The sequence below is a fragment of the Aotus nancymaae genome, unplaced genomic scaffold, assembly GCF_030222135.1.
Source record: "Aotus nancymaae isolate 86718 unplaced genomic scaffold, 86718_ANA_hifiasm-v0.15.2.pri h1tg000029l, whole genome shotgun sequence".
NCBI classification, from domain to species: Eukaryota; Metazoa; Chordata; class Mammalia; order Primates; family Aotidae; genus Aotus; species Aotus nancymaae.
This window is the reverse complement of record NW_026988442.1, coordinates 8,958,908-9,072,708: the sequence shown is the minus strand read 5'-3', so window position 1 is coordinate 9,072,708 and position 113,801 is coordinate 8,958,908. Positions and strand designations below refer to the sequence as shown.

At 48.6% G+C, this 113,801-nt stretch overlaps 3 protein-coding genes and 5 non-coding genes across 11 annotated transcripts; 7 read left to right on the top strand and 1 right to left on the bottom strand.

Moving 5' to 3' along the window:
• The first annotated feature begins 9,149 nt into the window (after positions 1–9,149).
• Positions 9,150–15,270, top strand: NOP56 (NOP56 ribonucleoprotein). 2 transcript variants are annotated; one of them, XR_010344515.1, is made up of 13 exons: positions 9,150–9,183; positions 9,344–9,433; positions 9,787–9,901; positions 11,156–11,317; positions 11,488–11,686; positions 12,062–12,249; positions 12,332–12,483; positions 12,673–12,773; positions 13,140–13,288; positions 13,515–13,636; positions 13,825–13,962; positions 14,117–14,236; positions 14,713–15,270. XR_010344515.1 is itself a non-coding variant. In XM_012455315.3 (12 exons), the coding sequence occupies exons 1-12, from the start codon at positions 9,181–9,183 to the stop codon at positions 15,082–15,084; spliced, it is 1,791 nt and encodes a 596-aa protein (XP_012310738.3). In that variant the 5' UTR covers positions 9,150–9,180; the 3' UTR covers positions 15,085–15,270. The 2 variants fall into 2 exon arrangements, 1 of the variants encoding a protein (XP_012310738.3); XM_012455315.3 differs by lacking the exon at positions 14,117–14,236.
• LOC135277128 (small nucleolar RNA SNORD110) lies at positions 10,973–11,047 on the top strand. Its single transcript, XR_010344727.1, has one exon. It is a non-coding gene; the product is annotated as a small nucleolar RNA SNORD110 (small nucleolar RNA).
• LOC135277116 (small nucleolar RNA SNORA51) lies at positions 11,804–11,935 on the top strand. Its single transcript, XR_010344717.1, has one exon. It is a non-coding gene; the product is annotated as a small nucleolar RNA SNORA51 (small nucleolar RNA).
• Positions 12,836–12,921, top strand: LOC135277126 (small nucleolar RNA SNORD86). The gene has a single exon (XR_010344725.1). It is a non-coding gene; the product is annotated as a small nucleolar RNA SNORD86 (small nucleolar RNA).
• Positions 13,365–13,435, top strand: LOC135277111 (small nucleolar RNA SNORD56). The gene has a single exon (XR_010344712.1). It is a non-coding gene; the product is annotated as a small nucleolar RNA SNORD56 (small nucleolar RNA).
• On the top strand, positions 13,680–13,754 carry LOC135277110 (small nucleolar RNA SNORD57). Its single transcript, XR_010344711.1, has one exon. It is a non-coding gene; the product is annotated as a small nucleolar RNA SNORD57 (small nucleolar RNA).
• On the bottom strand, positions 15,185–20,783 carry IDH3B (isocitrate dehydrogenase (NAD(+)) 3 non-catalytic subunit beta). 3 transcript variants are annotated; one of them, XM_064382282.1, is made up of 12 exons: positions 20,692–20,783; positions 20,466–20,546; positions 20,202–20,300; positions 20,008–20,128; positions 17,715–17,775; positions 17,507–17,639; positions 17,267–17,400; positions 17,073–17,175; positions 16,841–16,987; positions 16,497–16,591; positions 16,323–16,383; positions 15,185–15,615 (listed from the first exon to the last, which is right to left on the bottom strand). In XM_064382282.1, the coding sequence occupies exons 1-12, from the start codon at positions 20,725–20,727 to the stop codon at positions 15,529–15,531; spliced, it is 1,158 nt and encodes a 385-aa protein (XP_064238352.1). In that variant the 5' UTR covers positions 20,728–20,783; the 3' UTR covers positions 15,185–15,528. The 3 variants fall into 3 exon arrangements, with proteins under 3 accessions (XP_064238352.1, XP_064238353.1, XP_064238354.1); XM_064382283.1 differs by having other exon boundaries at positions 15,185–15,312; XM_064382284.1 differs by lacking the exon at positions 15,185–15,615 and adding an exon at positions 15,631–16,115.
• Positions 20,784–42,611: 21,828 nt separating this feature from the next.
• EBF4 (EBF family member 4) lies at positions 42,612–111,303 on the top strand. The gene is made up of 18 exons (XM_064382281.1): positions 42,612–42,923; positions 43,433–43,554; positions 54,717–54,873; positions 55,097–55,160; positions 55,331–55,386; positions 56,984–57,057; positions 58,550–58,618; positions 99,426–99,507; positions 100,263–100,380; positions 100,481–100,614; positions 100,708–100,834; positions 102,618–102,706; positions 102,834–102,899; positions 102,998–103,175; positions 103,269–103,457; positions 106,623–106,820; positions 110,179–110,254; positions 110,505–111,303. Exons 1-17 carry the CDS (start codon positions 42,612–42,614, stop codon positions 110,247–110,249), a joined length of 2,106 nt encoding a protein of 701 aa, XP_064238351.1. The 3' UTR covers positions 110,250–110,254; positions 110,505–111,303.
• Positions 111,304–113,801: the final 2,498 nt, after the last annotated feature.

Here is a 113,801-nt window from a genome sequence, read left to right as displayed (position 1 = left end):
CAAGCGTTCTGAGAAGGAGAGCAAGGAGGAAGCCGCAATGCCTTTTATGGCCTAGTCTCAGAAGTCACACTATCAATTCCACCACTTTTACTCATTAGAACTGAGTCACTAAGTCTAGCTCACACTGGAAGAGAAGGGAATTAGGCTTCACTTCTTGAAGAGAAGGTTATCAAAAAATTTGTGGACAGATTTTAACAGAAAATTTTCTTTCTTTTTCTTTTTTTTCTTGAGACAGAGTCTCTGTTACTCAGGCTGAAGGGGAGTGGCACAATCTCAGCTCACTGCAACCTCCACCTCCCAGGTTCAAACAATTCTCCTGCCTCAGCATCCTGAGTAGCTGGGATTACAGGTGCCTGCCACCACAACTGGCTAGTTTTTGTACTTTTAGCAGAGACGGGTTACTCCATGTTGGCCAGGCTAGTCTCAAACTCCTGAAATAAGGTGATCCACCCACCTTGGCCTCCCAAAGTGCTAGGATTACAGGCATGAGCCACTGCACCCAGCCACGGAAAATTTTCTAATTCAAATAATTACAAGACCCTCTATCAAGAAAACTCTGGCCAGGCATGGTGGCTCACGCCTATAATCCCAGCACTTCTGGAGGCTGAGGTGGGTGGATCACTTGAGGTAAGGAGTTTGAGACCAGCCTGGCCAACATGGTAAAACCCGTCTCTACTAAAAATACAAAAATTAGCCAGTTGTGGTGGTGCATGTCTGTAATCCCAGCTACTCGGGAGGCTGAGGCAGGAGAATCACTGGAACCCAGGAGGCAGAGATTACAGTGAGCCAAGATTGCACCACTGCACTCCAACTTGGGCAACAGAGCGAGACTCCGTCTGACACAAAAAGAAATAAAAAGAAAAAGTTAACCTATTCAGAGAAATATAACTGGTGTCCTGCTGATATTTCCCTGGTTTGGCTGCACATTCCGTACTGGACAGAAATGGAGCAAACACTGGATTTTATCTGTTGGAGGCTATTTTTGCAGGCTGATCCTTTCACTTCTAATAACCTCAACTTCCATTTCTATTTCCTAAGACCTCCATAATACACAGAATCACATAAGTAGTAAGACATTTTAGGTGAAGAAGAGCAAAGGGGATGTCTGGACTCTGGCTGATTCGTACACTCACAGAAATCAGTCAGGGAGGGGCTGATGCACCAGCCAGTAAGGTGATCTGGGCAGGTTACCAATGGCACTCACTATGCTGGTAGCCCTCAGCTACCAGTAGAGTCAGTAAAGTCACTTCAGTAAAGTCAAGTCACTTCAGATGTGCTCCGAAGTAGGTAGGTAGAGACCCACCCAAAGCTGGAGCACCAAGTTCCTCATGCTCAATAATGGACAATAAGAAACCTGCCATGCAGAGAGAGACATGTATCTACTTGACATTGGCAGAAAGTAGAGGAGAAAAAAATCTCCATTGAGAAATTCTATTTACAAGGCAGCTGTCACACAGAGGCTTGAAATTCATATGCTACAGTTGACCCTCGACCAACACTAGGGCTAGGAGTGCTGACCCCCGTGCAGTAAAAAAAACCATGTATAGCTTTTGACTTCCCCAGAAGTTAACTACTAACAGCCTGTTGTTGAATCAGTTAACACATATTTTATATGCTACATGTATTAATACTGTATTCTTGCAATAGAATAAGCTAGCTAGAAAAAAATGTTATTAAGATCACAAAGAAGAGAAAATATATTTCATATTCATTAAGTGAAAGTGGATCATCATAAAAGTCTTCATCCTTGTCATCTTCACACTGAGCAGGCTGAGAAGGAGAAGGAAGAAAAGGGGTTGGTCTTCCTGTCTTAGGGGTGGCAGAGATGGAAGAAAATCACATACAAGCAGATCTGTGAAATTCAAACCCATGTTGTTCAAGGGTCAACTGTAACTGTATGTTCCAAAAAACTCAAATGAAAATCTTAATTTTTTTCAAGACATTCAGAATTACACCTATTTTTTTCTTCTTTTTTACTTTTTTTTTTAATCCTTCAGTGGAAATTTTAATTAAAAGTGGCATTGGTTGATAGTGCCTCCAAAACAGGAAGAAAAAGGCAAATAAACAAAAATAACACAACAAATATAAAGCACATAAGACTAAAGAAATAAATCAAATTATATCAGGAATCAAAATAAATGCAAACGGCCTAAACTTTCTAGATAGAAGGCAAAGATTATCTGATGGAGATTTTAAAATCTCATATGCTGTTTCCAAGAGATGCCTTTAAAACTAAGGATAAGGGCCAGGCATGGTGGTTCATGCCTCTAATCCCAGCATTTTGGAGGCTGAGGCAGGTGGATCACCTGAGCCCAGGAGTTAGAGACCAGCCTGGGCAACATGGTGATACCCCATTTCTACAAAAAATACAAATCTTAGCCGGTGCATGCCTGTAGTCCCAGGTATTTGGAAGGCTGAGATGGGTAGGATCGCTTGAGCCTGGGAGGCAGAGGTTGCAGTGAGCCAAGACCATGCTACTGCACTACAGCCTGGGTGACAGAGTGAGGGACCTTGTCTTAAAAACAAACAAACAAAATTAAGAGACTTTATCTATTTTGATTCCCAGGGAATTAAAAACTAAAGTATAATCTTCAATGGCAAAATCACCAGGTGTGTTAGCACAATCAAATCTGCTAAGTGGGCTTGTTTTTAGAGTGTGAGGATTGCTATTAAAGACAGCTGTCTGCAGTGTTGTGCCAGATACTTTATCCTTCGATGCAGTATTAGTTTAAAAACATGAAGAAAGGCCCAAGGTTATAGTTGGGGTAGCTGAGGTATGTAAAGCATACAGATAACTCTATCACTGAACCGTGTCCGGAAAATGGGACATATAAACCCAACCTCCAAATGTGTTTGTGAAGATTCAACAAGTTCATGCAGGTAAGACCGTAACGTGCCACCCAGGCACAGTGGCTCACGACTGTAATCCCAGCACTTTGGGAGGCCAAAGAGGGCGGATCACCTGAGTTCAAGACCAGCCCGACCAACATGGAAAAACCCCATATCTACTAAAAAAACAAAATTAGCTGGGCGTGGTGGTGCATGCCTGTAATCCCAGCTACTCGGAAGGCTGAGGCAGGAGAATCACTTGAACCTGGGAGGCAGAGGTTGCGGTGAGCCGAGATCGTGCCATTGCACTCCAGCCTGGGCAACAAGAGCGAAACTCTGTCACGCACATACACAGACGATAACATGCCAAGCATTAGGCTAAGTACTCAATAAATAACAGGTATCATCACAGGCATGGGTAAGATCTAACATCCTTGGGTTTGGAAGATAAACAAACAGCATCGACTGAACAGAATTTGTGTCCTATAATCCTAATAAATGGCTGGACTTCAGAAGCTGCCAGGTCATTATTGCCAAAAAAAGACAGGAACGCTGGGCTAAACTACCTTTCTAGGGTGCCTTTCATTCTTCTGTGTCTTTGTAAAGAAATGTGGCATATACATGTAACTCACTGCCAACGAATGTTGTAGGATTTCTTTCCACTTTTGAGAAAAAGAGCCCAGGAATTGCTAGAAAGCCTTTTAAATTTTATATGAGAATTTTCTCACTCACAAAATGGGTATAAAGTGCCACCATCTTATGGTGGTTTCATGTAATTTCTTTTCCCGAAGCTCTGCCAAGGCACTGAATTTATTTTTATTTTTATGTTTGTTTGTTTGTTTATTTGTTGAAATGGAATCTCGCTGTCACACAGGCTGAAGCGCAGTGGCACGATCTCGGCTCACTGCAGACTCTGACTCTTGGGTTTAAGTGATTCTCCTGCCTCAGCCTCCCGAGTAGCTGGGATTACAGGTGCCTGCCACCATGTCCAGCTAATTTTTGTATTTTTAGTAGAGACAGGGTTTTACCATGTTGGCCAGGCTGGTCTCGAACTCCCGACCTCAAGTGATCCACCCGCCTTAGCCTCCCAAAGTGCTGGAATTACATGGATGAGCCACCGTGCCTGGCCTGGCATTGGAATTTAAATAGCACATTCCACTTCTATAGTCCCCACTAGTGTTGCCAGAGTAAAAACCCTGGGTTAATGTACACCAAAATGACACGGTTAGCCACAGGCTGGGCTGAATGAAAAAGGTCAGATGATATAGTATGTGGTTCTTCCCAATGGGCAAACAGTCTCAATGATAGAGAAAAAGAAAAGGCTCCAGGTGCCACCTGGTTTTAAGGTGGAACCTGGAGCACACCTGGAAAACTCACAGGTCCCACTCAGACCTGCTGCCCCTGCAGGACATTGCTCAGTGGGAGCCCTGTGAGCAATGTGTCCTGCACATCACCTCCAAATTAATCTCCAAACACTGATTGATGGAGAAGCAAGAGTCTTATCAGACCCAAACAACTCATCCTTTCAGTCAAGATTTCTTAAATGCTAGATCCTTCAGTCTTTTGTCCAACTACTGACCAGGTTGAATTTTACACCTCTAGCAGGTTCTTCTCGTTTCTGGCTTTTGTTTCCATTATTTTTCCATCCTCCACCTCTAAATAACCTACACACTCTTCTATGAATACCCCTTCTTGCCATGAAGTCTACCTCAGGAGCACTGTGCCAAATTGTCTTCTGGCCAGCCTGCATACCACTGCATCTTAGCACCTGATGGTATTCTGTCTCCCAGGATTGCAAAGTCTCTGAAGTCAGAGGTCACAGGTGAGTATCCCTTATCCTAAATGCTTGGAACCAGAAATGTTTTGGATTCTGAATTCTTTTTCAGATTTTAGAATATTTGTGTAATACTTACCAGGTTGAGCATCCCTAATTCGAAAATCCAAAATCTAGAACATATAAGGAGCTCAAACGACTCTATAAGGAAAAAACATTTAATAATCCAATTTAAAAATAGGCAAAATATCTGAATAGACATTTCTCAAAAGAAGATATATGATATACAGGCCAGGTGTGGTGGCTCACGCCTGTAATCTCATCACTTTAGGAGACTGAGGTGGGTGGATCACTTGAGGTCAGGAGTTTGAGACCAAGCTGGCCAACAAGGTGAAACCCTGTCTCTACTAAATACACAAAATGAGCCAGGCCTGGTGGCACACTCCTATAGTCCCAGCTACTCGGGAAGCTGAGGCAGGAGAATCCCTGGGAGGCAAAGTTGCTGTGAGCCGAGATGGCACCACTGCACTCCAGCCTGGGCAACAGAGCGTCACTCCATGTCAAAAAAAAAAAAAAAGACATACAAATGGTAAACAGGCATATGAAAAGGTGCTCAACATCACTGATCAACAGAGAAATGCAAATCAAAAGACAATGAGATATCAGCCTACCCCAGCTAAAATGGCTTTTATCCAAAAGAAAGGCAATAACAAATACTGGAGAGAATGTGGAGAAAGGGAACCCTCACATACTGCTGATAAGAATGTAAATTCGTACACACTGTGGAGAACAGTTTGGAGGTTCCTCAGAAACCAAAAACAGAACGACCATATGATACAGCAATCCTACTACTAAGTATATACCCAAAAGACAAAAATCAGCATATCAAAGAGATACCTGCACTCCCATGTTTATTGCAGCTCTGTTCACAATAGCCAAGATTTGGAAGCAACCTAAGTGTCCATCAACAGATCAATTGATAAAGAAAATGTGGTACGTATAGACAATGGAGTACGATTCAGCCATAAAAAATAAGATTCTGTCGGCTGGGTGTGGTGGCTCACACCTGTAATCCCAGCACTTTGGGAGACTGAGGCGGGCAGATCACCTGAGGTCAGGAGTTCAAGACCAGCCTGGCCAACATGATGAAACCCCACCTCTACTAAAACTACAAAAATTCGCTGGGCATGGTGGCAGGTGCCTGTAATCCCAGCTACTCGGAAGGCTGAGGCAGGAGAATCACTTGAACCCAGGAGGCAGAGGTTGCAGTGAGCTGAGATCCTGCCATTGCACTCCAGCCTGAGAGACAGAGCAAGACTCCGTCTGAAAAAAAAAAAAAAAAAAATAGCCAGGTGTGGTGGTGAGTACCTGTAATCCCAGCTACTCAGGAGGCTGAGGCAGGAGAATCACTTGAACCCAGAAGGCAGTGGTTTCAGTGAGCTGAGATTGTGCCACTGCACTCCAGCCTGGACGACAGAGTGACACTCCATATCAAAAATGAAAATAAATAAGATCCTGTTGTTGGCAAAGACAAGGATGGAACTGGAGGTCATTAAGTGAAATAAGCCAGGCACAGAAAGACAAACTTCACATGTTCTCACTTATTTGTGGGAGCTAAAATTAAAACAATTGAACTGACGGAGATAGGGAGTAGAATGACAGTTATCAGAGGCTGGGAAGGGCAGAGCAGTAGGGGAAGTGGGGGATAGTTAATGGTTCAAAAAATAGATAAGCTCTAGATAGCACAACAGGTTGACTACAGTCAACAATAATTTAATTGTACAATTTAAAATAACTAACAGTATAATTGGATTGTCTATGACACAAAGGGTAGATGCTTGAGGTAATAAATACCTCATTTACCCTGAGGTGATTATTACAAATTGCATGCTGGTATCAAAACCTCATGTACTCCATAAATATATACATATACTATGTGCTCACAAAAATTAAAAATACAAAAATTTTAAAACATAAAGAAGCCAGGAGTGGTGTGGCTCATGTCTATAATCACAGCACTTTGGGAGGCCAAGGCAGGCAAATCACTTGAGCTCAAGCATTCAAGATCAGCCTGGACAACGTGGCAAAACCCTGTCTCTACAAAAAAAATTAGGGGGGGTGGGGAAGGAAAAAAAATTAGCCAGGCATGGTGGTGCACCCCTGTAGTTCCAGCTACTTGGGAGGCTGAAGTTGGAGGATCGCTTGAGCGCAGGAGGTCGAGGCTGCAGTGAGCTGTGATTGCACCCTGCACTCCAGCCTGGGTGACAGAGACCCTGTTTCAAAAAAATAAATAGTGGCTCATGCCTGTAATCCTAACACTTCGGGAGGTTGAGGTAGGCAGATTGCCTGAGCTCAGGGGTTTGAGACCAGCCTGGCAACACGGTGAAACCCCATCTCTACTAAAATACAAAAAAATTAGCCAAGCGTGGCAGCATGCACCTACAGCCCCAGATATTTGGGAGGTTGAGGCAGAACTGCTTGAACCCAGGAGACAGAGGTTGCAGTGAGCCAAGATTGCACCACTGCAATCCAGCCTGGGCGACAGAGCAAGACTCCGTCTCCAAAAGTAAATAAATAAATAATGAAGAAAATCCAAAATCTGTGAAGTTCCAATAAATATTTCCTTTGAACATCACGTCAGCCCCTCAAAAAGTTTCAGATTTTAGGGCTGGGCGCAGTGGCTCACACCTGTAATCCCAGCACTTTGGGAGGCCAAGGTGAGTGGATCATCTGAGGTCAGGAGTTCAAGACCAGCCTGACCAATCCTATTTTTTTAATGCTAGCCATTAATGACTAGATTAATCCTACCATCCATTAATGCATTCTGACTTCTTGCTTGAAAACCCCTGGTTTACTGGATAAGCATCTGTAACCCAAGAAGATTCAGGATTAAGGACAGAAATAACTGAAGTCTTAGTATTAATATTTTCCATTACATTTTGGAATCGTTTAATTTGATGTATTCATAACGGTTAAAAATTTAACATGCTAAAGTATGTAATGGATTAATTTTGCAATTCCATTTTAAAATGTGAAATGGAGTAATGATTTAGACTAAATATCGACACGTGTAACAGAATTTAACCACATCTGTGGTTAATATTGAGATTATCAGAGTTTAAGATTTACCAACCATATTTTTCAGTTTTAACATATTAGTGAGTGAACTGTGTATTTGGATTTTGTCAAGTAACTCAATCGCTTAACAAAATAACAATTAAATGTATAAATGCAGTTTATAGCTATACAGCCTTTATTTTTTTAAAATCCCCTTAAAGGCCAGGTGCAGTGGCTCATGCCTATAATCCCTGCACTTTGGGAGGCCGAGGTGGTCGATCGCTTGAGGTCTGGAGTTCGAGACCAGCCTGGCCAACATGGTAAAACAACCCCGTCTCTACTACAAATGCAAAAATTAGCCGGGCGTGGTGACGGGCACCTGTAATCTCATCTACTCGGAAGGTTGAGGCAGGAGAATCGCTTGAACTCGGGAGGACGAGATTGTAGTGAGCCGAGATGGCGCCATTGCACTCCAGCCTGGGCGACATGAGCAAAACTCTGTCTCAAAAAAAAAAAAAATTTTTTTTCCTTAGAATGACTTTAAAATGTACCAGCGGATATACTACTTAAGTTTAACTAGGTTTTGGATTTATTACGTTAATATTGATTATTAAAGCAAAACCCATTTCTAAACAGTCGCCTAAGTGCCCCAAAGATGTCCTCGAGGACAGGGAAGCAGCTCCGATTCACTCGGCGCTCACCGGCGCCCAGAATTCAAGGCTGCTCAAGCGGAAGAGCAACACGTGGCCGGGAAAAATGAGCTGGGTCCCGTGCAGAAAAGGAACAAGAAACTGGCCTAGGAAGACGTTGGAGCGTCTTTCGCATGTTACTGCCTGCCACCATCATTTTAAAAAATAATAAATAAAATTAATAGTACGAAGAAAACTGCGCGAGCCACTTTCCCAGCAGGATCTGCGCCAGAGCGCGCCAGGTACTACTCCCGTTCCGTGGGAGAAGAAAGGACGCGCAGCCCACCCGGCGCCGTGGAGTCTCGTCCCCGAGTAAGGGACGGGAACCGATAGGTCCCAGGGACGAGGGGCGCAGGGTCTAAGGCCCGAGGCCACGGGCGCAGCAGAAAGCCGGCTAGGCAGCGGTCTCGGTCTGGGATGGACGCCACGCCCCACGCGGAGCCTCCCGCCGTAACTTCACCCAGCTCTGCCGCCCGCAACTTATATGACAGGAAGCTTATATGAGGAGAACATCAGGAACCGGACTATCATCCCGAAAGCGCCTTTCCGAGTCGTTACGCGGCCTGCAAGGCCCGACCCAGGGCCGCGCGTCCCCGGCAACCGCGCCTGCCCGCGCAGCTGCAGAGGCCGGGAAACGCCTGCTCGCCCGCGCTCGGTGCCACCTCGCCCGCGATCCGGGCGATACCACCCCGGGCGGCCCCTCGGAAGGCCGGAGATGGTACCGTCCCTGGTCTCCGATTGGCCGGCCGGACGAGGGCGTGGCCTCTAGAGTCTGGTTCCGCGCTCCGGAGCGCGCTAGCCGCATTGCGAGCTGAGCCGGGAGCGGGCGCCATGGTGAGGAGTGGTTGCGGGGCACGGACGAGTAGTAGGTGGGGGTTTGGGCCTGGGTTCGGGCCAGAGCCAGAGCCTGGGTCTGGGTCTGCGCCTTTCTTGGGAACGGGTTCTGGCAAACACGGAGGTTGCGCTGACGCTCGCGCCGCGGCCACGGTTGCAGGTGCTGTTGCACGTGCTGTTTGAGCACGCAGTCGGCTACGCGCTGCTGGCGCTGAAGGAAGTGGAGGAGATCAGTCTGCTGCAGCCGCAGGTGGGTGAGATACGTGGGGTCATCCGGCCTCCCCGCAGACCCTCACCGCACAGGTCCCAGCATGCACCGCGGGCTCCCACGTGGTCGCCGCGCGGTTCGGTGGGGGAAGAGGGGGCGGGCCTGGAAAGCTCTAGAGCCAGGGGTCTTTACCCTGATTGATGGGTAGGATCGCTCTAGCGGTTTGAAATAAGCCTCCTGGACTCCGCCCCGGAATGATTAAAGCAGAAGCTAGGATGTGGGGCCCGCATATCAGCCTATTTTAAGAGCTTCCAAGGCTGAGAGCCGCCGCTTTACTTACTGCGCCGCAGAGGCAGGAGGGAGAATGAAACCACTCAGCCTCTTTATCCCCCCAGGTGGAGGAGTCCGTGCTCAACCTGGGCAAATTCCACAATGTCGTTCGTCTGGTGGCCTTTTGTCCCTTTTCCTCGTCCCAGGTTGCCTTGGAAAATGCCAATGCCGTGTCTGAAGGTGAGTCGACCACCGCCAAGTATCTCAGGGAGATGTGGTTCCTTCCGGTATCCCTTCGGGCGGCATGTGATAGTATTTGCCGTCCTTGGCTAGTTCCAAGTCTGATAGGTATGAGGCAGTGTTTGAAACATACAATATGTAATTGAAAATAATTGTCTTTACAGGGCTCAAGGTCTGGAAACTGTGATAGACTAAACCATTTAAGCAGGCGATGTAGGATATGTGTTACGTTTCCTTGTGGGCCCTGTGATTTTTTTTTTTGTTTTTTTTTTTTTTTGAGACAGAGTCTGTTGCCCACGCTGGAGTACAGAGGCGCGATCTGGACCCAATGCAACCTCTGCCTCCCGGATAACTGGGATTACAGGCCTGTGCCACCACGCCTGAACAAATTTTTGTGTTTTTAGCAGAGGCAGGGTTTTGCCATGTTGGCCAGGCTGGTCTCCAACTCCTGACCTCACGTGAGCCACCCACCTCTGCCTCCCAAAGTGCTAGGCGTGAACCACCGCGCCCTGCGCCCGGCCCTCTCCCTCTCCCCGCCCTGTCCCCTCCGGAGGTAGTCTGTTGCTCAGGCTGGAGTGCAGTGGTGCGATCTCGGCTGAGGGCACCCTCCACCTCTGAGTTCAAGCGATTCTCCTGCTTCGGCCTCCTGAATGGCTGGAATTACAGGCGCACACCACCATGCCCAGCCAATTTTTGTATTAGTAGAGAGGGAATTTCACAATTTTGGCCAGCTGGTTTTGAACTCCTGACCTCAGGTGATCCGCCCACCTCCCAAAGTGCTAGGATTAAGGGCGTGAACCACCGGGCCCAGCTGACAAATGATTCTTAAATGAGGTTGGTTTAACACTTTACCTGGGACCCGAGTTTACCTAGACACAATGAAGTGTCTGGTTCTCTGCTTTCTATTTGATTGGAAAGGGCAGTTGGATAAACACAGGCTGAGAAAAAAAGGTTTGGTTCCACAAGGTAAATTCTAATAGTAAATACTTGAGGTTGTGTTACAAGCTATTATTTATTGTACACTTGTGCTATCAGACCTGAGTACAGTTGTTCCCATGGCTGGGCCAGGCTTTGCAGTGATGACTTGGTAATCAAATCTGTCAATCCCCTGAGTGCAATCACTGATGTCTCCATGTCTCTGAGCAGTGCCTGATGGGGAGGGGTCTAGGTGGCAGGACCAGGGTATTGGCTGAGGGGATGTTAGAATTGATCATCCTTTAGCTTGTTGGTGGGAACTGTGTTCTTTGCTTTGAGGGGTTGTTCATGAGGACCTCCGCCTGCTCTTGGAGACCTACCTGCCGTCCAAAAAGAAGAAAGTACTCTTGGGAGTTGGGGATCCCAAGATTGGTGCTGCAATACAGGAGGAGTTAGGGTACAACTGCCAGACTGGGGGCGTGATAGCTGAGATCCTGCGAGGTGAGGCCATCATCTTTTATATTCCTGGTAACCTTGGCGTTTGCGGGGAGGGGGGTTCTAGAAACTTGGATATTTGTTACTTCTGGGAAGGCCTTGCGCTTGGCTGGTTCCCATGGGTGCAGAAGCTAGCTCAGAGCCCTTTGTTGCTTATAGTCCTGCCCTCCTCTTAGGAGTTCGTCTGCACTTCCACAATCTGGTGAAGGGTCTGACCGATCTGTCAGCTTGTAAAGCACAGCTGGGCCTGGGACACAGCTATTCTCGTGCCAAAGTTAAGTTTAATGTGAACCGAGTGGACAATATGATCATCCAATCCATTAGCCTCCTGGACCAGCTGGATAAGGACATCAATACTTTCTCTATGCGCGTCAGGTAAAGTGCAGAGGCCACCCATAATATTGGAGCCTTTGGTCTGTAGTTTAGCTGATTTTGAGTCTTGATGAGGACTGACCATCCTGTGGGTAGAATCATGTGGGCTGGGGCTAGGTAAGCCTCCTGATGCTTACCACAGGCTGTGTTCTTACACTGACTGTATAGAAAGAGGAGGTAGAGTAAACCTACTCCATATACACCTCAGCTCAGGCCCTGTGTCTGGTCTGTATTGTGAATGGGGGAACATAGAATTGAGGAAGATTTGAATCTTTTTCCCATTTCCTCCAGGCATAGAGTAGGCGTGAGAGGGTGAGGCTGTAGCTCTGTGGTTTTGATGAAGCAGCTGGACCGGGGAGTGACTGTGGTTCTTTTCAGGGAGTGGTATGGGTATCACTTTCCGGAGCTGGTGAAGATCATCAACGACAATGCCACATACTGCCGTCTTGCCCAGGTTATTGGAAACCGAAGGGAACTGAATGAGGAGAAGCTAGAGAAGCTGGAGGAGCTAACGATGGATGGGGCCAAGGCTAAGGCTATTCTGGATGCCTCACGGTCCTCCATGGGTCAGTGCAGAGCCTGGCAACCTGCATAAGGTATGGGGCTCTGAATATCTGGCCCTCTGCATTCACACTTGGTTTTTCCTAGGCATGGACATATCTGCCATTGACTTGATAAACATCGAGAGCTTCTCCAGTCGTGTGGTGTCTTTATCTGAGTACCGCCAGAGCCTACACACTTACCTGCGCTCCAAGATGAGCCAAGTAGCCCCCAGCCTGTCAGCCCTAATTGGGGAAGCGGTGCGTCACAGGGGACACAAAAAAATGGGAGAATGAGGACCGTTGCCATGTGCACCTGCACTGCTGTATTTCCTGACCCACCATATCTTCCCTAGTTGTGCTTGATGGGGAGGGGCTGAGTTAGGGCTCTCTTGCAATTGGCAGGTCAGCAGTTCGTTTCTCTGACTGCTTCCTTGACTCTCTCTCCAGGTAGGTGCACGTCTCATCGCACATGCTGGCAGCCTCACCAACCTGGCCAAGTATCCGGCATCCACAGTGCAGATCCTTGGGGCTGAAAAGGCCCTGTTCAGGTACCAGTGAGGGCACCTGCCCACATTCAGGTGCCACTTCTGGTGCCCGCCTCTTGTTGGGGGATCACGGTGATGGCTGACCAGGGCTCCCTGACCTATACAGGCCTCTGCTATGGGGGTGATGGCCAGTCCTGGTGTCTGAGTGATTCCCAGGGCCCAGCAAAGGGACCAAGTCTCCAGGTCAGCGACACTGGATGCCTTCCCTCTGCCTCTGGGAATTATGGGTTGGCATGCATTGGGGTAGAGATCCAATCTGGCCTGAGGCTCACTCAGGACTTGGGGGTGAGAGGAGGGGAGGAGCTGAGCTGCCTTGGCTAAGGGGGTTGAAATTTCTGATCTTAAACTCTCCACTGAATATTCTCTCAGAGCCCTGAAGACAAGGGGTAACACACCAAAATATGGACTCATTTTCCACTCCACCTTCATTGGCCGAGCAGCTGCCAAGAACAAGGGCCGCATCTCCCGATACCTGGCAAACAAATGCAGTATTGCCTCACGAATCGATTGCTTCTCTGGTATGGGTGGGGGTGTTTGGCAGTTGTGAGAAAGGGTTGGCTGGGTGGGTGGGGAGGCTTGCAACCATAGCAGCTTCCACAATGATGGCAATATTTTTCGTCAACAGCAGTTCACCTAGTGAGTGTTGAGAGTCTGGGTCTGAGTGAAGCTGAGGGTAGAGGGAACACGGGGTAGGGGTAGTTTTTCTCTGGGCTGACAGGCTTTGTTACCCACACGCACGTCCAGAGGTGCCCACGAGTGTATTTGGGGAGAAACTTCGAGAACAAGTTGAAGAGCGACTGTCCTTTTATGAGACTGGAGAGATTCCACGAAAAAATCTGGATGTCATGAAGGAAGCAATGGTTGAGGTCAGTTGGGCTTTGCTGGGCGTGGGGAGGCATAGCTGGCTGTTGGAGTTGATGAACTCTCTGAGCCTGACCTTGTAGAGTGGAGGCAAAAAAAAAACTGATTTAATGAGCCTGATCCAATAAAGCCAGAAAGGAGTCCTCAAAGCACCAGAGGTCTTCAGGCCCTTTTAGCACTTCTCTTTGACCAGGCAGAGGAGGCGGCTGCTGAGATTACTAGGAAGCTGGAGAAACAGGAGAAGAAACGCTTAAAGAAGGAAAAGAAACGGCTGGCTGCACTTGCCCTCGCATCTTCAGAAAACAGCAGTAGTACTCCAGAGGAGTGTGAGGTCAGTAGGCAGCTTGGCCCTTGCAAAGATCCTAGGTTGTAGGGTTTTCAACAGCAGAACAAAGGATGTGCTGCATCAAGCCATGGTCTTGAGTCCAGGCTTTTGGACTGAAACAAGGACCTGAAACATCTAAAACTACCTCTTGATTCTATAGGAAGGAGATAGGTGCTGAGAGAACTTGCTCAAGAGCCCAGAGAGCTGGTTGTAGCTCACACCCGTTCCCTGGGCATGTGTGTTCTGTCCTCGGCTGCCTCCCAGGAGTCCTCAACCTGGGGTAGTGTAAATCCTGCTCTGCTTATTCTCAGACGTGTGTCCGGAGGTGGTAGTGTTCACAGTGGGGATGGGGGCAGGGTGGTCCCCAGTGTGCTAGGCTACAATCATTCTCCCTGGGATTTTCATTTAGCACCCAGTTTCTTAAACAGTGTTTCAGGGCCCTGTCTGGAACTTGGCATGATGGTTCTGTTGTGACCAGCATGGTGGGTTTTTCTTTAGGGTTGTTTTTTTTTTAATGGGCTGAGGTAATTTACTACATGTTGTCCTTAACTTCTCATTTGGGACAGCCTTTGGGATGGACTTCTAAAGTTATACCCACACAATTAAAACTATCCCAGAAACACTGGGCAACGTTAACAACTACACAGGTTTCCCTGCCTTGGCTACTTAATTGTCGAAAATGTAATGGGGGGTATGTGTGCACATTTCAGTAGATGTCACTGTTCTCACAGCCTGTTCCCCTGTCCTTCCCTTTAGGAGGCAAGTGAAAAACCCAAAAAGAAGAAAAAAAAGCAAAAGCCCCAGGAGGTTCCTCAGGAGAATGGAATGGAAGACCCGTCTACTTCTTTCTCCAAACCCAAGAAAAAGAAATCTTTTTCCAAGGAGGAGTTGATGAGTAGTGATCCTGAAGAAACCACTGGCAGCCCCAGTCTTCCCAAGAGGAAGAAATCATCACCCAAGGAGGAAACAGTTAATGACCCCGAAGAGGCAGGCAATAGAAGTGTCTCCAAGAAAAAGAGGAAATTCTCCAAAGAGGAGCCGGTCAGCAGCGGACCTGAAGAGGCTACCAGCAGCAAGAGCAGCTCCAAGAAGAAGAAAAAGTTCCGTAAAGAAGCCCAGGAAGATTAGAATGCAAATGGACATTCTCTGGGAGGCAGGGCATACCATAGCCCAAGGTGACATTCCCCACCCTGTGTCCTGTTCCCCAATAAAAACAAACTCACAAAAGTTGGTTCATGCTTTTTATTGAACACCTTACATGGGTATGGACAGGGCCTATGAGTAAGGCAAGGCAGCAATGACAGCCTCAGTGAAGTCATGGCAAGTAGCATAGCCACCCATGTCAGAGGTTCGAACCTGTGGGGGAGAATCATCATCATCCATGTGGCCTGGGCTCCATCCCAACAAAATCCCCATTACCACCCAGCAGTCTGTTCCCTAAGGAAGCCAGCCCAAGGACAACCTAGGCCCTGCCCAGTAAGGTGACCATGGTACACTGCCTAGAGGCGCAAAGTCTCTTCTGGTCCACTGCACTGACAGGTGTGGGGAATGTGGTCCTTGAAATAAAGGGCTCTAGCTCCCATGGGGGTGCAGGTGACCGATGACGGACTTGATGAAGTCGGTTGTGGTGCTGTAGCCGCCCATGTCTCGAGTCCGCACCTACAGCCACCACCGGCAACAGCCGTGGGGAGGAAGAAAAGAGAGCCCATGAAGGGAGGTAGGGCAACCGTGACTGAGGAAATGGAATCCAAGAATGAGGAGATAGAATCCAAGAAGGCATGAGAGAGAGCCAGAAAAAAGAGGCAGTGCAGCAGGATGGAAGGAGCCAGGCTGGGAAGCACATGGACCTGCCCACTCCTCTTAAGCCACTATTAACTGTGCTGCAGCCAGGGCAGGAAGGAGGCTGAGCAGGCAAAGATGATGGGAAATGCAGATCAGAGGTGGGATGTAGCTACCTTCCTTGGAAGAAATAAGACGGGACCAGGTGGGAGGACAAGACCAGGCAGGGAAAGGAGATGGGATGTGAAGGTGAAGCTGGTGCCTCAGCCTGCCTGTATCCCTTGCTGTTCCACCCCCAGGAAAAGCTACAAGTTCTGCATTCAGATGGCCCATGAAAAGGGCAGTGAATGAAGCAGGAAAGAGGGAACAGCAGATGGGATCTAAGAGGCAAAAGAGATAAAGAGGATGAAACAGCCAAGAGAAGGGAGGTGAAGAGCAGCCCTGAGAGGGATGCGGGAATGTCAGGGAGCAGATGTCCTGGGGACCTGGGGAAAGGAGACCCCCATTCAGCTTCCCCAGGGAGTAGTGCCAAGGTGCTGACCCCAGAACTACTCTAAACCCTGAAGCCAGCACTATTCTAAACTCACCTTGCCAACTTTGATCACCTTCTTCACCGCATCTGCAATCATGCTGGAGTGATACTCGAGACTGTGGATATGGAAAGGAAGAAACTGAGACTCCCCCAAAACACTTCCCCCAATTTCCCCACCTGGCTCCTCCTCACAACACTCATCCTCTGCCCGAAGCCTTCCGTGACCTACTTGAGATGCCGCAGCATGTTGGAAGCCGACAACAACATGGCGGTGGGATTGGCTATATTCCTGCCCACTGCCTGGGCAAATGGGTGCCGGGCACCCTGTGGAGAGAGGGGCAGGCTAGACACTGGGAGGAGGCAGGAGGGGTATGCAGAGGCTCAGGCTGGAAAAAGACATTATGGGAGGGGGAGGTCAGGCCAGGATCACTGAAAAGAAGCATGGTGGGCAGCGTGGGGGAAGAACAGGCCAAGATCACTTAGGAAGGGGAGACGTTGAGATGAGGGAGGACTGGCAGGCTTGGGGTCAGAGGAGACGTAGCAAGGGCCAAGGGAGAAAGCAGTCTCACTCACCGTCTCAAAGACTGCGTACTCTGCACTATAGCTCTCACCAGGGACCACACCAGCTCCCCCAACAAGGCCAGCAGCCAGATTGTCAATAATGTTCCCATAGAGATTGGGCATCACAAGCACATCAAACTGGTAAGGATTCTGTACCAGCTAGAGAGTGAGAAGTAGGCATGAAGTGAATTCCACTCCACCCTCCTCCTCGGCCCTCCGAGTGGAGATGTGGGGAGGGCCTCACCTGCATGCAGCAGTTGTCTATGATCATTGTCTCAAATTTGATTTTGGGGTACAGTTCAGCAACTTCCTCACAGCACTGCAGGAACAACCCATCCCCAAGTTTCCTGTCCATGGGCCAAAGGGGACAGAATCAGCCAAGAAAGTGCAGGGGCTACCTTCCCAGGAACCCACCCTACACAAAGCCATGTCCCTCACATGATGTTGGCCTTGTGGACAGCAGTGACCTTGCCCCGCCCCTTCTTGGTGGCATAGTCAAAGGCGAACTTTGCAATCCGCTGAGACTTGGCTCGTGTGACAATCTTCAAGCACTCAATCACACCCCTTGCACTCTGGGTAAGAAGAGAGCAGCAACTAGGTGACACTGGGGAGGGAAACAAGGAGCTCCACCTCTCTCCCACCTTCATCCCTGCCCTCCCCCAGTTTCTGGGGCCTCACCTCGTGTTCCAGAGAGCTGTACTCCCCTTCCGTCTGCTCCCTAATGATCACCAGGTCTAGATTGTTGTGCCGAGTCATATACCCAGGAAGTGACTTCACATGGACTACGTTGGCAAATAAGTCCAACTTACGCCTGTGGGTAGGCAGAGCCATCAGCTCTGCTCCTGCCTGGCGCCTCTGAAGCATTTGCCCTACCCCCACCACCTACCTCAGCCGCATATCATAGGAGGCTAGCTCCCCCTTATACTCCATCGGGGTATGGATCTTTCCTGTGTAAACAAAGTGGGGAAAGGAATGTCAAGCACAGGCCAAGCCAAAGGGAGGCCAGACCAGTGTCTAACCCCCTTAGGAACATAATATAACCCAGATTCCCATCTCCCACTCCCAAATCAGTAACTTTTAAATTGCCTCTGGGGGCAAGGGGCAAAGGAGAATAATGTATATATAGTTAAAGCCATAAACATTTCATCTATTGCTTTTTTTGGAAACAGGGTCTCACTCGGACACCCACGCTGGAGTGCAGTGGCGCAATCTGGGCTCACTGCAACCTCCACCTCCCAAGTTTAAGTAATTCTCCTGCCTCAGCCTTCCCAGTAGGCTGGGATTACAGGCATGTGCCACCACACTGGCTATTTTTTTTTTATTTTTAGTAGAGATGGGGTTTCACCATGTTGGCCAGGCTGGTCTCAAACTCCTGACCTCAAGTAATCTGCCTGCCTCAGACGTATTGCTTTATTTCTAGTCACCGTATTTAATTTACGTTGAAATTTCAAAACGGAGAACAGATTTTTTTTCTATTTATCAAAAAAGAACCTGGGTTTAATAACAAGTTGAGAGACAATGCTAGCAGATCTGTTACCTTTTTAGATGTTTCTGAGCCTTCTCCTTATTTGACATTTTTTAACCCAACACCTACTGAATATCAATTATATGTCAGCCAGTAAGGAGCATAGCTAAAACCACACAACTCCTGCCCTCAAGAAACAAACGGTACACTGGGAAAGGCAGATAATATGAAAAACATGATAAATACCATGGGAAAGTTGCATAGCAATACAGAGGAAATCCTCTCCAGTAATATCAAGATATAGCACAGAAGAGCTGCACTTTAGCCCACGCCTTAGTTTAAGTGAGTACAATGGGCTGAACAGTGATCCCTGAAGTGACTGTCCATGTCCTGAGCCCCGGAACCAATATATGTGACTTATTTGGGAATAGAGGCTTTGCAGATGTAATTCAGTTAAGGATCTTGAGACAAAATCATCCTGGATTAGGGTGAGCCCTAAATCCAGTGATAAATCTTTAAGGAGAAAAATAATACAGAGACAGAAAGGGGAAAGAAACAGAGATTGGACTGATGCATCTGCAAGTCAAAAAACAGCAGGAGCCACCAGAAGAGGCAAGAAAGGACTCTCTCCGAAACCTTCAGAGGAAGCAGGGCCTTGCCAACACCTTAATTTCAGACTTATGGCCTCCAGCACTGTGAGAGAATACATTTCTGTTATGTTAAGCCACCAGGTTCATGGTAGTTTGTTATGACAGCCATGGGAAACTAAAACAGTGAATGAGTGAGAAAGACTCTGACAGGTAGCATCAAAGAAAGTAAGTTCTGGGTAGAAGGAACAGTGTAAGTCATCAGGTAGCACATATTTGGAATCGAACACACACAAGCTAGTGTGATCAAAGCAGAGAACAAGAGTTCTGGAACAAAGGCAAAAAAAAGTTAAGGGCCAACTAGAAAGAACCGACTTTCCTACGGTAAGGCTGGGCCTGGAAAAGTCAAAAGTCAAAAGAGAAGACAAAAAATTAAATGAGGAGATTAAAGCAGGCAAGACAAAAGAAAAGGCGCAGCTAGGCGTAGTGGCTCACCTATAATCCCAGCACTTTGGGACGCCGAGGTGAGTGGATCACTGGAGGTCAGGGGTTTGAGACACGCCTGTCAAACACGGTAAAACCCTGTCTTTACTAAAAATACAAAAACTAGCTGGGCATGGTGGTGCACACCTGTAGTCCCAGCTACTGGGGAGGCTGAGGCAGGAGAATTGCTTGAACCCAGGAAGCAGAAGTTGCAGTGAGCCGAGATCATGCCACTGCATTCCAGCCTGGGCAACAGAGTGAGACTCTGTCTAAAAAAAGAAAAAAGAAAAAAAAAAAAGAAAGGGAGGGGAAAGTGGAGGGGATGGAAGAGGGGAGGGGAGGGGAGGGGAAGAAAAGAAAAAGGGCAGCTAGAAGTGGTATTCCAGAAATGCAATGAACAAGTCTGATGACAGTTGATGTAGCCTCGGGACAGACTCAGAACCCCTAGAACTTTCCTGCACAGACAGCTGACATAATCTCTCAACTCCTCGGTTCCCAACAGGAAGGAACAAATTTCCAAATACCAGCGGTGGTTGCCCTGGAGAATTAATACAATTGCATACCATGTGGGCAGAAGGGCTTAATAAACATTGGTTATTTGATTTTAAATGGCACATGGACAAGTGGCAAGAGGGCACACATACCAATAATGGCCACTTTGTTCTCCTTCATGGAACTCAGCACCTGCTCCAGCTTCTCCTCGGATGCCATATTCTGCACCTCACTCAGGTGGTGCTCCTGGAACTCCACCGGGACAGCTGCAGCCTTCAGAAACATCACAGTCAAGGCCAAGTCCTTTCCAACCCTCTATTGTCCTCTGATCCCCGAGGCCACTCACCTTGAACACTTCCTTGACGGCGTGCATCAGCTCAGGCCCTACACCGTCTCCCGGCAGCATGGTCACGGGAAAGGAGCCCTCCACCCTCACGTCCTCGGCCTGAATGGGGGAAGCGGGGAGAAGCAAAGATAGCGCTGGGACGGGAGCAGTGATCCTGGGAGTAGGGAAGTGGGGAAACCCGGGAGGGGTGGGGAAAAGCCAGGGGAGAGAGCAGCGAGGAAGGGACAGGGTCGTGAGAGAGACCTCTGCCAGATTCGTGCATACCTGACTCCGCGATGAAGCGTGCGCCGCGGCCGAGGTACTCAGACCTCTCCATGCTCCAGGGTTCCCGGCGGAGACCAGCGCCTGCAATAGGGACACACAAGCCTGTAAGAGAAGATTTGAGACCTCCAGACCCCGAACACTATAGTGACTTTGCTCTGTTTAGGAGCCCTACGACAAACTCTCCTCTCCCTCGCCCGCCCCTGCCTGGCGTGTCCCCGCGCCTCACTCGGGTCAACCAGCGGACACCGCTCAGTGCCGCCATGTTCTCCGCAGGAAGTCGCGTGGGAAGTAACGGCGGAAACTGGCGCGGCCCCGTACCCCGACTTCCGCCTTGTGCCGGTCGCTTGGTGCTAGTCTCTCTGCACCAACCAGCACCTGCCGGCTTACGCCTATTTCTCCTCTTTCTTGCCGGTGGGGAGGATGCGCAAGCACTTTGTCTCTTGCTTTATTTTCAGTCGCCATATTTAATCTACGAAAAATGTAGCGTCATATTTATCAAATGAGGACCTGAGCTTAACAAAAGATTGAGAGAAAATCCTAAGGAAGCTGTTAAAATTTTTGTGTCCGTGCGTTTGTTATTCTTTTAACCAGTATTCACTGAACGCCTGTATATCAGGCTCTTGAGGAACACAGCACGGTCCGTGGGAGGTGTCTGTCGGGTTTCTTCGCCAGTCTCCGAGTGCCCAGTACCTCTGTATTGCCCGTTGCCTCGTTGTTGTTGAGACTAGAGTCTAGCTCTGTTGCCCAGGCTGGAGTGCAGCGGCACGATCTCGGCTCACTGCAATCTCCGCCCCGCCGGGTTCAAGTGATTCCCCTGCCTCAGCCTCCCAAGTAGCTGGGATTACAGGCGTGCGCCACCACTCCGGGCTCATTTTTGTATTTTTTTAGTAGAGAGGAGGTTTCACCATATTGGATAGGCTGGTCTCGAACTCCTGAGCTCATGATCCGCCTGCCTCGGCCTCCCAAAGTGCTGGGATTAGAGGTGTGAGCTACGGTGCCCAGCCTCACCTTGTTTTTTTCTTACAGGATCTTGTTCTTTGCTCTGGCAGTTGTTTCCCTCATTGTGTGTCCTGGATGTGAACTCCCCAGGACAGGCCCATAAATGGTGCCAGAAATGAGTTCAATCATGTACGTGTGACTAAAGGGAACTTCAGGCTGATCTTTAAAATAGCAATCATAAAAAATAAAAAGAACCTGGGCAACAGGGAGACACCGACTCTACAAAAAAATTAAAAATTAGCCAGGCATGGTGACGCACACCTGTAGTCCCAGCTACTTAGGAGGCTGAGGTGGGAGGATTATTTGAGCCCAGGAGATGGAAGCTGTAATGGACCGTTATGGCACCACTGCACTCCATCCTGGGAGACAGAGTGACACCCCATCTTAAAAAAATTCCAGTCACGATTTTAGGTGTGTACAATTGAGTCACCTAAAGACAAACTGATACAGGAAGATTTGCCTGACCCACTCTTCTGGAAGTGTGGTTTTTGGATCACCTGTCCAGATGAACCAACAGCAACTTGTTAAAAATGTAGGCTTGTGAGTCATACCTCATTTGCTGAATCCAAATCTCAGTCATGGGGGCCCAGAAAATATTTCTCTAACAGGCTCCTCTTGTTAATACACACTGAAATTTAAGAACCACTAGCTAGGTTCTCTGTGATAAGTTCCTCCTTTCTATATACCTCATCCAGCCAAAAAGGTGGCAAGGCAAAGGCATTCTCCCAGCCCAAGGCAGAGGATACAGTGGTTCTAATCTTGGGGACCAAAAGCATAGACTCTGTGCCTCCTCTGCAATCCTTTAGGTGAGACATTTTCCTCTACAGTAGTAGGATGAGAAGATTAAATTAGATAATGTGTAAGAGTTTTGAGCAAATGAAAAGTACTGTGTAAATATAGGGCTGTTATTATAGTTAATATAACATTAATATAACACATTCCTCTATTTCCATTCATATATCCCATGAAACCAATCAAAACCAGAGAGCACCACCAGCTTGCTCCCATAGACTCCCTGGTCCCAGCTTCCAAATCACTAGTACCATTCACCACCATTTTTCTTATCCAAATAGTTCTCCTTCTGATTGAGAAAAAAAATGGAAGATTTACAACCTCCACCTCATGGGTTCCAGCGATTCTCCTGCCTCAGCCTCCTTGTTAGCTAGGATTACAGGCACGTGCCACCACACCCAGCTAATTTTTGCATTTTTAGTTGAAACAGGGTTTCACCATGTTGGCCAGGCTGGTCTCAAACTCCTGACCTCAGGTGATCCACCTGCCAAAGTGCTGGGATTACAGGTGTGAGCCACCATGCCTGGCCAGATTTACTCTTTTTTAAAAACTACACTTTCTGTTACTTCAGGAAATTTAGGATAAGAAAGAAGAGAGATGTACCATCTTAATCCAATCTCTGATGATAATATTTTGTAGACATGTGGTCTTGCTAGGTCGCCCAGGCTTGTCTTAATCACAGTTTTCTTGAGGGCAACTACATCGTTTCCATCCCTAAATTCTGCACAAACTTGGTCCCTGCCTAACACTCAAAAAATATCTGCTAACTGATAAAACACTAAGCAATCATCACCAGGGTGATAGGAACTGATGGAGATTACCAGTGGACACAGGCCAAGGAGATGAGACAATTATTGTCTGAAGGCCACTGTGTTCTCCCCATGAATTCAGCAAGCTCTCCTGGCCTTCAAGTCCCCACAAGGATATCTTTGACCAATAATGGAGAAATCCAGTCAAGATCTTTGAAAAGTTTCTTAACCAATCTCTTAGGGCAGAGGAGGCAGGTTATACCATCTTGTTCTCTTCTAACTGTTGTGGAGTCTCCTCTGCTTAGCACAAGAGGCCATAATGATGGATAAGCTGCCTATACTTGAGTGTTCAGTGTGAAGATGAGTGACTTGAATGTCTGCTTCCCAGGCTTGCAAATCCTCCAGTACAGGAGTCCTAACTTGGGGTCTACAGAACCCCATACATGTCCATGAATAGGAATCAGTACTATGAACCTGGGTGGGGAAAACCCAAAAATCTTAACTTTCTTCTCACTAACCTCTAACTGAAATGTAGCATTTCCTTTCATTATGAATGCAGGTCACAGATCACAGTGCTACCTGTAGTACTCTTGACTTTGTCAATCATAAAAAGTATAGACATTTTCATACCACATTTTAGTTGTAGTAGATATCTTAAAATATCACTTACTTTAATCCCTATTTTTACATTATTTGACCCAATGCTAGATTGTGTGATTTAGTGAATTAATAAAGCAGCAAACATAGTAATATGTTGCAAGGTAGCTTTTGTTTCTTTTTCTTTTTCTCTTTTTAGAGAGAGAGTTTCAGTCTGTTGCCCAGGCTGGGGTACAATGGTGTGATCACGGCTCACTGTAACCTCAAACTCCTGAGCTCAGACAATCCTCGCACCTCATCCTCCCAAGTAGCTGGGACTACAGGCATGCGCTGCCATGCCTAGCTAATTTTTAAATATTTTGTAGACATGAGGTCTTGCCATGTTGCCCAGGCTTGTCTTAATCATATTTGTTTTGTAATTCTATTTATTTTATGTATTTAGAAGCCTCTTCTAAGAAAGATTCCACAGGCTTCACCAGCCTCCCAAAGAGGTCCATTGCACACAAAAGTTTCAGAATTTCTGGTGTGTTAGACCTACTGGATTCTTTTTCTGAAACCATGAACAATCAAAAGAGTGATTAACAAATGACAATTCCTTGAAGACTGAAGTCTGAAAAAGCTTCTTGGAAGAGAGAATTTGATCTGTGGTTGAAAGGATAAACAGAATTACAGAGGAGAAGTGATTACACTCTAGGGAAAATGGAAAGACAGCAAAGGTGCTGTCTCAGTTCAACTGCTCTAGAAGCAGAGCCCAAGACAGAGATTTTATGCAATTGTCCTGTCGAAGGAGTGCCCTTGGGAGAAACACATCAGAAGGTGAATAAGCAGAAGATGGCAGGGGAAGGAGCTTAGTGGCCTCAGCTGGAGTCCACCTCAGCCCCGTCTCCTGGGGAGCTCTGGAGCATGAATGACAACTCAAGGTTGTCATGATTTGAGACAAGGCTTAATAACCCTGCTTCAGCCCTGCATGCACCAGCTGGCCGAGAGGATCTGACCAAAGCAGCTACTACCTTGTGGAGGTGACAGTGAACATGGTGTGCTGACGAACAGGGAGGCAGGCAGGCATGTTTGAGGAGATGAGTTACAGTGACAAGTGGTGAGTAAGTAGGACAGGTGCAAGTCCGAGGTCTGAGAGAAACGGAGAGTTTTGTGAGCAATACTAAGGACCCTGTTGAGGTTGGTGACCGTAAAATTTATTGTGGTGCAACTGTGTGTGATTTCACAGTGAGAGCAAACACTTCAGTTCATCCAAAAGTGATATTTTTCCAGAGAGAGGTACAAGGGAGTTGAGAGTGTTGGCTAAATGGGATCAGGAGGTAAGCAAAGACCGAAGAGATCTAATCGATAGGCAGGTGAGGAAAGAATCAAAGACTCCCAAAATATTCAAAGAGTAGTATTTGTGGGAGTCACTGAGCAAGTGAGATGGGAAGAGAGGATGCTGCTTCCACCAGTGGTTTTGGAGGTGGAGCAGATGCTGGTGTGATGAAGTCCCAGATGGGAAATGGGAGTGGATGCTAAGGAGAACTCAAGGACCCTGCAGATGAGGACTCAGACCCACAATATTGATGAGGCATCCATGTCACCATGGGAGTCAATGAGGATAGCGGCCTCAGCTGAGGCAGGGGAAAAGCTGGGATACAAGTGCCATACATAGTCTTCTCTCGATAAGCAAGAGAAACCAGGAGGTGAGAGATGGCAGAGAATGAGAGAGGTGACATCCGTTACCAGAAAGAGCCCCTAAAAGGCAACACTTCATTTTTTTAGTTAGTTTTAATATAACATTTTGCTTTAATATTTTTAATTAGACAATCTTCTTTTTTAAGTATATGTATATATATATATAATATATATGTCCAAAGGTTCTTACCACACCAACCACAGCCCCAATCTTTTTGCCCTAATCTCAGAATTAGTTTGTTGTCCCCTTTAAAACCCTTTTCTTACACACACACACACACGGAATATGTAGTATTGTTTTTGGTATATGAGTGTGTGCTTTAGAATAAATGGTTTCATACTCTTTATACTCACTGTTATATAATTGACTTTTTTCACTCAACACTACCTCAGATGTCTTAGAGAATGTGCAGCCTCATTATTTTATTCTGTAATATGAATTTACTAAATTTATTGAGTCTTTCTTAAATTGACAATAGTGTGGTTTCTAGTTTGGGCTATTTTCAGCAACATTGCTGTGTACATCTCTGTATATCAGGGTGTCCAATCTTTTGGGTTCCCTGGGCCACACTGGAAGAAGAACTATCTTGGGCCACACATAAAATACACTAAGACTGACAGTAGCTAATGAGCTAAAAAAAAAAAAATGTCAAAAAAAAAAAACCTTACGTACTTTACAAAAGTTTACGAATTCGTGTTGGGCCGCATTCAAAGTTGTCCTGGGCCGTGGGTTGGACGAGCTTGCCGTACACCTTTCTTTGTACACACGATGAATGTCACAAAGAGTCCACAAAGCACCTGTACCCACGTGTATGTTTCAGTTAGGAATATGTCCGGCTGCAATAAACAGAAAACTCATTAAACAAATAAGGGTTGTCTTTTTTTCCCCTCTCACCTCTGAAGGTAAGGGGTTACTGAGATTGGTTTAGCTGCTGGTTGATGCCCCAGGGATCCAGGCTGTCTTCCTTTCTGCTTTGCCAGCCTTAGTGTGTTGTCTCATGTCCTCATCCTTGGTGCTTCATAGTCACAATATGACTGCTGCTGCTCTGGACATCACTTCTGCATTCAGAGATGGAAAAGGAAAAATAACAGTCCCAGCCACAACCATTTCTTCTTATCAGAAATGTAAAAACATTTCCAGAAGAGTTCTTAGGTCTCACAGGCCAGAACCAAATCCATGACCACTCCTACTGCAAGGGAGTCTGGGAAAGAGAGGAATAGATTTGCCCTGATTGGCTTAAACGAATGCTTCACATCATCCTAGCTGCACATTACAATCACCTGGGAGCTTTAAAAAATACCTGTTTGGGCTTCACCTTCAGAGATTTTGATATAATTGGTCTGGGATGGGGCCTAGACACTGCTGTTTTGAAAAGCTCCAGGGGCGCAGTGGCTCATGCCTGTAATCCCAGCACTGTGGGAAGCCGAGGCAGGCGGATCATGAGGTCAAGAGATCGAGACCATCCCTGCCAACATGCTGAAACACATTTCTACTAAAACTACAAAAAAAAAAAAATAGCTGGGCATGGTGTAGCTGGGCCTATGGTGGGCCTCCTGCAAACTTAGGAGGCTGAGGTTGCAGTGAGCCAAGATTGCGCCACTGCACTCCAGCTTGGGCGACTAAGCAAGACTCCATCTAAAAAAAAAAGAAGAAAAGAAAGCCTCATGGACAACTTTAAAAACTGACCAGAGTTGAGAACCACTGGGTTCCACCAATCATGATCCTTCATCTAGGGCTGGGCAGGTGTATCAGTGAGGATTATATTCAGTTGCAAGTGACAACATACAACATACCAATCCCAAACAAGAGAGGGGTTTATTTATTGCTCACATAAAAGTTCAGCAGGCTGAGTGCAATGGCTCACACTTGTAATCTCAGCACTTTGGGAGGCTGAGGCAAGAGGAAGCCAGGAGTTCGAGACCAGCCTGAGCAACATAATGAACCCTCTATGTCTATAAAACTTAAAAAAAAAAAAAAAAAAAGTTCAGTGATCAATGGTTCAGGTCTGGAAGGCCCTGCATGACGTCAAGGCACAAATGCATGATCTCGCTGGCCCACCTCCCATGGCCTTCATTCCCAAGGTCACTCAAGATCCAAGGTGGTTATTCCAGCTCCAGCATCCCAACAGCAGGAAGAAGGACCAAGAAATGGAAGAGCAGAGGCCCACAGCCCTTTACTGGCACTTCCCAGAAGTTGTGCACTCCATCTCTGCTTACCTCCTATGTGAAACGGAAGTGTGCTGGTCTTTTCCTTCTAAGCTCTAAATTTTTTTTCACAAGACCTCATCTACCTCAAGATGACAAGCATATTCTCCAGTATTTTTTCTAATGCTTGTCTAGTGTATGTGTTTATGTGATTTCAGTCATTAGTTAATCTTAAGTTTAGTTTAACAAAAGATAAAAGATAAAGACCTAATTTTATAATTTTTTCAAAGCTTAGCTAATTCCCAGTATCATTCATGACTTTTTCCTCCAGATAAGTAATTCTACCTTTGTCAAATACCAAATTCCCACATACATATTAGGTCAAGCCAAGTGAAACTGCTGATACCTATCACCTTGACCCAGCTTTATTTTCTCAATTATACCAGTTACTACTAGACATTGTATTATGTGTTTATCCTTTTTTTTTTTTTTTTTTTGCCAGAGTCTCACCGTGTCGTCCAGGCTGCAGTGCAGTGGCCCAGCCTCGGCTCACTGTGGCCTCTGCCTCCACACACAGCTAATTTTTGTATTTTTAGTAGAGATGATGTCTCACCATGTTGCCCAGGCTGGTCTTGTATGCCTGACCTCAAGTGATCCACCTGCCTCAGCCTCCCAAACTGCTGGGATTATAGGTGTGAGCCACCCCATCCAGTCTGTATTGATTTATTTATTTATTTAGAGACACAGTCTCACTCTGTCACCCAGGCTGGGGTGCAGTGGCGCAATCTCGGCTTACTGCAACCTCTCCCTCCTGGGCTCAAGCAATTTTCTGCCTCAGCCTCCCAAGTAGCTGCGATTACATGTGCCCGCCACTACCCCCAGCTAATTTTTGTATTTTTGGTAGAAATGGATTTTCAACATCTTGGTTGGGCTGGTCTTGAACTCCTGACCTTGTGATCTACCTGCTTCAGCCTCCCAAAGTGCTGGGATTACAGGCGTGAGCCACCGCGCACAGCCTGTATTTATTCTTAAAGTATATTATTGCTTGTGTTTGCAGTGAGCAACCTTGAGAAATGAGGAACTATCTCCCTAAAGAGCAGGCTTGCTTATTTCCTGCTGTGAAAGGGGTGGGTTCCCCAAGCTCAGTGTTCCCCTAGCTGCCACACAAACCCACAGCATCCACCAGGGCCCTCCACATTGCCCCCATGGAGGACAAGGGACAGGGGGACAAGGAAGCCAATATAAACATGCTGCCTAGACTGCTTGCTGTGCTGTGAATAATAAAGTCCTTTGTCTCTGACCCGGGAGTCTCATCTTTGCCAGCATGCATGAAACAGTGAGAGGCGAATTATTCATCATTGGCCCAGGAAATTCAAATGCCAGACCCTGACAGTTCTGGCAATGAGGATAGGAGGCTGATAAACACATGGCTTTCTGGAATAGGAAGGACAAGGACCTCATGGACCAGATTAGGGGATATGAAAAGACTCCTTGGCATATGTTAGTGAATCCTCTCACCCAAATGGTGGGTGGGTGGCAGGAGGAGGGTGGATAGGATAAGGAGCTCACACTCTCCTACCTGTTAATGAGGTTAAGCAGCGAGAGGTGGGGTTGAAAGAAGCCACTCAAATGGTGCTTCGGTTATTGCTTATTTCCACGCAGGAGGAGGAAGGGATGTTATGACAAGGGGCAGCAAGCCCCGAAGCCCCCACAAAAAGCAACATGGATATGGCTGCTGAGTCAAAGAATCCCCAAAGCTGAAATACATGGTATCAGCCACCATGTTTGATACAGAGCTTCAGGGTCACCCCAAAACATTACAAGGTATTTGGCTGAGCCCCACAGGTGGCCACGGGAATCTAAAGTAGATGCAAAACCTTGCTCACCAGCACAGGCTTGCTGTCTCTCGAGTTCCCCGATCCCTCTATTCCCTCTCTATCTTGCCTTCGGTTGCTTTTAATTAATTAATTAATTAATTTGTTGAGACAGGGTCTTGCTCTATCACCCAGGCTGGAGTGCAGTGGCATGATCACGGCTCATTGCAGCCTCGACCTCTTGAGCTCAGGTGATCCTCCCACTTCAGCCTTCCAAACGGCTGGAACCACAGGTGCACACCACCACACCTGACTAATTTTTTTATATTTTGTAGAGGCGGGGTTCTGCCATATTGCTCAGGCTGGTCTCGAACTACTGGGTGCAAGCAATCCACCTGCCTTGGTCTCCCAAAGTGCTGGAATTACAGGCGTGAGCCTCCACACCCAGCTCAGCTATTTTAATGAAAAAGCTGAGTATGCTGGGGAACTTCACGGAAGCAAGAGCCTCAAAACTTGTATATCTCTGTTGGGTCCAAGTGCCCAATTCACCATCTTACTTAGTCCCCTGGATGGGTGCAGAGATGGCTGAAGGCACCACACCAGGACTGCAGTGTGGAGTGGGGACAAAATGAAAGGGGCTTCGGGGCTTTGGAACTCTCTGGATGGACTCTGGAGCTGCATAGAGGAGGAAGCAGCAGCAATGCAACCCTGAAGCCAGGGCCAAGAAGAAATTAAAGCCTCCTAGATGCACCCTGTGAGCTAGCCTGAGCTCCTGGCAGCTGTGGCTTTAGCTCCTAATGTGCACACACTAAACTTCTTGGTTTGTTTTCCCATAAGGAAAAGAATCACCCAAGTTCAACTGATAGGCTTTAAGCAAAGTTTGCAGAGGAGAAGGCAAATTATGTAACCCTCCATGTGGGGCCCATGGGCCAATTCAGTGGCTTTCACTGCAAATGTATCACCGGTACTGATGCTCATACAAGTTTGTACTGCCAATGCCTGTAGGTGTCAGATGAGATTCACCTTTTCACAGACTGCTGCATGTGGGAAGATGATTCCTGAGCCCTCTTAGATGGTCCAGGAGAAACTGTTCAGACTTTCAAGAGGGAGGCCAGGCACGGTGGCTCACACCTGTAATCCCAGCACTTTGGGAGGTCGAGGCGGGTATATCACTTGAGGTCAGGTGTATGAGACCTGCCTGGCCAACATAGTGAAACTCTGTCTCTACTAAAAATACAAAATTAGCCTGGCGTGATGGCACACACCTATAATCCCAACTACTAAGGAGGCTAAGGCAGGAGAATCACTTGAATCCAGGAGGCCGAGGTTGCAGTGAGCCGAGATCGTGCCACTGCACTCCAGCCTGGGCAACAGATCAAGACTCTGTCTCAAAAAAAAAAAAGACTTTCAAGAGGGAAAAGAAAAATCCGAGAATTAGTCTCAAAGGCTGCCAGATTACTCAGAGGTGTTTTCAAGCACAATAGCGCCACCTGCCAGACACAGTCACCAAGCACATCCCTTAAAAAAAAATTGTTTAGAGAGAGGTCGCTGTTCTGTCACCAAGACTAGAGTGCAGTGATGCCATCAGACCTCACTGCAGTCTTGAATTCCCGGGCTCAAGCCATCCTCTCACCTGACTGTCCTGAGTAGCTGGGACAACAACTGGGAGCTACCACACCCGATAATTTTACAAAATTTTTTAGAGACGTCGTCTCTCAGGCTAGTCTTATAACTCCTTGGCCTCAGGTGATACTACTACCCCACCGCGCCTGGCCCCATCCCTCCCTCCTCCCTTTTTTGTTTGAGACAGTCTCTGTCGCCCAGGCTGGAATGCAATGGCACAATCACAGCTCACTGTAGCCTGGAACTCCTGGGCTCAAGCGATCCTCCCCGCTCAGCCTCCTGAGTAGCTTGGTGCCTGCCACACATACCATGCCAGCTAATTTAAAAAATATATTTTTGTAGAGACAAGATCTCATTTTGTTGCCCAGGGTGGTTTCAGGCTGCCAGGCTGGAGTGCAGTGGTGCGATCTCAGCTCACTCCAACCTCCACCTCCCAGGTTCAAGCTATTCTCCTGCCTCAGCCTCCCAAGTAACTGGGACTACAGCCCATGCCGCCACACCTGACTAATTTTTGTAAATTTTGTGTATGTATGTGTGTGTATATATATATAAATAAAAAATATATATATATATAAATATATATATATATATTTTTTTTTTTTTTAGTAGAGACGAGGTTTCACCATGTTGGCCAGGCTGGCCTTGAACTCCTGACTTCAAGTGACCTGCCCGCCTCAGCCTCGCAAAGTCCTGGGATTACAGGCATGAGCCACCATGCCCAGCCCCTATCCCCTTTATTTTATTTTATTTTATTTTATTTTATTTTATTTTATTAAAGATGGGGTTTCACCATGATGGCCAGGCTGGTCTTGAACTCCTGACCTCCGGTGATCCACCCACCTCAGCCTCCCAAAGTGCTAGGATTACAGGCATGAGCCACCGCGCCTGGCCCCCTATCCCCTTTTGTAAAAGGAACCTACTAACTTGTTACTGACCCAAAGTGGTTCTGTGACTCTCCAAACTGACACCCCCATTTTGGGATGGGTCAACTTGGATCTGGTGGCTATTAAAGGAGGGACACAAAAGGCCTTATTAGTCCAATGGAAATGCTGTATTCAGGAACACAGCTGGTCTGGCCCTGATATTATCTGGGTTTTACACGAAAAAGTGGCAGCAAAAATCCCTTCAGGGGAAACCTTTTTCCTCACTTCACCACTTGAAGCAAAGCTGTGGCTTAATTGGGCCCTCAAGTCACAGGGGCTTCCCTAAGTACCTGGTTTGGTATGCTGATGGTTTGGCTAGGCTGACACCTTATGGTGTCCACATTCAACCTAAGCACCAGCTATGCAGAACCAAAAGCAGGCATGGGCCGGATGCAGTGGCTCACGCCTGTAATCCCAGCACTTTGGGAGGCCAAGGCAGGTGGATCATGAGATCAGGAGTTCGAGATCAGTCTGGCCAATGTGATGAAATCCTGTTTCTACTAAAATTAAAAAAACTAGCCAGGCGTGGGCCGATAATCCCAGCTACGTGGGAGGCTGAGGCAAGAGAATTGCTTGAACTCAGGAGTTGGAGGTTGCAGTGAGCTGAGACGGTGCCACCGCATTCCAGTCTAGGCAACAGAGCAAGACTCCATCTCAAAAAAACAAAAAGCAAGCATGATTGCTCCACTCAATGGATAGAGCTCAAGGGAATGCTGATAGTTCTGGCCAATACTCCCCGTGATGAGCCCTGCTACATTTTTACTGCCTTTTGTGTGGTTGCCAATGACCTAGCTATCTTGCCCACAAGACTGGAAGATTAAAGACATTCCCTGTTGCAACTGCATATTGTGGAAATAATTCCAGCTGCCAATCAGAAGCTCAAGTTGCTCACAGAGATGCCCATGGTAAGGGCATCCCTTCTCTAATGAGACAAACTGTAGTCAAGCTGCTGATCCAGCCTTCACTGCCCATACCACCCCCATCACAACCTAGATCCATCATCAAACAAGATGTGGCAACACATTCCCCATCGCGGACTGAGCACAAAGTCAAAAACTATATGTTTCAGGCCAGGTGCAGTGGCTCACGCCTGAAATCCCAGCATTTTGGGAGGTCAAGTTGGGTGGATCCCTTGAGGTCAGGAGTTTGAGATCAACCTGGCCAACATGGTGAAACCCTGTCTCTACTGAAAATACAAACAGTAGCCAGGTGTGGTGGCAGGTGCCTGTAATCCCATCTACTCAGGAGGCTGAGGCAGGAGAATTGCTTGAACCTGGGGGGCAGAAGTTGCAGTGAACCAAGATCGCATCACTGCACAGTGAGACTCTGTCTCAAAAAACAAAAAAACACACAAAAAAATGATGTTTCTGATGCAGAAGGCACCACGACATACCAGAGTTGCGATGCAATGCCATTTGTTTTCCAGGGAAGGAGAAGCATTGCACACAGAGTATTGCCACCACTTGCTCCTGGATGATTGACTATGTATCAGACAGCTGACCCCTCTCCAGGCTGTGTCATTGGTGCCTCACCTCTGTCAGAACGTTTTCAGGTTACAGTGTCGCTCTTCTTTTCTGTTCTAGTGTGAACAGAGTCTGTGGCCCAGCCACGCCATTTTGGCCCTTGAAACTAAGCCATGTCAAGTTTTTGGATTCTCAGACCACCTACAGTCTAACAATGATGCATCCTTTATTGCAAAAGCCACCCAACAATAATTTCAATGGCCAATCAGATGCCCAAGTTGCTCACAGAGATGCCCAGAGTAAGGGCCCTTCTCTAATGAGACAAACTGTAGTCAAGCTGCTGATCCAGCCTTCACTGCCTATACTACCCCCATCACAACCTAGATCCATCATCAAACAAGACGTGGCAACACATTCCCCATCGTGGACTGAGCACAAAGTAAAAAACTACATGTTTTCAGGCCAGTCAAGGTAGTCAAAGTATTCATAGGACACGCCAGGCTCCCTGGTATTGTTGAGCACTGGAATGGCCTCCTCCAAAGCTTTCAACGACCTCTGTCCACTCCTTCTGGGCCACATACTTCAGCGAGGCCGCGTGATCACTGAATGCAGCCTGTCCCCAGGCAAAGATCTCTCAGCCACTTCCTGGGTAGTGATCAGGACAAAAATGGGTGGAGGGTTATATAGATCTATTCTGAAAAGTTGGGAGCATGGTGCTTTTTTTTTCCTTTCCTCCCCTGCCCCCACCCCAACAGCAACCCCACACGTCTGCTTGCTATACCCTCTGGTGTCAGCCCAGCAAAATGGGACTTAGGGAATTCAAATTTATTTCTAATTCTGATTTAGCCACTTGAATTCCCTTGACAGATTAACCTGATCCCAGATCAATGTACTCATTGAATACCATTGCTTGCCAGTTGAGTACATTGGCTGAGTACATTCCTTGCCAAGCCCCCGGGGAACTGGCTCACATAGGCCAAGGTGGGAGATACAGTGGAAGTCTGTAAATTTTGCAAAAATGTCCTTGTCTCACCCAAACCTCGCCCCCGCAGACAAAAGGTCTGGGTATGAGTAGGAAAAGATTGGAGAAATGACGAACTTATGGCTACGGCCATGAAATATGCTGTCTTCATGGCCAGGAGGCCTGCGAGAAGACACCTTAGATGCCAGCAGGTACAAACCGTGGGAAGTGATCAATGTACTCTTTGTCCCCTAGATCCAGCACTGAAACCTAGAAAAAACATCATCTGGTTCATCTGAGTTAAGCAGCAGCTGCAGCTGATGGCCTCACCCTTTCTGGGTTTATCACGCTGCCCACATGCTATGAAAACAGGGAATTCATAAGGAGGTGGCCAGTCCTGAACTATTCAGTTGTGGCCTTTGCCAGCCATCAGTGGTAGCTCCCAAATATGGAATGTCCCCTTCCCCCATACATGCACAAACACACCATCCAGCACAATCTTGTTTCAGCCTGACTGGTACAAACACAGGTGCTTTTCCTGTCACCCAGGTGGCCTTGGTTCGTGGACGGTGTCTAAGGATGTAACCATTAGGTGACACCATCCATGTGGCTTAACCAAACCAGTGTAATGATAATCCAAATCCAAATCAACAACAAACTCTGCATTCAAGTAACACATGACCGTATGGGTGTATGTTTGTGTGTGGGCCATATGATGTCTCTCCATTAGTGATGAGGGTTGCCTTTGGCCCATCTATAGCTTCATATAATTATAGGCCATGACATTGAGGACCAGTAGATTAGTCTACAACTCACTTATGCAGGTTGTAATGGATAATTGCCTGGCCTTAGACTATATCCTGGCCTACTAAGGCCTATTGATCCCCTTGAGACTTACTCACAGGTGACTGAGTCTGAGACCCCAGGTGGCATTGTTGAAGCCAATACTGTAGGTTGGCCTTATCTTGCTTGAGGTTCTATTGGTAGTAATTTAATTCTGTATGAGACAAATTGAGTGAATTTGGTCTCAGCCTATGCTGATCAGATCAACTGGAGTGGCAGATGGACTGGTACACTCGGGAATTTTCCACTTTGGTCAAGAATGTATAGGGTCAATTTTTGGGAAAGGAAAGCTGTCAGAGGCCCTGAACATTTTTAGTGGGTATGACAAGACTACAAGGCCCTGACCCCTCTTTCCCCGGGCTGTTTCTCAGGGTCGTGGAAGAAGTAAGCCACATTGAGGTAATCTCTCTCTCCAGGACAAAGAGCAGGCTTGCTTACTGCTGTCTATGAAAGAGGTGGGTTCGAGCTGTGCACGGTGGCTCATACCTGTAATCCCAGCACTTTGGGAGGCTGAGGTGGGCAGAGTTTAAGACCAGCCTGACCAACATGGAGAAACCCCGTCTCTGCTAAAAATATAAAATTAGCCAGGTATGGTGGTGCATGCCTGTAATCCCAGCTACTTGGGAGGCTGAGGCAGGATAATCATTTGAACCCAGGAGGCGGAGGCTGCAGTGAGCCCAGATCACACCATTGCACTCCAGCCTGGACAAGAGCGAAACTTGTCTCAAAAAAAAAGAAAGAGGTAGCTTCCCCATGCTCAATGTTCCTCACATGGGACAAAAACCCAGTGCATGCACAGAATCCATAGGGCTCCTTCCCATTTTCCTTGTGGAACTTAGGGAACAAGGACAGCTGATGCAAACAGTTTTTGCTACTTGCTGTGCCGTGTTAATACGCTTTGCTTTGTCTCTAATCCAGGAATCTCCTGTGTTCTGACAGCATTCATGAAACAGTAACAAGTTAACTGATCTTGAAAGGAGGGCAAAACAAAATCTCAGATATTTTTATGTAGCAAAGTGAAAGAGAATAAACAGTAACTGTAGAGAATGCCTTAGGCAAAAGGGCATTCTTAGAAGTTGTCTTCGTTGGCTCAGGTTACCGGAACAAAATGCCATAGACTGGGTGACTTCAACAACAGAAATTTATTTTCTCAGAGTTCTGGAGGCTGTGCAGTCCAAGATCAAGGTGCCAGCTGATTTGGGTCCTGGTGAGGGCTGTGTTTCTGGCTTACAGATGACCGCTTTCTCATTGTATCCTCATATAGTGGAGATAAAGAGCTTTAATATCCCTTCCTCTTCACATAAGGGAACTGGCCCTATCCGATAGGGATCTACCCTTATGACCTTTATCATTTTAGCCTTTATCACCTCCTTATAGCCTTTATCTCCAAATATAGTTACTTAGGGGGTTAGGGTTTCAACATATGAATTTAAGGGAGACAAATATTCATTCCATAATAGGTGCCATTCAGCTGGTTTCAGTTAAGGCTGATAGAGAAAGCTTTAAAAGAAATGTTGAAAATATGAGGAAGTTGGTTAATTTTACAGATGAGATTCTTTTTCTTTTCTTTTCTTTTCTTTTCCTTTTTTTTTTTTTTTTTTTTGAGACCTCAACCTCCCAATAGCTGGGACGACAGGCATGCACCACCACGCCTGGCTAATTTGTTGAAGCAACAGAGTTTCACCACATTGGCCAGGCTGGTCTAAAACTCCTGAGCTCAATCAATTTGCCCCCCTCTGCCTCCCAAAGTGCTTGCATCTGTAAACCACTGCCTTACAGATGGGATTCTGAAGGGCATTACAGATGAGATTCTGAAGGGCATGGCAGATGTGGGAGGTGAAGAAGTGGTGGAGGATAGGTCAGGGCCAAGGAAAAACAGAGCATTATGGGACTGAGTATGTGGCCAGTGGGTTCCACAGTTTCAGAGGTGAGAGACAAAAACAGGCATGAGAAGCATAAAAATGTTTTCATGAGTTAAAATTATTAAAAGTCTGTGCTAGGAATACTACCTAGGATTCAAAACAAATGAATTATACTCTTAAACACAACAACATGGATAAATCTCACAGGTAGTGATGAGTGAAAGCCAGATATTTAAAAACTACATAACGCATGATGTCATTTACATGAACTTCAAGAATGAGAAAAACTAGTTTTTGGTGCAAGGATCCAGGAGGGGGTTACCTCTTGAGGGGCAAGTGTTCACTAAGGGGAGGTACCAGAGAGGATTTGGCCACCTTCTGGGATGGCCCTTGTCATTCTGGATCTTTTCATGGAACTATGAGAATTGCCATAATTAATGTGCGCTTTAGTTTCTGTATTTCTCCTTTAATTACCATCGGGGACTTGACAGGAAGTGGATCCAAGTGCCGGCCTCACACTCTGGGGCCTCCAGGGGGCGCTACGGCCCAACACACAGCGTGGCCAAGCGCGCCTCCGCCTAATACAACACTTCGGATATGTTTTCTATGGTTTGCACCCGCTTAGGGTTGACTGGAGGCGGTTAGGCGGAGGAGAGTCCTGCTGATTTTTTTAAAAGCATTGTTTTATGACTAGGCCTACAGAAAAAAGTTCCAAACTAACATGCATGGCATGTTAGGCACCAGCATGACCCTCCCGGTGCCAGGTGTTAAAACCTTCCACCTTGAAGCAGGTGCAGCAAACCCACTCATGCCACTCTGCTAGTCCTTCCACAAGCTGCTCCCAGACCCTTCCTCACCTTCAGGCTCAGTCTCTTCTTCTGTGCTTGTCCCAGGACTTGCTCGCTTCTGTAACAGCCCAGGTCACTCCAGAGAGACAGTGAGCATTCATGTGTCTCCTGCCACCTGACTGTGAGCTCATAAGGGCGCCACCTGGGTTTTATTATCTGCTCATTCTCTAGCACCAGCCACTCACAAAAGCCCTTCTCATGGACATGAGCACAAAAGGCCCTGAAAGGGCAGAATGAGACCAGAGGCTCTGTCCTGAGGGTTTGTGGTGAGCCCTTGCCAGGAGAGAGTGGCATTCTCTGTAGGCATGCACCAAGCTTCCTCTGTCACCACCACCCCTCCAGCTTTCTGTGGCACACCCCATCCCACCAAATTCCTTTCTCATGGAGAAGATGCAGCAGATGGAACAGAAAAATATACAAAGGAACTAAGATAAATAATGCGTGGCCAGCACAGTGGTTCACACCTATAAGCCCAGCACTGTGGGAGGCCAAGGCACGAGAATCACTTGAGGTCAGGAGTTTGAGACCAGCCTAGGCAACATAACAATACTTCTGTCTCAAAAAAAAAATGATATTAGCCAGGCATGGCGGTGCACACCTGCAATCCCAGCTACTTGAGAAGCTAAGGAGGGAGGACTTGATCCCAGGAGTTTGAGGCTGCAGTGAGCTATGATCACATGACTACACTCCAGCCTGGGTGACACAGTGAGACCCTGACTCTAAACACATAAATAAAAGATAGTAAAAATAAGATAACTAATGCAAAATAAAAGCACACTGAGAGTTCCAAGAAACAGACTTTCACCTGGTTCTAAAGCAGAGACACTCACCTCTGACCTCAAGTGCTGATCCAGAATTGCTCATTGACCTTCCTCCCTTCATCACCCCTTGGTTGAGCATCTCTAACACAGAAGCCCTTCTCTGGGGCTGCAGGCTCTGAGAAGCCTCAAACACCATCCTGGCTGGTTTTCTGTTCCATGTGGTTAGGATGGAACAGAAACCCACACAAGCTGGGAGTCTGCCCCAGCTTATGACTCAGCCTTAACTCTGCCACTTCCCTGGGCTGGCTGATTTTCCCTTCTGCCACAGGTTAATTCAGAGCACCTATCCCCCAAATCTACCTTGGGGACAACCTTCCAGAATGAAAAACACTCTAACCAAAGCACTTCAACCATCATAAAAAGGAATGCTGTAAAGCAAGGGCATTCCCATGGGAAGGGCCAGCCAGCATGAAGGCTGGAGCTGGCAGAGAGGGAGCTGGGTTTGGGAAACATGCGATCTGCCACACCGGATAAGCAAGGAACTCACATGGCAAGCGAGTTGGAGGGAAGGCTGGCCGGCAAGAGAAATTGGATCAGGCATCAAAGGGTCTAAAATGTTCCTAAGCTAAGTGCCTAATGTCTATTTGGGGGGCCACAAAAGACATTAAGTTTCTAAGCAGGCGATGGCCGAATCCAAGCAACCTTTTTTTTTTTTTTTTGAGATGGAGTCTTGCTCTGTCACCCAGGCTGGAGTGCAGTGGCACCATCTCGGCTCACTGCCACCTCCGCCTCCCAGGTTCAAGCGATTCTCCTGCCTCAGCCTCCCGAGTAGCTGGGATTACAGGCACACACCACCACACCTGGCTAATTTCTGTATTTTTAGTAGAATCGGGGTTTCACCATGTTGGCCAGGCTGGTCTCGATCTCTTCACCTCATGATCCACCCACCTCGGCCTCCCAAAGTGCTGGGATTACAGGCATGAGCCACAGCACCCAGCCCAAGCAACACTTTTTAAAACTGGCAGGAGGATGGGGGTGTTTGGGGATGAGCAGCCAGGGACGGGAGCTAAGGGAGGAGGCTGTGGGCAAAACTGGGAATTCCATGTCTGCGCCAAGCCAGGGTGGAGTCCAGTGGAGGAAAAGTGCGTTCTGTTGTTAAAGATATTCTCTGTGGGCACTGGGGCAGGGAGGACAGGGAAGGGAGACTCCTTAAGATATGACAAACAGGTAGCTGCAGGACAGGAAGGGAAAAGTATTGGAGATGACTCCCAAACTCCAAGCCTGGCGGGCAGCAGAAGGAGGTGCCTAGCACAAACACAGCGGAGTCAGGAAGAAGAGCTGGCTGGTGGAGAGTGAGCCTGTGGAGACCAGAAGTCCCTCCCTGGCCTAGGGGCAGAGACTTTTGGAATAGGGACCGTCCCTGGAGGCAGATGCCCCTCTCCTCTCTGAGGGCCAACCCCAGCCTTGTCCTCACCCACTGATGCTCAGGACTGACAGAATTGAGAATCCCATAGGGGAAGACCATTTCCTCAAAGATGTTCTCAGAGACTGTGGAGGAACATGAGTTCTATGAATGACAGGAGAACAGGAGGAGAGCGTGAGGCACAGCAGCCTAGGGTGCTCAGAGGACAGAGGAGAAAGACAGTGTGCTCTGGTCATCAGGACGGTTTCCTAGGTGTGTGTGAGGGTGTGTGTGAGGGGTGAGGGGCTGGGGGTGGGGGTGGTGGACTAGCCCACTGCTGCCAGGAGGCCCCAGGGCCTGAGGCCCAAGAGAGGCCACGGAGTCTGAGAGCAGAAGCAGGAGGGTAGGGCTGGTAGGGAGCCAGCCCACAAGGGCTCCAGGAGTGGCTTTCAGGGGGCCAGTCAGGTGTCCTTGGCAGAATGTTCCAGTGAACAGTGTCAGACACAGAAGGGGCAGGAATTGAAGAAGGACGTGGGGAGGAGGGGACAGTTCTTTTAAGAATGGGGAGATCTGAGCAGAGAAAAGAGAACATATCAAGACACAAATAGCAGATGGGTGGGGTACCCTCAGGAAAGGCAGAAGACAGGACTGAGCAAAAAGGTTCCACATCCATCTCCACAGGGGAAGGCAGGGAGAAGAGAATGGGTGAAAAGACAGAAATGAGGAGGACCATGTACTGCTGACGGCGCCAGCAGGGTTCTGCCAAGATTCCCTGAGTCCTCTCCACTGGGTAAGAGGAAGGGTGTCTGCTGGAAATGAGAGAGCCAGAGGTGGGTCTGAACGCTGGGGAGGAGTGGAGCAAGTATGGAACAGCTTTGGGGGACTTCTCACATGTAATGTGTGTACAGGTCTTGGTAAATTGCAGGTTCTGATTCAGCATGTCTGGGCAGGGCCTAAGAATCTGCATTTCTCACCAGCTCCCAGGAGATGTCAATGCTGCCGGTCCGGGGACCACACTATGAGAAGCAAGATTTAGAGAGGGAGATCAGGCCGGGCGCGGTGGCTCAAGCCTGTAATCCCAGCACTTTGGGAGGCCGAGGCGGGTGGATCACGAGGTCAAGAGATCGAGACCATCCTGGTCAACATTGTGAAACCCCGTCTCTACTAATACAAAAAAATTAGCTGGGCATGGTGGCGCGTGCCTGTAATCCCAGCTACTCAGGAAGCTGAGGCAGGAGAATTGCCTGAACCCAGGAGGCGGAGGTTGCGGTGAGCCGAGATCGCGCCATTGCACTCCAGCCTGGGTAACGAGAGCGAAACTCCGTCTCAAAAAAAAAAAAAAAAAAAAAAAAAAAAGAGAGGGAGATCAGGAGATGGAGAAAGACACTGGCATAAGAATTTGCCTCAAGGACAGACCCATCTCTGATAATCCCACCTGGGGTAAAAGCTGAGACCTGAAGTCCTGGTGGGAACGGCAGCCCCCTGCAGGTGATGGGGAGAAGTATAAAGAGAAGGGGTAAGAGGCTAGGAAGGAGGTGAGAGGGCCTGTGTGATGGTAGGAGAACCAGCAGTGCCCCCGGGACGCCTCATCTGGGCCAGTGTGGGACAGAACACTATCTCACACTTGGAGGCCCCCCAAAAGAGGATGTGAGTCAGTTGGGTCAAGAAGGTGTTACTGGAGGGGTGCCTGAGCATGCACGTGGCAGGCAGGGCAGGTGGCCCCCTGTTCTGCAGGAAAGTGCAGGACTCATTCTGGGCTTGCTCGAAGCCTGGCCAGGACAAGTTGGGAGAGGGGCAGAAATGCCTCTGCCCCACGGTCAAGAGCCAGGTGACTTCTGCGTCAGGAACTAATAAAGGAATGGAATCTGAGAGGGGACGCGGCTGGGGAGAAACAGGAGGTAAGCTGAGCTCTGAGCCTACCTGTCCAACCTGCAATCAGAAATCAGGAGGTTCCTGAAAGGCACAGATGGAAACTGAAAAAGCTTTAGGCTTAGGTAACCCAGCATCGGAAACAGGGATGATGGATGCAGGGAACTCGCCCAGCTTGTCTGGGGCCCCAGCCTGAGAGAGAGAGCGAGCCGTTTCAGTCCTTGGCTGGGGTTAAAGCGAGGTCAGAGTCGCCGGGGAAATGCGGGAATACAGTCACGCGGGGGAAAAACGTCAAGAGCGAAAGCTCGGAGGCGTCAAAATGAGCAGCAAGTCCAGGCACAAGGCGTCGGGCGCGGAGAGTACGGCGGGTGCAGGGAGAGGGAGATGAGGTGGCGAAGACGCCGGGGCTTCGTCCGAAGGCGACGGGGAGGCCGCGGAGGTTCCCGAGCGCGGCGGGGCGCGCACCTCCTGCTCGGACTGGGCTCCTTCGCTGCGCGGCCCCAGATCCTCCCTATGCGGGTCTCCGTGGCCCCGGCCGGACTCTTCTGTTCCCTCCCGCGGCCTCGGCCAGGCCGCAGCCCCCCGCCCCGGCGACCGACTCGCCAGGGTCCGCCCCGCCGCCGCGGCCCGGGCCCGGCCGCTCCTCCCCCGATGATGTCACGTCCCCGGCCGCCCCTCGGCCGGCCGCGCCGCCCCGCCCCCGCCTCCCCCGGGCCCCAGTCCCCTGGGCCCGCCCGCTCCCGACATCCCTCCTCCCGCCCGCGCTCCCTCCCTTCGGCTACCGCTCCCCCGGGAGCGGCGGCGGCGGCGGCGGCGGGATGGCCCGGGCCCGCGGCCAGGCCCCGGGGAGCGGCGGGCGGCGGCGGCCGCGGCGGGGCGGCGCGGGAACCGGGCCCCGGGGGGAGTCGGCCGGGCTGCTGCTACTGCTGCTCCAGGTGCTGCCGCCCGGGGCTACGGCAGGGCCGGGGCGCCGGGGCACGCGGGGCGCCGGCGCCGGCGGCGTCTGCTGGCCTGGCGCGGCCCCTGCCTTTCCCCGGGACGCGAGGCTGCTGCTGTTCCTGCCGCCGCTGCCGCCACTGTCGCCGCCGCCGCCGCCGAGCTCCGCGCCCGCAGCCTCCGCCTCCCGGATGGTAATCAGCGCCCCGCGCTGGCACCGCGGGCGGGCGGGAGGTGGGGGCGGCGAGGGGGAAAGGGCGGGCAGCCCCGCGCCCCCGCCTTGCCCTAGGCAGCTCCCGGGGCGCTCGGGGCCCTCCCCCCCTCCGACGACCGCGGCCCCGGGCAGCCGCCAGAGCGCGCCTCTGGGGCGCCTCCGCGCGGACCGGGTGCGGGCTCCGCTCCCCGCCCTCCCCGCCGCGCTCGCAGTCCGCCCGCCAGCGCCCTGGCCGCGGGGGAATCCCTCCATCTCCCCGCCTCGCGCCCCAGGAGGGGAGGGGACAGCGCCAGCGCCCGCGGACCCGCTTTCTCCGAGGGAGCGCCCAAGAGGCGAGCGCGCACTGAGCTGCCGCGACTCGACGCTGCGCTACTGGAGGCGCCTGGTGCCGTCGGGTCGGGCAGAGCTGGACGCCCGCAGCCTCGGCGTGACCGGACGCCGGGCGGTGGGGGCGCCCACTCACTGCGCTCCCTCATGTTCCCTGCGCAGGACGCTCTGCCCCGCGGCGGGCTGAACCTGAAGGAGGAGCCGCTGCTGCCCGCCGGCCTGGGCTCCGTGCGCTCCTGGATGCAGGGCGCCGGCATCCTGGACGCCAGCACCGCGGCGCAGAGGTAAGCACTCGGACCCGACCTGGTGCGCTCGGGTGGGACGGCTACGCACCGTCTCAGCTCAGCTTGCTGAGCTGCTGAAGCCAGGGACAGAAAGAGCCCTAACTCTGGACGGTCCCGGCGAGCTCTCTCGCCCACCCCGTCCGGAGCGCCGGTGCGGCCTCCTGAGGATGTGGGGCGGACCGGGGCGGGGCTTCTGCCTCTACTCCGGGCTGTCCCGGCAGATTTCTGACGGCCGCTCGCGGGCTCGGCAGTGAACACCACCCTAGTCGGGCCGTCTATGACTCTGAGGGAAGAGGCAGAACCCCGAGCCTTGACCCACAGCCACCGGCCGTCTAGGAACGTCCAGCCCCTCCTTCCTGGGCAGTCCCCATGCCTCTCCTTATCTAATTCCTCAGCTCTCTGTCAGGAAAGGCGCGAGACCCAACCCCCTTTTTCCTTTCCCACGCCCCTCAGAGTTGGAGGATGTGGGTGTGCAGAGCCAGAGAAGCGGCTGGGGGCTGGACAGTGGCGAAGAGATGAGGTGGGCAGTCGGCCTGGCTTGACTGATTGACCTGGGAACTGGGCAGGGCCCCTGCCTCTCCCTCAGGTGTTTTTCTGGTAGGTCCTGTGTAAGACAGGGAGTCCACGGGAACCCAGCACCCACACCGGTCTCCTCTGACTTCTTTGCAGGGGTCTGGGAACCTCAGTAGGGGGTTGCCTCCAGGATTTGAAGGCGAACTTTTAAAGTTTATTGCCCAACCCCAGCACTTGCACCTCCCCCCCCCCACCCCGCCCCGGGCTTTCTTGCACCTCCAGCTGTGTCAATGGAGGGAGGCTTTTAGGAATCTGATGGGGAATCACCGTGGTTAGGATTAGGGAGGTGCCAGCTCTGCTGACAACTGGGACAGGGTGGGCACTGGGCTTCCAGAAGTCTGAGTTGTTGCAGCAGCCAGAAGGGATTCTGACTGGGGGCTTAGGGCCGACCGAGCCTGACACAGTAGCCCACATTCACACCCCAGAGGACGCCTCGACCTCACCCCGTCACAAACACACACCGCGTTTCATGCGCAAACTGAAGCCGTTTCTGCACTCCCCTCCTTTCATGGCTGGCAGGAGGGAACGCTGGGGGGCTCTGGAGCTGATCTATTCCGGAAGAGAAAGGGTCTTGTGAATGAAATAATTTCCAAAAGTTTCACAAAAGATATAGTTATATTCCAGAAAAATCGAAAAATAAAAAATGTAGTCCCTCCTTTCTACTACAACTGTCAACATTTTAGTGTATTTCCTTCCTATTTTTCTTCCCATTAACTTGTCTCTTGCTGTGCTATGCTTACAATTCCACCTCCTGACTATTCTTCTGTTGGTTCTGGCTTTTTATTTAACTTGAGATGGTCAGTTTCTTAACTTGGCCCCCTCTTTATCCCCACCACGTGCTGTGTGGCAAGAGCTCTTTATAAGAGTGGGTGAGGAGTGCTGGCAGGGGCCTCTGGGAGTTAAGGTTCCATTTCTCTGCAACCTTTCCCTCTGTGCCTACCCAGAGGCAGGTCTGATGACGGGGAAGCAGACGTGAAGGAGGCAGCGCCCTTGGAGACTGTGTGGGGTTCAAGAAGTGTAGGGATAAGGTTTCCCCCAGAGCATGGGCCACAGCAGTGGTGTCTGCACATAGTGGGGTTGAGTGGGCTAGGGGTGTCCAGTCTGAGTCTCTACATGGTTAGGGCCACCTTGCTGGGATGGAAAGGGCTTCCGCAATGTGAACAGGGCGTTTCTTCAGGCTTGGTCTGCTAATCCCCAAGTTTGGAGACTTCTCTGTCTCAGGACGTAGACTGGGAGCCCCCACACGTGGCTGTCTCTCCTCCACATCCCACAGGGAGCCGCCGCATCCTTCCTCCTCACTCTTCCCCGTGTTTTGTGTCATCACTCCGGTTGTATCTTGTTCTTCAGTCCGTCCTCCGTGCAGGTCTTCCCATCCCAAAACAGCAACAATGAAAATTCCTCCCCCGGCCCTGCCTCCACCTTCATCCACTGCCTGGTTTCTCTCCCTCTCATCTCTGAAAAACTTTCACGGAAGCGCGCTCCCAAAAGGCTGCCTGGGATCCGAGAGTTGGCTTTGACACCTTCCTCAGCCTTACCCCACAGTTGCCTGGGTTGTCAAGGCTTAGGAATGTTCCTTTCCATGCCCTAGTCCCCGTCTCAGTGCCCTCAGCCACCACTTTTAGCAATAAAACCCCCCCGGCCCTCCACCCACTTCCTCCCTGGCTTGAAGGTTAACTCCACCCTGGTTACCACTTCAGCCTCTTGACCCAGGCCTAGCCCCAGCCCCTTACCACACCCCCCAAACCATCTTCCCTGCACTGGGGACCAAAGCAATATTTCCAAAGTACTTTTTTCTGATCATGTCTTTTTCTGATTAAAAATAAAGTGACCAGGCCAGGCGCAGTGGCTCACGCCTATAATCCCAACACTTTGGGAGGCCAAAGAGTTCACTTAAGGCCAGGAGTTCGAGACCAACCTAGCCAACATGGTGAAAACCCATCTCTACTAATAGTACAAAAATTACTTGGGCATGGTAGGGCATGCCTGTAGTCCCAGCTACTTGGGAGGCTGAGGTGGGAGGATTGCTTGAGCCCAGGAGGCAGAGGTTACAGTGAGCCAAGATCGCACCACTGCACTCCAGCCTGAGTGGCAGAGTGAAACTGTGTCTCAAAAATAAATAAATACATAATAAAGTGACCACCCCCCATCCCCACTGCTTCCTCATGAATACCTTCAGCATTCAAGGCCCATCACGGTCTGACCCTAGCCTTCCTCCCCAACCTCCTCTGCATGATACTTGGCAAGCAGTGGATACTTGGAGAATTAGCTGCACCTCCAGTAAGTCCCATGGTCTATTGAAACAGTCCCCCTGCCCTCAGCACCCGCACATCCACTGGATTAAGTCTCACCAGCCTCAGAACTCCCTCCCACACCCGCCGACCCCAGCACCTGCTCTGTCTCCCACCTCCCACCCTGCCCAGGGAAGTGGCTTTAGTGCTGCCTACGAATGCTTACCATAGGCCAGCATCTGCTGTCCTCTGCCTGTCCCGATCCTCCTTGCCCTGCCAGCTGGGGCCTTTCCCTAAGGCAAGAGCAGCGGTCCGTTCATCCTTGTGTCCACAGCACCCAGGGCAGGCTCAAGCAATCCATGTAGGGGTGGGGGTGATGACTGTCCGCCAAAGGAAGCAGGAATATTTCTCAGAGGGCTTCCAAGTCCCTTTCTGTTGGGTTCCCCTCTTGACTTTGGAAGGCTCCAAGTTCCAAAGAAGCTGATACCTGACCCAGGACTCAGCTACTGGAGCAGCTACTCCTGCCCAGTTCTACAGCTTGGCTTTTACAACAATGCCAAGATTTTTACAGAAGGTGGGCGGGGAAGAAAAGGCCCAGAAGGCCTGCTAAGATCAGCCAGGGAGGCTCTGCCAACAGGGAGGAATGTTCTGAGCAAAAGAGGGGTAGGAAGAGCAAGGGGCTGCATACCCTTAAACTGGAGGCAACGGGGATGGGAAAGCTGGTGGAGAGGGCTTCCCTCTCCCTACCAAGGTCTTCCTACCAGGGAAGTCTGCACAAGGACCCCTGCCCCTGCCCTGAGCCAGCAGGACTTTATCTCTGAGATCCATTTGCCCAGCCCCAGCTCATCTTCCCCTGACTCCCCTGAAGACCAAGTCCTCCTGCTGGCAAACTCAACCCAGAAGTAGCTCTCTTCTTCTGATGTGCTTCACAGGCTTGGGAGACCTCTGGAGGACCCAGGCCAGCCCTCCCACTGGAGCTGGTCCCTGCACACTAGCCGGGAGGCCAGCTGGGGCTGCCTTTCCTGTAAGCAGCTGCAGGCTAGCATCCCTGCTAGGAAATGCTTTTGTTTGCTTTAATAATTCATAGCCGATCCTCAGCCTGGGACCTGGCAGGCAGGCCTGTGGGTGGGTGGTGAGAGGGTTGGCAGAGAGCAGTGGAGTGGGGAGTCTTTAGGTAGAATTGAGGGCCAAAGGAAGAGGGGAGAGCAAGCCTGTGAGATCCTTCCCCTCACCCCTACTTTCCACCCCTTTCAGGAACTTTGGTCACTATGCCAATTTCCTGGGGCAGGAGAGCAGGGCAGCTGCCGGGGCAGTGGGAAGAGGGGATAGGGACCCTCCCCAGACCCAAACCTCCTCTCCAGCAGGACCATCTGGACACAGGCTCTGGGCAGCTGCCTGCAGCCTCCAGGCCCTCCCTGTGCAAGCATTGTTGAGGTGGGTGTGCCCCAAGGAGCTGCTGCTTTTATCTTCCCCAGTCTGCAGCACAGCTAGGGGTTGGGCATGTCAGGAGCTGGGCAGGGCCAGGCCAATAGATCTTGTCTGGGGCAGGAATGTCAGGCCCAGCTTGATCATCAGCAGCAGTTCCGGGGTCCAGAGGATGCCTGAGGGAAGAGTGGGGGCCAAGGGGATGCTTGGAGGAAAGGGGAGATGTAGAGGAAAGGGACTAATGAAGCCCTGCCATGACGGGGCAAAGAAGAGCGGGACTTAGCAGAGAGAGACTTTGGGGAAATCTGGGAAAAGGGATGAGTCACAGGAGTCATACTCTTTTTGCTTCTTCCACTTCCTGGGGTGAGGAGGGTCAACAAAGAGCCCCCCTCCGTTACTGATGAAAGTAGGGCTTGTCCCTGTGGCCCCAGCATCCCAGACACAAAGACAAATTAAGCCCAGATCAAGGCATAGCTTAAAACCTTGAGTTATCAGGGCAGTCAAGAGTTATCAGGGCACCAGGATTTGGTGGGGAGAAGAGAAGGTGGGAGGCCTGGGGGTGCTTCTGAGAGGAGGCCAAGGCTCCAGCCTCAGTCACTTTTCTTCTGTGGGATTTGAGCTGGCTGTAGTTAAATTGCTCACATTTATAACAAGCATGTAGTCAAGGATGTGAAGAGCCATGAGTGGCCTTAGGAAGAGAGAACAGAGACTGTGAAGAGGACTTTGTACCAGACAGTTGTGCTGTGGCAGGGGAGAGCGGCTGCCTTGAGAAGGGCCCTGGAGTGTCCTGCTCAGCCTTGCAAAGGAGCATCTTCTGGGACCTGCTAGGCAGTCTCAGCAATAGCAGTCAGACACTTCTGCAGCCCCCGGCATCTCCCCACAGGCATCTGCATACACTCTGGAGCACAGTCCACCTGAATGGCCTGGGCTGTGAAGGTCAGGTTGCCCTTGGTGTTGGCTTGAACCTGGATTCCTAACACAGTGCTCAGGAAGCCCATGCACATCCGTGCTCACTACAAAGCATGTTGACTCTGACCAAAATGCATCTGTGCAAAGTATATCTTTTTTGGTATCTTAAACAGTCTCCTTTAATTTTCTCTCTATTTCAGAATGAAAGAGGTGGAGGTGAGTGGGGCATGGTGGATATGCAAAAGTGAGCATGTTCTCTTCCCAAATCTGGGAAATCTGTGTTCTTTAGTACAGGGGCAAATGTCCCATTGCCTCAGCACACTCTGGAGTTGAGAAGAAAGCATTTTGAACATTGTGCTTGAAACAATCTTTTTAAGAAAGCAAGGAAATGTATAATTTATTTTGCAGTCTTGCAAAAGTGGTTAATGTGGCTGTTTTTGTCACTCAGCTGCATTTCTCTGGAAAAGGTGCTTATGTGGCATGGTTTGTTCACTAATGATGCTAAGTGAATAAGCTGTTTCTGAATTATGGGTGCCAGCAGTACATATGCCAGGTGAGGCAGTTCTTACTTGCATTTGTCTTAAACTGATACCTGCCAAGCTGCACTCAGGCCCTCGGGGCTGTGGCTTTGCGGGCTTCCGTCGTAGCCCAGGCCCATGAATGGCTGGCAGTTGGTACCCACCCACATTCCCTCAGGACCCTTGGTCAAGGGTCTGCCTCCCCTGCTGTTATCTGTTTCCCTTTGCTTGAGGACTTGCTCAGGCTGCCAGAGCCTGCTCTGTCCACTTGCACAGCAGCCTAGAAGTACCTGAGAAGTCACAGTACCCCAGCTCGCTCACCCGTCCCTCTGAGGGGATAATGCTGAGACGTACATTCCACGCTGTTTCCAGAGTTCCCCATGGGCTGGAGCTCCAGGTGCCCACAGTGGGGACTTGTGGAAAATGCACCCCCTATAGGCTGCCTTTTCATCTTTGTCTCACCCCCAACCCCCAGTGTTTCCAGGAATCACTGCCCAAATACACTATTGGTATTTGAATCCTTGTCCCCAGGTCGGCTTCTAGGGGAACCCAGATAAAATAATTGCCTCTCCAGGCTTCGGGGACTCTGTCTCCCTTCCCTCCCCGTTCCTTTCTTTTAGATTAAAGACACATTTCAAAAGACATCCTCGCAGTTTCTCTCCACACCCCTATGTTTGTCTTAGGCAGCGCCACTTTGGAGCAGCACCATGGGATCAGAGACCTTGGCCCTGGTCCACATCTCTCTGTCGCTAAGCCAGTCTGAGAGCAGAACGTGGCCCCCACTTCCCACCTGTGTCCTCACACACCTGCACCTGGAATGTACCCATCAGGGGCCCTCAGACCACTCAACACTTCCTGAGCCGTTTGAGTGTATCTCTTTGTTTTTCTTTCTGTTCTTTAATCTGGGTTTGTTTTCTCTTTAAAAGAGCATCAGCTACCCCCAATGAACAAGAAATCTCCCCTTCCCCTTCCCCAGCCCTCTCTCTGGAGCTTGCATTTCCATTCCATGGGTGTTGATTAGTCACCACCTGCACATTGGGGTCAATCAGGAGAAGGAGGAATGGTCCACACCTGCCTCGTCACTCTCGAGTCCTATTCAAAACGCTGTTCCTCGTGTCCTTCTCTGTCTCTTGTTCATAGGAAAATATCCTTTGCTCGTCTTGCCTTGAGCTTCTCCAAGCCTGGCAGGGCTGTGAACAGGGTGAGCTGGGGCTCTTGCCCACTCTGCAGTCCTCCTCTGGTCGGAATTGGGCTGGGGCTGTCACTAACACTGGCCTGTTGTCCATGATATGGATCTTGTCCTGCAGCTGTAAATTAACCAGTGCTGCTCCACAGGTGGCTGTGAGCCTGGGAGGATGAGTGTGCCTCAGATCCACTGAGCTGTGCTGGGGAAAGAGCAGGATGCCGCTCTGGGCTGTCTTGGGGCAGTGAACTGAGCCCAAACCTACTAAGGGGCAGGGCACAGGCACAGGAAGCAGGACAGCCCGTCCACGCCCCCAGACGGCAGGAAACACTGGCCCAGAAACCCCCCGGGGAACCTGCTGTCTTCCCCCTCCCCGGGTCCCTATGCCCTCTCTCCTATGTAATCCCCTCCTGCAGGGAGGGTGAGCCCTGTGAAGGGAGCTTGGCTTGGGGCTTATGCCACACTTCACAGGTCTGGTCCTCAGGACCCTGGCAGGAGCTGGGGGGCAGCTAAGACCCAGGACTGGCTGATATTTGCCAAAGGGCATGGGTAGGACAGGAAGTGCAGGCCAGCATCTTTGATTTATGCTGCACCAGTCTGGAATTTGGCTTGGGAACTTGCAGGGTGTCTGTGTAGAAAAGGCATGTCCAGTGGTCTGGGAGATTTTGTTATTTCTCAGCATTCACCCCTCTCTGGCAAGGCCTCCTTTTCTCTCTGTAGCCTCTCTCCCCACTGCCTGAGAGCCTTCTAGGCCCCTTCGCCGGGCTAGATGACAGGATAAAAGCCACAGGGACCTGGGGTTGTTTCACAAAGCCACCTCCTCTGGCCTTCTCTCCCACCAGGTGGTCCTGGAACCCATCCTCAGTGGAGTTCAAGTTAAGCTGGTCCTGGGAGCGGGAGGGAGGAGCTCATGGTTGATGCCTCATTAGCATATTCATCAACAGTAATCAGGGCCCTGCTGTGATCAAAAGCCCTCTTAGGGCTTCCCTGCCTCTTGCTGGCTGGGGAGCGGGTGAGGGGCGATCAAGGCCTCAACTGGAAAGGACTGCAGCCTGGGTGGAGGGAGCAGGGAAGGATGGAGGGACAGTGAATTCTCTAGGGAAAGGATCATCTGTAAGAAGAACCTGTGATTAGGAAAAAAAGGTGTTGAGGCTGGGCACAGTGGCTCAAGCCTATAATCCCAGCACTTTGGGAGGCCAAGGCAGGAGGATCACTTGAGCCCAGGAGTTCAAGATCAGCCTGGGCAACATCGTGAGACCCGCCCCCCATCTCTCCAAAAACATTTTTTTAATTAGCTGGGCGTGGTGGCTTATGCCTGTAGTCCCAGCTACTCAGAAGGCTGAAGTGGGAGGATCCAGTGAGCCTAGGAAGTTACGGCTGCAGTGAGCTATAACTATGCCATTACACTCCAGCCTGGGTGACAGAGCAATATCCTGTCTCAAAAAAAAAAAAAAGATATTAGAGGATTGGAGGTCCTCTCCCCTCATCCTGATCAGGGGACAAGAAGACTTATGGCTTTTGCCTCCTAAGTCAGCATGTCATGTGGACCCCTGAGGGAGGTTCCGGGGCAAGCTTTCAAGAGGAGGAAACATTTCCATTTTATTATTTATTATAATCTGTATGTGTAAAACAATAGCAAGTCCCTCATGCCCATGACATCCCAGATGTTATGGCTTAGTGTGAAGCCAAGTAAAAGGATAAATTGATTTAAAGTTATATGAAGAAAAATAGTAAGTAGTGGTGACTGTGGCAGCCATTGTCACAGGAGCACGATCATGATAGGTGCCTGGACAAGCTGACCTAAGTGGCCCTCAAGGCAGTTCCCCATCCTCATCACTCCCCTGCATCCCTGCAGCAGCCTCTCACTTGTCTCCCACACTGCACCCTCCTTTCCCTCATAGCATCTCTAAGCCCTGCCTGGCTCCAGAGCTTTCTAGTGGCCTTTAATCACATTTCCCAGACCATGACCCTCAACAAAAGTGCTCCATAGTCCAGCAAGCAGGGTGTGTTAGTTACCCAGGCATGGTGGTTGACACCTGTAATCACAGCACTTTGGGAGGCCAAGAAGTGAGAATAGCTGGAGCCCAGGAGTTTGAGACCAGCCTGGGCAACATATGGAGACTTCATCTCTACGAAAAGTAAGCAAATTATCCAGGCATGGTGGTGCATGCCTGAAGACCTAGATAGTCAGGAGACTGAGGTGGGAGGATTGCCTGAGCCCCAGAGGTCGAGGCTGCAGTGAGCTGAGATCATGCCACTGCACTCCAGCCTGGACAACAGAGCAAGATCCTGCCTCAAAAAAAAAAAAAATTACTCCAAGCTGGGCATGGTGGCTCACACCTGTAATCCCAGCTCTTTGGGAAGCTGAGGTGGGAGGATCACTTAAATCTAGGAGTTCAAGGTTGCAGTGAGCTATGATCACACCGCTGCACTCCAACCTGGATGACAGAGCAAAACCCTGTCTCAAAAAAAATTATTCTGGGTTGGGCATCGTGGCCCACGCCTGTAATCACAGCACTTTAGGAGGTCAAGACAGGAGGATCATTTGAGCCCAGTAGGTCGAAGCTGCAGTGAGCTGTGATTGCACCACTGCACTCCCGCCTGGGTAACAAAGTGAGATCCTGCCTTGAAGACAAAAAACGGGGGACAGATCTTGAGCCCAAGTCTCTCTGTCTTCAAATTTGTATCTTAAAAAAAAAGGGAAACTCCAAAACTTAGCAACTTAAAACAACAAATATTTATTATCTCACATAATTTCTGAGTGTCAGAAATAAGGGAGCAGACTAGACTGGTGGTTCTGGATCAGAGCCTCTCATGAGGCTGCAGCAAGATGAGAGCTGGGGCCACAGTCATATGAAGGATTGGCTGAGGCGGGTGGATCTGCTTCCAAGGTCACTCACGCTGGCAAGTCAGGGCTGGCTATCGGCAGGAGGCCTCAGTTCTCCCTGTGGACCTCTCCATAGGGCTGCTTGAGGGTCCTCAAGACATGGCAGCTGGCTTCCCCCTGAATCACTGATCCAAAAGACAGAACAAGGCAAAAGCTGCAGTGCTTTTATGATCTAACCTTGGAAGTTAGATGCTATTATTCCTGCCATAGTCTACTGGCCTCACAGGCCAATCCCAACACAATACAAGAGGGGGGTAACTAAGGGCATGAATCCCAGGCGGTGGGGATCACTGGAAACCATTCTGTAGGCTGGATCCCACACATGCAGAGCACCAGCCCTAGCCAACTCAAGCAGGTCCATTCCTGGAGGGTGTCCCAGGGTCCCAAATACACCCACGTTTGTGGCCACAGCACCCTTTTCTCAAGGGAGGCTCTGGAGTCATGAGAGATCTCAGGAACACACGGAAGACCGTGGCTCAGAGAAGAGTCTCCTTCCCCTGGTGTTTGTGTCCCTGCAGATCTGGCATGAACTTCCAGTACGAACTCTCCTCCTTTCACATCTTTCAGGGGGCACCTGCCCCTTTGTCTGACGTCACAGCTCTCTATATCTTCTCTTCTCCCAGGCATTTGCCTCCAGTCATGGTCATTGCCATGCGCCCTGTGCTTGGTACTTCCTTGGGATGCAGGGGATATTTGGGGAAGAATGAATCCCTTCCTCCTGTTCTCAACCTGGCCTTGCTTCTGGGCATGGTTTCTGATGAGCCAGGAGAGAGCCCTTAGCAAGGCCAGATGAGAAGTTCCTCCTCCCCAGGGGAGCCTGTGCTTTTCTCTCCCAAAGACTGGAGGCAGGTCACTCCACACCTGGGGGGTGCTCTCCACCCTCAGTCGCAGCCCAGGGCTCAGGCTGGGCAGACTAGTGGCCCTGATCTAGTTTGATGTCTCCAAGGGTCCGATGGACATCATCATTCCCCAGGCAACACCACAGGCTCACGACAGCCTCAGTCTGGGCTGGGGTTCAGTGGGATATTTGTTCTAGGGCCCTCTGGGTCCCCTTGAAGCTCTAAAGGGCAGTCACAGGAGCCCCTGGTCAGGAAGACGGATTAGTTCATACTTTTGATTTTGGAGATTGCCCTTGCAAAATGTGCAGCCCAGGGAAAAGCCTGGGAGGGAGTCTGACAGGACCACCGCCTTTGTAGTCACCACTGTGCCTCTTGTCTTCCAGGGGGCAGGCTGGGGTGCCCTCCGTGCTGAGAGACCTCTATCTGGAAGTGAGATGACCCTGGCCAGGCTAGAAAGAGCTTGTCTAGTTGGATTTCTTGCCCAAACTCTTGGCATCTTGGAGCCACGTCCTGGCCAGCATGCCTGCCTGGCCCAAGGTGCTGGAGTCTTTCTCAATGGGGGATCCTTCCAGTAGTTTTCCTGTTCTTTCCCTCCCACAGTGGCGTGGGCCTGGCACGAGCACATTTTGAGAAGCAGCCTCCCTCCAACCTCAGGAAATCCAACTTCTTCCACTTCGTGCTGGCCATGTACGACCGGCAGGGGCAGCCCGTGGAGGTGGAGCGCACAGCCTTCATCGACTTCGTGGAAAAGGACCGAGTGAGAGGCTCATGGGCTTGGCTGGGACTGGCCCCAGGGGAGAACCCACAACTAAACACACACATACACACACACACACACACACACACACACACACGGGCAGATGAATGGATGGATGCTGGCTGGAAGGGAGGGAGAGAAGTTGGGGTTAGGAGAAGGGGGCAGGCAAGGGAGGCTGGAGGATCCCTGATCACCTGAGCATCCTCCCATCTTGTCCCTGCAGGAGCCCGGGGCCGAAAAGACTAACAATGGGATCCACTACCGCCTCCGGCTGGTGTACAACAACGGTGAGTGGAGGCCCCTGCCCTGCCCACCCTGCCCCTGAAGAATGGGCATTGCAGCATCATGCGACACCTAATGCCCCACTTGCCAGGGCTGGGGAGTGTGTGATGTGGTCTGGCCATTGAGGCTGCACATGCTTCCCTGGCAGCAAGCCCTCTCCATCTTCCCATCCTAGGACTTCGGACGGAGCAAGACCTCTATGTGCGTCTCATTGACTCCATGTCCAAGCAGGTGAGTCAGCGCGGGGGGTGCTGAGGCCCATCCCACTCTTTTCCCGGTCCTGCCTCCCCTGGTCTGAGTGAGCCTCCTTGTTCCTGCCCTCATCTCCCTGTGCCCTTCGTCCCCATCACCCTACTTCCAGTTCCCGCCCCAGCCTATGCCGGAGTCTGTGTGGCTCTTGCCTTCTGTTCTAGAAAAAGACTATTTATACAAAAACCCTGGCTTGGGTCATGTTCCCTAGTAGCCCAGCTTGAGATGGGAACTCAGGTGCAGGTAGTTTATTTGGGGAGATGGGAGGGGCTCCCAGGAACAGGGGAGGGAGGCAAGCTGGAAGAAAATTGCACAGGGATCTCTGGAGAAGGAATGGCACCAGACGTGTCCCCACTCAAAGCAAGTACCAGGATTTCTAGTCATTGACTGGGGACCACTCCTAAGGTAGCATGTAACCTCCTAGACATTTTCAGACCAGGCAGTTCCTGTCCACTGAGAGCAGTTCTCAGGAGGAATCCTCAGCAGCTGACATCAGCCACAGCCACGGGAAGGGGCATGTGTCCAGTAAAGGGGATTTGGGTGCAGCCCCAGGAATTTCCGCTGCAGACCCTCAGCACCTTGCTGATGTGACGGTCACAGGAAGGAGGCTCAGGGCCAGCATAAGGAGCTGGGGGAAACTGAAACCTGAGTAGGCCCCAGTGGATTCTGCCAACGCAGGGCCCCACATCTCAGGGCTTTTCAGAGAAGCTGTGCATGCTGGCAAGGAGTGGGTTGAGTCTTAAATGGGCCAGATTAGTGGGCTGGGAATGCAAGGTGGAGATTTGGGCTTTCAAACAGGCAGGGTCTTCTGGCAGCCTCCACCCAATCCCAGGGCAGAGGGAAGAATGGCCGCTGGGCTGGGGGAGGCAGGCCAGGCAGTGCAGAGTAGAACTGTTGAGGGGATGGATGTGGAAGGGGTTGGAGGAAGTCCACAGAGAGAGGGATCCCACAAATTGGGAAAGGAATGGAAGGTTATAAACTGGGAAGGCAGATTTGCAGTTAGGAAGCTCACTTCTTGCTTCTGAGCAGAGGGAGGCTGGAAGACTGGTGAGGAGGTGATGCAGCAGTCCCTTGGGAAGACCAGGCCTGGACTGGGGATGCTATGGGGGAAGAGGCAGCCGTGCAGCCCTCGGGGCTCACGGGGCTTGCAGGGATAGCTGAGAAGGACAACACTCATCAACAGAAGCATGGAGGATGCACACAGGAGGATGCCGGGGGAAGGGGAGGGGCCTGGTGCAGGGTGGAGACAGGAGTATGTCTATCCCACCAGCCCCCTGACCTTGGTCCTGGTGCCCTCAGGAACCCCCAGCCCCAAACCAGCTCTGGAAAGAGCCACCTGCAGACAGACAGAATCTGCAGGCTTCCTGCCATTCTCGCCACCCGGTGGTGGTGGCGGCATGGTTTGGGAGGAGGGGTTATCTTCCACCTGGGCAGCCCAGAGCAAAGTGGAGGGCGTACTCTTCCCTGGGGCAGGGTTTCCCTGGGCCTGCGCTTGGGAGATGCCTGGCCCATCTGTGCTGCCATCTGCACCTTCGAGGAGCCTCTTTCCCCTCCAGCCTGTGCCCTTCCCCCTTCCCAGGCCATCATCTATGAGGGGCAGGACAAGAACCCCGAAATGTGCCGAGTGCTGCTCACCCACGAGATCATGTGCAGGTGAGAGGCGGTGTCACTCACACCTTGCCCTCTGCCAAGGCGTTGCCAAGGACTCCCCTAGGCCCCGCCCCCTCGCCGGCCTTGCCCCTGACTGCTCTCTGCTCCTGCTCCCTGGGGAAGCCTAGTGGCAGGTGATGAAGGGAGGGGTGAGGCCCCTGGGCACAGCGCTGGCTAAGGAGAGGGTCCTTGAGGCCCCATTAGACTGGCCTGTTTATGTGGCTTCTCTGAGTGTTTTTGTAAGAGAGGCCTCCTGCTGCCACTGGGAAGCTTAGCTAATAAAGCTCAGGGGAGGGCTGCCGGATGCGGGAACAGGGTCTGGGAAGGCCTCTGGGATTCGCTCAGAAGCTAATCTTTGAGGAAATTTTGAACCGCAGGGCAGCTCTCTGGCGGGGCCAGGTGGGAATGAGAGGGTGCACAGCTCTCAGCTCCCTTCTCCCCATTATCCCAGAACTTGGCATTTCTAGTGAGGTCTCCCCAGGAGCTGCCAGTCATACAGGGTCCTCAGAGGCAGTTCCTGATGCATGGAAAAGAGAACAGTGTTCAGAAATCTGCGATTGGTAGCCAGGCGCCTGTAATCCCAGCTACTGGGAAGGCAGAGGCAGGAGGATTGCATGAGCCCAGGTGTTCAAGGCTGCAGTGAGCTACGATTGCACCACTGCATTCCAGCCTGAGCAACAGATCCCGACCCTATCTCTAAAAAATGAATAAAATAAAATAAATTTAAAATAAATAAATAAATCTGTGGTTGGAACTGTGGCTACCCTTGGAAAGAGGAGACAAGGAAGAGGCCTGCCTGGTGCCTGGGCTGCTGCCCACGCAATACTTCATGGTGTGGATGCTGGTTGCGCAGGCAGATTCATTTTGTGGCCATTGATTGGCTGCGCACAGTGGCTCATGCCTGTAATCCCAGCACTTTGGGAAGAGAGGCGGGTGGATCACTTGAGGCCAGGAGTTCGAGACCAACCTGGCAACATGGTGAAATCCTGTCTCTACTAAAACGACAAAAATTAGCCAGGTGTGGTGGTGCACACCTGTAATCCCAGCTACGTGGGGAGGATGAGGCACGAGAATTGCTTGAACTCAGGAGGCAGAGATTGCAGTCAGCCGAGAAAAAAAAAAAGATTCACTATGTGGTCATTCATGAACTTACCATTTGAGCTCCAGTCTCTGTGTAGACCATGCTTCCATAGAGAGACCCTGTAGGTGACCTGTAGCCTGCCCTTTCCTGGGCCCTCCAGGAGCAAGGTGCCTTTGGGGCGGAGGTCTCTGGCCAGCCTCATCCCCAGGCTAGGCTCTCAGGGTTCCTGCTGAGGAGCCCACTGCCTTTCTCCCCCAAGGCCCTGGGAGTGAGCCTCTCCAGCACAGGGATTCCATACCCAGAGAGAGGACATCAGCACCCTGAGCTCAGGCCTCCCCCGCTACAACTCACACACTGTCATGGCCCCCTCCTTCCTTGGCTTCCGCCTTCCCTCCTTCCTCATCTTTCCTTCAGCCGGTGCTGTGACCGGAAGAGCTGTGGCAACCGGAATGAGACGCCCTCAGACCCCGTCATCATTGACAGGTACTGGCTCAGGGAGGGGGCCTAGGAGCTCAGAGGGGAGTTGGGGAGGAGTGGCTGTTTTCAACCACAGAGCACCAGGGCTCAAGGGAGGAGCGGAGCAGCCCCTAGGGCACGAGGTTGGTGGCTCTGAGCAGAGAGAGAAACTGCCAGGCACCAGGGAGCCTCCAGCCTTGGCCCCTGAACGAGGCCCCTGGTGGCCAACTTTCTGGAGCTGCTTTCCCTGACTCCCTGAGAGAAGGACCCAGGGAGGTCAGGGAGGTTGAGATGGGGGCGGGAAGGGAGGGGGGAAACCAGCACTCAGGGACGGGCTGCCCAGGTGGAATGGCCGGCGTGGTCATGTCAGCAAAAACTGGATTCAGGTTCCCGGTTCACCCCTGTGCTGTCTGAAGTGACTTCTCTGAGCGTCCATTTCCTTCACTGGAAAAGTGGGGAAAGAGTAGGCAGGTTTCGGTCATAGAATTGTCAGGGTGATGCATGTGAAAGTGAATTCGTACACCATGATTTTTATTTCTTTATTTTCTTTTTTGTCTGTTTTGTTTTTTGTTTTGTTGAGATGGGGATCTCGCTCTATCGCCCAGGCTAAAGTGCAGTGGTGTGGTCATGGCTCACTGCAGCCTCAATCTCCGAGGTTCCAGTGACCTCCCACAACAGCCTCCCAGGTAACTGGGACTACAAACACATGCCTCCACACCTGGCTAATTTTTTGTATTTTTTTTGTAGAAAACGGGTTTTGCCGTGTTGCCCAGCCTGGTCTTGAACTCCTGGGCTCAAGCAATCCACCCGCCTCGACCTCTCAAAGTGCTGAGATTGCAAACATGAGCCACTGTGCCTGGCCTATTTCTTTTTGAAGAGGAAATGCATAAATAAGGTGCAAAATTTAAATGGTACAAAACAGTATATAATGAAAAGTAAGTCTCCCTCCACCCCTATGTATAGCATACTGTACGTGTTTTTTTTTGGTAACAATATATTTTAGATATTATTCCATATAGGAACATAAACCATATCTTATTCTTCTTTTAATAGAAAAAGCATTCATAGCTGCAACAATTGAATAAGCTTAAAAGGGTTTACAGCAAACTGTCTCCCACCTCTGTCTCCCATTCCCCACCAAATAACCTACCACCATTACCAGTTTCTGTTGTATCCCTCCTGAGATAGGCTTTGCATATACAATAAAGTGGTTATATGTTCTTTTTGTACCCCTTCCTTTTATTTTTATAAAAATGGTGACAGTGGCTGGGTGCAGTGGTTTATGCTTGTAATCCCAACACTTTGGGAGGCTGAGGCAGGTGGATTGCTTGAGCCCGTGAGTTTGATACCAGCCTGGGCAACAGGGTAAAATCCCATCTCAACAGAAAATACACACACACACACAAACTAGCCAGGCATGGTGGTATGCATCTGTGGTCCCAGCTACTCAGGAGGCTGAGGTGGGAAGAACACCTGAGCCCAGGAGGTCTAGACTGCAGTGAGCTGTGATTGTGCCACTGCACTCCAGTCTGGGCAACAGAGTAAGACCCTGTCTCAAATAGTAATAAATTAAAATTAAAATGGTGTCAGGAAGCACAACTTTCAGCACCTTTCTCTTTCTTTGAAAAATGTAGATCTGGGAGTTTACATCAAGACACAAGAAGTCTCCTTAATTCTTTCTTGCCACTGCAAAATATTTCATTGTATAAGTATGCCATAATTTACTTAAATAGTCTGCTATTGCTGGACAGTTCGGTTGTTTTCATCCCTTTTCAGGGATAAAAAAATGCTGCGGTGAATTACTTTGTCCATGTGTCATTTCACACGTGTAAATTTATATGAAGACTATTACTAAATAGAATTGCTGGGACAAAGAATATGTGCATCTGTAGCTTTGATAGTTACTGCCAATTCGACCTCTGTAGGGGTTATACCAGCTGCATTGATACAAACAATTTTGAGAATGCCTATTCCTTACACTCTGGCCAATTAAGTATTTTTGTTTATTTGTTCAATCAACAATTCTTGAGCACCTACTCTGTGCCAGGATCTTTTCTATACGCTGTGGATAAAGCAATGACCAAAATAGACAAAAAGCCTTGTGTTCACAGGCTTACAATCTGGTAAGGGAAATAAACATTAACAAATTCAACGAATAAAACGCATAGCATGTTAGATGGTGATACAGCTAAGAAAAATAAAGCCATCAAGGAAGATCGAGAAGTGCCTAAGACACAGGTTTCGCAGTTTTAGGGTATTTAAGCTCTCACTGAAAAGATGACATTTGAGCCAAGACCTCAAGGAAGTAAGGGAGTGAGCGATATATTTATGTATCCGAGGGAAGAATGTTCTTGGCAAGAGTGAGCCTGCTGGGTTTAAGGGACAACAAGGGGGCCCAGATGGCTGGAGCAAGGAGCGTAGTAGGAGGAAATGATGTCAGAAGTAATGAGTGGGGCAGAGGAAGGCATGACCGTGTAGAGTTTTATAGGATTCCTGTAGGCCACGCTTGTGGGTCATTGTAAGAGCTTTGGCATGACATGGAAGCCATTGAGGGGGACGTTGAGAATTACAAGACCTGGCTTGTATTTTAGCAAGATCACTCTAGCTGCCGTGTTGACAATGTCCTGTACCAGGCAGGGAGATGAGTTAGGAAGCCGGTACAATAGCCCAGGTGAAGGATGATGGAAGCTGAGATTAGGGATGCTATAGAGGAGGTTGTAAGCAGCTGGATTCTGTATATCTTTCATTTCATAGGCAGGACTGACAGGATTTATTATGGAAGGGGAGAGAGAGAGAGAGAGGAGAGGGAGGGAGAGAGAGAGGAGAGAGAGAGAGAGAGAGTCAAAGATTCAAAGATGTCTCAAGTTGTCTCCTGATCAACTTAGAAGGATGGAATTTCCTGAGAAGGGTGTGATTTGGGGAAGAGCAGGTTTTGGAGGAGGAAGATCTGGAGTTTGGTTTGAGCATGTTATGTTTGTGATGCTTACTAAACACCCAAGTGCGGAGCTGATAAAAGCCACTGAAAACGTGAGGATGGATCTCAAGAGAAAGGCTCAGGCTGCAGATGTAAAATTGAATGAATGAAATCATAGAGGGCATGATTTTTGTTAGCAAACAGAAAAGGCCTAAGAACTGAATCCTGGGGTCTCCAGTATTTAGAGGTCATGGAGACGTGGAACCAGCAAAGGGAATGAGAAGTGACCAGAAAGGTAAGAGGGAAGTCAGGGGAGTGTCGTGTTCTGGAGCCAAGATAAGAAAATGTTCCAAGAAGGAGGCATCTGCGTCCAATCCTGCTCACGGATATGATAACAAAGACTAAGAATTGACCATTAGATTTAGCAACAAGGAGGATATTGGTGATCACCACAGGAGCCATTTCAGTGGAGTGGAGAGGCAGAAGCCTGATAGGATTGTGTCTAAGAGAGAACAAGAGGAGACAATGAGTAGAGGAGATCTTTGGAGTTTTGCTCTAAGGAGATAAAAGGAATCAGATGATGGCTGGGGCACAATGTAAGGCCAAGAAAAAATATAGCTTGCTCACATGCTGATGAGAAACAGCCAGGAGGGAAGGGGAAAATGAGGATGCAAGAGAGAGGGGGGAGAATTGCTGAAGCAATATCCCTTAAGTGGCAAAAAGGATGGGACCTTGTGCACAGATAGGCTGACTTTAGCTGGGAGCATAGACAGTGCATCCATGGAAAAGCAGGGAAGACAGAGAACATGGACACAGAAGTGGGTAAATGGGTATATCCAAGTGGGAGCTTGGAGGTTCTCTTCTGATTGCTTGGTTCCTCCATGAACTAAGAACCAAGGTCAGCAGTTGAAGATGAGGATAGAGAGGGAGACACTAGAGGGCGTGATATAGTTATCCAGGAGAGTGAGTGAACCAAGGGGAGGAATGCCATGTGATTGACAAGCAGCACTGAGAATACCCCTGACGTTTATGATTGCAAACATGGTGATAACTTTCTCCAGCCATGTTGAGCTGCACAGGTGCAGGTGCAGAACAGGTGAGTGGTTGCATAAAACCAGAGTTAGGGATTTGTCAGTTGAGTAGAAGGAAACATGAGAGGGCAAGAAAGTGAAACGTATGTGCACAGGGATATTTATTTTTTTAAAAAAAGAAAGATTTAAGCTGGGTAAAGAGAGGAGTATGTGAGAGTGTGGACATCGATTCTGATGGGGCCCAAGAATTGTTGGAGTTGAGGTATGAGACAGAGGTTGAGCTGTTTGTTAGGTGGATGAAGAATGGGTTGCCTGCAGATGAGATTCCGGGTTGAATTGGTAATGCGTGGCCAGGGAAGGTAGAGACAAGATCCTTGGAGAAAATATGCTGGAGGAATGGAGAAGAGAGTGCATTGGAAGAATTATCTGTTTATACTGACATTGAAATAACCAAGAATTGTGACAGGGACAAATGTTCAAGGGTGTATATAATGGTCCAGGAGTAAAGCTTCATGGAGTGAAGGTAAGTGATCTTGGGGAAGATAAATGGCAGCAACAAGCAGCAGTTACCTAAGTGTTTTCTAGGTCTCCATCGTGTAAGTGAACAGCGGTATCCCAGTGACTGCCGTTTCTCTTCCTCTGAGTGAGGTTGAGCACACCAGGGCTATTTAAAGGCTATTTGTGTTTCCTTTACTGTGAACTGTCTGTTCATATCCTGTGTTTATTTTTCCTTTCTTCCTTCCTTCCTTCTTTTCTTCTCCTTTCTTTTCTTTCCTTTCCATTTCTTTCCTTTTCTTTTCTTTTTTTTCTTCTCTTTGACAGGGTCTTGCTCTGTGGCCCAGGCTGGAGTGCAGTGGTGAAATCACAGCTCACTGCACCTCAACCTCCTGGGCTCAAACCATCCTCCCACCTTAGCCTCTGAAGTAGCTGGGACCACAGGCTCATGCCAACAAGCTTGGCTAACTTGTGTATTTTTTGTAGAGATGGGGTTTTGCCAGGTTGCCCAGGCTGGTTTTGAACCCCTGGGCTGCAGCAGTTTTCCCGCCTTGGCCTCCCAAAGTGCTGGGATTACAGGCATGAGCCACCACACCCGACTGTTTGCTTATTTTTATATAAATTATTGACTTTTTGAAAAACTGATTTGTAGGAGTATGTATTAAGGAAATTAGCCCTTTGTGAAGAGTTGTACATATTTTTTCAAGTCATTTAACTTTGCCTAATGTGAAATTTTCCCAATTTTTAAATCTTTTACATACTGTGGATTTTCATCATATTTAAAAAGGTCTTTATCACTCAAATATTATTTTTTAAATGTATCCTGTGGTTTCTTCCAGTATTTAGATGGTTTCGTTGTTTACATTTAAATATTTGATTCATTTGAAAAAAAAGTTGTTATTATGTCCCATGTGATACATGCAAAATAAACATTATAAAATAAAGTAACCAATCTGCGCATGTGAACCTACCAACAAACTTAACATTAGAACATTAGAAATACCACTGAAGCCAGTTCCTCCAGTCTCATACCACTGCCTAACCCTCACCTACAAGTAAACCAAGTTTTGTGATAATGATAATGATCTTGCTTGTTAAAAAAAAATTATCACAGATTGCATAATCCTAAAAAAAAGTGTGTAATTTAGTTGTGCTTGTGTTTAACTTTATAAAAAAAAGATATCATGTCGCAGCAACCTTCTGCAATGCTTTTTAAATTCAGTATATTTCTAAGATTTATCTATCTTGTATTTAGCTGTAGTTTGTCATATTTAGTTTTTGCTATTACAAGCAAAGCTGCTATGAACATTCTTGTTTGTGTCTCTTAATTTGAATAAGTACAAGAGTTTGTTCAGGATATAAACTAGGACAGGAACTGTCAGGTCATGGGATATGCACCTGATCATCTTAACAAGTTGATGTCAATTGTTTTCCAGGTGGTTTGACTGAGTAACACTCTCACCCACAGGATTGAGTTCCTATTCCTTCACACTCTCATCAACACTTAATAATGTCACACTTCTTACTGTTTGCCAATCTAGTGGGTGTACAGGGAATTTTGTCGTGGCCCTAATTTGCATTTTCCAGATTACTATCAAAGTTGAACATCTTTTAATTTGTTTGCTTGTTTGCTTGCTTATTTATTTTTTTTTTGTTTATTTATTTTTGAGACACAGTTGCATTCCATTGCCCTGGCTGGAGTGCAGTGGTGCAATCTCGGCTCACTGCAACCTCTGCCTCCCAGTTCAAGTGATTCTCGTGCCTCCCTTCCGTGCGTGCGCCATCATACCCTGCTAATTTTAGTATTTTTAGCAGAGATGGGATTTCACCGTGTTGGCTGGGCTGGTCTTGAACTCCTTACCTTGAGGTTTTTTTGTTTTGTTTTGTTTTTGAGACAGGGTCTCATTCTGTCATCCAGGCTAACGAGCAATGATGTGATCGTAGTTTACTGCAGACCCTACTCCTGGGCTCAAGCAATCCTCCCACCTCAGCCTCCTGAGTAGCTAGCTGGGACTAAAGATATGTCCTACTATGCCGGGCTGATTTTTTTTTTTTTTTTTGTAGAGACAAGATGTCACTGCGTTGCTCAGGCTGGTCTTAACCTCTTTGGCTCAAGGGATATTCCTACCTTGGCCTCTCAAAGTGCTGGGATTATGGGCTTGAGCCATTGTGCCTGGCCTGCCTTAGTGATTCTTCATAGATCCTAGATACTGATCCTGTCTCAGAGTAGTACATTGCAATGTTTTTTGTTTGTTTGTTGAGACAGGATCTCACTCTGTTGCCCAGGCTGGAGTGCAGCAGCACAATTATAGCTCACTGCATCCTCTAACTCCTCGAATCCCTGGGCTCAGGCAACCCTCCCATCTCAGCCTTCCAAGGAGTTAGGATTACAGGTGCATACCACTGCACCTGTCTACTTTTTTAAAGTATTTGGTAGAGACAGCGTCTCACTGTGTTGCCCAGGCTATTCTTGAACTCCTGGGCTCAAGCAATCCTCCTGCCTCAGCCTCCCAAAGCACTGGGATTACAGGTATGAGCCACCATGCCTAGCCACAAATTTTTTTTTTTTTTTTTTTTGAGATGCAGTCTCACTGTGGCTGGAGGGGTGCAGTGGCACGATCTTGACTCACTGCAACCTCCACCTCCCAAATGTAAGCGATTCTCCTGCCTCAGCCTCCCAAGTAGCTGGGATTACTGGTGTGCACCATGACACCTGGCTGATTTTTGTGTTTTTAGTAGAGAAGGGGTTTCAGCATATTGGCCAGGCTGGTCTCGAACTCCTGGCCTCAAGCAATCCACCCACCTCGGCCTCCCAAAGTGCTGGAATTACAGGTGCGAGCCACTGCACCCGGCCCACAAGTATCTTAATATAGTTGAATTTATCAGTATTTTCCTTAGTGTTTTTACTTTGTATTTTATTTAAGAAATCTTGCCAGCCACAATGGCTCATACCTGTAGTCCCAGCTACTCAGAGGCTGAGGTGGGAGGATTGCTTGAGCCTGGAAGATCGAGGTTGCACTGAGCCATGATCCCATCCCTTCCCTCCAGCTGGGCAACAGAGTGAGACCCTGTCTCAAAAAGGAAAAAATTCTTTTTCTCAGCTGAGGTCATGAAGATATTCGTCTATGTTTTCTTCCACAGGTTTCACAGTTTTCCCTTTCACATTTAAGTTTGTCATTCCTGTGGAACTAATTTAGGGGTATGGTGTGAATTAAGGAATCAATGTAATTATTTTTTACTTATGAACTACTGATTGTTCCAATACCATTTATTAAATAGTTTATCCTTTCCCACTGTGTTGTAGTACCAGCTATGTCCTAAATCAGATTTCCTTTTATTTGTGAGTCTCTACCTAGACTCTCTATTTTATTCCTTTGATCTATTTGATAACTCCTATGTAATCATCACTTTTTAAAATCACTATTTCTTTATAAAACCAATGCAGGACAAGTGTATAGGACAAGTCTTCCACCTTCCCTGAACATTCTTCAGATGAATATTGGATATTTTGGTTTTAAACACCACACTCCTCTTAGAGTTTTAAGTAATATTACAATGAAACTATATGTCAATTTGAAGAATTTGTCTTTATACTGCTGAGTCTTCTGATCCATGAATATGGTTAATCTCACCATTTTTGTAGATGTTCTTTAATGCTTTTCAATAAAGTTTTATAATTTTTCAATAAAAGCCACATATACTCATTATTTTCACTCATTCATTTATTCAACAAATATTTATTGAACATCTACTATGTATCAGGCACTAGGTAAATAGTACACTTACCAGGTTCTAGGCTTTAGGAATAAAAGAGTAAACAGAGTGAACCAAAAAAAATCTGTTCCCCTGGAGAGAGAATATATAGTGATGGGGAATATATATATATATATTGGAGACAGTCTCACTCTGTCACAGTGGTGCCATCTTGGCTCAGTGCAATGTCCACCTCCTGGGTTCAAGCGCTTCTCCTTCCTCAGCCTCCCGAGTAGTGGGGACTACAGGTGCATGCCGCCACGCCCGGCTAATTTTTTGTATTTTAGTAGAGACGAGGTTTCACTATGTTGCTCAGGCTAGTCTCGAACTCCTGAGCTCAGGCAATCCACCCACCTTGACCTCCCAAACTGCTAGGATTACAGGCATGAGCCACCATGCCCAGCCAATAAATAATTATTATAAGTCTGTTAGAAGGTAATAAACGAAAAAAATAGAGAAAAATAAAACAAATTAGGATAGGAGTTATGAACAATTTTAAATGAGGTAGTCAATTAGGCCAAATTGAGAAACTGGGGTTACAGGAAAGACTGAAGAGATGAAGAAATGAGCTATTCAGTTGTATGGGTAGCTATTTCCAGGTACTATTTGTATTTCGTTGCTATTGTGAATGGCATCTTTTGTTATGTTTTCTAATTCTTGGTTTATAGCATAGAGAAATGCAATTGATTTTTGCATTGATCTTTGTCTTTAGATTTGCTTTGTTTTGATTATTTTATGTAGACAGCCATCTTATACAAACAAAAACGTTTTGTTTTATCTATCCAATCTTTATATTTTTTATTTCTTTTTCTTGCTTTATTGCACGGGCTAGGACCTCAATTACAGCTTTGAATATAAGGAGTGGTAGTGGGCATTCTTGTCTTGTCGATTTTAAAGAAAATGCTTCTGATGTTTCACCATTAAGAATGTTATTGGGGCCGGATGCGGTGGCTCACTCCTGTAATCCCAGCACTTTGGGAGGCTGAGGCGGGTGGATCACGAGGTCGAGAGATCAAGACCATCCTGGTCAACAAGGTGAAACCCCCCGTCTCTACTAAAAATACAAAAATTAGCTGGGCATGGTGGCAGGTGCCTGTAGTCCCAGCTACTCGGGAGGCTGAGGCAGGAGAATCGCTTGAACCCAGGAGGCGGAGGTTGCGGTGAGCCAAGATCGCGCCATTGCACTCCAGCCTGGGTAACAAGAGTGAAACTCCATCTCAAAAAAAAAAAAAAGAATGTTATTGACTATAGCTGTTTGGTAGCTATGTTTCATCGAGTTGAAGTTTGTTTTCCCTCTGTCGCCCAGGCTGGAGTGCAATGGCACAGTCTCGGCTCACTGCAACCTCTTCCTCCCGGGTTCAAGCGATTCTCCTGCCTCAGCCTCCCAGGTAGCTAGGACTACAGGTGCATATCACTGTGCCTGGCTAATTTTTCTTGTGTTTTTAGTAGAGACGGGGTTTCAAGATGTTAGCCGGGCTTGTCTCGAATCCTAACCTCAGGTGATCCACCCGCCTCAGCCTTCCAAAGTGCTGGGATAACAGGCATGAGCCTCTGTGTCCAGTCTTTACTCCTTTAATTATTAATGTACTGAATTACATTAATGGCTTTTTTAATGCAGAATTACTCCTTGTATAAAGATAATTTGATGATGATTTATTGGTTTGTAATATGCTGCAGTATTTTGCTTTGTTTTTTTTTCTTTTATATTTTCATCGTATGCTTTTGTCTATGCCCAGTCTTTTTTTTTTTTTTTTTTTTTTAAGTTAAGATATTGCTCTATTTTCCAGGCTGGAGTGCAGATCACAGCTCACTGCAGCCTCCACCTCCCAGGCTCAAGTGATCCTCCTGCCTCAGTCTTCCAAGTAGCTGAGACTACATCCGGCCATTTATTATTATTATTATTGTCTGTAGAGACAAGGTCACTAGGTTGCTTAGGCTGGTTTCAAACTGCTGGGCTCAAGGGGTCCTATCTCAGCCTTCCAAAGTGCTAAGATTACAGGAGTGAGCCATTGTACCTGGCCTTGCTTTGTTAATAATGTGTTTCAGGTTTTTCTTTTATATTAACCAGTAATTGACTTGTGATTTTCCTTTGTTATAACATCCTTGTGTGATTTTGGCAATCAATGGCTTGCCATGCTCAAATAATTAGATGGGGCATGTTTTCTTTTGCTATTTGCTGAATGAGTTTGTGAGTTTTGAATGATTCACTCCTTGAAAAGATGTTAGAATTTTCTTGAGTTTGTAGTTATAACAGGGAGAGAATTTTTAAACCATTGATGCCTTTTTATAAAGTTGTCATAGGACTATTTAGGTCTTCTATGTCTTTTTTTACTCTGTTTTGGTGAGTTAACATTTTTTAAGGAATGAGTACATTGTATCTACATTTTCAAATTTGTTCCTATAAAGTTGTCCTAATGTTTCCTTTTTTATCTTTGCTGTATCTTTGGCTGTGAACCTTTTCCATTCCTGATATTGTTTATATCATATCTTTGTTCCCTACAAGTTTTTCCAGCAATTTGTCATTTTTATAAGTTTTTCCTAAAAATGTCTAGCTTTGTCAATCTTTTTCTAATGCATGTTTGTTTTGCATTACATTAATATCTGTATTATCTCTTTATTTCTTTCATTAGATTTTATTTTGTTGTTTTTTTCCTAACTTCTTAAGTTGGATGCCTAGCCCATTAATTTTTTTTTTTTTTTTTTTTTTTTTTTTGAGACAGAGTCTCATTTGGTCACCCAGGTTGAAGTGCGGTATGTGATCTTGGCTCACTGCAACCTCCACTTCCCAGGTTCAAGTGATTCTCCTGCCTTAGTCTCCCGAGTAGCTGGGATTACAGGTGCATGTCACCATACCTGGCTAATTTTTTGTATTTTTAGTAGAGACAGGGCTTTGCCATGTTGGCCAGGCTGGTCTCAAACTCGTGACTTCAAGTGATCCACCTGCCTTGGCTTCCCAAAGTGCTGGGATCATAAACATGAGCCACCACACCACCAGATTTACATATATATTTTAAAGGCAGATTCTCACTCTGTTGCCCACGCTGGAGTGCAGTGGTGCAATTGCAGCTCACTGCAACATCCACCTCCTGGGTTCAAGCAGTTCTCCTGCCTCAGCCTCTCGAGTAGCTGGGACTATAGGTGTGTGCCACCACACCCAGCTGATTTTTGTATTTTTAGTAGATGAGGTTTCACCATGTTGGCCAGGCTGGTCTCAAATTCATAACCTCATGTGATTTACCCACCTCGGCTTCCCAAAGTGCCGGGATTATGGGCATGAGCTACCATGCCACCCCACCAGATTTACATATTTAAAGTGCATTTCTTTGAGACAGCATATAGTTGGGTTGTTTTTTAAAAATCCAGTATGATAATCTCTGCTTTTTAATTGGGATATTTAGACCATTTATACTTAATGTGATTATTCATATGGTTGGGTTTGAGTCTATTATCTTGATATGTGATTTCCACTTAATCTGTTTCTTCTTCCTTATCTTTTTCTTTGTTTTTTTTCCCCTTTCTTTAGATGACTTAAGTTTTTAAAATTATTTTATTTTTGTCTCCTGTGTTGGCTTGTTAGCAAAATTCTATATATTTTTATTTCAGTTGTTTATTTAGAGCTTATTGTATATATCTTTAACTTATTGCTGTCTACCTTCAATTATACCCCTTCTTGTATTGTATGCTATTACTATCACAACTTTATTTTTTTGTGTTATAAAATCCACAACACATTGTTATTATTTTGCTTAAATTGTCAATTGCTTTTAATGAGATTTAAATAATATTTAAAATATCATATCTATTTATCCATGTAGTTACCATTTCCTTTCTGTTGATCCAGATTTCCATCTGGTATCAATTTTCTTATGCCTGAAGGGCATCCTTTAATATTTCTTGTATTGTTTGTGCAAATTATTTTGTTGGGTATAGAATTCTAGGTGATAGTTGTTTTTTTTTCTTACTGATTTTTAAGATGTTACTCCACTGTCTTCTCTCCTGCATTTCTGATATTTATCTTTATCTTCGTTCCTCTACACATAAAATGTCTTTTATTTCTAGCTGCCTTTAAGATATTCTTATGATTCATTTTGAGCAACTTGATTATGATGTACATTGATGGAGTTTTCTTCATGTTTCTTGTGCTTAGGGTATATTGATCTTTTTGTGCCTGTGAATTTAGAGTTTTCATTCAATTTGGAGAGTGTTTGACCATGATTTATTTAAATATTTTTTTCTGCTCCCCCCCTTCCAATTACTCATATATTGGAGGTTCTTAAAGTTTTTCAGCAGCTCACTGATACTCATTTTTTTGGATTTTTCCTCTGTGTTCATTTTGAATAGTTTTTACTGTTATGCCTTCAAGTTCACTAATCTTTTTTTCTGCCAGTTCTCATCTGCTATTAATCACATTCCATGTAATTTTTAAAATCTCAGACATTGTAGTTTTTAGCTCTACAAATTTGATTTGATTTGTATCTTTTTTATATCTTCCATGTCTCTAAGTTTCTTTTCTTTCTTTTTTTAGATGGAGTCTTGCTCTGTCACCCAGGTTAGAGTGCAGTGGCACCATCTCAGCTCACTGCAACCTCTACCTCCTGGGTTCAAGTGATTATCCTGCCTCAGCCTCCCAAGTAGCTGGGTTTACAGGCATGCACCACCACACCCAGCTAATTTTTGTATTTTTAGTGGAGACGGAGTTTTGCCACATTGGCCAGGCTGGTTTTGAAATCCTGACCTCAGGTGATCTGCCCACCTCAGCCTGCCAAAGTGCTGGAATTGCAGGTGTGAGCCACTGCACCTGGCCCCATGTCTCTCAAGCTTCTGAATATATAAAATACAGTTATAATAACTCTTCTAGTGTCTTTTTCTGATGATTCTAACATCTGTGTCTTTTCTGAGTCAGTTTCAATTGATAGATTATTCTCTTCCTTACAGATCTTTTTTTAAAGCATCTTGGCATGCCTGATAATGTGTAATTGAATGTTAGAAATTGTGAACTTTTTCTTGTTGGGTGGTAGATATTTTTGTATTTCTATAAATCTTGAGCTTTGTTCTGGGATGTAGTTAAGTTACTTGGAAACAGTTTTGTCTTTTTGAGCCTTGGTTTTGTTTTTTTGTTTGTTTGTTTGTTTTTCTTTTTTGAGATGGGAGTCTTACTATGTTGCCCAGGTTGCACTTGAAATCCTGGGCTCAAGCAGTCCTCCCACCTCAGCCTCCTGAAGTAACCAGGACGACAGGTATGTGCCACTGCCCTCATTGAGCCTTGCTTTTATGATTTTTTTTTTTTTTTTTTTTTTGAAACGGAGTTTCACTCTTGTTACCCAGGCTGGAGTGCAATGGCGCGATCTTGGCTCACCACAACCTCCGCCTCCTGGGTTCAGGCAATTCTCCTGCCTCAGCCTCCTGAGTAGCTGGGATTACAGGCACGCGCCACCATGCCCAGCTAATTTTTTGTATTTTTAGTAGTGACGGGGTTTCACCATGTTGACCAGGATGGTCTCGATCTCTTGACCTCGTGATCCACCCGCCTTGGCCTCCCAAAGTGCTGGGATTACAGGCTTGAGCCACCGCGCCCGGCGCTTTTATGATTTATTAGATGAGTCTATAGCAGTACTCAGTCTGGGGCTAATTATTCCTCACTACTAAAGTAAGATCTTCCTGAGTACCCTACCCAATGCCCTATGGATTATGAGGTTTTTTTGTCGTTGTTGTTGTTCAGTCTAGTTGATAAAAACAAGCACTATTTTCATTCCTATGTGAGTACCAAGTCATGCTTCCTTTATTCGTTTTGAGTGATCTTTCCTTGGCTTCAGTTAATTTTCTCACATGCATGCCCTGATCTGTACTCTACTAAATATTCAAGGAAGTTCCACCACAAATCTCTAGGATACTCTTTGTATGCAGCTCTCTCCTCTCCAAAAAGTCTAGCTACCTTGGTCTCCCTGGATCCTGAGCTCTATCTCCTCAACTCTGGAAGTCTGCTAGGAAGTGCCTGGTTCCTTCTGCCTGTGCCACAGCCTGGAAACTCTCAGAGCATTATGCTGGGATATTTGTAAGGTTTAACCTGTTTATTTCTCATCTCTTAGGGATCACTGCCCTTCATTGTGTGATATCTATTGTCTTGAAGAATGTTTTATTTATTTCATCTGGTTTGTTTTGTTTTGTTTTCAGGATGCAGGTAAATGTGCTCTCTGTTACTCCATCTTGGCTAGAGCAGAAGTGTGTTTTGTAATTTCCAAATAGGTGGTATTTTTCTAGTTATCTTTTGTCACTAATTTCTAAGCTAATCGTGTATCTCATTGGGTCTACTATATTACACATGTCCATTAAATCAAGATTGTGTTGCTCAGATCTATCTTTACTTATAATTGTCTACTTCATCTATTGAAAATTGAGAAATGAGGTTATAATTTCCTACATGTGTTTCGGCTTATCCCTGTTGTTCCATCAATTTTTGACACATATGTATTATTTACTATTTGCTGAATCATGGACAGGTTTTTAAAAACCTTATAACTTCCTTCTGATTTAAAGTTTTATTGGTATTTATTGATACTTTATTTCTAATAATGCTTTTGTTTCAAAGTCTGTTTTATCTGATATTATTTACAGGCTCCCTCAACACACTTTTGGTGATATTTGCCTCAGATACTTTTTACTCTGCATTTATTTTCATCCATTATGTGTCCTTATATTTAGATGTTTCTCTTTTAACAGCACGTTGCTGGATTTTTAAAAATCTAGTCTGTTTTTTAACGGCAAGTTTAGTTTATTTACTCTATTGAGATTATATTTTTCCAACTTTATTGAAGTACAGGTGACAAATAAAAATTTTATACATTTAATATGTACAATATATTTTAAACATTTTCTACCATGTTGCTTTGTGCTATTTATTCCATTTCTGTGTTTCCTTGTTTTCATTTCTTATCATTTAAAAAATTAAGTATCTTGTTTGATGTTGTATGTGTGTTTCTTATCTCATTACTCTTCTTTAATGGCTTGGAAATGTATTCACTTCAACTCTGTTCTTTGAGTTATTGCCCTTGAAATTTACTACATACTCTTAAGAAATTTCTTTCTTGACTAATACTAAAATTTTTAGCAGTGACGTGTTGGAGCTGGCTTAAACTGGCTCACAAGAGCTGATTGTTAGCATCTCTTCTTAGTTTTATATTCAGTCACACCCATCAGCCATTTGAAATCAGCTACGCTGGAAACATATAACCATAGAAATCAACAACACTATAAATCAGAGTTTTGCACTCTGAAAATATGGAAATGGTTGTTAAACACTAACCAGCACACTTCTGATCTTAGGCCATTCTATCACACCTGCCCTATTTTTTAAACCATATATCATTGTTATTCTTTTTTATTATATATGAATAATTTTTTTAGATCTACCAAATTTTCTGCTCACCTTTTCCTTCTCACATTTTGCAACTTTTTGGAGGGTCATTTTCTTTCTTTCTAAAGTATATCTTTTAGAAGTTCCTTTAAAAGATTGGCTGGTACTAAATAAGATTCTCACTTTTGTTTCACTATAAATGTCTTTATATGATGTTCTTTCTTGAAAGATAGTTGTTCTGGGAACACAATTCTACATTGACAGTTATTTTTTACTTAGTGCTTTGAAAATATTTCCATTTTTGTTTTGTTGAAAAGTCCAGCATGCCAGGCATGATGGCTCATGCCTTTAATCCCAACACTTTGGGATGCAGAGGTGCAAGGATCACCTAAGCCCAGGAGTTTGAGACCAGCCTGTGCAACATAGTGAGACCCCATCTCTAAGAAAATAAAAAAATTAGCCAGGTGTTGTGGTGCATACCTGTAGTACGAGCTACGTGAGTGGATCTGAGCCCAGGAGTTGGGGATTACAGGCAATGGCACCACTGCATTCCAGCCTGGGCAACAGAGTGAGATCCTGTCTCAAAAAGATAAAGAAGAGAAAAAGAGTTCAGCGTAATTGTCATTCTTCTGCAGGTAAACTCACTCTTCTCTCTGGCAGTATGTAAGAGTTTCTTTTTGTCTTTAAAGTTCTTCAGTTTCACTCTGGTATGTCTAGGTATGGATTTTTAAATTCTACTTAGAATTTGTTGGCTTATTTATATCTATGGATATACATCTTTTACCACTCTGAAAATTTCTTAGCCTTTGTCTCTCCTAATGTTATATCTCATTCATTTTCTCTCTTTTCTCTTCTGGCACTCCAAAGAACACTCCAATGTAGATCTTTTTCTTTTATCCTCCATGTATCCTAAGCAATTTTATATTTCCCACCTACTTTTCTCTTCATGTTGCATTCTGGGTAATTGTTTTTCATTCATCTTTCAAGTCATTAATTCTCTCTTTAGCTCTATCTAGTCTACAGTTTATCCCATGAGCTTTTTATTTCAATGATTCTATTTTTTATTTCTGAAACGTTTATTTAGATCTTTTTCAATCTGTCTAGTTATTTTGCATGATCTCTTCTTGCTTGCTTATGTTTCTAAAATAATTTTTATTTCTTTAAACGTTTTGTAGTTATTTTACATTCTGTATTTGGTAATTTCAATATCTGAAGTCCTTGGGGCTTTAAATCTATTGGCCATTATTTCTGCTCTTACTTATGGTGGCATGTTTCTGTGTTTGGTATTTTTGTTGTTGATGTGGTGGTGGTGGTTTTAGTTCATATTTGGTTGAACCAAATCTGGTCCAAAATCAGGTATGTTTTCCCCCAGAAGAATCTTGTTTGATTCTGCCAGGAACAAGGGGTGCTACCAACTTGAGACTTTTCTAGGTTGCTTAGGGGATTCAGGGCCCTCCTCTCAGGTGGTTTCTATTCTCCATCCCAGTGTTTATATTGGCATTTGCCACAAGTACAGTCCTGATATTTGTGTATTTGTGTTAGCTCATAGCTTATGTCTCCCAATTATATTTCAACTCACTTATTTTTGTTCTTTATATCTTTGGCAACTTCCCTTACCTTTTTGCTAAAAACCTGGTATCTAGTTCTATTGCCAAGGCTGGGGGGGACCTCAGGATATGTAGTCTGCTGTAGTCCTGGAAGAGGAAATCATTCATTCAGAATTTATTCTGCTGAAAGTTAGAAAATAAGGCTCTACATTTTTTTTTTTTCTTATGGCTGCCAGTTGCCCCAAAAGCATTTATTCAATAGTCCATCTTTCTACCATCAGTTGGAAATATCAATCATATCATATTCCACATTCCTAAATGTAGTTGTATATTTTTCTGGACTTTCCATTCAATTTTATTATTCCATCTGTTTATTCATGGGGAAATATGATGCTGTGGCCAGGCAAAGTGGCTCATGCCTATAATCCCAGCATTTGGGGAGGCCAAGGCAGGAGGTGAGGTGTAGTACCAGCTACTCGAGAGGCTGAGGCAGGAGAATCCTGACTTGAGGTCAGGAGTTTGAGAACAGCCAGAACAACATAGTGAGACCATGTCTCTACAAAAAATTTTTTTAATTAGCCAGGGCTGATGGTGCACTCCTACAGTTTCAGCTTCTCAGGAGGCTGAGGCTGGAGGATCACTAGAACCCAGAAGTTCAGGGTTACCATGATCTATGATTGTACCACTACACTCTAGCCCAGGCAACAGAGAATGACTCTGTCTCAAAAAACAAAAAATAAGAAATATGATGCTTTTTTAATTTTTGAAGATTTAAAACATGTTTTAATAACTGGTAGATCTAGTCCTTTTCTCCCATTACTCTTATATTTTAGAATTTTCCCAACTATTCTTGATTATTTGTTATACAAACTTTACAATTAGATTATCTAGATCATGAAAACGACTTCTTGGTGTCATTTTTTTAGCTTGTGGTTAAAAACTACATAACAAAATTTGCCATCTTCACATTCATGAGGGTATGGTTGAGTAGTGTTATTCAAATTGTTGTGCAACAGATCTCCAGAACTTTTTCATCTTGCAAACCCAAAACTATTTATTAAGCAGTTCCCCATCTCCTGCTCCCCCCAGCTCATGGTAGCTGCCATCCTACTCTCTGTTTCTAAGAATTTGACTACTTTAGATTCCTCACATAAGTGGACTCACACAGCATTTGTCTTTTTGTGACTGGCTTATTTTACTTAGCATACTGTCCTCCAGCTTCATTCATGTAACATGTGACAGGATTGCCTTCCTTTTTAAGGCTTAATAATATTCTATTCTATGTATATGCCACATTTTATTATATATTATAAGTTTAACAAATATATATATATATATATATGTACATTCCATTGTGTGTATATACTACAGTTACCATCAGTGAACCCTTGAGTTGCTTCTGTCTCTCGGCTATGAACATGGGTGTGCAAATATCTCTGAGATCTTACTCCTTTCAGTTGTTCTGGATATACAGTAATCCCTCAGTGTATGCAGAGGATTGGTTTTAGGTTTCCTGTGCTGCCCACACATGTACCAAAAGCTGTGAATACTCAAGTCCCACAGTTGTCCCTACAGAACTGCATATATGAAAAGTCATCCCTCTGATAAGCAGGTTTTGCATCCCTTGAATACTGTATGTTTGATCTGCATTTGGTTAAAACAAATCCACATATAGGTATACCCACACAGTTCAAACCTGTGTTTGTCAAGGGTCAACTGTATACCTAGAAGTGGAATTGCTGCATCAATGGTAGTTCTATTTCCAATTTTTTGAAGAACCACCATACTGTTTAAACCCCACCAACAAAGGTTCCAATTTCTCCACATCCTTGCCAACACTTACCATCTTTTTTATAGTAGTCATCCTGATGTGTGTGAGGTAATATTTGGTTATAATTTTGATTTGCATTTCTCTAATGATGTCGGACATCTTTTCATATGCTTCCTGACCATTTGTACATGCTCTTTGGAGAAATGTTCATTGAGATCTGTTATCCGTTTTTAAATTGGGTTATTTGAGGGGAAGGGTTTGAGTGTTGGGTTTTAGGAGTTCCTTATATATTCTAGGTAGTAACCCCTCATCAGATATATGATTTGCAAATATTTTCTCCCATTCTACATGTTGCCTTTTCACTCTATTGATTATCACTTTTATTGAAATCATGCTTAACTCAGATTAACCTTGGGGAAATGGAATATTTATGATGCCAAGTCTTGACAGTGCTTTGAAAATGTAATTTATTTATTGTATGAGTTGCACTAGGAAGGGTGCAAACAAAAGTAACTTTACCATTTCTAACACATGCCCTATAAACCTGCTCTGTGGGATCATTTCTCTCCATTCCTGGATGAAATAATGGACTATTCCTGCATATTTTTTCCATCACTCTCATGAAATAAAAATTCTCTGATCACTTAGGTAAAAAAATGTCCAGAGGAGTGTAACGGGAACTCCAGAGATTGTCTGATTGTAAAGCATCTCGTCTTCCTGGCTTGGTCCTGCTTTGGATTTAGTGGTGAGGATGAGGTTGGTAGAAGGATCTTCTCCCTTTCTCCATTCACCTTTTCCCCTATTTATTACCTGTAGTCTAGAGTCACCTCCATGGTTGAGGTAGCTGAAGGGAGATGAGGTTTAGGGAGGTTGAAGGAACAAGGTATTCCTGGGTGGCACAGTGGCAATCTGTTATTTGTGCCTCTGGAAATGATGAATGACCCTGGCTTTCTTTCTGAGCTTTTGTAGATCTCTCAGATCCCCCACCGAGGGCCCCTCTTATGGCCTTTTATGATCCTCTCGGCTGCTAAACCTGATTCTTCATCCATAGCAGGATTCCTAACCTGAAGTCTACAAGAATCTCTATGGGTCCATAGGTAGAGTTTTGGGGGTCTGGGAACTTGGATGGGAAAATTCCATCTTTTTTTACATAGTTTCCAGTCCTGGAAACCTTTAGCTAATCTTTAGCATTCCTTCAATGGTGGGAATGGGCAACAGATTACCATAGTATTAGCACTCTGTGTAATTTTGTCACCAGAATGGTTAATTTTCGTATCATAGTAGAGCTGTTGCAGATATTTTGAAATCCCATTATGCTCACTGTCACTTCATGATTATTATAGTTGTTAGAACAGCTGCTAGATCTTATTACTTAATGAATTAATAAAGTGTGCATATAATGACATTACTATTTTAAAATGTTTTTTAATAACTGTATTTCAATATAATCGGTTTCTTTTATAATCCTATGAATTTATTTTGTACATAGGGAAACATTATGCTGAGAATGGGTTCAGTGGGGTCCATGGCACCAAAAAAGAAAAAAAAAGGTTGAGAATTCCTCACTTTGGGACGCCGAGGCAGGTAGATCACCTGAGGTCGGGAGTTCAAGACCAGCCTGACCAATGTGGTGAAACTCCGTCTCTACTAAAAACACAAAAATTAGCCAGGCATAGTGGTAGGTGCCCATAGTCCCAGCTACTTGGGAGGCTGAGACAGGAGAATTGCTTAACTCAGGAGGCAGAGGTTGCAGTGAGCCGAGATTGTGCCACTGTACGATAGCCTGGGCGACAGAGCAAGGCTCTGTCTCAAAAAAAAAAAAGAACTCCTGACTTAAAGCCTTCCCCCTTCCCTGACTCCTATTGAATGCATTTTTGAGACAGTTCACAGCCAGCTACACTCAAAGAGCCCAAATCTGGCTGATGAAAAACAGGCGTGGTCCTTGCCCTAATCAGCTCTGGAATAACATCCGGTTTTTAAAGCCACCCCCACCAATGCCTGGCCCCGCTCAGCTACTCAGAATGAGCTCACCTTTCCCCAGCCTCTTGCTGCTAAACTTCACGAGGATAAATTCAGTATGGGTCTTTCTACTCTTTGAATTGTAGTGGATGCTTGTCAACTTCTGCAAGCTTCCTTGAAGCTCCCCAACTAGGCTGAAGTGAGACAGATGCACCCCACACTTCCTCCCCACTGAGATGGGGGGAGCTACAGCATCCTGAGAGCTCCACCTACTACAGTTCCTATTTTTCACCCTAGAGAAAAATGATGAGCTCAAGAACAGTCTATGACCAGGTAGCATAGGTGGTCCAGCAGCTACATTGTCATTCTTAAGACAAAAAGATTCCATTTTCACATCCTATTACACAAAGAATAGTAAATAGAGGTTGTTACTATCTAGAAGCAGAGCCTGAGCTGGGGATTCTCATTCAAGTGCCTCCCTCACAGGGAGTGAAGGAAGTAGGAGGAGGCAGGGGGCAGAGCTGAGCAGGGATGTGGATTAAGCTGGAGTCCAGCCTCAGAGCCATGGAAGCTCTGGAGTGTGGATCCTACCCTGTGGCAAGGGGCCAGTCTTTGGCAGCTCTTTGAGAGCAAGTCAGTCAGAGGCTGCCGGCCAGCCCTATGGTGAGGGAATAACCACCCCTGGCATTTCCAGGTGCTGGGGGATGAGGGCACTTTGCAGCTGGGGGATGAGCGCACTGACTTGCACTGACTTAGTGTATTTGTTTCCTAGAGCTACTGTTGCAAATTACTGCAAAGTTGGTAGTTTAAAACAGACGTTAATTATCTCCCCATTCTGGAGGCCAGAAGCTCAAAATCAAGGTGTTGGCAGGTCCATCTCCCTCCAAAGGCCCTAGGGGTGAATCTTCCCTTGCCGCTCTTAGCTTCTGGATTCTGTCGGCAGTCCCTGTGGCTGTGTCACTCCAATCCCTGACTTCATCTTCACAGTGCCTCTTCCTCTTCTGTCTAGTCTTCCTCTGCCCTATTGTTATAAGGACCTCGTCACTAAATTTAGGGCCCCCCCCCTCAGATAATCCAAGTTGATTTCATCTCCACATCCTGCAAGGACCCTTTTTCCAAATAAAGTCACTTTCACAGGTTCTGGGACATAGACATAACTTTTGGGAGGGCCACCATTCAATTCACGTCCCCCAGTGAAGGGGATTGGGGTGAGGCAACAATGATGTCCCCTACACAAGTAATTCTCAAGCCACCAGATCACTCAAGACAGTCTCTGTGGATTCTGCTGTTCCCTTAGCTGCTGGAGAGGCTCGTGAGCACACACACGTGAAGCACTGTTCCCTTCAGGCATGCCAAAGCTGGCCTGTCCACCCTCTGCAGAAACAGGGCACGCAGGGACCTGTCAGCTGTGCAGCAGCTCTGCCAGTAGAGAGCATTCTCTTTCTCCTCCACCAGACTTCTTATATACCACCTCATCAGTCAATGCCCCAGTCATAAAGCCCATCTCAGCTCCCACCTACCAGCCTTGCTGTTTGATGGTACTGTGTGAGTTAGCATAATCAACTCTAACAAAGAGTCACCAAATGTGGTGGCTTAAATATTTGTTTAGTTCTCTCTAACAAAACAGTCCAGGGCATCAGTCCAGAGTGGCTCTTCTCCATAAAGTCATCCAGGACCAAGCTGTCTTTTCCTCAGCTCTCCCCTAAGGTGACACCCTCATCTGTATAGCCCAAACAGGTTCAGAGACAACAAAGGAGGATAGAAATGGGGCAAGCAGCTTCCTTATAAAGATATGACCTAAAGGTCTCACCTTACCTCTGCTCATGCCATTGGCCACACCCTGCTGCAAGGGAAGCTGAGAAAGACGGTCTAAATGGGCATCCCTAAACCCAGGTAAGACTCAGAGGGTTCTATCATGAAAAGAAAGGAAGGAAGCTAGATAACAGCAAGCATTCTCTGCCACAGACACCTTCTGTCTGGCTGCTTCTACTGTCCTTCTTTCTATGAACAAACCAAGTTTTCCTCTGTCCATGGGTACCAGATGCCTCTCCCTCTTGAGCAAGCCCCTGTAATCTATAGTATTCCTTTTAGAACAGGAAGCTGGCACAGAACCCAGGCCTCCATCTGCCTGTGACTTGATGGGCCTTGTGTTTCTGGGATGTGAACATGAATTCTTAGGAATGGAGCTAAAACCAGGAGTACCTCACCTTTCACTTGCCGCTTCACATTGTGTATGCAGAGCTTCAACACACAGAATATGAGTTTCTTTACCAGTTGCATGCTAGGTTGGGCCCCTGTCAAACCTAGTAGTTCTATGCATTCTTGCAAGTAGAGCATTGAAATTGTCAGCTATTATTGTTTGTTCCTTCAATTCTGTTAGTTTTTGCTTTATGCATTTTGGAGCTGGTATTAGATACATATGCTTTTTGTTTTGTTTTGTTTTGTTTTGTTTTGTTTTGTTTTGTTTTGTTTTTGAGACATGGTCTCACTCTGGTTGACCAGGCTAGAGTGCACTGGTGCAGTCTCAGCTCACTACAGCCTTACGGCTCACTACAGCCTCAACCTCCCAAGTTCAGCTGATTCTCCCACCTCAGCCTCCTAAGTAGCTGGAACTACAGGTGCACACCACCAGACCTGGTTGATTTTTTGTATTTTTAATTGAGACACAGTTTCACCATGTTGCCCAGGCTGGTTTCAACCTCCTGGATTCAAGCAATCAGCCTGCCTCAGCCTCCTAAAGTGCTGGGGTAATGGGTGTGAGCCACCACACTCAGACTGTTATTAGATAAATATGCTTATAATTGTTATTTCTTTCTGATGATAGACAGTTTTATCATTATAACATGTCCTTTTTTTTGCCTCTCATAATTTTTACTTAACGTCTATTTGTAAATTAGTATAGCCACTCCAGCTATCTTTCAGTAGGGTTCACATGATATCTCTTTTTTCAGCCTTTTATTTTTAAAGCCTTTTGTACATTTGAATTTAAAGTATGTCTCACATAGACGGTATAAAGTTGGATTGTGTTGTAGTTTTCTTTTTTAATCCATTTTGCCAGTCTCTGCCTTTTAATTGAAGCATTTCATCCATTTATATTTAATGCAATTGCTGATGAAACAGGATTTGTGTCTGCCATTGTGCTTTGTGTTCTTTCTTTTTCTTATTTTTTTTTGAGACAGGGAATTATAAAGAGTTCCCATATATCTCCTACCCCACCAAATGTACAGTTGTCTTTCAAATTAGATAGGAAAACAAAATCATTACGAACAAAAATACATTTATACTGACTTTTATGTTAACTTGTATAGTGAGTTTACCAGTTCTCTTTATCTGTTCATGTTAATTTATACTACTGTCTTGTGTTTTTTCATTTCAGACTGAAGGACTCCTTTTAGTATTTCTTGTAGGACAAACCTGTTAGTGATGAATCCTCTCAGTTTTTGTTTATCTGAAAATGTCTCAATTTCTTCTTCTTCTTTTTTTTTTTTTTTTTTTTTTTTGAGACTGAGTCTTGCTCTGTTGCCCAGGCTGGAATGCAATGGCACAGTCTCAGCTCACTGCAACCTACACCTCCTGGGTTCAAGAGATTCTCCTGCCTCAGCTTCCTGAGTAACTGGGAATACAGGCGCCCACGACCATACCCAGCTAATTTTTGTATTTTTAGTACAGAGGGGGTTTCACCATGCTGGCCAGGTTTGTCTTAAACTCCTGACCTTGTGATCTGCTCACCTCAGCCTCCCAAAGTGCTGAGATTACAGGCATGAGCCACCGCGCCTGGCCTCTCTTTCATTTTTGAAGCTGATCATACAGTTTTTTGGTTGACATTTGTTTTCTTTTAACACAATATGTCATCTCACTGCACCTGGCCTAGACAAAGACTTGCAATATGTCATCTCATCTTCTGACCTTCATAGTTTCAGAAGTTATATGGTGATCTTATTGAGGATTCCTTATACATGACAAGTTACTTCTCTCTCTCTCTCGTTGCTTCCCAGTTCCTTTCTTTTTCTTTGGCTTTCAAAAGTTTGAGTATGAAGTGTCTTTGTGTAGAGCATATACTTTGCGTATGTCTTTAGTTCATACTACTTGGAGTTCGTTGAAGTTCTTAGATGTGTTCAATAATGTTTTTCATTTCTGAGCACATTTAGGAAGTTTAGGAGCATTTTCTTAAACATTTTTCTGTCCTGTTCCCTGTCTACTCTCCTTCTCAGATTCCCACTATGCATATACTGGTATGATTGATGGTTCCCACAGGTCTCTTAAGCTCTGTTCATTTTTCTTCATTTTTTTTTCTTCCTGTTCCTGACCTAGCTAATATCAATTGGCTTATATTCAAGTTTACTTATTTTTTTCCTTCCATCAAATGAGATATGCTGTTGAGTTCCTTTAAGTCAGGGGTGTCCAATCTTTTGCCTTCCGTGGGCCACATTGGAAGAAGACTTGTCTTGAGCTACACATAAAATACACTAACACTAACAATAGCTGATGAGCTTAAAAAAAAATCTCATAAGAAAGTTTACAAATTTGAGTTCGGCCAAATTCAAAGCCAACCTGGTCTGCATATGGCCCATCAGGTGCAGGTTAGAGAAGCTTGTTCTAGGTGTTTTTAAATTTTAGTTATTGTTCTTTTCAACTTCAGAATTTCATGGGTTTTTACATATAATTTGAAATCGTTGGTGTGACCGCATTCTCATACTTTTCCTGTATTTTTTAGATGTAGTTTCCTTTAGTTCTATGAACATATTTCTATTGCTCATTTAACGTCTTTGTTGGCTGGGCACGGCACTTTGGGAGGCTGAGGTAGGTGGATCACCTGAGGTCGGGAGTTCAAGACCAGCCTGACCAACATGGAAAAACCCCATCTCTACTAAACATACAAAAAATTAGCCTGGTGTGGTGGCACCTGCCTATAATCCCAGCTACTCAGGAGGCTGAGGCAGGAGAATCACTTGAACCTGGGAGGTGGAGGCTGCAGTGAGCCAAGATCGTGCCATTGCATTCTGGCCTGGCAACAAGAGTGAAACTCTGTGTCAAAAATAAAATAAAAGAAAATCTTTGTCTAAGCCAGATGCAGTGGCTCACTCTTGTAATCCCAGCATTTTGGGAGGCAGAGGTGGGCAGATTGTTTGAGCCTAGGAGTTTGAGACCAGCCTGGGCAACATAGTGAAACCCTGTCTCTACAAAAATTAGCTGGGCATGGTGGCTCATTCCTGTAGTCCCAGCCACTTGGGAGCTGAGGTGGGAGGATCACTTGAGCTTGGGAGGTCAAGGCTGCATGAGCCATGATCTCACCACTGCACTCCAGCCTAGGCAACAGAGCAAGATAGTATCCAAAAAATAAATAAATGAAGTCTTTGTTTAGAAAGTCTGACCACTGGCCTTCCTCAGGGATCGTTCCTATTGACTGCTTTATTACAATGTATGCGTCTTACTTTCCTGTACTTTGAATGTCTCATAATTGTTTGTTGAAAATTGGACATTTTAATCAATAATGTTGCAGTCTGCAAATCAGATCCTCCCTCCCAATTTTGTTCTTATTGCTATCGCTGTTTGTTTGTTTAGTGACTTTCTTGGACTAATTATATAAAGTTTGCATTTCCTGTCATGTATGATCACTGAAGTTTCTGCTCTTGGCTTAGTTATCAGGTTATGATTGGACAGGCATTTCTTCATATGGTTTCAAATGCCAATAAGTGTTCAACCCTTTGCCAAAAGGCTCTATGTCTGTTAGGACATGCTTTTAGTGCTCCAGCAATTTACAACTCTGCCTTGACCCTCACTTCCTGCTTCCCTGGGGCCTTGCGATAAACCAGAAGTGAGAGATCAGGGGTTTTCTCTGCCTTTTTTGGGCGTGTGCATATCCCTGCACATATGGATAGCTTTCTAGATCTCCAGGAATATATCAGAGCTTTTTAGAGTCCCCCGTGAACATCTTATTCCCCACTTTTTTATTTAAAACATTATGGCCAAACTTTTATTTGCCCCCAACTTGTACTGCTGCCTCATGTTGCTGCAATGTTAAATAATTGCCACTGGTTGTTTTCAACAAACACCCTTGAAGGTAGAGCCTTTCCCATAAGTAAGTTCTGAATCAGGTCAAATAACAAGTTCTGCAAATTAAGCTGTCAGGGAGTTGCTAGGAAAGTTAAACAGTGAAAACTGACTGGGAATACAGCTTGTTGAGAGTCTCCAAACCCACTCTACCCCTTCCTATGGTTGCTGGCCTGCTAGTATTCACAACTACAATAGTGGTTGCAAGGTAGCTGGTCTTCAACAGGGCTGGGGAGTCGGGGATGGGAATAGGGCAAATTAAAACACCACGAAGCTTTCTGTTCATATTACAACTCAGCCATTTTTCTTGCCTCAATGTTCCTTGAGTTGTTGTACACATTTTGTTAATTTTCAGAGTTCTGAGAAAGTTGATTTTGGCCATGCTTGCCAGTGTTCTTGTTGCTTTATGTAAGAATAGATTTTCAGAGGTCTTTACTCAGCAATGCTCAAACTCCTGTCCCTGTAATTGTTATTTCTTACCTGGGTACAAGTCGAAAGTGACTTGGGGGCTTTGGTCCAGCATTCATGCAGTCACAGTAATTTTTGACTCTTGAATTCCATCTGTGAATCAATTAGCACCTGTTGTGGGGCAGGCACTATGATGGATGCTTGGGAGAAGAGAGGCTTAAACAATAATCCCTGCCCTCTGAGAGCTTACAGAGCAGTTGAGGAGACAAATGTAATTATGTAAACAATATTTTATAATTTTGAAAAAATTTGCCGGTGCGGTGGCTCATGCCTGTAATCTCAGCACTTTGGGAGGCTGAGCCAGGTGGATCATAAGGTCAAGAGATCGAGACCATCCTGGCCAATATGGTGAAACCCTGTCTCTACTAAAAATACAAAAATTAGCTGGTCTTGGTGGCACATGCCTGTAGTCCCAGCTACTTGGGAGACTGAGGCAGGAGAATCACTTGAACCTGGAGGCAGAGGCTGCAGTGAGCTGAGATCGCACCACTGCACTCCAGCCTGGCAACAGAGTGAGACTCTGTCCCAAAAAAAAAAAAAAAGAAAAGAAAAGAAAAGAAAAAAATTTATGAACTTGAAGAAAGGTCAGTAGAGATTATCCACAATTACATAATGATAAGAAGAGATAGAGAACAATGTAGGGCTTGAAGGCCACACTATCCAATAGTACTTTCTGCAATGATGGAAATGTTCTGTACCAACCAATATGGTAACCAGTAACCACACATAGTTACTGGGCACTTGAAATGTAGCTACCCTGCCTGAGGAATTGAATATTTAATTGTGTTTAATATAAATCAAATTTAAGTAACAACACATAGTTGCTGTATCTAACATCACAGCTATAAGACTTTAAATATTTGCTTGATTGGCCAGGATGACCCTGTGGTAGGGGTGGGGGAAGATCCCCTCCCATGAGAGGCTCATAGCTCTTCTCTGGCTCCCAGGGATAGTCAGGAGCTGGGGGCTATGGATACCCCCTGGCATGTAATTGTGCCTGCTGCCTGGTGGGTGTCGTTCAGTGACACTGTTGGAACAGTTTAGGTCTAAGCCACCTGGCAAAGGTTAGCTCTGGTCTACTTTATTGGGGGCAAATTTAGACCCTAGATCAGGCACAACATGACAAGTGCAATTAGATGAGAAGGGGCTGTGGGAACTGCAAAAGAACCAGCCCCCTTCCTAATCCAATGGTCAATGAAACATTCCCTGTTTTCCTCTACAGCCACAGAACTAGCCCAGTGCCATCCATCTCCTTCCACCCTTTCCAGCAGGATCTCCTGCACTCATGCTGCAAGCAGACTTCTGTCCAGATCCATTCCGGCAATCCCTCTTGAGCTTCCAGAACCTCCCTACAGGGTCAGTGCTGAGGTGAGACTAGGGTCTTCCCTCTTGCTGCCCAAATGCGCTGAACTTCCTTCCCCACTGCCCCAGCCCCCACCACTCTTTTCAGAGCTGGGAGCATCTGAGGGAGGGAGAAGCAGAGGGGATTCAAGAGAGATTCCCTCATGTGCTCTGAGAGTCATACAGGCTGCGATGCCAGTCATAAGGACAAAGGTCTCCAAAGGACCCCTAATGAAGAGGAAGGACTTTAAGGAGACCTCTGGGCAGCTGAAGCCAAGCTTAGGGCCAGACTGGCCCCCACGCTGAGATAGGAGTAGAGATTTGGGCAGTGGCCCCATAGAAAATTGGAAGAAGAGGGGGACTGCAGGCATGAGGCAGCCTAGGAACCATACTAGGTGGAGTGGAGATGGCTAATGAATGAACTGCCTGCAACTGAATAATAAGCTTTCTCTACAAAGTGGAGAGTTATTGAGGGCTGGGGACTCAAGCCAACCTGGGATGTCTGGCTATGTAACTTGGAGCAAGTTCTCACATTCCTCAGTTTCAGATCCCTAATGTGTAAAATGGAGCTGACTGATGAGCCTCCTGTGATTCTGGGAAGGAGAGGATGCTGTGGTGTTAGTAGGAGGTATTCATGCAGTGCCCAGCACAGCAACTGCCTGAGTCATTTCTTACCCTCCTGCCACCCACCCTTACCGATCATCTTAGAGAGTAAGTGCAGCTGAGTCTGGATGGCGGCAGCAAGAAAGTTCAGGCCCCGCATGGTGGCTGAAGCCTGTAATCCCAGCACTTTGGGAGACTGAGGTGGGTGGATCACTTGAGGTCAGGAGTTTGAGACCGCCTGGCCAACATGGTGAAAACCCATCTCTACTAAAAATACAAAAATTAGCCAGGTGGCATGCGCCTGTAGTCCCAGCTATTGGGGAGGCTGAGGCAGGAGAATCATTTGAACCCAGGAGGCAGAGGTTGCAGTGAGCCAAGATCGCACCACTGCACTCCAGCCCAGGCAACAGAGCGAGACTCCGTCTTGAGGGAAAAAAAAAGGAAGTTTAGTGAGAGCCAAGGAGGAACGTCCTGCCTGCAGAGCTAGAGGCCACAGTCACGGGGAGAAGTCCCAGGCTGGGGATGGGTCTTCCTCTGAATAGGAAGGGGGACACTCTCACTTGGTCTCTGTCTGTTCTCTCTGCCCTGGATGCTTGGTGAATTGTAGAAGATGCCGGGCCTTGCCAACACCCCCTACCTACCTCTCACCTGATTTGTAGATAAGAGATGCAGAGGTCTCTGATCTTGGAGGCCAGGGCTCACCTCCGCTACCACCCCTGCCCAAGGCCAGAGGAACCCACAACTTCTTTGCTTCAGACTCCCACCTTCTTTAAATCTCCGTGTGACTCACAAGCACCCCTTCCAGCTCCGTGGCTTCCGCTGCCGTCCATGCCCCATCCCTCCTCCTCCCTCCTTTTTCTCTGTCTCTTCTCTTCTGTTCCTCCCATGGACTCTAGTATCCTGCATTCACAGATGACTCCTCAAGCTTGGGGGGACTTAGAGGGGTGTGGGTGTACATCTGTGTCCACACGAGCACACACCACGGTGACCATGCCCCAGCCCCTTCCTGCCACTGCATGTGGCATGCCCAAAGGCCTCCCATTAACAGCCTCTCCACCCTTCCTCCTCTCCCCTCAGGCCTGGTTTGGGAGAAGTGGAGTCACTGCCACTCTTGGTGGGCAGCTGGGGGCCCCTTAGCTGTCTCTCCACCCGCCTCCCCTTCTCCTCAGGCCCCATGCCCAGCCCTGAGGTTTGGAGAGCCTAGTAAGTGCCCTATCAACATGTTAATCAAATTACTTAGGAGCTAAAATTGACGCTGTTCATTAATTATACAAGATTATGCTAATTGTGCATGCAAATGCATGCAGGGGAACAGAAGGTGTTCAGGCGCATGGTGGGCCATTAGCATAGAGGATGGGGTGCGGGTGCATTGGCATGCTAATATATGCGCTCTGGCTATTTATAGTCCCCCAGCCCATCTGCACTGCAGCCACCTCTGCCCGGGTGGGGATCATGGTGGGGAGGCCAGGTCCAGGCCTGGCAGGTGGCTATGATCCTAGGGACTCTCTGTCTTGGCTGCTACCGCAGGCTAAGACCAGGAAGCAGCCTGGGCCAACCCCACCTAGGCCTGAAGGATTACAGTAAGCTTCTCATTCCCCTTCCCTTCTCTTGCCTAGGCCCTTTGGTGCCTGTTTCTGCCTCAAGAGACATCCCCTGCAGCCTCCCCATCGCCCACAGGGTCCAAGTCCCGCGTTATTTGGTGCTAACCCCAGGACCCAAGTCACACTGCCCTCCTCAGTCTTGTCAGGCACCAATGGATGAACGAGCCATCTGCCCCACAGCGGAGCTGTTAGTCCCTGTGCATGGAGTGTCCTGCCTCCTACTTCTTGGTGAGATCCTCCAAGACCCAACACCCAACACCAAATCGGAGCTCTAGGAAGCCTTCCACCCACAAAGGCAAAATAAGTGGCTATTGCAAATTACACTTGGCAGATCCTCCTGCCGTGCCCACCACTCCATCTTCCTGAGTTTCTCTTTCCTGTTGGATTGTAATTTCCTTCAGATCTTGTACAATGCTACATCCCCAGTGCCTGACACGTAGAAGGTATTTAATAAATCTTTTTAAGTGGGTGTATGGAATGAATGAGGGGATGAATGGCCCAGCCATCTGTGTCCTCCTCTGTCCCTGAGCTGAGGGTAGAGAGAGGCAGACAATGAAAATTCTGGAGAGCCAGAAACTGCTTCAGTTTCTTCTGCGGCTCATGGGAATTAAAGATAAATCTTTTGGGATAAAAATTAGCAGAGGATGCCTCTCCCCTTATTTACCCGTCTCAGGCTGCTGTGCCAACTTTGGGCTTGGAAACACGTATCCGATTTAAAATACCCTTCACTCTCAATCTGTTGTCTTTCCCAAGGCCTTCACAGGACGCACTGTTGTTTGGAACACCTGCCCCTGCTCATATATCCATTCACTGCACGCCTTCTCTCTAGATCTGCACTGTCCAATATGGTAGTCTCAAGTCACATGGGACCATTTCAATTTATGTTGATTAAAATGGCCAGGCGCAGTGGCCCACGCCTGTAATCCCAGCACTTTGGGAGACCAAGGAGGGTGGATCACCTGATGTCAGGAGTTCGTGATCAGCCTGACCAATATGGCAAAACTCTGTCTCTACTAAAAATACAAAAATTAGCCGGGTGTGGTGGCGGGCACCTGTAATCCTAGCTACTCGGGAGGCTGAGACAGGAGAATTGCTTGAACCCAGGAGGCAGAGGTTGCAGTGAGCCGAGATTGGGCCACTGCACTTCAGTCTGGGCAACAGAGCGAGACTCGGTCTCAAAAAAAAAATTAAAAAAAGATTTATGTTAATTAAAATGAAATAAAATTCAGTTCCTCAGTCGCACTAGCCACATTTCAAGTGCTCAGTAGCCGTGTGTGGCGAGTGCATATCATTCTGGAAAAGTTCCCTTAGGCAGCACTGTATTCTAGGCATGCTCTTCCTTGCCCCTGACAGTAGTCCTGTAGCGGAAAATGCACTCGGGCTCTCCTTCCAGCTCCTTGAGTCACTAACAGCCTTCTCTTTGGAAGTGAGAACATAATTTCAGCCCTAAGTGTCTCATGGGGTTGCAGGGAGGAAAAAGCTGGTAAAAAGCCTTAGCACTGTGACCTAAGGTTTCTTAAGATGGGATTCCTGGAAGCAGAGCCTGAGATGGTGATTCTTGTAAAAAAGGTTTATTGAAGGAGAGCTCTCAGGAGAAAAGGAATGAGCTTAGAGGGAACTTAGCGAGGAGGTGGTCTCAGCTGGAGTCTAGCATCAGCCTGGTCCCATGTGGAAGTCTGGAGCATGAATGGCACGGAGAGTTGGTCCTCCTTGTAACGTCAATCTGTCGTTGGCTGCGGGCTATTGGTAGGGAGTTTATGCTCTTGGCTAAGGGTAATTCTCGGATTACCTCGGGGTAGCTGTGAGCCATTTGACAGTCTACACAGCAGCTGGGCATAAGGGAGTCAGACAGGCATTAATTCACTGTGGAGTACCTAGACATTGTCTTCCAAAAGTAGCTCCAGACCAAGCAATGGCTCATGCCTGTAATCCCAGCATTTTGGGAGGCTGAGGCAAGAGGATCGCTTGAGCCCAGGAGTTTCAGACCAAGCTGGGCAACATTCTGAGACCTCCATCTCTACAAAAAATATACAAAATTAGCTAAGCATGGTAGTGTGACCTGTTGTCCCAGCTGCTCAGGAGGCTGAGGTGAGAGGATCACGTAAGCCCAGGAGGTCAAGTTTGCAGTGAGCCAAGATCACACCACTGTACTCCAGTCTCAGTGACAGAGAGAGACTGTCTCAAAAAAAAAAAAAGCAGTGGACTCACATCAGTTACCTTTATATTTGCCTTCTCTATTGAGTGTCTCTTTTGAGTAAAGCACTGTGCTTGGGGAGTTTATGCAATGGTGTCACCTTTGAGAAGTAGAATATAAGTTAAATGATTGCACTTCCATCATACTCAATCCACAATTTGCTTCTTTGGTAGAAAATACTCTATTGACAAGAAAGGTTTCTTTTCATTTCATCTTGAGCTGTTTTCACAGGGAGGAATAAAAAGCATTTATAGAAATGATCAGGAAGGCTAAACTGAGTTCAGGATGTAGGAAGGTGGGTGTGTGGGTGAACTACTCTGAGCTTTCCTATAAGTCATAGGCATCAGGCCAGGCACGGTGGCTCATGGCTGTAATCCCAGCACTTTAGGAGGCCGAGATGGGCGGATCACTAGGTCAGGAGTTCGAGACCAGCCTGGCCAACATGGTGAAACCCTGTCTCTACTAAAAATACAAAAATTAGCTGGGCATGGTGGCAGGTGCCTGTAACCCCAGCTACTGGGGAGGCTGAGGCAGGAGAATCGTTTGAACCCAGGAGGCGGAGGTTGCAGTGAGCTGAGATCACGCCATTCCACTCGAGCCTGGGTGACAGGGTGAGACTTCGTCTCAAAAAAAAAAAGTTATAGGCATCAGAGTCGTGATGCATAACTACCACCCTTTAGATGCTTTATTAGTTGAATGACCACTGTTCACAGCTCTTCATCTGGTCTTTCGTTAAACTTTTTATTGAGAATGTTCAATGTCTCCAGGCAGACCGGAATAATGAAGCCCATATAGCCCCAGTGAGCTAGAACAATTATTAACTCTTGGTTCAGTTTTTTTCATACTGAAGATTTTCTCGACTGACAGCAGCAGTCACAACACCTGAAAGCCCAAAACGAGGAGCAAAAGGATCAAAAACTAGGAGCAAAAATTTCTCCTTTGCAACCCTGTTGAATCTGTAACCTCAAGGAAATCCCTACAGCACAGCTATCCTGGTCCCCACACAGCTGCCCCTCAGAGCCACTTGCGAAGGACTTGCCACACGGTACTGCAGTACCAGCCTGGGCCAACTCTGAGAGCCCCACTTAGAAGGACTTCTAGGACTCTTGGCATCAGTGGTTCGTAAAGACCCCCGTTCATATCCTGACTTTGGCACTGACTGTGACTTTGTAGCTTAGCCTTGGTTTTCTCATCGGTAAAGTGGGGTGGTTGCAGACCAACACCACCTGGGGAATTCAGCAAGGTAATGCCAAAGTGACAAACTCAGCAGCGTTCCAGGCACTTGCTAAGCTGCTAAGTGCTTGATGGGTTACACCTGTGTCCCTTATTTTGTTTTTTTCTTTGCATATTGACCTCCCTAATGCATTTTATTTGTAAGTCACGCTTGTATTTATGGTGTTTTCTTCCATTAATCCTAATGGAAGCTTCTGGGACTTGGCCTTTCCCTCGCTCCCCTTTCTTTGGGATCTGGATTAGGAAGCCATGCCCTCAGAGAGCCTCATGGCCACAGTGGGGATGGTATTGGGCACTGGTCCTGTAGTGCTCACTCTCTGTGGGGATCCTCAGATCAGAGAGGGCTGTGGACTTGGGCTCTCTTTGCCCCACCCCTGTCCCCTGCCCTCATCCTGGTCAGGAAAAAGGGGCTTTCCTAGGCTCCATTTCAGCCCCATAGGGCCAGGAGTGGGGAGAGCTGCTCAGAGAACACCCCCAGACTCATCCAAGCTTTAGAGGTAGGGGGTGGCCCACTCAACAAAGTGCACTTCCCTTCCTGCCTCAAGTCCCTGCAGGGTGTCCAGGCCCAGAACCTTGTCTTCACTTGCCCAGCCCCTGCCCAGGCTCTCTTCTTTCAAGGAGAGCACCTGCCTGCAGTTCCCATGTCCACGTTTTCCACGCGTGTAGGTGTCTCTCTCCAGCTCCCCTGCCCACAGGGTCTCTCACTCTCCCCCAGTTCCCAGCCCCTGCATCTGGCCTCTGTGCAGACATGGCCTGGAGGACCTGCTGCTGCCCCTCCTTCTTCTTCCCTGACTCCATTCCCATCCTTCCCTGACTGCTCAGGTGGAATAAAGTGTCACCCCCGGGCATCAGCCAACAGAGAAGTCCCTTGGGTTGTCCTCATGTTTGCCCTTCCAGCCTCCGCGGTGTGTCTGTCTCCCCCTGGTGGGCCAGGAGAGGACCAGGCAGCTGCGCCCGGACTGGGAGGGTCAGCAGTCACTCTAGGTCCAGGGGAGAGGTAGGGTTCCTGGTTCTCCTAGATCCCAATGGACGTCCTCTCATTCCAGGTCCAGCCTTGGGGGCTGGTCACCTTTGCCAAAGCACAGTCTTCAAAATGTCAAAAGCATGATTCTCATACAAATTGCTACTGAGCAGGTGTCAAAGTTTTCTGTAACTTATTGATGAGGGAACCAATGGGATGACAAAGCTGATTCAAAGAGACGAAGAGAAACCGATGCGTACATGTGTGAGTGTGTGAGTGTGCATGTGTATATGGAAAGGGGTGGAGGGGAGGGAAGGAGAGGCAAGGGATTGTGTGAATAATACTGGAATAAGATTGCCAGATTAGATACAAAGCTAGTTATTGTCTGTAGAACAATTTTATCATCATTAGGGCTAATTTCTCCACCGAACAGCAATTATTTACTTCTCCTAACAAATATCATTTGTTTCCAAGTCATATAAATTTTGGGGGGTATAAATTTACAGGGTACAAGTGAAATTTTGTCACATGTATACAATGTGTGGTGATCAATCCGGATATTTAGGGTGTCCATCACGTGGGTACAATACATTTTTGCTAAGTATTGCCACCCTACTCTGCTGTCAAACATCAAATTTATTCCTTCTGTCTTGCTGCTTGTTTGTACCCTATAACCCACTTCTCTTCCTTCCCTGCCCCCTCAACTCAGTCCCTTCTCTATTATCTGTCTTTTCATGCTCTACCTTCAGGTCATCAAAGTTTTTGTGTGTTTTGTTTGTTTTTGTTTTGTTTTGAGACAGAGTGTCACTCTGTCGCCCAGGCTGGAGTGCAGTGGCGCAATCGCAGCTCACTGCAACCTCCACCTCCCGGGTTCAAGTGATTCTCCTGCCTCAGCTAATCCTGAGTTGCTGGGACTACAGGCGAGCGCCACCATGCCTGCCTAATTTTTGTGTTTTTTAGAGACCAGGTTTCACCATATTGGCCACGCTGGTCTTAAACTCCTGACCTCGTGATCCGCCCACCTCGGCCTCCCAAAGTGCTGGGATTATAGGCATGAGCCACTGTGCCTGGCCGATCATCAAAGTTTTTAGCTCCCACTGACAAATACCATTTGTATCTTACCAGTTTTCTATAAATAAGCACTTTACAGTCTGTGCTCCAGTCAATAGTAAATGTGAGTCACTTTCTCCTAGAGACATAATACTCTAGAGAAGCATTGTCCATATTAATATAGTGCAAGCAACATATGTACACACGCTTTTTTTTTTTTTTTTAAGACAGAGTCTCACTGTGTCACCCAGGAGTGCAGTGGTGCAATCTTGGCTCACTGGAAGCTCCACCTCCCGCGTTCAAGCAATTCTCATGCCTCAGCCTCCTGAGTAGCTAGGACTACAGGCATGTGCTACGTCACCCAGCTAATTTTTGTATTTTTAGTAGAGATGGAGTTTCACAATGTTGGCCAGGCTAGTCTCAAACTCCTGGCCTCAAGCAATCTGCCCACCTTGGCCTCCCAAAATGCTGGGATTATAGGTGTGAGCCACTGAGCAGGGCCTCAAGTCACATATGTAATGTTAAATTTTCCAGTAGCCACAAGCAACTGATATAATTAATTTTGATAATACATTTTATTTAACCCAATACATCTAAAAGATGAGGATTTCCACATGAAATCAACATAAAAGATTACTGATGAATTATTTTACATTCTTTTTTTTCTAAGTCTTGGAAATCTGATGTTACACTTACCACGTATCTCAAGTTCAAACTAGCCACATTGCAAGGGTTCATGCCACGTGGGGCTGGTGGCTATAGTAATGGATAGCGCAGCTCCAGTGCAGTGGTTCTCAAACTTCAGGGTACACCAGCCTCACCTGAAGGGCGTATGAACACACAGATGTGTTCTGACTCAGCAGATCTGAGGTGGGGGCTGAGATTCTACATTTGTAGCAAGATCTCAGGTGACGCTGACACTGCTGGTCTTGGGGGGTGGTGCAGGCTCTCTGACTGGGGGCAGCCTTGTGGACTACCGGCCGGAAGGGAGTGAGGTTTCAGTGGCACCATGGATGCCTTCGGCTATGTGCTAGCTCTGAGGATGGGACTAGAGGGAAGGGAAAAGGGGACTGACCCTCAGCCCCCACCACAGACCCAGGCATTGTGCTCCTGCTTTTACTCACCCACAATCTGCAAGTAATGCAAACACTGAGGTGTCCCCATAGACAGAGGTGCTGGCAGGGCTCTAGGGCTCTCAGGGAGGGGTGGGCCTTGAAATCTAGAGTGGTCAGAAAATGGTGGCTGGACAGGGTGTGAGACTTGGTGTGGACCCAAAGGACAAATGAAACCTGTACTGGAAAGGGACATTGGGAAGATCTGCTGAGCAAAGACTTGGGGAAGGGCCAGTGAGGGAGCAGGACCCTGCAGGAAACCACAGCCTTGGGGAGAGCAGAGGTAAAGGATGTCCCAGAGGCAGGACTAGAAGGTGTCATGGCAGCCATCAATTGCTACTCTCCCTTCATGGATGTGAAAAGATTTACCTACCCCAGGTCATGCAGAGAGTCCGACCCTGGCCAGAGCCCCTATCTTGGCCCCTTCCCAAGGACCCTTCCTCTTGATTCCGTAGGTTTGAGTGGTCTTGGGTGCAGTGGGCACATGTGTCATCTTCTGGTGCAGTCCTATGCTTGTCGCATCTTCAGTGGTTCCCAAAGGTGAGCATTCAGTCTCTTTAGGACAGAGACTGTGTCCCATCTTGGCGTTTCCCCCTCCATCTAGCATGTGTTGAAGGACCAAGCACATGGGTACTTAATTTAAAGGAACTGGTCTGCACTGCATGTGAGAGTAGGGAGTCTGTACCCTGTCACATGTGAATGTGGGGCATGGATGACGAACATGTCATACATATGGGTGTAGTGCGTTTACATCATAGGGGATCATAAAGGGTGTAGGGAGTGGTTACTGTAGCAACTAATAAGAGAGAAATGGAGTGCCTCCACCATGCAGGTGTGCCTCTCAGGAGCACTGGAGGTGTCTGCACCTTGGGGTGACCCATGGGGGGTATATATGGTGTCTACACATTGGTGACTACTGTTTGAGGCATAACAGCTGTCTGCACTGCAGGGTATCCTGTAGGGGTAAATGGATTGTCTACACTGTAGGGGTGCACCGTTTGGGAAATAAAGGGGGTGCCCACTATGTGGGGGAACATGACAAGTGCTGGAAGTGTAGACAGAGGCAGGACCCCAGGGAGATGCATCTCCAGAAAGGTGACTGCCACCAGCTCCCAATGAGGGGCTGCCCCCTGGGGACACCTGAGTTCCAGGGCCAGTGCTTACTCCTCCCAGCACTTGGGGACCTCTTTTTTGGGGACTAGGCTTTCAGGGCCTGTAACAAATCTTCCTCTGAGTGGGAATTTCTTGTTTGCAGACTTTGCAGGCAACACTGGTAAATTAAATGAACGTTCAAATTTGGGGTATATAAGTTGTACATGAGTAATAATACCGTGGTTAAAGGTCCACCCAGGTCTGGGACTCTTGTATTTTCTTTTTTTTTTTTTTTTTGAGATGGAGTCTCGCTCTGTAGCCCAGGCTGGATCTCGGCTCACTGCAACCTCCACCTCCCAGGTCCCAGTTCAAGCAATTCTCCTACCTCAGCCTCCCAAGTAGCTGGGATTACAGGTACAAGCCACCATGCCCAGCTAATTTTTGTATTTTTTAGTAGAGACGGGGTTTCACCATGTTGGCCAGTCTGGTCTTGATCTCCTGATCTCGTGATCCACCCACCTCGGCCTCCCAAAGGGCTGGGATTACAGGCATGAGCCACCACGCCTGGCCTTGTATTTGCTTTAGTAAATACTATGGTAAAAATTCTCCCAATTGGATGGAGGTAAAATGAGGAAGCTGACTGATGAGGAGCTCATACAGTGGCCTAGGAGGCAGTGCCACATGCCAGGACCTACTGCAGACGTTAGCCCTGCGCTCTACAATTTGTAAAAGGCATCTTCCCAGATGCTCAGAGTGCTATAGAGCATAAGGCAGATACTGATCATATTCTGAGTTTACTAAGAGTACAACAGGGCCAGGCGCGGTGGCTTACGCCTATAATCCCAGCACTTTGGGAGGCTGAGGCAGGCGAACCCCCTGAGGTCAGGAGTTCGAGACCAGCTGGGCAACATGGCAAAACCCTGTCTCTACTAAAACTACAGAAGTTAGCAGGGCGTGGTGGCAGGTGCCTGTAATCCCAGCTACTCAGGAGGCTGAGGCAGGAAGAATCGCTTGAACCTGGGAGGCGGAGGTTTTGGTGAGAGATGGCACTACTACACTCCAACCTGGGTGACAGAGCAAGACTCCACCTTAAAAAACAAAACAAATCAAAACAGTACAACAGCCAGAGTATTGTTCATGGCTACCTTGCTGGTAGGTGACAGGACCAAGGCCAACTGCTAGGAAGGAGAGGGGGACTAAGTGCTCATGTGTTTGTCCAAAAAGCAGCCTCGTCAGCGCATATGTGTTTTTTCCCCAGTAACTCTATGTAAACAAGAAGACATTCACGGTGTATCTGTACCACATGTCTGACAGATACACCATGTGTATGTGGTGGGTATGTGCTCTGTGTGATTAAGCTTTTCCTGCGTGTATAATGGTTATAACGTGTGGGAGGAGGATCTGCCATGTGGGAGGGGAATTTGCTGGGGGCATCTGCTATACTGGATGGCTTTACAGTATTTGCAATAACTACGTTTTGGATAATCATTTATAACATAAAATGTGTATTAATGTATCTGTTCTGTGTATTTTCTGTTTATCTGTGCATACAGTGTGTGGGGTGGGCATACACTGTGCGTGATGGGTACAGGCTGTGTCTGATTACTATGCCACTACATGTGCGGTGAGTGCAGGCTATAGATGGAGTACTTGTTGTTTGTGCTTGTGTGAAGGTTATACCCCAGTGTGTGTGGTGGCTGTATTTTGTAATAGTATACAAGGCATAAACAGTGTCTACAGAGAATATGCTGCGTATGAGGAGTGTACATTGTGTGGGTAATCGGTATACTCTGGGGAGGGATGTGTCGTGTGACAATGTATATGTGGGTGATAAGCATATACTATGACACACACATAGTGTGTGATAAGGTTACATGGGGTAAGTGCGTACATGCTACATACGGAGCATGCATTGAATGTGTATGGGTATACAGTGTGGTGGGAATAATGACTAATAGGTGTATGTAGTGTATATGATGGACATACTCTTTATGAGGAATATATATTGTGTGGGAGTGCTACATATACACTTTGTGGGATAAATAAGCACCGTGTGTATGGTACACTGTGTGTATGGTACACCGTGTGTATGGTTGTGTAGCGAAATAGTCATTGTGATGGGTCTATTTAGTGTGTATCAGGCACCCCGTGTATATGCAGGCCATGATGGGAACAGGGGAGTGTGGCTGAGTGGGAGCAGGCAGAGGGGAGTCATCCTGCTGAGAGGGGGCATGGCAGGGAGCAGTTGGATCCTCAACTGTTTCCAGAACCCCCAGACCCTTGAGCCCACCGACCACACTGTTTCAGGTTCTTCCTCAAGTTCTTCCTCAAATGCAACCAGAACTGCCTGAAGAATGCAGGGAATCCCCGAGACATGCGCCGCTTCCAGGTGGGTCTGGAGAGAGGGTTTCCCCTTGCAACCCTACCCTTTCCTGATGGAGGGGAGGGGAGGGAGAAGGGAAGGCTGTGACCCTGCCACCCTGGGCAGATCTCTGCCCAACCCTGTGCCTCCCCAGCCTGGAGCCTGCTGGGGGTGGGGCAGCTCCTTCTCAACTTATGCTGGCTGCCAAGGGAGGCTTCATTAGAGTCCCACTTAAGAAGATGCTAATTGTGACATTTTTACATGATTAACGACCCAGGCAATTTGCATAGCGTGAAGCGGAGAGCAGCTGCCCTCAGCACATCCCCAACCTGCACACCCCTCCCAGTGCAGGGGAGAGGGGAAAGAAGGCAGCCCCAGTTTTCTCCCCAGAATAGGGCAGGGGCTCCTGCTGATGGGTTCTCCGGCGGATACTGCCCCCTCTACTTGCCTCAGACACCATTCCTGCCTTGGAGGCCCGTGGATGCAGCCCCGCATTTCCTGTGTATGCAAAAACAGTAGCCACCCTTTGCCCAAGGAGCCAGTTTTTTCAGGGGTCTTTATTTTTGTCGCTCTGGGGAGTCAGTTCATCTGAGGGTGTCACCTGATCCAGCTGGCCCCCTTCCACCAGCTCAGACACTGCAGGACTGAAGCCTTCCTCCTCCCACCAGTGACCCTAAATTCCAGCATCCAGCCACAAGCCTCAAGGTGCTGGTTCCCCACCACATTCCCCTCCCGGGAGCCCCCGAGGGCCCCAGCCAGGCTGGCCTCGGCTCTCCTCGCAGGTGGTGGTGTCCACGACGGTGAGCGTGGACGGACACGTGCTGGCCGTGTCCGACAACATGTTTGTGCACAACAACTCCAAGCATGGCCGCAGGGCGCGCCGCCTGGACCCCTCCGAAGGTCAGGACCCCCGGCCCAGCCCCGGCCGCCGCGGGCCCAGCCAGCCCCCAGGCCCCACCTCCGCGCGGTCCCCTGACCTGGGTCCTCTCCTGCCTCCCAGCTGCCACCCCCTGCATCAAGGCCATCAGCCCCGGGGAGGGCTGGACCACGGGCGGCGCCACCGTCATTGTCATCGGCGACAACTTCTTCGACGGGTTGCAGGTCGTGTTCGGAAACGTACTTGTGTGGAGCGAGGTGGGCCAACCCCGCCAGTCTCCCTCGGGGCATGGGGGCTGGGCCCTCCCCTCGCCGGTGCGGGACCTGCAGGCCTCCCCTCTCCCCTCGCAGCTCATCACACCCCACGCCATCCGGGTGCAGACGCCCCCGCGGCACATCCCCGGGGTGGTGGAGGTGACCCTCTCCTACAAGTCCAAGCAGTTTTGCAAGGGAGCCCCCGGCCGCTTTGTCTACACAGGTGAGGAGTCGGGCGGGGCGAGTCGGGCGGGGCAGGGGAGGTCTAAGGTGCGCGGAGGGAGCCACACCCCGCGCACGCGCACGGATCCGGGTTCTTGGAGTTTGGAGTTAGCGGAGCTCTACGCTGTGGCCACGCCCCTAGGCGGCTTCCGGCAGCCTCCACCCACCAATGCCTGTGACCGCTCGGCTCGCAGGACAGTCATTCCCTGGATCCGTGTGTTTCCCTCCCTGGCCTCTGGCTCCATAATCCTTTCCTACGAAGTGTCCCGTCCCCCACCCCCACCGCCGCCCCACAACCAACATTCTTTCTCCCTCGGCCATCTCACTTCCTGAACATTGCGTCTCCCGCCGGCAGACCCTCCAGGGTTTAGAGACGCTCCAAAGGGGTGTTTATTTCAAAGATGCCACCAAATGGGGTCGCTTCTCCCCGAATCTTCCCTGAGTCTCTTGGTTCCCCCACGCTACCCCAGGCCTCACTGCATATACACGCACACACACCTGCGTACATGCACAGACACACCCCTTGCCAGAGTGAGCAGTGAACACGCGTACAGATGCGGTGTAGAACCCCCCAGCCCTGCTCTATTTGGCCGCTGGCCGAGTCTTCTCCATTTCCATCCTCCCGCCCCGCCCCAGCCAAGCCACCCCACTGCACTCCCCATCAGCGCGCTGCCCCTCCCCCCACATACACACACATCTATGCTCATCGAGTCCTTCGAGGGACACTCGGTAGTGACCCTACTTACCCTCAGGGAGGCGCCAGTCTAACACGGAAAGGCTGAGCAGAGAACCGCGTGGGGTGGGTGGGATTACACGGTCCAGGGGCTGACAGTCAAGGAAAACCTCCGGTAGGGAGGGTCTGCTGAGCCCTGCAAGGAGGAAACCCAAGGGCTGAATGGGGAGGTTGACCTGGGGAAGGAAGGGCGGTCGCAGGAGATGGAACGACCAGTGCCGAGCCCCAGAAGTGCTTTCCCCTTTGCCGGGAAACTAAAGGAAATACACTAAGTCAGAATTAGAGGTGAAGGTAGGGCCTTAAGACTGGTGGATTAGGTCGGGCCTGGCTATCCCAGAGGATGGTGCGGGAATCAGGAAAAGGGGAAGGAGGAGGAGAAGTGCCTTAGGGAGCTGGGTCAGACGCTCTCTCTCTCTCTCTCTCTCACACACACACACACACGCACACAACGCCAGGGTAAGCAGTGAACACAACACACATGGAGATGCAGTGTAGAATCTGGCCGCTGGCCGGATCTTCCCCACTTCCATCCTCCCGCCCCAGCCCAAGCCACCCACTTCTCCAGTCGCTTCCCTGGGGTACATGCAAACCTTTAGCTCTCAGATGCTGCGGAGGGTCCACTTGAGCTGTGATAAATGAAGATTGTTGAGTTTTTTCTTTTTTATAATAAACTCCTGATTTGACTGGATGCAAAGAGAAAACTCTCCATGGAGTCCTGCCCTTAGGAATATAGCTCATATGTGTATACAGTTTCCCTTTTTTCTAATCACAAGTGGGAGCGTATAGTGCATGTGTGTTCATGCCAAGCGCCTAGCGCAGAGGACAGAGCCTGGCTCCGTAAATATTTGTTGAATGAACAAACGGAACTGAAACTTCCCCGAACCTCGCTGCCTAGTGTGCCTGGAGTTTTCCGGGGGACTTGGGCTGGACCTGGTGGAGGGGCTGCGGCGAGGCTCCTGGACTGGGCGCTGGCCTGCTTTTGGCGCCCTGAGTCCCACTCTGGGAGTAGGGGGCTGCGGGGGAGTCTTCCAAACGCCGCCCCTCTCCCCAGCCCTGAACGAGCCCACCATTGACTACGGATTCCAGAGGCTACAGAAAGTCATTCCCAGACACCCCGGAGACCCCGAGAGGCTGCCCAAGGTACTCAGAGGGGTGGGGCGGGGCTGAGGGTGTCTTGTGGTCGAGGGGGTGAGGAGGGGCTCCAGGGGGCCCCTTCGTCGCCCCCTGGAGCTGCCCCTTCGTCTCGCTGCCACTCCCCCGTCCCCAGGAAGTGCTGCTGAAGCGGGCGGCCGACTTGGCGGAGGCCCTGTACGGAGTGCCAGGCAGTAACCAGGTATGGCGCCTCCGCCCTCCCAGCGCCACCCGGCCCGGGGCTCCCCCGCACGCGGCGCCCGCGGCTGCCCCGGCCGTGCCCCGCTCTTGTCTTCGCAGGAACTCCTCCTGAAGCGCGCGGCGGACGTGGCCGAGGCTCTGTACAGCGCCCCACGCGCGCCCGGGCCTCTCGGACCCCTGGCCCCGAGCCACCCGCACCCTGCTGTCATGGGCATCAACGCCTTCAGCAGCCCGCTAGCCATCGCCGTCGGGGACGCCACCCCGGGGCCCGAGCCGGGTGAGTGCGCCGCGCCTCCCCGCCGCCCTTGGGCCCCGCCACCGCCCCTCCCCGGCCGGCGCCGCCCCCTGATGGCCGCACTCTCTCTCGCAGGCTACGCGCGCAGCTGCAGCAGCGCGTCCCCCCGCGGGTTCGCGCCCAGCCCCGGCTCGCAGCAGAGCGGCTATGGCAGCAGCCTCGGAGCTGGCCTGGGCGGCTACGGCGCGCCGGGCGTGGCCGGCCTCGGTGTGCCTGGGTCCCCCAGCTTCCTCAACGGCTCCACCGCCACTTCGCCCTTCGCCAGTGAGTGTCCCCGGCCTGCGAGGGGAGGGCTGGGGCCGGGGAGCGGAAAAGGGCTCAGCCCCGCCCCCGCCCATCCCGGAGGAGTTGAGGCGCTGGCGCCGTGAGGGTCCACCCTGGCCCAGCCCTCGGGGGGAGGCCCACCCTCCCCGCCTGGGACCTCCCCTGCCGTGGGACCTCAACCCCACCCCTCGGCTGCACATCCCGGGGTCCTGGGGCCAGAGTACTTTGTGCATCTTTAGCCTTCTTTGCCGATCCGTTATGCACATCCCTTCTAGGCCTCCAGTCCCCCTGAAGTGGGCTCTAATGGGTGGCGGGCGTCCGGCTGCAACCTGGGACACCGCCCCCTTCCCATCTTGAGCCGGAACTTGGGGAGGAGGCTGGCGCCGCCTGCCGGAAGCCTAAGGAAACTCAGGGCTCGAGGGAAACGGGCTTCCTTCTCACCGCCCCCAGCCCCCAGGACTCCCAGAGGCCCGGTGGGCGTGGGGAGGATGTGGTCCCTGCGATGGCGTCCGGCAGAGCGAGCGAATTCTGTGTGATCGGACAGAAGTTGGGTTTCAGTGTCCGGATCAGGAGCTGCCGGGCATTCAGCAAGTTACTTATTTGAACTTGTTTCCTCTCAAATAGGGTCAATTCCACCCCCTGCTTAAGGTTGATCTCGGATCTGAATTTGCCACTGTGCCTAAAGGGCCAGGCAAAATTCTCAAAGATGTATGATTTCGGAGTCCCAGCCCTGACTGTGGGCTCTGACCACCTCCCATCTGGCTTCTTAGAGTGGGGAGCTCAGAGCTGGGTGGATAGGCAATGTCTTTGTGTCATGAGTGAGTCTGTATGTCATTCCCAACGGCTCTGATGCCTTGTCATTTTACACTGCCCTCAAGTCTCTACCAACATCAAGTTCCAGATCAGCACGTTCACAGCTCTTTTGAGCTTAACCATTCAGCAGACATTTGTAAAGCCCCCACTGTATGCAAAGCCCAGGGCTTGGAGGATCCCCCACTCCTGTCACCTGCAAGAAGCCTTCCTATCAATCATAAGAGAGGTTGTCCCTCAAGTCCCAGGCGACTCTGCAGTGCTGGAGAAGTGGCGAAGTCTGTCCCAGAAGGAACTGGTTGTGGCTCTGCCTGTGGTTCCCTCCCCTCCCCCTGCCCTGTATTTGCCATTGCTGAGACTGCACTGTCAGTCCGCCCACCTAGCTTTCCTTGTAGGGCCTGTGTCCTGCCTGCTGCTGTTTCTGGCTGAAGGCTTGAGTCCAGCCCTTTCCTCCAGCCCCAGCTTCTGGGACCTAAGGCCCCATAAGCCAGAGTCCGCATAGGCCATGGCCTTATGGCATCCCTCCCAAGGCCCCTGCCTCTCCTGGCTCTTTGCTCAAACCAGGCTTGACTGCTCCTGCTTCCCTTCAGTTCTGGGGCAGTCCCCTCACAGCCTCTCTGTGGGTGCCCCCTTGGTTTTGAAACTTTCCCCTTGGGCCAACACTAGGGGAGTCTGGAACATTGGTCTCCTCCCACACATACGGTGTGGCCAACAGTAGGGGAACATGATGCCCCAGTGTGCAGAAGCCAGCCCACCTGGGGTCTTCTGATTCAGCAAGAAGATCAGGAATTCCAGAGCTGCTTAAACCCAGCATCAGCTGGAGACACACTGGACTTGAGGGAGGGTTGGTCCCATTTCACGATATTGTCTTGACCAGGGCTTACCCAGGTACCCTTCCACTCCCCACGTGCAGGGTGCTTTGTGGCCCAACTCCAAGAGGTGTCATTCTCATTGAGTTTCCCAGAACATTCCTGGAATGACATCAGAACTGTCCCAGCCAGAAGCTCAAGGGATGTTTGCTTGGATCTCTCTTTGTTCTTCTGCTTCAGTCATAATTCCCTGGAATGACTCACAATTCCCCATGCTACCTACCCAAAGTGCAAAATGCTGTGAGCCCTGGGCGTCGAGAGCTATAGTACATTTTCTGGCATTGTTCTCAAGCCCTTCATCAGGTTCTGGGGGCCTCTCCAGCTAGCAGTAACTATTGTCTTAAAGGAGATGAGACTGAGGGCATTTGAAAGAGAGGCAGCTGTTGAAGGCATTATTGTATCAAGGCGGGTAGTAGGGTCCTCTGATGCCAAAGGCAGCCTTCTCAGGCTATTGCTTTCTTCCAGGAAGCCTCATTGAAAAGTGTCGATGAGAAGTGTCATTCTCACTGAGTTTGCCAGAACACCTTACTGCCTGCTGCCAGGACAATACTCAAATCACGGCCTTATGGGTCTTTACAGGAGAGAGGCAGGGAATTGGGTTCAGATGAGGATGTAGAAAGGTGAGATCCAGAGATTCCCTGGGCCTGAGCCCCCAGGAGAGAAGGCTGCAGGAAGAGGGGGCAGGCAAAGCCTGCTGCGTGCAGGAGGCCCTTGCCATTCCCAGGAGGGCAAGCCACAGGCTGGATGGCTAGGGAGTTTGAGAACAGGAAGATCTGAGGATGTAGATCGCTGCACTTTTCTTTAAAATTGACCAGCTGGAAGAGGGAGATTCGGGAGACTCCCAGGGTCCCAGCTGGAGATGACAAGGACCTGCATTAAGCTGTAAGGAAACAAAGTGACCTGGCATGCAGGGGGAGGTGGGAGAGGGACAGAGGAGCATAGGGGACATTGGCAAGGAGAGCATATTTGAGGAGGAAGTTGGAGCCCTGTTTGTGACGTTGGACAGAGAGGCCTTGTAACAGGAGCCTGTGTGTCCCCCCAAACTTCATCCCTGACTACTTGCTCCAGCTCTTCTGTGACCCATGAACTTTGACTCTAGCCTTGGCACCCCAGGGCTCATAGGTGTTTCCTAGCATCTCAAAATCCAAGGGGCTTTCAGCAGAAATCCTGAAATAGTCCAGCTGTTGCTCATCCCATCTTTGGAGGGCACCTCCCACTGTCTGGTTTTATTGAATGTTCTGGTTTTGCTTTTGTCTTTACCTGGTCTGGCCCTGACATTCCCCATCCCCTAGAAAAGGTCTCCAGAACCCTCAAGAAGGCAGGTCTGGCCCAGGACCCTCACAGCTCCCAGTGAGGTCTGAGCCTGGTACCTGGGTCAGCAGCCCACGTGGGGCCCCAGCCCAGCTGCTCACTCTGGTGCTGTCTCCCTGTTGTGTCTCCCACCACCTTCCCTGCTGCGCCTGCCCCTCCCCGCCCCGCCCCGGAGTCATGCCCTCTAGCCCCCCACTGGCGACTGCTTCCTCCATGTCCCTCCCGGCCGCTGCCCCCACCACCAGCGTCTTCTCCTTCTCGCCTGTCAACATGATCTCCGCTGTCAAACAGAGGAGCGCCTTCGCCCCCGTGCTGCGCCCCCCGACCTCCCCGCCCCAGGCCTGCCCCAGAGCCCACGGAGAGGGGCTTCCAGGTGAGTGATCCACCCCGCCTCACTGTGGCAGGAAGGAAGGGCCCTGGTGGAGCAGCTGGGCAAGGATGGGCTGCTCCATCCATACCTCACCAGTGCCTCGTGCTGGCTGACCAGCTCTTCTTGGAGGATGGAGAGCAGGGAGGTCCCTCTGGCCCCCACTCCCCTGGCCTCCCAGCCTGGGGTGGTCACCACTCTGGATGCTCTCAGTTGACCAGTTGGCCAAGGGGAAGAGACTCAAATCACAGTTGATGAGGTCTGGAAATTACCCCAACACCCCTTCCCCATTCAGCTGAGCCCAGAGCAAAGACCCTCTGAGCTGGAGGGAGGACCCTACGTGGGCTGCACGCCTGTGCCTGTGCCTCCCTGTGTCCACCAGAGGGTAGCACACACCGCTGTGAGGGACCAGGTCGCTGACAATGGAAAGGGACTGACCTCAGATGAGGCTTAGCCCAGCTACCCTCCCCGCCTTTTACAGATTAAGACTTGAGACAAAGTCATCCTCCCACATCCAATTCATGAAATGGCTGTTCTGTCACTTTGCCCACGTGCAGCAGAACCTTTTCACCACAGAACCTTTCTTATCCAGGTGGTCACTGGAAACTCACTGGCAGAACAGAGGAGGGGACTGCCTGTGGAAAAGGAAGAGGCAACAGGATGTGGGTGGGCCAGAACAGGTCCCTGTTGATGGGGATGGCAGGGGCCGGGGCCAGTGTCTTCCCTAAGAGGCTTATAGGTGTTTTCTCATCTGGCTAAGGGATGCTTCCACAGGATCCCCTAGGCCTCAATCTGGCACATAGCAGGTGCTTAAGAAACAGTAGCCGAATTATTGAATGAATATATGGGTTGGAAGGGCACTGTTCACACCCACACAGAAGGCTGCAGTGCAGTTTGCGGGGCACTGATCTGGAAGAGGTTGGGTTAGAGCATGTCCTGTGGAGTATTCCCCAAGACAGTAATGGGTAACCATTAGGAAAGAATCCGTGTTCACATTAGGTAAGTGGCTATTGAAGACTTTGTCAGAGCCTTCCATGTGCTAGGGTACATTGTGAACCTTCTAGGAAACAGGAGGTGCAAATTTATTTGAGCACAAAATGTATTTTTCTAAGAGCATCTTGAGATTAGTTCCCAGGGAATGACCTTGAGATGCAGGAAGAGACACCCTCGTGGTTTCCGCAGCCTGATGTGGAACTGATCAGGCTGGGATGCCTGTCACGAGAGCAAGGCCAGTGGCTTGGGCCCCAGAGCCATCTCCAAATCCAAGGCAGGAGCAGGTGGGGCAGCCTCCAGGCCAAGGCAGGGGAGGCCGAGGCTGTGGACAATGCTCTACGGAGCGTCTGTGCTCCAATATCACTGTATAAGAGAGTCCAGGGATGCTGGAAGGAGGGTGGGGAAGCTCCGGGCCTGGGAGAACAACTGAGGATGATGCATGTCCATGGAGTCCCGCAGAATCTGCTGTTCTCGGGGCAGTCAGAGCAACTAAGTGCAGCCCAGAAGCTTCTGAGCACTGTGCTGATGCCCTGCCCTGCACATAGAATGGGGCCCCTTCCCACCAGAGACCCTCCTCTGCACAGTACAGGCAGGCCTGTGATGGTGACTCAAGTAATAACAGACTTTTATGCCAGGGAGGGCAGGCGGGCAAGGGGGCTGCTTGGAGACCCATCCAGAGCACGGGCCATCTTCAGAGAGGGCCTTGCCCAAGCAGGGTTTAAAGAAGGAGGCAGGGGTTCTTAGTAGGGAGGAACGCCCTAGACAGAGTAGGCCTCAGGTGTGTAGGTGGGAAGGCAGCGATTTGGAGCCCATGTGCAAAACATTAAGAACATAACATGGGGCCGGGCACGGAGGCTCACACCTGTAATCCCAACACTTTGGGAGGCCGAGGTGGGCAGATCACTTGAGGTCAGGAGTTCAAGACCAGCCTAGGCAACATGGTGAAACCTCATCTCTAAAAAAAATACAAAAATGAGCTGGGTGTGGTGGTGTGTGCCTGTAATCCCAGCTACTCAGGAGGCAGAAATGGGAGGATCACTTGAGCCTGGGAAGTCAAGGCTGCAGTGAGCCAAGATCACGCCACTGCACTCCAGTCTGTCTAGCCTGGACAACAGAACAAGACCTTGCCTCAAAAAAAAAAAAAAAGAACATAGCATACAAATATATATGCCAACGATTTATTTAACTTATTAATGAGGGAGCTAACACATTGACAAAGTGGCTTAAAGGAGATAGTGTGAGACTGAGGCCAATAAAACAAGGAGGGCCGAAATAAGATTGCTGGCTATAAACTGCTTCTACAGAGCAATAAACTTGTAACTCTCCTCTGGGGATTGTCTTTTCTACCAATGGGAAGTCATCTGCCATTTCTCAGTCTCCTCCAAGTTAACATACATCCAACTGAACAGTCTGGGCCCTAGCCAGTAGCACGAAATCAAAAGACGTCACATGGCCAGGCACAGTGGCTCGCACCTGTAATCCTAACACTTTGGGAGGCTGAGGCAGGCAAATCACCTGAGGTCAGGAGTTCAAGACCAGCCTGGGCAACATGGTGAAACCCCGTTTCTACTAAAAACACAAAAATTAGCTGGGCACAGTCGTGTGTGCCTGTAATCCCAGCTACTCGGGAGGCTGAGGCAGGAGAATCACTTGAGCCCAGGAAGCAGAGGTTGCAGTGAACTGAGATCGTACCACTGCACTCTAGCCTGGTGACAGAGCGAGACTCCATCTAAAAAAGAAAAAAGATGTCACATGCCCCAGAAGAAGATGACTTTTAAGGTGGGCTTATTTTATAATGTTCTAGGGTGACTTTGAAAGGATACACAGTCACTTTTTTTTTGGATAATTTTTCTTAACTTAGGTGTGTCTGGAGCTTAGAATGTGAGGGACAGAGAGAACAGAGGGTCACCGATTTCTTCTGCCAGCAAAAAGAACCATGGGAGGGGTTCAGGCAGGGGCCGGGAGTATGAAGTGATGAATTCCGTAGATGTGGGAGGCAGACAGGATGCTGCTGTGGGTGTGTCAGTCAGTGCTCCTGAGGCTGCCCTCCTTCCTTTTCTGTCCTGGTGTGTGGCCTTCTGCTTGAAGAAGTTGACGGACCCTCTGAAGGAGACCACCCTGGGAGAAGGAGCCTGGGGTCGTCTCTCTTGAGGGAGGTAGGGACCAAGGGCTTGGGCTGCCTCTCCTGAGCATCTGAAAGGCACCCATCACCCCAATCTGCAGTGCTGACCCCAGGCCAGGGCTAGGGGTGGCCGACTGCCTTCAGAAAGCACTGTATGCCTTGGCTGCTGTCTCTAGCCCGGCGAGTGACAGACAGGTAGCTCCTCAGGCAGTGCATGGCTTATGGGTCCTTTCTCCCTGACTACTGCAGACCAGCCTTTTGAGGATTCTGACAAGTTCCACTCTCCAGCCCGGGGGCTTCAGGGCCTGGCATACTCCTAATTACGGTAGGTCTCTGGCTGGGTCTGGCCTCCCTGCCCCAGCTGGCCCTGAGATGGGCTTGCTCTCTAAAAGGCCATAGCAGGGATGGGGAACTGGGGTCCAGGTCTTCCTCCCTGGGGCCCATCTAGACTGCTTTCTGAGGCATATAGCCCACCGCCGTAACCCAAGCTGAGCAGGTAAAGAGAAGTGGCCTCCAGTCCCCTGGCAACCAGCCTTCCTCCCCGACCTTCTTCTCTCCCTCTCTCACTCCGCCAGGTCTGCAGCTGTTGTTCCCATGGAGCCCGGACTGGAGGTCCCTCTGGGATTCACAGCCACGCCCTGGATGGCGGCATAGAAAGATGCAGGGCCAGGGCTGTGGGCAGACCCCAACCCGTGAGCTGAACGGGAAGAGGCCTTCGTCCCTTGCTCAAGCCTCACCACTAGCAGCCCCACAAGCTTCTCTTGCCCCCCTGTCTTGGGGTGGTCAGAAGCCCCAGCACTGTGCAGATACTCTTGGCAGGAGAGCGTCCCAGGGAGGTGCTGGGATTCTGGGCCTCGCTCTCTGGGTCTTGGTTCCTCTGAAGAGATGGATCTTGTGCAGACCAGGGATGTCGGGTGAGGGGAGCATGGGATGGGGACTGTGGGAAAGAGGACAGCTCAGGGAGAAGTGACCTGGAAAGGTCCTATGTGCATCTGACCCATCTCAACTGGCCCAGCATCCCAACTTCTCTCCGCGAAAGGGTGGCGCCCTGCAGCCTCGGGAGGCCTGCCCAGGCTCCCATGGAGCTTCCAACAGCTGCTTAGCCCCGCAGCTGCCCCACTTCCTTTGAGACCTGCCCTCTCATGCTTGCCGAATCATGCCTCCCTGTGGGGGCTTTGGGCATGGAGGAGGCAGAAAAAGGGGTGCCAGGCCTCCTGTATTTGGGGTCTTCCCCCAGTGTATGTCTCATGGACTGTGGCCCCACACACAATGACTCTGGCTGGCCCCATGCAACGGGGCCAGTTGCCCCCCAGGTGGCCTCATTCTGCTCTGCTACGTTTGGAGAAAACAGAACAATAAACCACATGCAGGTGGCGCCCAGCCTCTCGCCTGCCTCCTTGATGTGGGTTTGCTTTTCTCAGCTGCAGTTCAGCAGCTCTGGGGGTGGCTCCAATCCCCGCCCCCGGGCAGCCTTCTTGGGCCTTGGGCTTTTTAAACAGCCCCAGAGTTCGACTAAGCAAGTTTTCCCTGCCCCATGTCTGTTGTTGGAGACTGTTGGGGGAGGGGGAGCAGGCTAGCCCGCCTGAGCTGTGGCTGGAAGCGTAATAGGGCCACTGAAGACTCAGTCACCCAGCTCTCTGGTCAGGACCGAAGTGGGAGTTGTCAAGACATTGCTGAGAACCAGGACAAACCAAAGCAAAGATGACCCAGATGTACAGTTTTTCTGAAGCCGAATCCCAGCTGGGAGCTCTGGGAGGCTATAAAAGGCATGCCTCAGACGTTTTGCACCTGAGGAGTGAGGCGGCTGGGCTACTTACATACCAATTCTCATCAGTCAGTGGTTAGGGCTTCCGGGCGGAGTGGGAGGGCAACATTAGCTTTCTGGTGCCTCCAGCCTTTCCCACAGGTGGTAAAACAGTCCTAGTAGCTAGGGAAAACACTCAGACAAAGAGAAGCAGGTTGCTGACAGTTGGAATCAGACAGATGTACACACAGGCAGTAAAGATGAGGGAATGTGGGTGGCGCACACAGTGTCTTCCCTGGACATGGTCCCTGGCAGTCATCCAGGGGGAGATGGTTTTTCCTACTTAAACTAAGTTTGGAACACGCATGGATTTTTCCTTTATCTGCAGGTCCCACCTCTACCTGGGACCAGATGACAGAAACTGCCCAGGCTCTTTCTAGTTGAAGTACCAAGATGCCAGGTGACAAAGGGGTCCTTCTCAGCATCAGCCCACCCTGAGGCTTCCAATGGGGGTGGGAGTAGGATGGGCACCAGACCCTTGGCTGCTCACCCTTCAGAGAGAGGGCCTCTCCAGTAAGTCCTCGGCTTTCCTCTTCCAAATGTTTCCCAGCAGAACCAGGCTGCTGCATTTCGCACCTGACCCTGGGGACCAGACACTTCTGAGGCTACATTTTGGCTCAGACAGGACCCGCTATAGACGGGTCTCACTGGCTGAAGCCAGGCAGCAGCTTTGACCAGCCCTCTGCTGACTATTCTGCAAAAGAGCCTTCTTCTCTCTGCCCCCTGCTCATACTGGTGGAGCCCTTAACTTCTTCCAGAAAGAAAAATCTCCCAGAGAAATGGGAACTACTGTGCAGTGTAGAAAGGATGGATTTTTTTAAAATATGATGTTAGAGCCCAGGCAGCTACTCGGGAGGCTGAGGCAGGAGGATTGCTTGAGCCCAGAGGTTCAAGGCCAGCCTGGGCAACAAGTGAGACCCCCACCTCTCAAAAAAGAAAATGGTGTTGGGTTAATTGGATAGTCATCTGCAAAAATTACCTTTGACATCTACCTCACACCATACACAAAAATCAATTCCAAGTGGATTGTGGATGGAACTTTGAAACCTAAAGCAATAAATCTTTATGCCCTTGAAGATATTCTAGAAGCTTTTTGCCAGAGTGCTATCCAAGGTCTATTTCCCTATGCACGTGACCAACTTTGGAATGAAGCAAGCACTGGATATATTTGAAATGGTTCAAATGGACCCCAAAGTCTCTTTTCACTTCTCTGGAAGAACTTTTCCAAATAGGAAAAAGTTCACAGTTCACAGTATCTTTCTACCCAAGGAGAGACTAGGTCTTCACAGTTAGTGATTCCCCAAAGCTCTTTTTTTTGAGACAGAGTCACTCTGTTGCCCAGGCTGGAGTACAGTGGTGCAATCTTGGCTCACTACAGCCTCCACCTCCCGGGTTCAAGTGATTCTCCTGCCTCAGCCTCCTGAGTAGCTGGGACTACAGGTGCGTGCCACCATGCCCAGCTAATTTTTTGTATTTTTAGTAGAGACGGGTTTTCACCGTGTTAGCCAGGATGGTCTGGATCTCCTGACCTTGTGATCTGCCTGCCTTGGCCTCCCAAAGTGCTGGGATTACAGGTGTGAGCCACTGCGCCTGGCCTCCCCAAAGGTCTTAACTGATTATCCTGGGGCAGCCGCCTTCCCCACCCCATGTGCAGCGTCCTCCTCTGCTACCACCTCAGTGGTGGTAATAACACCTGCTGAATGATGGAAGGGAATGAGCCACCTCCTTGGAGCCACCAGCCTAGAAGTCAGCTGTTAACAAGAAGACCTTCAACGTGAGAGTCCTGATGGGTGTGAGGCATTGACCCCAAATATGGACCTAGGATTTTCTTGTCACTTCTCCCATACTCCCTTTCTCTTCACTCCCATTATGAGGGGTGTGTGTGTGTGTGTGTCAGGGTTTTGCTCTGTCACCAAGGCTGGAGTGCAGTGGCACAATCATAGCTCACTGTAGCCTCCAACTCCTGGGCTCAAGCAACCCTCCTGCCTCAGCCACTTGAGTACCTGGGTCACCACACCTGGCTAGTTTTTTCGAGGGTAAGAGAGGGAGATCTCTCTATATTGCCTAG

Bases quoted from the DNA above. Each gene is read 5' to 3' on its own strand.
- IDH3B (XM_064382282.1), bottom strand. From the start codon at position 20,727: ATGGCGGCACTGAGCGGTGTCCGCTGGTTGACCCGA. The intron at 17,176-17,266 runs GTGAGGGACATG...GCCCATGGACAG, and splicing joins GTCCACAAGGCCAACATCAT to GAAACTTGGGGATGGGTTGT. The intron at 16,592-16,840 runs GTGAGTGAGACT...CTCTCTCCACAG, and splicing joins AGTACGCAGTCTTTGAGACG to GGTGCCCGGCACCCATTTGC.
- EBF4 (XM_064382281.1), top strand. From the start codon at position 42,612: ATGGCCCGGGCCCGCGGCCAGGCCCCGGGGAGCGGCGGGCGGCGGCGG. The intron at 58,619-99,425 runs GTACTGGCTCAG...ACACTGTTTCAG, and splicing joins GACCCCGTCATCATTGACAG to GTTCTTCCTCAAGTTCTTCC. The intron at 102,707-102,833 runs GTACTCAGAGGG...CCCCGTCCCCAG, and splicing joins ACCCCGAGAGGCTGCCCAAG to GAAGTGCTGCTGAAGCGGGC.
- NOP56 (XM_012455315.3), top strand. The intron at 9,434-9,786 runs GTGGGTGAGATA...TTATCCCCCCAG, and splicing joins TCAGTCTGCTGCAGCCGCAG to GTGGAGGAGTCCGTGCTCAA. The intron at 11,687-12,061 runs GTAAAGTGCAGA...GGTTCTTTTCAG, and splicing joins ACTTTCTCTATGCGCGTCAG to GGAGTGGTATGGGTATCACT.